A 112,447-nucleotide genomic window follows, 5' to 3' on the forward strand; every position below is an offset into this window, starting at 1 on the left:
CAGAATTTATAGCTTAATCTTGATGTCCAATTTCATGATATTGAAAATACTTGGCATACATCTGTAATAATTGTCTTTCAGTTTATTGAGATTATGAAAGGGGTCATGCATGCTTTTAAATGTAAAACTTGCTTAGTTCCGAAATCTTGAAAACTCGCTGAAGATTCATGCTTGATGTTGAACAGGGCAAATAGGGTATGCTATTGTTCCGATGATTGCGAGGGGGGTCATGCTAGGCCCCGACCAGCCTGTAATTCTGCACATGCTTGATATTGAACCTGCAGCTGAAGCCCTGAATGGGGTGAAAATGGAACTGATTGATGCTGCCTTTCCTCTTCTCAAAGGTATGCTTTATAAAGTCTGATGTTGAACACGAATTTATCGTAAACTGATATTCCCTTTGAGGATGATTCTTATTAAACTTTACCTTGTACATGTTTGTAGGTGTTGTTGCTACAACAGATGCTCAGGAAGCTTGTAAAGATGTCAATATTGCTATTATGGTCGGCGGGTTCCCGCGGAAGGAAGGTATGGAAAGAAAGGATGTGATGTCGAAAAATGTATCAATCTACAAGGCTCAAGCTTCAGCACTAGAAAAGCATGCTGCTTCAGACGTCAAGGTGAGAAGCCGTACGAAATGCGTGTATATACTTTTTTGTTCTCTCTTTGGCGAAGAATTTTAGTAATGCGTTACCAGTTTACCGTGTAGGTTCTGGTGGTTGCCAACCCAGCAAACACTAATGCACTCATCTTGAAAGAATATGCACCTAAAATCCCAGAGAAGAACATCACATGTCTTACAAGACTAGATCATAACAGAGCTTTGGGACAAATCTCCGAGAAGCTAAACGTTCACGTTGGTGACGTGAAGAATGTTATCATCTGGGGCAATCACTCTTCAACTCAGTATCCTGATGTTAATCATGCAAATGTCACAACTAGCAGTGAAGAGAAACCTGTCAGGGAACTTGTGGCTAATGATCAATGGTAACCCTCCTTTTTCTGACCCGAAAACATACTAAAAACATTATGAAACGAAAAAAAGGTATATAACATGGATAATTTTGGGAGCGTTAGAAGCTAGAAACACTTCCCCTCTTTCACACAAATTCTTCATCCATGTTGTGCTAATTTTTTAATAAGAAAGGGTCAACTCCATGAAATGGTGTATATTTGTTCAACCATGGAGGTACAAATTCTCCGATCTTCCAACTCATCGAACTTACTAATTTGTTGCTAATATGCTGTTATTTGTTGTTCTTTAGGTTAAATACCGAGTTCATCACCACTGTGCAGCAGCGCGGTGCAGCCATTATTAAGGCTCGGAAGTTATCAAGTGCATTATCTGCTGCAAGTTCCGCTTGTGATCACATACGTGATTGGGTTCTTGGGACTCCTAAGGTTTCTTGTTATCTTTATCAATATTATTTTCTTTCAAAGCTAGTGCCATTTTTGTTTCTTCATATAATCTATACAAATTTAATATTTCTTTGCTGTCATCTAGGGGACATGGGTTTCAATGGGAGTGTACTCTGATGGTTCTTATGGAATTCAGAAAGGCCTAATTTACTCCTTCCCTGTTACATGTGAGAAAGGACAATGGTCAATTGTGCAGGGTAAGTTATAATTTGTGTTCGTTGTTATCTTCCTTAGTGATTAAAAACCCGAGTGTTGAACTCAAATCATGCGTAGGCAGCAACAAATTACTGTCATTAAGGATAGTCAAATATCTTCATACAGTAACGGTTCTGGAAAATAAAGTTGGGACAGATTATCGAATGCACTGAACTGATAACTTTTAGTTGCTAAAAACTTCATAGGCAATCTCAAATTAGAGTTCATGGATGGATCTAACCGCGTATCAATTCCATCAGATGATTCAGCATTCTCCATTCTAAAGTGTTTGTGAAAGTTTGCGATACGTAACAACTAATCCTCTATGAGGCTGTTTCAGTGCACTCGCTGATTGAACGCTTGCTTATTTTTAATGCAGGACTCAAGATTGACGAGTTCTCGAGGGGGAAGTTGGATGCAACTGCAAAAGAGCTCATTGAGGAGAAATCGTTGGCCTACTCATGCCTTAATTGAAAATGAACTTCTCTTATCTCATGGAATAATGATAGGAGCCTAAATAAATTAATAACACAAATTTGTTTTCTACGTGGTTGTAGACAGTATGTGATTTGTTATCCAATTGTTAGTTTTTCTTTGGCTAAATTGTTCATCACAATGCATGCATATGCTCATATCAATTATTTACTGCAATATATTCATAAGACCTGTTTGAGAAAACATAGGATGTGATTGGGGGTTGATCACTTGGGGGATTTTTTTTGGTTTCTATACAATGATATTAGGTAGAAGGGAATTGAACACAGACATCGGGTTCATGGATAGATTCTCCTAATCAATTAATTACTTGTAAGTCCCTCGCAGAAACTGCAGATATAACACTGGGACTTTGTGTTGATAGAGAAATATGAAATTGGAAAATTCAACACTGGGATTGTGTGGCACAACAGCCAGTAGACAAAATGGAATAGATTGGATTAGTTGGATTCATTTTATACAGCCTCGCTGCGTACAATGTGTTGATGATTTACACAACAAAGTCGTTCCCCAGATGCGTGAGGATTTGTGAGTGCAACCTTATTGGTTAGGCAGGCCTTGGTGTTTACTTTTTTCTATTTTTTTGGCATTGCAATTTAACTCAATATTATATAGTTTGTTCTAAATGATGCACGATAGTGTTATTTAACTCATATTAAGTTTGGATGGCCGCTGGCCAACAAGTAAGAAAGCCCAAATATGGTTGTGACCAAGGGAGAGACTGAGAGAGAGAGAGAGAGAGAGAGAGAGAGGTCGAGAGGGCAGGACCAACTGACCAAACGCGATGCCTCTTGCGCAAGCTTCTCGAAGACGGTGTCGTAGTGAATTTTGATTTAAATTCAAAGAGAGGTTGTCCCATTTGCTCCCACAGAGACATTGTCTAAATTCAAACAAGCAGAGATAACAACAAATCATTTTCTCTTCAACAGTCAAATAAAATTCCTAAAGAAAATCCCAATTGAATTGGACAAAAGGATTGTGTTTGGAAAGAAGAAGAAAAATAGATGGGGAGTCTGGGGGTGGAAGCTAGGAGGGAGAAACGACAAAGGTGGGGAGTCTGGGGGAGTGTAAAGTTTAATGTATGTTATAAACGGGTCAGTCCAGGGCCCCATGATACTAAATTTTTGGACCCGCCCCACCCGTAAATACCTCTACCCTGTCCTGTCCCGTTTCTTCTTTACTAAATTAGGACCTTCCCCGAACCGGTTGTATCCGCTCCTCCCAGCGGGTCCTAGACCCGTTTACCCACCTTTAAGCGTTGCTTGGTGGCGCGACTCAGCTGCAATTTTTCTTCTTCTTTTCTCTCTCAGCATGGCTCTAGGCCGAGACGACTCGCAATTAGTTTTTTAAATCCCTAGTTTTTACTTCTATTTTCCTATTTTGTTGTACTCACACAATTCAACATAGCAATTCCAATAGCATAATAAAACCTAACATTACGTATGCAAAATTATCATAATAATATTGCGTATGCATGAAGAAGATATATATATTAAGCAACATATGCAATATAAGGCAATACATAAAACATAGATAAATTAGAGGTTCGTGCATAATGATGAATGTTTTTATGCATCAAGGCTTATAAAATACCAATTTCATGTTTTAGAAGAATCTGGATTGGATGGAAATGAAGAAAGCCTTTGAATGCTTAGTTGTAGAGAAGAACCTCATACCAAAACCTTCAGTTCCTTAGTGCAGCAGTGGAAGCATGCTGATAACGTGTTATAGGCTTATTTTACTGAGGGATTATAAAGAGGGAGAGGGCTAGTAGCAGACAGATAAAGATGAGAGAATTTGGTGATTCTGTTGTAATGATTTCTCATATAATCGTTCTTTATTTATAGTAGTAAGGAAGGGAGAATCCTTGTCTTTCAAGTAATACATTACAACTCGGAAACTATCTAAAAGATACTAATCCCATAAGAATTTATGTAATCACACTTAATTTAGGACTGCAACCATTTCTAAATTAAAATAAGCATTGTTTCTAAAATCTAAAAATAGCAGTTTTTATTTTATGGATTGTAATTTGAAAATGGGTGGTGCTATTCACATACCTCTTTTTACTTCCCACAAACTTTTATTAATTTTGTTCATTGATCATATTAAAATCAAAATTAGATGTGTGAATAGTATCATCCTTTGAAAACACAGAGACCTGATTCCATTTGTTCTCTCACCATCTACCTATCACAAAATAAAAATCCTTAAAAACTAGGGGAGAGAGAGATGTTGGGAGAGCTTTGAAATTCTTGAAGAGAGATAATATAAAATGGGTTAGGCACTTTTTTTATCCAAATGAGTGGCATCAAGTGTGCCCTATTTTTATTGAAGGGGTAATACCTCCTTTGGAAACACGGACTGCCCTAAAAGGTCATCATGGGCAAAACTGGAACACGAGTAACTCATAAACGTTGGGCAAGCAACTGAACCTCATCTTCTTGTTCTTCGTTTTTGTTTAACACAATATACTAATAGGCGGAGATAACTGAGGAAAATTTTAATTATTTTCGTATTATTATGCACTCAATAGTCAAGATATACATATATATTGACCACACGAGTCATCGTCCACCTTTTAAACATTATTAAAGTGCTCTTCCATGTGGAAAATAAAATCCAAACAAAGTCATACATCCAGTGAGCTGGGAAGTCTGCATATATAATAATAAAAGGTCGATGTTGCTGGCTAATTACTGATCAAAAGCATTGAATGTTATTCCGATTAAGAAGCCAAATGCCAAATTGTTGCTAATTTAGCCAATTTCGACCTACCATCCTCTTTTGTATGTTTCCCTTCACATAATGTTGAGCCTTACGAGTTTTCAGTCGTTCAAAATGTTTGCATGTGCAGGGCAAGACTTGGCATATATATAGAATTCATGTGTTTTGATACGCATTGTGATCAATTTATTTGTATTATAACTAGTTTTCTAGTACTATTATATGATTTTAGCTTCAAACTGTATCTGTTCTAGTGTTAATATTAATTGGAGCTTCAAATATTCAAATGCATGAAATTATCAAATCTAAACAATTTGTTCTTTGTTACTATTTATGCATGTATAAAGATACAAGTATTCTTTCCGACAATGATTCCCTATTAATTGTTTTTATTTAACTCTACAAGTGACTTGTCACGTGATAAGTAGTATCCTTATCATCTAAAGATCATCTTTAGAAAAATTTAGTTAACTTTAAGACCATTTAGTCATTCATGTATGTTAAATAAATCGATGATTATGATAATAAGTAATATCCTCATGATTACTGTCAACTAGTTTGATTCATATACATGATTAAATAGTCTCCAAATCTAATTTTCTAGAAATGATCTTTATATGATGATAAAGGAAATGAACCGTTCGAATAATGATACAACGAAACAACACCACATCGTTATATAATAAAAAATGGCTAAGCGTCGTTATACAATAAAAAATGACTAAGGAGAATAATATCTAATAACGTGGGTCAACAATGTGCGCAGCAGGCAGTGGCGAAGCCACGTGAGGGCGAGGAGTGGCGGCCGCCACCCCCCTCGCCGGAAAATAGGACTGGATCTCTGGGTCAGCCCCTCCCCTCGTCGGAAAACCCACTGGTTCAGCTGTCCCTGCTTTTGTGATGTCTGGGTTTGCTGCGCGCAGCAGCAGACTGAGTTTGAAATTTTTTTTTTAAACATCCAGACCAAAACGACGTCGTTTTGGTTCTGGTAAAAAAAAATGAAAGAATAATTGAAATAGCGCCTGCCGTTTTGTACTTTTCAAAATAAAAAATATATATCTTGGGGGACCGCATGTTCCATTTCGCTCTCAATCCCTCTAACCACTCAGACCTCAGTGCTGCCGTGTCCTTCTCCCTTTTGTTTTTTTCAACCTTTCTGCCAGAGAGCACAGAATGTCAGCAACCCCAAGTCCCATCAGCAACATAAAAAATATTTTTTAATTCCAATTGGATAGTCAATCTTCCAGCCACTCTCTTCCACTTCTCTAGCCGCTGAGCGCCTGAGCCGCCGGCTTCAGCCTTCAAAGGTAAATTTTTTTAATTCTTAAATTTACAATCCCTAACCCTAATTAATTATTTAATACAAATTTTGTTTGATAGGTATAGAATTATATGGTAATGCACTAATATGGTTATTGGTTATTGATTATTGATTATTAATCTGATTCTATGATTATTGATATGAAATTAAAATGTATTTTTTGGGTGAAAATTAAAATTAAAATTCTTGATTATTTCATATGATTAGTTGAATTGAATATTTATTTATTGAATAATTTGTATGCTTATTGGTATTGTTTAATTGAATTGTTGGTTGGATTAATTATTATGCATATTAGTATAATCTACTCTAGGATTAAGAGTGTAAGAATTTTTTTTCCTTTCCATTTTACAGTTACATAATGAAACGATACTATAAAAAACAATACTTAAATCATCCTTCAAAGATTAAGGGTGTAAGGATTTGGTTGTTGCTATTTTTTTGAACCTTGCAATCTTTTAACTTCGCCCCTCCCCCAGTCAATTCCTGGCTTCGCCACTGGCAGCAGGCAGAAGACTTCCTCATACTTTACACCATATTGGCTGTTTGCCATTTTATTATCGCAATCAGACCCTCTTACACGAGATATGCTTGTCTATTTATTATTTTTTTTGCCAAAAGATATGCTTGTTTAATTAATTCAGTTCAATCTACCAAAATTTACAATAAAAATTCAGTTTATAACAATTCAAGTAGTCTACCGAAATAAAACTCTATGAAGAATTTGTATGAACACACCTTTTGTGATAGGATTTCTTAATTGTCAATTTTTAATGATCATGTATCTAATCACTGTCTTAATGACATTTAGACAAGTAATGAAGATGGGAAAGAAAGAGATAAAAAGGTCGTACCCAGTGCACAAGGCTCCCGCTTTACGCAGGGTCTGGGAGAGATGTTCGAGAAAAAACAACGTGGGGAAATATAACATTATTCACTACATCTTTGAGAAAGTTGGCCTAACAGCCTATAAAAACCTTCACTACATTTCACTAAGATCATAACTCAAACCTTAGCTTTTAGCTCTGAACCAAATGGCCGATTCAACCCCTCTTCTATCCGAAACAAACTCGGCTGAGCCAGAACCCCCTGTGCTCCACAAACACCTCCCATCCCTCGACTCCACGATCGAGCGGTGCATCGGAGATTTTGGATGGGCCCAATTTCTCCAAGCCTTCCTTGTAGCATTCTCATGGTTCTTTGATGCCCAACAAACCTTCATCACTGTCTTCACCGACGCAGTGCCAACATGGCACTGCACCCTCCTGACTGAGCAACCCAACTCATGCAACTCAGCCTCCAATATTTGCCAACTTCCTCAAAACGCATGGGCCTGGGACAGGGCCAAACACACTTCCATCATCTCCGAATGGAACCTGGAGTGCTCCTCATCACTCATCACGGGACTGCCGGCCTCAGCCTTCTTCATAGGATGTTCAATTGGCGGGCTGGCCCTGGCCACACTTGCTGACACCTCACTAGGTCGCAAAAACATGCTCTTTCTCTCATGTCTCATGATGTCTTTATCCACCTTCTTCACTGCCTTCTCCACCAACATATGGATCTACTCCGTCCTTCGATTCATCACCGGGTTCGCCCGTGCCACCATCGGTACTTCCGCCCTTGTCTTATCAACAGAGCTCGTCGGAAGGCGGTGGCGCGGACAGGTTGGTGTTATGGGATTCTTCTGTTTCACTCTAGGGTTTCTCTCCCTCCCAGCTATAGCATACGCTCTCAGAGCTCACTCATGGAGAACACTCTATTTTTGGACCTCAATCCCCACATTATTGTACTCTATAATGGTTCATTTTTTGGTTTGTGAGTCACCAAGATGGCTCTTCGTGCGAGGTCGAAAAGAAGACGCAATTGAAACCCTAAAATGCATTGCACCCGTCAATAGCACTACTATCAAAGCCCCACTTACCTCGAGCTTTATTTCGAGCTTGTCCTTCGAGCAAGAAACGTGGAAGGTCGATCTCTACTCTGCAATCGATGCTTTGGTGAAGCGAAAATGGGCAATTCGGAGATTGTCCGCGGTTATGGCAATCGGATATGGTATCGGAATGGTATATTACGGCATGCCATTAGCTTTGGGAAGCTTGGAATTCAATCTCTACTTAAGCGTCACGCTCAACGCCTTGTCCGAATTGCCAGCTTCATTAATCACATTCTTCTTCATCGATAAAATGAACAGGAAAACCTCAGTCTTGGTTTTCACTAGTCTTAGTGGGGTTTGTAGCATCATGTCCGTGTTAAAAGGTATACATCCAATATGGACACGGTTACAATTAGGGTTCGAGCTCGTGTCCTTTTTCAGCGCATGCTTGGCTTTCGGTGTGTTGCTTATATTTACAATTGAGCTATTTCCGACTTGCGTGAGGAACTCGGCTCTGTCGATTGTGAGGCAGGCGGTGGTGTTAGGAGGCGTTTTTAGTCCCATGCTGGCGGCCTCCGGGAGAGCCAACGGTGGGTTTTTGTCGTATGGAGTGTTTGGGGTTGTGATTGGGGTCTGTGGGTGGTTTGTGGTTTGTTTGCCAGAGACAAGAGGGAGAGGGATTTGTGATACGATGGATGAAGAAGAGTTTAAAGTGACAAATATTGCTTGTAATGCGGTTGGTGATCATGTCTAGATTGATTGCCAACTTCTTAGTTCTTTGTCTTGTAAGGCTTGCCTCTTACAATATCTTAGCTTTGCGTTTTTTGATGAGATATAGGAGAGATTTTGGTTTGAATTGTCTTTCTTCTTTATTTATCTCGTATATACTTTCTTTATCTCTTTGCATACAAAAAATAACACAAAAAGCTAAAAAGTTAAAAATCAAACGATTATCATACAGACTCTAATGATCAAGGCTAAAAATCAAATGATTATCATACAAACTCTAATGATCAAATCAGCAATTTCGTATTAGTTTCTAATCATTACACATTCATGGTAACGAAAAAAATTGAATTTGTACAGTTATTGAAATATTTTTTTGAACAAACAATATTATTTACACTAAGGGGAGTGGGTGGGCTTAATCTCACAATAAGCTAGCAACAGTGTGATTCAAATTCTCATATGGCGAGAATCCAATTAACCTAAGATTTCTCGCTTACAAGTGAAGATGAATATTACTAGACGTAGTACTAAGTGGTCAGTTATTGAAATCTTAATTAAATAGCGAAATTGCATCATCTAATAAATCCTAGCTAGTTAAATTGTAATTACTTCATTCAAACATACAATTAAGGTCTTCTTCATAACAAAAAGGTTCCAATAAATATTTTCAAGCTATTGATAGGAAATATTTTAACTGTAAAATCAAGTATCTGTGCATTCCTCATATTAAACTTACATGCAAACATAAATGCATATGTCCATATGCTTCCACGTGCTGCGTATTCAGAATAAAACAGGCATTTATATAAAGGATCTGGTAGTGTTGTCTATCAGCTACTAAATTAAGTATTGGGTTTTAGTAAATGAATTCCCTTTGTCCTGCATTCAAGAGCGTCCAACAATATTGGAGTATAAATAACAGTGACACCATAGAACGATGTGGCCACTTTTGTTGGTTTCTTGGAAAGAATCCTTTCGCAAATTTTGTTTCTTAATTAACAAGTTGGGTTGACATATTGTTGATCCTAAAAACTACCAAGCCTACGTGGCGCGCAGGCCGAATAACTAATGAGCTAACTACGTTCTTCGATTGTGTGCGGGGCGTGCCAACTTGTCAACCGAGCTCGGCTGAGGAGTAGAATGTGTTGCGTGGCATTGGGCGAGCTGCTAACTTCTTAATCTTGCAACTGCGGCTGAGGAAGGAACGAGTCTCGGCCTTCAGGTTCTAGAGGTTAAAGACAAGGCTGCTAGTTCTCCGAAGTTCACAAATCGTACGCACCGGATTCGATCACAATGATTATATTCGGAAGAGTATAAGCGCGCCGAATGTACTCAAAAAAAATGTATGTCTTAATCGTAAATGTAGTTCGGTTGTCAGAATGCCGAACTCTAAATCCCACTTGCGAGTATCCAATCATAAAACAACTCGGCGTTCAATGTGCCAAGCCCGGTAACTTGTAACACCTCACTTCGCCGAGAAGGCTAATGAGATGACCTCTGCCAATAAGAACTTGAAAATCCTTCTTGGCTGAGACTTGGATAGATAACCAGTCGGCCTTGACGCAATGCTGTTTATCCAAACTGAAGGTGTTTGCCGATTGCTTTCACAGTGCTGTTTATCCAAACTGAAGATGTGTTGGCGAAAAAGAAAATAAAAATCTCAAGATGTTTGAGATTTCGCGTAGAGCGAGGGTTTGCGCAGAGCAGTTTGTATGTTGAATTAGAGGGGCTTTCTTGCTGTATATCGTCTTTTATTTATAGGAGCCAACCTTATCATGGTCGAAGCAGAACTATACCCGGAGTTTGATTCTTTATCCTAATCTAATTACGTTTCGGCCAATCCTACCCCCATTACAACTTTGAACCAAACTCTTTACCTAGCTGCATTCACTTCTCAAATCTCAGCATCTTCATTCCATCAAAACTCATTTTCATACTAGGACTTGACCCACTCACTTTTATCCAATCCAATCCTTCTTGCAATAGAACTCGACCGACCTGACTAGGCGACTTATAACCACTGGATGGCCCATAGTATGTTTGGAAAAGCTTTGGGCCGAACATAAACCTACGTTCGGCCCAATAATACTATTTTGGACCCAAACATTGCCCCCTCGCTTCTGAAGTCCTCGGCCTAGAACTCTTAAGTCGAATTTTGACCTTGAATGAGTGAAATCAAACCCTAAAGGTATCTTTAAAGGATTATGAAAAGTCTTAAATATTTCACCCATCAGGCGCATATATGAAGCACGATCGCACGACCTAATTTTGTCAGACACCCTACCACGTGGCATCTTCTTGGCACGTTCGTCCTTGACACTGAAACGTCATCTCAAACCCCAAAACCCTGCCACACGCTATCATTATAACCTCGAACTGCGAATTTTCTGGTCTGTTTCAGTTGTGCACATAATCAAACGTCTCCTCATCATTGAATCCGCCGTCATATGCCATCGCGCAGCCTCGATCTGCGAATTTCTTGGTCCCTTCATATGGATTTCTCGAATCTCCATGATGATTGTAAAAATGTCCGACTAGTCTTACCATTGCTTTTCAAAATCAAACGATTGGCCTTCTCCCAAAATCCCTATAAATACTCAAAATCCTTCATTTTTTCCTTTATGCCTTCATAACTCTCAAACATTTTACTCTCAGATAATCCTTCAAAGCTTCATTCTTAACCAGAAAAAAACTCTTTTGAATCCAGAAATTCCTACAAGTCCTCCACAATGGCTCTAAACGCCTTCATCTCCAAGTTTTCCAACAAATGTGCCAAGTGCCAGGACTTTATTTACCGGAACACCATAAAAAACCTGCGATTTGAAGGTGACTCGAGAGCTTCCCGTCAGATGCTGGGACCACTCTTCAAAGACAACGTCCCAACGTCCATTACCAACCTCTTCAAAGATCACTGCCTATAACCCCTGCTTCAAGGTTATGACTAGTTGAAGTGGGAATTGACTAAACCCCAAGGAGCATGGCCTTCAACTACTGTGGCCTAGGTTGCGTGGATTGAAATAATGGAGAAATTCTTCAGTAAGGAGTGGAAGATTCTCAACATTTATGATGCCGTCAAGCTCTCGACCATCGAGATCGCCATTGACAAAGAACTTCTCATGGCAACTCTAGGCTTTTGGTGCTCGGCCACTAATACTGTGGTCCTTCTGCTCAGCCCTATTGAACACTTTCTGGTGCTAGTCTCCGTCGAGTTTTTTTGGAGGTATTATCGCGGCCTTAGATGGTTGTCGTGATGTTAGAGCCTAAAGTGGTCTCTCCTTTGGTTTGGTTAGAACTATGCGTGTTTTACAACTACTGCACAAAACCATTGGTTCATCAGTTTCTTCTGTATTGGAGTCTGACATAGATTCGACTATGGCCAACCTCGATAACTTTATGGGTGGTTCGTTGGAAAATAGATCAATATTAAGTTACGGCCGAGAGTTCTGCTTTGGGACGTGTTGTATTAGAACAAACTTGGTCTTCCTTTTCCCTTTGCTCTTGGGCAAATAAGCATCTACCACGTTAACTATCGCCGAGGGGAAGGGATCAACATCGACAGTCATCTGTTTTTCAGGAAATTTTAGCTTGCCTTTATCAATCCAGTTTTAAATAACATCACAGAACACGACCCAATTGTTTATGGTATGCTTATTCGAGTTATGGTACTTGCAATACGTTTTTCCTTTCAACTCTTCGGCCTTAGGAATGTTATGTCCTGGCTGAAGTTTGATGATCTTTGCCAATAACAACTGGTCGAAAATTGCATCAGCCTTGGTGATATCAAAGTGTAAACTTTTGATGTTTTAACTGTCTTTTCAGAGGCCGAGTGGGTTTTGGCATCCTTGGAATTAATTTGAGCCAATGCCTTACAAACGTACGGTTTATTTATCATTATCTCGGCCGCGTCCACACTGATGTATTGGGAATCCTCGCATTTGGCCTATGCGTAGCTAACCGTGGGATTTTTGTAAATCGCTTCTTTGGATGAAGACTTCGAAATCTTTTCTTCTCAGAGCAAATAATCATATTGCTCGACGTGTTGGGCTAGTTCGTACATATTTCGGAAGTTTGCCCCTAAGAATTTATTTTTATATTCCACATTTAGGCCGTTTAGAGCGATTCTGACGAATTCATCTTCAGAGAGAGGTACTCGGCACCAATTTCTGGCTGACTTGAACCTCGTTAAGTATTCCATTGGTGACTCATCGAAGGCTTGAGCTATCCTAGCCAGTGATGAAACTGACGTCTCCATCATCGGCCTGTAGAATTGTTCATGGAACTTTTTGACCAGTTCCTCCCAACTTTGGATGGAATTAGGAGGTAGGTTGATGTACCAAGCAAATGCTGAACTTGTTAACGAGAAGTTGAATAGTCGCAGTTTGTGGAAGTCACTATTAACATCTCCGCATTGCTCAGTGAACCGAACCACATGTTCTAACGAAGACAGGGACGATTCACCGGCAAAAAGGCTGAAATCCAGGATTTTAAAACCTTTAGGATATTCAAACTTCTCGACGTAAGCTGGGTACAGATGGATGAACTTTGGGAACTTTGGCCCCTTTTTCAAGGCCGAATCAATCATTCTTTGGACCTCGGTCACATCGACGGAGGCTGTTTCTACTTTCTGGTTGGGTCTGTCTGATCTGCTGCTTGATCCTTCTCTTTTTTCCAAGTCAATCATTTTGAGCTGAGCAGATCTTGTCTCGGCCTGTAGCGTTGATACCGAATTACCTTTAGGTGGAAGTTGCTGGGAACGGTCGGAGGGTAAGTCGTCGTAAACTTTACTAACCAATAGTTCGAGCATTTTGTTGTGTACCTCGTCATTATTGCATATTTTATCAAGTATGGTTCTTACTTCTTGGTTGAAAACCTGAGATTGCTCTTCGAGTCTTCTACAAAAAAAAGACCTAGTCGATGGATCAAAACCTTCGCCATCATCATCATCGCAATTTTCTATTAAAACGCCTCTGCTTCTGTTAGGGGCTTTTGCATTGTGAGGTTGGCTGCCGAGGCTAATCGGTGGATCAGAACCTTCGCCATCATCCTCATCGTAATTTTCTATTAAAACGCATATGCTTCTGTTAGGAGCTTCTGCATTGTGAGGTTGGCCGCTGAGGCCAATTTCCTGTTCCTGGAGCATCACGCTTATGGTCTTAGGCGTCGCGATGAAAGGAAGATTCTGAGCCTGCGACGAGTTCTCTTGTCCTAGATTCTAGATCAGAAGGTTGGTTGTGGACTTTCTCATGATTGTTTTCTTTTTAATCGATCGTGTTTCGACGGGTATGAACTTTGTAGTTTTAGCACTAGGTCTCATTGGGCGTGCCAAAATGTTGACCCTAAAAACTACCAAGCCTATGTGGCGTGCAGGCCAAGTAACTAATGAGCTAACTACGTCATTCAGTTGTGTGCAGGGCGTGCCAACTTGTCGACCAAGCTCGGTCGGGGAGTAGAATGTGTTGCGTGGCGTTGGGCGTGCTGCTGACTTCTTAATTTTACTACTGTGGCCGAGGAAGGAACGCGTCTCGGCCCTAGCGTTTTATAGCCTGAAGACAAGACTGCTAGTTCTGCGAGGTTCACAAATCGTCGACGCCGAATTCGGTCACAATGATTATATTCATAAGAGTATAAGCACGCTGAATCAACACCAAACTATATGGGCACAAGTACTCAAAACAAATGTACCTCTTAATCGTAAATGTAGTTCAGCCATCAGAATGCCGAACTCTAAATCCCACTTGCAAGTATCCCATCATAAAACTACTCGGCGTTTAATGTGTCGAGCATGGTAACTTGTAACACCTCACTTCGCCGAGAAGGCTAATGAGATGACCTCTGCCAACAAGAACTAGAAAATCCTTCTTGGCCGAGACTTGGATAGATAACCAATCAGCCTCGACTCAATGTTGTTTATCCAAACTGAAGGTGCTCCACGGTCGGCTAATTATATGGCAATAATGTTGTTTATCCAAACTGAAGGTGTTCGTCGGTTGCCTTCATAGTGTTGTTTATCCAAACTGAAGATGTGTTGGCGAAAAAGAAAATAAAAATCTCAAGATGTTTAAGAGGTTTCGTGTAGAGCGAGGGCTTGTGCAGGACAATTTGTATGTTGAATTGGATGGGCTTTCTTGTTGTATATTGTCTTGTATTTATAGGAGCCAACCTTATCATGGTTGAACCATAACTATACCCGGAGTTTGATTCTTTATCCTAATCTAACCACGTTTTGGTCAATCCTACCTCCATTAGGATTTTGAACCAAACTCTTTACCCGGCCGCATTCATTTCTCAAATCTTAGCATCCTCATTCCATCAAAACTTCTTTTCATACTACGACTCGACCCACTCACTCTTATCCAGTCCAATCCTTCTTGCAATAGGACTCGATCGACTTGATTGGGCGATTTATGATCACTGGATGGCCCATAGTATGTTTGGAAAAGCTTTGGGCCGAACATAAACCTACGCTCGACCCAATAATACTATTTTGGGCCCAAACACATATATCCAGGGAAGCTATCCTTCGATTTTAGCATGTAAATTCTGATAATATTGCACCACATAAAAAAGAAAAAGATAATACTGCACCGCCAACTATGACTTTGTGAAACAACATGAAATGGGAGGATCAATCTCTAATATTTCTAGAAATACCATTCAGTACATGCCGAAGAAGTTTAGGTTTCTATCGTAAAATTAATTGGTAGTATAGGGAGTAATTTCATCCTATTACTTAGAAATATAAGCAAAGTTTATCATCTCATTAATGTGAGATTTGGTCTAAAAACGCTCTCTTATATGTGGTGAATTTTCAAACCCCACATGTGGACAACACAAATTGAGCTACACGTGCACTAATTAGGCTTTACACGCGGAACAAGATGCTCTGATACCATGTAGAGAACAGAATATGCAGGCAATAGGATAACAAAATCTATGCAAAAAGTAAGTTGTCAAGAAAGAGAAGTCTATATTTAGGAGAACATATAGTTCTGACACCATGAAGAAGTTGAAGTTCTACTATGAAATCAATTACCAATATGGCGAGTAACACAATTACTTATAAGAACATGCAAGGTTCTTCCTCCTATCAATGTAAGATTCATTCTCAACACATGAAATGATAGTGATAGATCAGAAATATTCTGGAATCAGGATGAAGAAGTTTTCATATACTTTATTATTCTAAACATAAAATATTCAAATATTAGATCAGAACTCTTGATTAATGGAAAGAATTGTAGTTTTTGCATAAGAGCTCAAATGTTTGTTTCACAAAACCTGCAGTACGTAGCTGCAATATGTGCAGTTATGCACTCATGCCACAACTGAATGCACGGCATCTGTCTGCAGTGTATCAACTGTAATGTTTTTTTTTTTTTTTTTTTTTGTTTCAATGTGAGATTAACTCTTGATAATTATTTGAATCAATTATTGATGTCAAAATTAAAGGAATATGAGAAAAATATAGTTGTAAGTAGAAGTGGTAAATCAATCGATTGTGTTATTAACGGTATCTATTAAGACTCATTTAGTTTGATTTTGCCTTACACCATCATCACTACTACTAATTTCACTTTATATTATGATGAATATCAAATTAAACGGATCTTAACGGATACCCTATGTATTAACAATCCAATGATTTTAGTTGTATACTTCGAATTGAGAAACAACTAACACTACATATACAAAACTACCGCATTATTTGTTCTGCATGAAAGACAAATGGTTTGTTTCAGATGAAATCGTTAATATATTTCGATCGATGATGAAAAGCAGGCTTTGTGCAGTGCAGCTGATGGTTTTACACATTCGTAGCTCTCCAACATGACAACGAGGATATACATCGATGATCAATAAAGTACAAAAGAATGTGGTAGTGCCTGACACGGATGACACAGCCGTAGGGATAGGATCCAAATATTGGATTTGAAGTTTGTGTTTATCAACCACAATTCTGTCACATTGTTTAGTTGGAAAACTAAACTAATATGGATCGATTAATTTTTATAATGGACATCTTAATTTTGACATTGTATCAAAGTAGACAATTCATTTACGTATCGAGTTATATTTAGTTTTACTTATTTAATTAGATAATATTATAGAGATTAAATTTATAAACTAAATTGTTTAAACTAAATGATGGGTTGTTGATTGATTGAATTATTACTTAAACGTTGATAAACGTGTTCATTTTCTATTAATAGCACATTAATTAGTTTACAAATGTAATTTAAAATTTTATTCCCTTACCTTTACCCTATCCAACTTAATTGACCTACGAATACAACTCAATCTTGCGAAATTGAGAGTATGAAAATCTCAAATTAATTAGTAAATTGATGGGTTTTCTTTAGTTAGTCTCAATGAAGATTGTAATTGGTATGGGAATCTTAAAAAATATTTTGACACGAATAATGACAAGAGAAAAGACAATGAACGAAGATGGTAGCAGCATGCATCAGCAGATGAGACATCCATCAATCTTTTACAAAATTGAAATGACTTTGATCGATTCCAAGATGTCAACATCGAAAGTGAATGAGGCGAAAGGGTATCTAGAATAACCATAAAAATAAAGATAAAATGATGACCAGATGCAACGAATCCATTACAGTTCCCATCAACTGTATATTTTTAGCCAAATGATCTTAAGATTGACATAATTTCTTTAATTTTTAACAATGAAAATAAAAAACTGGCTTGTAAGTTTGTCCAACTTAAATTATTTTGGTCTTTTTATAAAAAAATCTGTCAATACTCTCGTTAAGTAGAGAGGTTAGTTTGACAAAAATATCATTTAAAAAGTGACAATGTTGTCGTTCATATAATAATTTAACGAGAATAATGACAAATTTTTTAATAAATAATCAAAATGATTTACAATGGATAACTCAGAGACTATTTTTATTGATTTTTATTTTCAGAAAACAGAGTGAGCAGTATGCCAATCTTAGGTAGAGGTGGCATCAACCCATAGAGTTGTTAATGAGTACTCGTTAAAACCCGTTTAATTTGAAATCACTATAATATATGTGAGATTGTTAGTTATTATGATAGTCTAAGGTGAAATCAAACTAAATACATCATATTAAGGTTCATTAACAACTCAATGAATTAATTTGCCACCTCTAATCTCAAGAATCATTTTGAATAAAAAGCAACTATACATATGGTATTGTGTAAACAAATTAGAGGTTACAAAATGTTGAAATTTTTTGTGGTTGGTACTTGTATGAAAGTTGTCCACATACTAAATAGCTCTTCGTTTAACAATACTTCCCTTTCTTATGTTTGAAATAAGTTCAGAGCTCGAATGCTCCTTTCCGGTGGATGGAAAAAGCGTGACGTTAAACAGCAACAAAAAGAAAAAGGGGCTTTGTGCTGGTTTTATGTTGGGGATAGTGTGTTTGGGCCTTAAATATCTACAACCCAATAAATTAGGCTCAACTGATCCCAAAAAGAAAGAAAAACATAAAAAAAAAAAAAAAAACATCTATAGCGGAAAACGCAAGGGTCCATTTAATATCGTTTTAAATTTTTAGTTTTTCTGGAAATGAAAAATACAATGGAGAGAAGAGGGATGAACAAAAGCCGAGAAAGGATGCAAATGACGTTTTATCGCAATGGCAAAAAAAAACGATATCTATGCATCCTAGTGTGGATTCGACTCCAGCCGATCCTTTTCTCCCCTAGCAACTAACAATTTAACCCACTAACACTATTGTTTGTCATAAAAACCAAAAAAGAAGAAAGAAAAAAAAGAAGTAAACATTGAGCAATTTTTAATAGGTTTTTGTTTTTCCCGTTCTCTCCGTTACACCCTCCCTGCACCCCTTAATCCACCCTTCTTATTCCTCCATATACATTCCGTTCATCTTTATTTAAAAAAATAAAAAATAAAAAAACCCATTAATTGCTTAAGTTAAAATCTGCACCCTAATCTTGTTCGGCTTCGATTGTCCTGCAAATGTAGCTCATCTCACTGATGAAAATTAATGCAACAAATCCACACTGATATGTATAAACATGATAAAGGATATGTATTAAGTATGTACTGACAACCTTCCGATAAACAAAAAAACCAGATAATCAGCTCACTCAGGAACTATTCTATTGGCATTCAATCAAAGTGAACGACATCGACATGCTCTACCTACAAAGGCTTAAGTGCTTCAGCAAAAGTGCAATGATGCAAAGAGAGCAAATTATTACACAAAAAAATGGTGCAACTCTCCGCGACCGCAGCAGATGACAATTTAAGACAACTTAGCATTTTCTTTTGCTAATGACAACCAAACAAGCTCAGTACAAGAACTACGAGCACAAAATTCTGAGGAAAAGAAAATTGAACTGAAAAACTTGAAGCATAATCTGTGACTTCTTTTTCCGTATGAGCTTATGTGGCGGACGTTTTGAGAATCAACCATTAAACAATAAAAGTTCTGAGGTTACTTGTAGTGCTTGGAAACCTTATCGACTAGTTTATCCATGAACTGGCATTTCCTGTCAAATCCCCAGCCAGGGTTGCTCTGCACATCAGAAGAATGTGATGAGCAAATGCTTCTGTAGCATTTCTTGCAAGAACATTTTAATACAAACAAAATAAAAATGGATGAAAACAAAAAGCAAACCCGAAGTTGCAACATACTCATTCCATGAATGGTAAAAGGAATTGCAAAATAACTTTAGTCAACAAAAGTATGCATGATTGGCATTGCATTTCAATATTATGTCGTAGAGATGATTAATTATTACTCTACACCTCGACCAAAGGCCAGTAAACAAGCATAAAATGTACTGACATGCTGGTGAAATGCTATTGAAAAGGAGTGTTTTCTAGTAAATGCTATTGAAAACAATTGTTTCCCTGATTTTTTGCTGTTGTGTCTCTATGTTTTGGCCCTGGTTTTTCTGTTTGGCTTTCTTGAATGAACTATCTTGACCAAAAAAAGAAGAGAGAAATTTATGGAGAAAACAAATAGAAAGGAAGAGAGGAGAGAGAGAACTTGGCTTTCTTGAATGAATTTGATATTGACCAAAAAAAGGAGTAATGGAGAAAACAACGAGAAAGGAAGAGTGAGAGAAAGAACCGGTGCAGTGGTTCTGGAAAGTGGTGGGCTGGGATTTTTTTTTTTTTTGTTAAATAATTAATTAGTAAATTATTAAAGGATTAAGTTGTTAAATAACAAGATATTGAAGTGTTTGTTAAAATAGAGTGTTGTTAAAGATGATTAGCTAAATTGACTAGCTACATTAGTTTTTAACACTATTGTTGGAGATGCTCCTACAATGTATCTATATATGCAGTCAAATCCATGTCACCAAACTCTTCTTTAAAGACGTTCCTCACACAATGCAGTGAAATAATTCCTAGACAGAAGAAACAGTACCTCCAACACATGACACAAGATGGTTTGACGAAAGAACCAACATAAGCAACAAGCCAAAAAAAAAAATTGCTGTTTTTCGTGCATAGATAAGCTAGAGATAACATGTGCACAGGGACAAATACATACCTGGAGAGAGAGCACTGCACGATCAGTGAATCGCTTTACAGATTCAGGTACCTTTGCAGGCAAAGTTTTAGCAACTCTTTCTAACTCTTGTTGTTGTTTCTTTGCAGTTACCCTATCTGGTCCACTGTAGTGATCAACAATTTCCTTCAACAATGGAACTCTTTCCATCACCTCTTTCACCGCTTCCTGATGATATCAAAGAGGCCATAGAATAACAGACACAAATGAGCCAGACACTTATAAGAACTGTAGTTTTATTATTCATGAGTATGATAGAAGTTTGAAAATCACCATACCAATTGCCATGAATTAAACAAATATAACCAGTGGCAGAAAAATAAAGTTTTAACACTGAAAAATCCATCATAGTTACAGTCGTCTGGTTCAAATAGTAACAAAAGAATTAAATCATAAGCAAAGGTCGACAAAAGTTTAACCAAAGGCGCATACGAAATGTCCAAAACTATAACCAGAAAGCCAAGTACATATAGGAAGTGTCAACTTTTTATCTTTATCTTTAGGTAATAAAAATCTATGCCAAAGAGAAAAAATGTCAAGCTAGAGAACAAACAGATGAGGTGAATACAAGAATCAAAACCCCTACATTCTGCATCATGGTTAAAGTCTAATCTTTGTCACTCCCACTCTGTCAACTAGAACACCCTGATGTTAAACAACTTGACTAACTATTATAGTATTATGTGATAGATAAGGTGATGAATTCTAAGACAAGCATATGTGTTCAAGAATAAGTTCAACTCATCATATCACTACCCGGTAAAGTACAGAGAGAAAAAGAATAGAAACAAAATGAAAAACTAGATGGCACATGTTTACTAACAAAGAAAAGATGATAGCGCAATCAAGCAAAAGAAAAATCAGATAACTTTTAACAGGTTTCTTGTTTCAAGCAAACCATAATTCCAAAGATCAAATTTAACTACTATCGAACTACGATGGCTAGGCCACAAAAAGCAGGCCAAACAAAACCCAAGCTCCTAATACAGGCCTAAAGCGTGACTTTTAGACAAAGACGCAGGATTTGATTTCAGAATAACAAAATCAGCGGACAAGATGACAACAGAACATACCTCCCACTCCTCATGACTTTGAATACCCTCATATGCCATCAAGAAAGGCTTCATCTTCTCAAGTGCATCCCGAAGAGAAATAGGCGGCTTCTCATCAATATCTGGATTTTTACTAAAGTCCCCCATCAGAAACTCTGGCTCACATTCTATCTGCAATCCAGAAAAATACAATCAACTATCACAATCTGTCGGGAAAATTATATAGTTGAAGGTTATAAGTTATCCAAAATTATCAACGTAAATGCACTACAACCAAAATTATTAACACAATCTGTCAGAAAACAACAATGCTTCAGGTTACTCATTTTCTAAACTTCCTTAGCAAGCAAAAAATTAAATAACATGGAAGATCTCCTCACCATATAATTGGTATGCATGGCATCCACAAACGCTTCGTCCAATGGCGAAGGGAGCACTTCACTACTCACCTCCTCAAACCCTTCAACCAATTTGTTCATATTCTCAGGGCCAAGCTGCTTAGCCAGCTTCTCACCATCAGCATTGTCTCCAAGATAAAGCCCCGAACCTTTTCCTTCATCCAAGTCCTTGCCTTTGTCACTCCGTCTAAAATCTCCCCTTCCCCTGCCTCGGCCTCCTCGTCTTCCTCTCATCCCTCTGCCTCTTCCACCACCGCGGTCGCCGCCGCCACCACCCCCCTCAACATCATCCCTTTGCAGTATCCCAAGTGCTTTCGCCACCGCCTCTTCCCGGGTCAACTTCGGACCTCTCGGCGCGGGTCTATTATGGGCCGGATCCTGGTCTGGTCTGGCCTGAATGTGCCGGTTCTCTTTCTCAATTTGGGACTTTGGAGCTACAAAATGCCTGTTCACCTCCTTAACTAGGAGCTCCGGGCTTGGTTGACTCATTGGTTTCCCCCGCCCGCCACCGGGCAATGGCGGGTCCAACCCGTCTTCCCTTCTGAAGAAAAAGGGTGTAGCGGGTTTGCTGGGGCCGGCGTCAGAGGCCACCGAATCACGTGCCTGTGGGCCCGGTTGCACTTGACCCGGGCTCGGTTGGCTCATTGGTTTCCCCCGCCCGCCACCCGGCAATGGCGGGTCCGACCCATCTTCCCTTCTGAAGAAAATGGGTGCAGCGGGTTTGCTGGGGCCGGCGTCGGAGGCCACCGGATCACGTGCCTGTGGGCCCGGTTGCACTTGATCCGGCTGGACACGACAAGCTGCTGAATCGGGTTTGATGGAAGAGACGAAGGAAGAGAAGGACGACGGTGGTTGGGACGAAGCCAAGGGTTTGCCGCGCCCATGGCCGATTCCGGGCACGGACGCTGGAGGGTCAGATTTGGGCTCGTTAGAATCGGACTGACCCGGGACGCGATTTGGGGCAACGAAGTCGAACTGACGGGAGGGAGATGGGCCGCCGCGACCACGACCTCGGCCGCCGCCGCTGTTGGAGGAAGTGGAGAAGGGGATTAGGGTTACTTTGGAAATGGAGCAGTGGGATGGATTGGTGAGCTTCCTGCCTATTCCAATGGCGGTTCCTCCTCTCATTTCTGCGATTTATGGGTTTTAGGATCGGGAGATTTTGAGGTTTAAGAGTCTTTCGCCGTTAGACAGTGTGAACTGTGACTCGCTGTGGAGTGGACAATTTCACTCCCGAGCCCCCGCTTTTCTATATTTTTTTTCTCTATTATTTTCTTTTTTTGAAAATGAAAAAAAAAAAAAAAAAAAATTGGATTCAGGGTTGTTTTTTGTACATTACAAATTCTCCCATTCTGATTTTATGGATTTAAATGGAGAAGACATGTGAAATTTAGGGTCTGGTTTTAATGTCACGAGCATTTTAGCTATCAGAGTTGATTTCTACGACTACTAAACTTTTAGTTTTAATTTTATTTATTCATTTCTTGTATAATTCAATATAATGTAATATTAAAAATATTCTAAATTTTATGCAAAATATGGATGATTGTATGGCTTGAGATCTATTTCGGATTTTTGTATCAAAAGCTAGTAGATTAAGAGATTCAAACCCTTCAAGATACAAATAAAAATTCAGGTTATTCAAATTTTTGAATATTTATAAAATGAATTAGTGGAATAAACTAATGAAGGCCGTAAAATTAAAATTGAGTAATTCAAATATCTCAATCCACGGACTTTGGATGCAAATATCCAGAGTAGATTTCAATCCTAATTGTACAAGTAAGAGTCCGAATGTCATATCGAATTATCCACAGGAACTTTTTTTTTTTTTTGGTACAATACAAATATATAGCTTTTGTGAAGGGAAGCCCAAGGACCAAATACAATCCAACAAAAAAGAAGAAGCCCAAATACTAATTTGCGACAAACAAGCCTAGTGAAACTAAGTGATGAACCCAAGTACATGGGATAACATAGTCTTTGCAAACCTCTACTGATCCAATTTAACCTCAACAGTTTGTGCGTTGCTACTTGCTTAAGCTATTTGTTCAGGAAAATACTCTCATGTTTAAATCCGTGTAATTTAACAAGATTACAGTTAAATATAGCATAATCTCATTCCCCTTTTCCTCTTCTGTTTGTGATGTAATTGGTCCTTGCAAGCATGTTGTGCCTTGGGTTCTAAGTCTCATGTTTCTTACCTCATTTGCATAATCATCATTACATATCATGGGCATGATAGTGCACAATGCGTCTTGTAAAGTGACACGAACATATTTAACTTTGGTGATGAGCATATGACTTGTGTGCCTTGATCACGAGGCATGGGATAATTTATCTGAGTAAGCATGTACATCGAGTCTCACTAATCACTTGATTTTATTCACTTGTGATCTTAGACAAAAAGTAAAATATCATAAGTTCACTATAGACGTTGCCTTCCAAATTTCCAATCAAACCAGAACCTCGTGTAAACATATTACAAATATTCAACAAGTTTAACCTAACAATCTAAAAATTACCAAAGATCTTCATTATGAACTTTCTTCCATCCCCTAATTACCACAGAACCCCACATTGCTGAGCAAAGCTTAATTAAGAGTATATCGCAATTACTTTCCACTCCAAACGCTTGAACTTTCTTCCTTTCAAACTAGTACTGACTGATAGGATTTTTACCACCTACAAAAGTAGGAATAAAAACACTTAAAAATACTTGCAAGAGTACAAGGTTGTCGTAGTATAGCGGCTCAAGTAATGTCGTTTTCCATAGGGACTGAATGAATAATTTGTGTTTAAAACCAACTCTTAATTAATTATTTAAAACAAAGTTTGGAAAATGTTGATTTTAGAATTTAATATAATAAAACGAATTTAAATTAAAAACAATTAAATAAATCAACTAGAAACCAATTTGTTTATACCATATTTAGGGCCTCGTATTTAGATCTCGTACAAATACTCAGGGGACTTAAATGTAATTATGGGATAAAGGAAGGGGCAAATATGTAATAAGTGAGGAGTCCTTATTCTATAAAAGGACCCCTCACCCTCACAATTGAGGAGGCCAACTCTTAGGCTCATTCTCACCCTCAGAGGCCAACTCTTAGGCTCATTCTCACCCTCAGAGGCCAATTCCTAGGCCCTCTCACCCTCTTTCAACGCTCTCACTCTCAGAGCTCTCTCTCCCTCCAAACAATACAATCAGTGTGGACGTAGCCCAAACCTTGGGGTGAACCACGATAACTCTTGTGTCATTTACATTTCATGCAGATTCACGGTCGGATTTACGTTGTTCCAAGACCTCCGGTTTTGTGCATCAACACAATTAAAGAAAACCAATTTGTCAAAGCCCTAGGGTTCATCCGTCACCTTAACAATCTTACGTAATTCTTCCAATTACTTATGAATTATCCATGCATATTTCGAAGGTTAGATTTTCCTAATATATATTCTACTTGAAACCTCCAACAGAACGTATATTTAACATACAACCCGTCCAGACGTTCGGATCAAATATGAACATAAAATACTCATTACGTTTTGTGAAAACCTTTTGAAGAACCATGCAACCCTTAAGACATGGTGTTCATCCTAATTGGAATTACAATTATTAACCACAAGAACCCAGCGCCAATTTCAGGGAGCCTTCCGACCAAAATTGCATCAAATAACTTTTCTAAATATCCTAATGATCGCAAATCACTAAGAGCAAGTCCACTGGAGGACTTTTTGCCCAGCACCCAGCCGAAAAAATAGGCCAGGACCCAGTGAATTTGCTCCAGCCGACCCAATTGACTGGCACCCAGCCCATGCCAGTCTCTAGCCCAGCCCATTTTTGACTGACCAAGGGACTGGCCCGTTTGTTTTTTTGCACTGGCGCGTGGCATTCACGCTTGTGTGGGCGCGAGTAGGAGACAAGAAATCAGGCCGTGGGGCCCGCGTGCAGGCGCACTCAGACCACAACCCGGGCTCGGCGACGTGGCCCACTTGTAGCCGTTGGATTTCCAACGGCTAGTTATTCTAGACCGTTGAATTTTCAACTGTAACAAAAAATTGAATTTCACTTTTAAACTGGACCGTCCGATCACAGATCAATGGTCCACGTTTTTTCTCCCAAAAAATTAAGAATTCACTTTTAAAAAATACATAAACTTTTTAATAAATTTTAGATATTATTATTATTATTATTATTTTATTTTGTATAAATTCAGAAATTAAAAATAAAATTATTATTTTATAATAAAAATAATAATATTTTAATAAAATGGACTAGGCTATTTTTTGTTAGGGGTGGAGATGCTTTAGCCTATTACTGTTCAATGGAGTCTATTACTGTTCACTTAAGTAGATAAATGCGCTGGGTGCTGGCATAAAGTCCTTAGGGGTGGACTTGCTCTAAGACAATTAGATAGTTTAAAACGGTGATTAATAATTCAAAATATACAAGCATAATATCATAAGTAAATTGAAAAGAAACTACATATTCTTGCTAAGGCTCGTGATCTCGCCCTAGCAAAAGAAATTAGTTACGAACAATCATAAAACAAAATATTATTAAGAACATGGAAAGAAAACACCTTGAAAATAAACTTCAAAAGCTCTCTAAAGTGTGCGTGTGTTTCCTCCTTGTAACATCTCACATCACCCAAGGGAATGGATCTTATAAGCCTTATATATATATATATTCTCATCTCTACCTAGCACGAGGCCATTCACGAACTCGCTTAAATTCGGAGTTCCACATTGCCCAGGGGAGTGGATCATGTAAGCCTTATATGTATATTCTCATTTCTACCTAGCACGAGGCCTTTTGGAGTTCACTGGCTTCGGGTTCCATCGGAACTCTGAAGTTAAGCGACTTCGCACGAGAGCAATCCTAAGATGGGTGACCCACTCGAGAGTTCTCGTGTGAGGTCCCAGAAACAAAATCGTAAAGGCGTGGTCAGGACCTAAAGCGGACAATATTGTGCTACGACGTAGTCGATCCCGGGACGTGGTGGAGGTTCGGGCTGGGATGTGACAATTTGGTATCAAAGCCAATCCCTAGCCAGAAGTGTGCCGACGAAAACGTCGGGCCCCTAAAGGGGGTAGATTGTAACATCCCACATCGCCTAGGGGAGTGGATCATGTAAGTCTTATATGTATATGTAGACATCGAAATTTCGGGAAATTTTCGTGTTCACAGTATATTCTCATCTCTACCTAACACGAGGCCTTTTGGAAGCTCACTGACTTCGGGTTCCATCGGAACTCCAAAGTTAAGCGAGTTCGCGTGAGAGCAATCCCAAGATTGGTGACCACTGGGAAGTTCTCGTGTGAGTTCCCAGAAACAAAACCATGAGGGCGTGATCGGGGCCCAAAGCAGACAATATCGTGCTACGGCAGAATCGAGTCCGGATGTGGTGGGGGTCTGGGCCGGGATGTGACACTCCTCCCTAGAACCCTAATAGCTAAAAATCCTTATTTATGATACTCCCAATTAAAACCCTCATGGAAAAGGTTTTCTAAAAACTAAGAAATAAAATGACAAAAGGATAACTAGAAATTACATTCTTATTCTGACTAGGAAATCTACCCATCAAAGAGATAGCCACATTTCTGAACCTTCAGTGCTCCAAAATAGGCCCAAAACGACTCCAATTAAAGATTAGGACCTCATCTTCAAGTTTCAAGAAAAGCCCAAGTCCAAAATCCATCATCTTCTAGCCCAAAAGTCGCAAATAAGCTATGCAGCCCAATCTGCTAACACTGCGCGCTAGGCATAAACTAATTCGCCACGATCAGATGCTTCAGGATAAAATTATGAAATTTTATGAATATGAATTAATTATGCTAATCATTAATCATTGGTACAAGAAAAAAGAAGAACAATTTTCATGTTAAAGAAGTGACGTGTAGGAGAATTAACCATGAATGTGAGATAAACTGATTAGGGACGGCGTTGGCCATTAACTCGGAGTGGATATAACTTGTATGTGTGCGCCTTTGTGAGATGACATGTTTGTATTAGATCTAATCATGTATACCTAAGATTAAAAGATCAAAGCCACACTTGTTGTGAGATTGTGCTAGTCGAAGAATTGTTGGTTAATTTCTTTGATGCGGGAAATTAAGCGGATTTGAGTCTTTAGCCTTCAATGGTCGATTCAAAGAGTTTGTTGGTTGACATGTATGAGCCTTCCAAGGTCCTATGCCTCATATAATTACACGGCACTGACATTCAAAAGAGAACAACCTGAACATGTAACGACTTTTGACGTCCACCATTACTTTTTTTTGTTGCCTATATTCCATATTTTCTTATAGTAAATGCTACTTATTTGATCTTCTCAGTGGATTCAGGAAATATTATTAGGAGGATCAGCAAAAATAGTGCGCGTAGCTTGCAATTTTTTTTTATCAGAAATAACATGCATATCGCCATTTCATCGAGCCTTTGTAGGGCTAAAGTCATTTGGAAAGACATATTGCACACCTGTTAATGTATGCAAAGGGCAACCGCCCAAGGTATCCATGGACATTCACAGAGTCTTGGTAGGCCTGAAGTCAGTTGGAGGGCATGTATGAAGCCAACTTTAATCTTCGAAAGGGCATCACTCAAGGTATCCATGGACATTTACCGAAGTTTAGAAGGTCAGCACTCAAGGTATCCATGGACGTTTACCGAAGTTCGGGGGTGGCCAACTGACCCCCTACCCCTCAATGCATCTGTCACTGTCAGTAGTATGAATATTGTCTCCAAGATTGAGTGTACGTCTAAGTATGAACTATTCCAAATTGTGAAACTGAACCTTAACCTAGGCTTATATTTGAAGTTTCTTAACAGTTTATATATTTCTGTCGCTTTCTATAGAAGACAATGTATATGATTGTCAAGAAACTTCAAATATAAGCCTAACTAGGTTAAAGGTGACAACCCTAATTAACCAAATGATGTCATTACCAATTATAAATTAACAATGCATGTCCAGCAAGACTGTACGTACAGCGAGCCACTCCATTTGGCTGCAGATCTTTTCACAGTATCACAAGAGTAAGGCAGAAATGAGAACGAACGATTTCATATCGTCAATTATTTTATTTATAACTTCAAAGAGACAACAATTGCAGTAATCAGATTAGCAAACAAGTGAGTTGATATTGGTCCTTTCTTTCTATATATTGACGTCCAAGACAAGGATTAATTTGCAAAAGACAGTTAGATAGTTGAAAACAAAACATGTATGCAACCACAAGAAACATCAAAATCAGATTGAGTCGTTGTCATTTTTCATTTAAAATACTTGGAATAATGTAGAGACAATAATGAATAGGGTTAGAAAGAAAGTGACGATCCTATTCTTAGAAGATAATTAGTTGTTGGGTTGTTTTAAACTGAGAATTCTTGTGTTTAATTAGGCCTCAAGATGTCTTTTTTTTTTTAAACAAAATATTTTCCGTGGTTTCAATTTTTACTAAATTGTGGTCAATAAATTTTTTTTGTACAAAGATATTTGAAACCGGGGATTTAAAATCGCTACTTATGAGATCAAATATGAGGTCGCTCACTTATAAATATAGAAGAATACCATTAGTCTATATAGTTTGTCCTTTCTCTTATTGTCTTTGGCGACTTCGTCAAATGCAATTTATGTGTACACACATTTATAAAGAAGGAAATCAAGTTATAGATGTTTTAGCTTCATCTGGGGCAATTAGTTCTGCTTTTTACTGGTGTCTACGATTCCAAATTTTGTAACCTTTGTTCATGCTCATGACTTTTCGTTTTGTTTCTATTATCGTTTTTGTTGATTGTTTTGTCTTTGCAGGTATTGACATAGTCTCCCTGCTTGTATCTTTTTCGTGTACTTTCAATTATTATCAACAAGTTTGGTGGAGAAGGGGGTGTGGGATTTCTAGGTGTAATGGTCGTCACCCCTTCAGAGGAGAGTAGATGTCTCATACGCGACCATTGCCAAATCGCGACCATTGCCAAATTTCAACCATTGGCAAATAGCTAACCTCACCTAATCTTTCTTCATTTGAAAAAAAATATGTATACATATATCTATATATTCTTTGGTCCCTTTTTTAATGACTACCCTGGCTTGCTGGCCATAATGGACTCCATAGTTTGAATACATTCATTGAACCACATGCAAGTTTAAATCACCATGAAATAAGAAAAACATATAGAATGCTAAAGCTGCATGGTAAAGTTTTTATCGGAGAGATTCTACTCAAGATATTCCCATCGATTAGCGCGATTGTAAAATTTGTTAAACATAATTAATAGTGAGCTATCCCACTAATTAGTGGGTCACAAGACCCCTCTTAACATAATTTCCATGGCATTCCGAGAATAACGTGATTAATTTCTTAAGGCACCATTCATGCATGACTAATTTATTAAAGGGTTCTTTAGAGAAAGGTCCTTGAAATTCCTATTTTTCAAACAAAAACCCAATTAATATTAAACATTCAAATAAAACCCAAATTTCAAATAGACTACCATGTAGATAAATATATAACCAATTATTACAACATATTTACAAATTATGCCACAAAACCCTAATTATGTTAATAAATATTATTACTCACCCTAATTATGATTAGCAATTAACCCCATATGAAAATTTTACCTTTTTTGTTTCATAAATATTATTAACATATATATATATATATATTAATTTACCCATATTCATAAACAATTATAGGCATATTTTTTGTATAAAAAAAAAGGATCCTTTGTATAATCAGTTATTTTGCATCAAATAATATTGTTTGATAAATAAAAAAAAACAAGAATCAATTAACATTCTTTTATTTTGTAGGTAAATTATTTTACACAGATTATTACATACATTAGCCATTTTGATTTGTTATTATATATGCGTGTCAAAAATATTTTATCTATATTTATATGTAAAGTATAAGTAAATTAATTTTTTATAAGAATTAAATAATAGGTAAATTATATTGTAGGTACAATATGTTTTTTTTTAAAGAAAAATTGAAATTTATAAACAAAAAGTAGTACATATATTATATTTTCAATCAAATTACATTCCTTTATTTTGTAGATAATTTTTTTAAAGCATTGTTACATATACCGGGCACATTTTAGTACTAATATATATATATATATATATATATATATATATGTGCAAATATATATTAGTTTTAGTAGGAATTATATATTGTAGGTACATTACATTTGTACAAAAAAAAAGGTAAATTAAAATTCATAAAAAAAAGGTAGTAGATATATATATATTTTTTAATCAACTTACATACCTTTATTTTGTAGGTAAATAATTTTACATGCATTATTACATATATTGGGCACATTTGAGTAATATATATGTGCAATTATACTTTATTATATCAAATGTAGATAAATTAATATTGAATCAAATAACATTTTTTTTATTTTGTAGCTAAATTATTTTACATGTATTATTACATATACTGGGAATATTTTATTACTAACACATATGTCCAAATAATTTACCTATGTTTTTATGTAAATTACTCCATAGTTCTCTTTCAGTTTCCATTTGGTAAGAAAATGACAAGATTAAGTTAAAATTGTTATTTATTTATTTATTTAAAGGAAAGTATAACATTAATGTTTATTTATTTTTTGCCAGAAGCATTAACATACAATTTGTTATGATATATTAATATACAATGAATTTAAACATTAATACATTTTTTTTCATTAATCCCTCCCTTCAAATCTGCATAGAATTAAATGTATACATTAAAATTGTAATTAAGGGTATTTTAGGCATCTGAAAGATGCAAAATGTGTAAAGTCAAACAGAATTAATGAATTTGCTTATGTGGAGCCTAGTCATTGGGTTTTATTCAAGTAAAAAGACTATGTCGGGTTTTATGTAAAGAAACTTGAGTTTCAAGGGCTAAAATCATATTTGCAGTTTATTAAATCAACACTCGATTTGATTGTCCCTCTCAAAAGGAAATCATTATCATGCTAAAAGACAATATGACACACACATATATGTCATTTATGATACTTTAATCAAAGAAAATATTTACTTACGAAAAAAGGAAATTAAAATAATTCTGACTCTTTGAGTTTTGTGGGTTTATTAAATTAAAGTTATCAGAATCATTTCGATCATTAACCAATAAACTTTCAAAGAATAACCCTACTCCTTTAAAGTAAAACTGTAGCTGCCGACCCCTTGTGTTTGGTTTTGAGGTCTGTGGCAATCCTTCTTGGTCATTTCCCTCTTTCCCTCTTTGTTTTCAGTCATGGTCGTTCTATAAATATGCCGATGAGAGTCTTCATAGTTGTTGTCGTGGTCATGACTTTGACATTTGCTGTTTCTAATTCGAGGTGATGATTTTTGTGGTTTGTGTACTTGACAAAGGACTATGAGGAGAACACTCAATGTTTGTTGGAGGTGACTCATATATAGAAGAGTTTCTACTGGCGATTGCAAGAGCATCAGAGAATGGAGCAAAAATGAACTCGTGGTGCCTTCAGTTCTTCGACTTGCAAAGTTCAATCCTCGTGATTAAGATTTGGGGTTTAGGAAGAAGTCATACGTGGCACGAATTTTATCCTATTTTTTATGAGTTTTGTAATTGTGGTGGAAATAATAGTATTTTGGAATGCGTGGTCTCTTGAACTGTACTCCAATTTCTAATTGCTCCTAGTCATTATGCTTCTAGTCCTTTTAGTTAAATTGAACTTAGAATATGAAGCATGACTGGGATGCACTCTAAGACAAGGGAAAACACGCATAAGTAGCTTGAAAGGTAAGAGCCAGTATTTGGTTTTAGCCGAGATGATTATAGGGATTGATCAACGTAGGAAGCTTCGTTTTAGTGCAATATAATGGCCTCTTGTCACATTCTTGGGTTAATCAACAGTACCCTCTCTCATTATTATCATTAGCTATCAGATGTATTCCATAAGTGAAAGTAATATGATATATACCTCAAACAATTTATCAATTAATGTAGTTTCTTTTCCTATGAATATTCTGATGATCACTTGCACGTTTTTGGAAACACAACTTTTTGTGTATATATATATTTGTAGCGGAGGCTTTTTGTTTACTTTGGCAGAGCAATTAATTAAAGGGGAGAGCTTGCTTGTTAAAGCAAGCATGCACATACGTTTTTGCCTATAGCAATAGTGACTAGAAAGCTTTCACAGTTACTGAATGAGAAGAAAGAGATATAGAGAAAGAATAAAGACCAAATTTTGCAGAGATCTTTTATTAATTTTATCAAAAAGACTCTAGTTACTTGTTTAGCCTTAGTATATTTGCTTTTTATCTGTTTAATTAGGGTAACACTGGCATAACATGAACATAAGCTTGACAGGAGTTTTGTGATGAAGTGGTAATTAGCGACCATTGGTGTCACATCCCGGCCCGGGGCGGATCATTTCCCGGGCCCGCTCTACCACCGTAGCACGATATTGTCCGTTTTGGGCTTACCATTCCCTCACGGTTTTGTTTTTTGGAACTCACGAGCAACTTCTCAGTAGGTCACCCATCCTGGGAGTGCTTGTCACATCCCCGCCCGGGGCGGATCATTTCCCGGGCCCGCTCCACCACCGTAACACGATATTGTCCGCTTTGGGCTTACCATTCCTTCACGGTTTTGTTTTTTGGAACTCACAAGCAACTTCCCAGTAGGTCACCCATCCTGGGAGTGCTCTGGCCTCCTTCTCGCTTAACTTCGAAGTTCCTACGGAACCCGAAGTCATTGAGCTCCCAAAAGGCCTCATGTTAGGTAGGGATAGGAATATACATGTAAGGATCACTCCCCTGGGAGATGTGGGATGTCACAATCCACCCCCCTTAGGGGCCCGACGTCCTCGTCAGCACACCACGGCCAGGGTTAGGCTCTGATACCAAATTGTCACATCCCGGCCCAGGGCGGATCATTTCCTGGGCCCGCTCCACCACCGTAGCACAATATTGTCCGCTTTGGGCTTACCATTCCTTCACGGTTTTGTTTTTGGGAACTCACGAGCAACTTCCTAGTGGGTCACCCATCCTAGGAGTGCTCTGGCCTCCTTCTCGCTTAACTTCGAAGTTCCTACGGAACCCGAAGTCAGTGAGCTCCCAAAAGGCCTCATGCTAGGTAGGGATGAGAATATACATTTAAAGATCACTCCCCTGGGCGATGTGGGATGTCACAGTTGGCTTACGAGAAGGGCAAAATTTTGGTGTTAAAATAAGCATGTTATGGTCTAATATTGCAGAAAACAAAATTTAGCCTACTCTCAATGCTTAAATTCACTACATACTACCATGAAAAAAAAAAAAGCCCATTCCTATATAAATTTCTAGCTCTAGCATTAATGAAATAATCAAATTATTTAGACACACAAAACTGACGCATTTAACGAAATAATAAAAATATTCAGCAAATGTGGCTTTGTATGTCTAAATATAACATCACCTGTCTTTATGTTATGTGAGCCCGCTAGGGTTCATTTTGTAACCATACGAAAACTGGAATAAGTTCTTCAACAAATTTTTAGTTAAAAAAAATTCTGAAAACAAAATATGGTTATCAAATAGCTAGCCCCTAAATAAACTACTCTAATATACGGGAATTTAAACTTGGTTGCAATGGGGAGGGACGTGCTGGTCTAAATCACATCTACAACCAAAATTTGAGAAGCACTTATATAAGCTTGAATAATCGTTGGCAGCAGTTTATCTAATCACATAATTTTTTTTATTACAAGCGATATTACTACTCTAAGCTACATTGAAGGGAGACAGAAGGTTTGAATCTGGTACACAATGGATTGAAGATGAAGACTCTTACCACTAGGACAATGCACCACTTGCATATATTGTATATATAACAAATCATATATTTTGTCCACATATAATTGTAGATGGCTTGTGTTCTATTAACATTAGGGATATGTTCTTTCTTTATTGGTGTAATTATACATGTCAAAATACTAAATTAGTTATTTATCGGCATTTCCATTTTAGTCATATATCTAAAGAATAGTTTTTAATTTGGATAATTTTTTTTAGAGATAGCCTTTGATTGAGAGGCCTAAAATATGAATGGTTTCAGTCCTTAAAATGCATTATGGGGTACGTTGTCTTAAGAAAGTTGGGTGCATTTTTTTTCTTACAGTAGGATCATTATTGAAGAAAGAATGTGCATGCATGTAATCGTGTAGCAATCAATTATGAATATCGAACATATATTATACTTAAAGGTTGCCTTGGCCTCGGTCATGCATGTGTCGGTCAGACACAGTAGTACATAGGGGTCTCTCTCTTACACTAATTAAGTAATCAAATAATTGACCATCTATTTGTTAACTACATTGTAAAAGATGGATAATTGGTACAGAGGAAGAGGAAAATGATAGAGAGCAACCAGAGAGATTGTATTGATAGAATTCAAAGAATGTATTCAATTGAACTTAATGAAAATAATAGTTATACAATCCCTTATATAGCCATATATCCCTATTACAATAATACCCTTCTAACTATACTAACAAACTCCACTACTGAAATAGTGTCATGTGGCATTTCTGTTATTACTAAACATTTCTGTTATTACTATTGGATTGAAAACTGACATAATTTATATCTGATTATAAACAAGTATATGTCTATATATATGTACATATATTGTGTGTACATAATTCATTACTAATGACAAGCACAGAAACCGCCCCTTAGAGTGATGGCCTTTCACATGTATGAAATACAAAATCAGGAAGAGTGTAAGCTGGGCTGAGATGGGCCACCGCTGCTGCGGCAAACAGAAGGTGAAGAGAGGTCTATGGTCGCCTGAAGAAGATGAGAAGCTTAGCAAACACATTACCACCCATGGTCATGACAGCTGGAGTTCTGTCCCAAAACATGCAGGTATACATATATTGGATTAATTACATTTTTCAAGTTCATGAATTTGTGAGTGAGAAAGTTTCATTTTTAGCTCGGGGTCATGGCAGGCTTGCAGAGGTGTGGCAAGAGTTGCAGGTTGAGATGGATAAACTATTTGAGACCCGAACTCAAGAGGGGATCCTTTACTCCTGAAGAAGAACAGACTATCATTGATGTTCACAGAATTTTGGGCAATAAGTGAGGATTTAATTAACCATTTTTTTTAAATTTTTTGTCAAACAATACTTCGTTTCTTTAAAAATGTTAGATAAGAGTCACTTAGTGCTACGGTCTAGTAGTATTTCTCTTCAATTGTAAGTGAGAAGTCTTAGGTTAGATTTTTGCCAAAAGGCGAATTTGAACTACATTATTACTAGCCCACCCCCCCCCCACAGATAATATTGTTAGATAAGAGTCACTTAGTACTACGGTCTAGTAGTATTCCTCTTCAATTGTAAGTGAAAAGTCGTAGATTAGATTCTCGCCAAAAGACGAATTTGAACCACATTATTACTAGCTCACCCCCCCCAACAGATAATATTATTAAACAAAAAATGTAAGATAAGAGGCCGTCGATTATGATCAGTAGTTGAATTACATCAATTATTATGCTCAGTTGTTAATTAATTAGTAGTAGCACCACCACACCATTAATTTCAACTCATATAGTGTGAATTAAATGTGTTCTCTCTAACATTACTCTATTTCTTCATATGCCAAAAAGGCAAAAGAAAAGGTGGATTCATCGCAATTTGATGTTGTTTGGTTTGGTTGTCACAGATGGGCTCAGATTGCCAAGCATCTCCCCGGAAGAACAGACAATGAGGTGAAGAATTTCTGGAATTCATGCATTAAGAAAAAGCTCATGTCACAAGGTTTGGACCCAAAAACCCTTAACTTGCTTCCTAATTCTCATCATCAGAGATCAGCTTCTAACAAGGTTGCAAGCAGCAGCCAATCACCACTACTGCAATTACATAGTCAACAGCTGTTAGTGTTTGATAGAGTGAATTCTAATGGGGAAAAGAATGAACATAGAGAGAAGAAGGTGGTTGTTTCTTTTGTTCTGCAGCAACTCAGAAGAAGGACATTGTTTTCATTGAATGCCTCTGTCTCTTGCACATAACGTGCAAGAAGAGATATATTGCTTTACAAAACTGAGCTGGATCAAAAACATTTAAAACAGATCTCAGCCACACATTTAGCTAATAGCTAAGATCATCACACATGACACTCATGGCCTTTACATCTATATATCTTCTCACTTAGTATTTAACATAAGTGCATACACATATTAACATCACAGCTTATTTCTAATCAGCTATAGACTTATAATTCAACACTCCCCTTTAAGTCTAAAGCTGATTTCACTCCAAGTTTGCTTCTGAGAAAATTAAATCGATCTTTGGTGAGAGGCTTTGTGAAGATATCTGCCAATTGTTCTTCTGTGGGACAGTAGATCAGATTAATGATGCCTTCTTGTAGAGCATCTTTGATAAAATGAAACCTCCTGTCAATATGTTTAGTTTTCTGATGAAACACAGGATTCTTGGTGATTGCAATTGCAGCAGTGTTGTCACAATGCATTGGAGTTGCTTCAGTTTGTAACTCACCAAAATCTTCAAGAACAAACCGAAGCCAAATAGCTTGAGCAGTTGCCTCAGAGGCACTGATATACTCTGCTTCTGCAGTGGAGAGGGCTACACAATTTTGTTTCACCGAAGCCCATGAAAACACCCCACTGCCAAAAGAAAAAACATATCCAGAAGTACTCTTGCTATCATCAACAGATCCTCCCCAATCACTATCACAAAAACCAATCAACATTGCCTTCTTTCCCTTCACATACTCCAAGCCATAATCCAGGGTGCCTTTAATGTATCTTAGCACTCTTTTAGTAGTACCAAAATGCTTGTTTGTGGGGCTATGCATGAATCTAGCAAGAAGACTGGAAGCATACATTATATCTGGTCGAGTGGCTGTAAGATATAGCAGACTTCCCACAATTCTTCTATATTGTTCCTCATTTGCTGATCCACTATCATCATCTTTACACAGTTTGTCTGAAGGAACAAGAGGAGTAGATACAGATTTGCATTCACTTAGGCCAAATTTGTTCAACAGAAAGACAGCATATTTTCTTTGGTGAATGAAAATGCTAGACTGAGTTTGAATAATTCCCATGCCAAGAAAATGATGGAGAAGACCCAAATCAGTCATTTCATATTTGATCATCATATCTTCCTTAAATTCTTTCAATATATCATTGCTGTTCCCAGTATACACAATGTCATCCACGTAGATTGAAACAATCAGAATTTCATCTCCCCTTGTTTTGGTGTAAAGAGTAGCCTCACTTAGGCTTTTCATAAAACCACACTGTGTAAAATAGGTATCAATCTCCCCATACCAAGCTCTGGGAGCCTGTTTGAGACCATAGAGAGCTTTATGGAGTTTATACACTTTGTCTTCCTTTCCTGTGATTACAAATCCATCAGGTTGCTCTACAAACACCTCCTCTTCCAGAACACCATTAAGAAAAGCCGATTTTACATCAAGCTGATAGAGTTTCCAACTCTTTTGTGCAGCCAAGGCAATGAGAGTTCTGATTGTATCCAACCTAGCAACAGGGGCAAAAGTCTCATTATAGTCTATTCCTGGTTTCTGGGCATATCCCTTTGCAACAAGCCTAGCCTTGTTCTTTTGCACAGTTCCATCAAGGTTGAGTTTGGTTTTAAATACCCATTTAACTCCAATTATAGGCTTATTAGTTGGTCTGTCTACCAACTTCCAGGTTGCATTCTTCTCTATCATGGAAAGCTCATCCTTCATAGCTTTCATCCAAGACTCATCCTTTGCAGCATCTTCATACTTTTCTGGTTCTATGATGCACAAATTGCACTGAGCAAGAACATCTTCCAGATTTCTCCATTTCAATGGAGTATGATCAAAAGCTTGTGAATCTCTCACATTTTCACATAATCTGCTAGAGAACTCACTTGACTGTGCTTGTGGAGTAATCTGAGCATCATCAGTATCCCTTAGAGTTTCTCTCAAATAACCTGGTGATGGATTATTTGAGACTTGAGTCTCATCATCTGTGAACTCACTCCTTGATATCTCAATTGACTGCCATTCATAATTAGGCATAGTCACCTGTTTATTTGAGCTTCCCTGCCAGTCCCAACTTGAATCTTCATCAATCACAACATCTCTTGACAATATCAACCTTTTGGAGAGTGGATCAAAAATTCTGTACCCTTTCTCACACTTAGCATAACCAACAAAAACTCCCTTTATACTTTTAGCTTCTAGTTTGTGCCTTAGCTCAGATGGAGTGTGAACATAACAGATTGAACCAAAGACCTTCAAATGAGCAATACCAGGTTTCCTTCCACTGTAGGCTTCAAAGGGGGTTATGTTGGCAAGAGATTTGGTGGGACATCGATTTAAAATGTAAACTGCAGTATGTACAGCTTCTGCCCACATATAGTACGGCATTCCTTTATCATGTAGCATAGACTTAGCCATTTCAATCACTGTTCTATTTTTCCTCTCAACCACACCATTTTGTTGTGGTGTGTATGCAAGAGAGAGTTGCCTTTGAATACCTTCTGTGTCACAGAAATGATTGAACTCAGAAGACAAGAACTCCCCTCCTCTGTCACTCCTCAAGCATTTCACCTTTAAACCAGTTTGCAGCTCAGTCATTGCTTTAAATTTCTTGAAGCAAGAAAAAGCATCAGATTTATATCTAAGAAAGTATACCCAAATCATTCTTGTTGCATCATCCACAATCAACATAAAGTACTTGTTTCCTCCAGTGGATTCATTTCTCATTGGTCCACATAGATCAACATGAATCAATTCAAGTGGAGCACCTGCTCTTTGTGCTTGACCACTAGGAAAACTTTCTCTGTGTTGCTTACCATATTGACAGCCTTCACAGACTCTATCATACTCATCTAGATATGGTAGACCATGAACCATGTCTTTATCCTTCAATTGTTTGATTCCACCAAAGTTTAGGTGACCTAATCTTCTGTGCCAAGTCAAAGAACAATGAGCAAGACTAGTCTTCAACACAAGTTGTTTCTCAGGCCTTAGAGATAGAGGATAGCACCTGTTTTCTTTCATTTTCACACGGATAATTTGACTTTCCAGAGAAGGACCATCAAAAACAGTACACATATGTCCACCAAACACAAGATAATATCCGTGCTCATCCATTTGTCCTACACTTAATAGATTCTCTTTCAAACCAGGTAAGTACATGACTTCTCTGATGTATTTCTTCCCTCTGTTAGTTTCAATTTCCAGTGATCCCATTCCTGCCACATTAACTAACACTCCTGTTGGCATTTGAACTTTCCCTGCAACATTTGTCTTCATATCAACAAGAAGATCAACATTCCCTGTCATATGATTACTGCAGCCACTATCTATATACCATTCCCCATTAACTTTTGTTTCAGCAATAGCACTATTTGCATAAAATAAATTTCCAGTCATCTCCATTTGATTTGTACAGTTTGCTTTCTGAATAACTTTTCCAGCAGTACATTCTTTTGCCCAATGACCAAATTTATCACAGTTATAGCACTTGGATTTCCCTTTATGCCTACATTCACCATAATGAAATTTGGAGCACACTTTGCACTGAGGTTTTGTACCCTCTTGACCCATGGTTAGAGAATGAGAACTATTCTGTGCAGAATTAGAAAATGACTTTTGCTGAAACTTGGGTTTTGAGTCCCACTTTTTACCCTTTTGATTCCAATTTCTCTGTGGCTTAAAAGTACTAGACTGAGCATAACTTCGATTCTGCCCTTTTGAATTAACAGTAAGAGAAGAAAATGCTCTCTCAGTTGCATCAGAGGAATGCAAATCAAACCTCTGCTCTTGACTCTTCAATATAGCTAGTACTTCTTGCAGTTCAACAGTCTCTAAACATTTGGTATTTTCTATCACTAAACATATAGGACCATACATCTTAGTGAGACTAATTAACACCTTCTGAACTAATCTCTCATTTGATAGAGCTTCACCAAACGTCTTCATTTGATTAATCAGATCATTTAAACGAGTAAGATACCCAGTCAAAGATTCATCATCACGCATTCTAGCATATTCAAATTCACGTCTAAGATTCTGAAGTTTTACAGATCTAACCTGATCACCACCATGGTATTCTCCATACAAGAGATCCCATGCCATCTTAGCTGAATCAGCGTTAGCAATTCGAGGAAAGATCTGATCAGATACTGCATTTTGAATGATTCCTAGGGCCTTTGCATCCTTCATAGACATAGCAGTCATTTCTTCATCTACTGCATCGTCCGATGACCCTTCGGCTTCCTTCTTCTTCTTCGAGTCAGGGGTTGTAATCCCTTTCTCCACCAGGTTCCATAACCCAAGCGATTTGAAGATTGTTGCCATCTTAATCCTCCAGAACTCGTAGTTCTCACCGGAGAAAATTGGAGTTCTCACCTCCGAGCTTCCAGATCCAGACATCTTGGTCCGACTGTTGATTTTCTCCTCAAATAGAACTCCGGCAACCTTCACCGAGCTTCGACTTAGCTCAGTGACTTCACAGCTTCACGCCCAGACTCAGTTGATCGGAACCGGCTCTGAGGCCATGTTAGTGTTTGATAGAGTGAATTCTAATGGGGAAAAGAATGAACAGAGAGAGAAGAAGGTGGTTGTTTCTTTTGTTCTGCAGCAACTCAGAAGAAGGACATTGTTTTCATTGAATGCCTCTGTCTCTTGCACACAACGTGCAAGAAGAGATATATTGCTTTACAAAACTGAGCTGGATCAAAAACATTTAAAACAGATCTCAGCCACACATTTAGCTAATAGCTAAGATCATCACACATGGCACTCATGGCCTTTACATCTATATATCTTCTCACTTAGTATTTAACATAAGTGCATACACATATTAACATCACAGCTTATTTCTAATCAGCTATAGACTTATAATTCAACAACAGCAACCCATTCAAGTGCCTTTCACAGAAATAAATGCATCACCTATTAATGTGACATTACGTACTGATCAATATCATGATCTTGATCAAAACCCTAGTAATGCTTCTTGGACTAGGGTTGAGGATCCTACCTTCAATGACATCACCAGGTTACCTCATCAACCATCCACTGATCACAGCACACTGATCAATAATATTCCCTCTTCATGGTCGTCTTCCTCGGTGAACCTATCAGTGTTTGGTCTCTTGGAAAATTGTAACATCTTTCTGGTGCTGATCCCTTTGAAGCACCAAGAATACTATTGGGAGAGCAGTCAAAGGGAGAAGTAGTTCTACAGCAAGAAAAGGAGACGCTCTTGGATCAGATGGAAATTAAGCGTATTGAGGATACGGATCATGCTTCAATATTTGAAAGTTCTAATATTGATTTTAGCTTTGTCGAGTCTACACTTAAGTCGTGTGAAGAAATATCGCAGGATCTGAACTCTATGTGTAATTTTGCATGGAGATATTAGACTTGTTTTGCGTGCATACTTTATTGAACTTTTCTCGCCAAAATTTCCAGATTTTACACGTTTTGAGGTATCTTGTGGCAAGGGAACCAACTTTTTGGCGACTCTTTGACCATTTCCCAGCGAAAACTTAACAGCAAGACAGCGAGAGTAACTGCCCAAAGCATATATTTCATGAGGAATTGGACCTTCAGTAGTTGTCTAATATTATATCAGAACTACGGTTCTAAGAGAACCTGATTAGTTCAAATCCTCGACCATCATCATTGAGTTATTTCTCCAAGTCTCGTGGTTATCTGACTGGTTACTTAATTAAGTGCTATACTTTAAGTCTATAATCCATGTTTATATAGTAAACCATTTTCCAATGAGGGACACAGACAATATATTTATTCCAATAATCATTTTCTTTCAAATAACACCGTCACAATATAATCTGCTTATCCATTTCCCTTCCCAAAATTGACCTAGCACGATTCAACACCAACATGCAAAAGGGGGGAGCCAATACAAGGAAAATTATAAACGAAAATAAAAATGATTGTATGCCTTGGGAGTAATATAAAGTACTTCATTCTCTATTGTGAAGTACATTATATATAGCCTTATCATAATGATCTCATTTTCTGGCAATATAAATCCACCACTTCTGGTTATTTAGCCAATGGAACACTATATTTTATTTCTAGCTACCTTTGTGTATCAATGAATTGAAGTATGAAAATATGAGTGTTAGTATGCAGTACTTAGTCTTGCATGGAGAGGGCCACAGAGTTGTCTTGAGATGAACATAAAGAGAAGATCTCTTCAAATGTTCCATTCATGTAATCCTTGAACTTGTCGTACGACATGTACTCGTCGATGATTTCTGGCTTTGCTGTGTTTGTCTCTGCAGCTAAATTGATCTGCGGGAAGTCTTCAAGTTCTAAGGGTGGGTAAGGAAATTGATAGGTATTCAGTGAGCTCGCATTGGGCGGTATATATGTTTCCTGCATTATTTGGCAGACAATTACAATAAATTGGTATTAATCACATGAGTCTTAAACAAAGAAATCAAGATGCAAACTTAAACTCTGTTTTGGTTCATACACAGGCACACACACATTAACTAGACATGTATATGGAAAATAACATGACGAAGATTATTGTGAACAAATTATATACTGAATTTCATTGAAGCAATTACTGGAATTTTAATATATAAAATTATTTTTAAACAGTTTTTTTGTCTTTCAGAAAAGAGAAATAGGGAAGCGTTCAAATTGTTAGGGAGATGACTAAAACGAAAAGGCATTGGGGATAAAGAAAATGGAGAGGAGCACTAAGAGGAAAATTAGGAAGAAATATGTTTGAGTCAGTCAAAAGAAGTTATAGATGTTGATGAAGAAAGCCCATTTGAGTCAGTCTACTATAAAGATTTTTGAATGAAGCTTTAGCAAAAGGATATAACTCATTACTTGCAACTTTTGTTACTTTAAGATCAAAAGAAAACTCTAAGGCCTTGTTTTGTGGGCCACTTCCAACCAATCATAGGAGGTTTGTGCGTGTTTGAATGTGCCCATGATCATGATTCATTTACGTAGCTTGATCTTAAAATTATATGTATGGGGTGTGAACATGAAGCCTTGGAGAGTATATGTAAAGCAGATTAGCTATATACAAAAGTAGAATATTTCCCAAAATGTGCCTTCGCAAAAGGAAGCAATGATATCATGAAGATTTAAAAAGACTTCAAAAGAGCATATTATTTTGTTATATATGTAGGGGTCTCTCTTACTAGACGGTCGCAAAACTATTAATTTGAATTATTAATCATGCAGTCATGTCTGTTTAAATATAATGTTTAAATTAATAGTTTGATAACATATCATATAGATTGTTATGTACCATTATCTATTATGAGTGTGTAAATGTATTGTCCTAAAGAAAATGAATTTGTAAATAGTACTTTGTACAAACCTGAAGTAGATCTGAGGAGCAGTGGACACCAAAAGAGTATAGATCAGCTGAACTGTTTGCTTCATCAGAAGCAAATGGAGCTTGTAAATCATCAGCTATGCCAGTTTCAGTAGGTGTGCCTTGAGTGAGATCTGAAGAAGAGGTGTCAGATAGAAATTTGGGATAATCATGGTTGGAATCATTCTCATCTTGATCAGTTTCAATCCCTCTTGAAGCTCCCTCATTAATGCCACTAGTGTCTTCCCCTAACAATTGTTCATTGGAGACCCATATTGAATCATTTTCTGCATTGTTAATCCCAATTGGCGTGTATTCTTTGTTACTCTTGGGCATTTGTATTGTTTTCTTGAACACTCGGCACAATGCGTAAGAATCCTGTGTAATTCAAAATAACCAACAAGTTAAACATGGCTGGCTAAACTTACATATATGCATATATGTAAGTGAAGAAAGTTGGAGTTCCACAAATCAACCAATAAGTTAAACATGGTATGCTAAAATTACATATATACATGTAAGTGAAGAAAGTTGGGGTTCCACCATAAAATCAATTGACAATATGGGGAGTAGTCCAAGCTCTTATAAGCCCTTGTAAGGTATATTCTTTCACCGATGTGAAACTCTTTTATCTTCACATCCACACACTCCCCATCACGTGTGGTGAATTTTCAAGCCAAACACGTGGACAACATGCACGAACCTCACATGCACGCCTCCTCACGTGTGGCAAATTTTCAAGCTAAACACTTGGACAACACGAATTGGCTGACGTAGAGCATGTGCGGCCATTGGATTTCACACGTAGACTAACCTACTCTAATACCATAAAGAAAGTTGAGAATCCACCATGAAAGTAATTGACAATATGAATAGTAACTTAATTACTTATAAGCATAAGGTTCCTCCTTTCCTTGATATGTGATTCACTAGTAAGCATAACAAAGACTCTTCGGATCTCTTTCTCCGAAGCCTACAGATCAAGTGATTTGGACCCTTAAAATTTGATCCAACGGCTAAAAACAGAGAAGTTAGCAAAAAAATTTAAAAGATATAATAATTTTTTGCCGTTATTTCAAATTTCAAGGACCCGGATCACTTGATCCATGGGCTTTGGAGGAAGATATCCGAAGATGATCTCTTTCTATAAATGAAAAGCAAGCACAGAAAGAAAAGGGGAAAATAGAGCAGAAATATGTGTGATGCTAAAGTCTAGAAAAAGATACTAGCAAGTACACCTAAAGTGTAGACTGAAGAGTCTTTAATCATCATGTTGATAAGCTAATTCCTTTTAAAGGACAAGAAAGAAATTAAAGAAAAAGTACAAAGAGTGATATTGAATTTTGCTTTTATTCGAGTCCATAGACATTACATATGTACGAATGATGGCGTAAATTGTGACCAGTATATAGATATGATGATATTATACAGGAAGATGTTCAGATTCAATTAATGTTTCTAGCTAACTGTTTTGTACACTAGTTAAAGTGCATACTGGGATGCGCTCTTTAATATATCAGTCAAGCACTGGATTCATATACTTAATTGGAAACCCTAATTACAATAATTCTTGTATGGTAGTTACGATAATGGTGTATAATTAACTTTCTTTAGATATCAGAAACTCTAATTTTTTTTTTTAAAAGTCACCAAACCCTAATTATAAGGGTACAACTCTCTCTCTTGCGCGTCTTAAACACCAACAGTTGCACACTCTTTATGAAACAGTTTAAGTAAATTCTCTTCAGTGAATTCAAGCAGCTAGCCCTTATATTAAATCATTGTCATTAGATTTTCTAACTCCAAAAATGCTTATATTTACCAATTTTAAGCAAAAAGGAAAATGGAGGGAATTAGATGCATACTAAACCATACAACTAATGATCTACTACAAGTATATTGCGTACTTATATATACCTTTATAGATGATGACCCATTGCCACACACAGAATCGACCAGCCGGTACTCATGCATAACCCAGTTGGTTCTAATACCATGGGGGGCTCTACCTCTATAGTAAACCAATGTCTTCTTCATGCCGACAGCACGCCTCTGACTGTTCACCGCCCGGTCTTTCCCAGTCGCTTTCCAGTACCCAGCTCGAGTAGCCCTATTCGTTCTCGACCCGTTGGGGTACTTCCTATCCCTCGGGCTGTAGAAGTACCACTCCATGTCTTTGCTCGGAAGAAACGACTTATCTACAGTAAACAGAATATGTCAAACTTATGTACAGTAAGAGAAATTCTGTATTCCTATGGTAATGGATTAAAGAGTTAAGAGTGTGAATCTCACGTCGAGAAATCGAGAGATCTTGCATGAGCTTTTAAAGTATTGGATTATTCTGTATTTTTCTAAATGGTTGATAAAACCTCAACTTCTTTTATCATGTTCGCTTGAAATATTATTATTATACTAGAATTATATATTTACATGAGGCACAAAACAAAATCAAGTACATACCAGGTAAATCCCATGGCTCACATTTGTAGAGGTCGACCTCTGGGATAATTTCTAGCTCAATGGTGCGACCATTGATTTTTCGATCTAGATAGTAAGCAACAAGCTCTTCATCTGTTGGGTGGAATCTGAATCCAGGAGGAAGACTCATGGGTGCCATTGCAGTACTCTCTGAGAGTGTGAGAGAGATGAAGTTAAACAGAGAGAGAGAGAGAGAGAGAGAGAGAGAGAGAGAGAGAGAGAGAGAGAGAGAGAGAGAGAGAGAGAGCGAGCGAGCAAAACTCTGGACTTGAACTAAACTGGCTTGCGCGATAATGGACTATATAGGCCACTGTTGGCATCAAAGCTACAGACATTTGCCCTTCGATTTCCAAAGTATTACTTATATTAATGTTGCCATGATTGATCAGATCCAAGAGAGAGTGGTTTTTTTGGTAGTTAAAGACTGGGAAGTGGGGTTGAAAAGAGAGGGAATATTAGGATGGTGATATTTGGATCTTGGCTTTTGAAGAGATTCTATGTAAGGTTTTGTGTGAAAACCCAGAGAGAGGGATAAGAAGCTTCCCTTCTTTTGTCTGCTCACAAACTAACAAAATACAGTGGCACTCTCAAAAGGCTGTCTGGGTCCACTAAACCGTCCATACCCTAAACACGCAATACCATGCCCTAATCCTCTATTTTAATAATCATTCTGCAATCGCAAACCCTATTATATACAGTACTCTATCTACTTTTATACATACAATATTTGATGTATTGTACTACCGAATACTTTAATCAACAACGTTCTCATTTTTCACAGCTTTTTTTTGGGTATTCTGCAATCCATTCTCATATTCTTTTCTTTGTATACCCAGGTATAGATTAGGTTTGCATTATGAACATTTTCTATTTTGTTAGGAAGACCAAATTTTAGATCATATTTTGTAAATTATATGATGTGGCAATTGATGATTAAGCTCATTTATTAATAATTTATATAAAAAAAATCTAACTATCAACTGTTACATCATGTGACCTATAAAAAATAATTTTAAATTTTGGTTTCTCTAACACCACCCTTGAGATTGTAGTAGCTGTTATATAGTTGGATGACGTCTTCTGGAGACCATAAACGTAGGCCGTATGTAAGAGAAAAAGGGGAAGCTCCTCCTATTTTAAAACTGCTATTAATTATGACAAGCCTTTTATAGGTTTGTGCCATTCATGCTATGCAATCTTGTTTTAGAGATTTGTGGATAACGCAATGCAATTAATATATTTGAATTACATGCAGTGAAGTTGATTGAATGAGGTCATCATGAAATCAATTCTCATCAACCACGGTTTCTGAATCAAAGAAACCACACTGAAGTTTATAAATAGCTTACTAGTTAAATTGCATGTACAAATTTGATTATAAAAATGCATTGTGAATAACATGCTTATTACTTGAATAAAAAAAGAGTTCAATTTCACTCGTCAAGGATGAGGAGTGATTTCTGTTCAAAATACTTCTTGGTCGATTCACAAATTTTTTGCTTATAATCGGAACTATTAATATTAAAAATCATTATGTAAAAATTATCTCTGCAAAAAATCAATAAAATATAAAATTGTATAAAAGAAAATGATAGAAATCTATAAAAGTATTACAAACTCAGCCGGCAATTCTAATACACATACAGAGCTTTCTAATGTTTTTCATTCTCATCATGCGGATTTGGTTTGCATCTTTGAACCTGTAGTTACTCTTGGTTCTATCTCTCTTGCTTTTTGGGATTCATTGGATTTATCTTTAACTGTTGTTAACCACAAGGGTGACTTTTTGCGTAATATGTGGATTGTACATTCTCCTACTTGTTGCTCTCATTATGTGATTTCTTCTACTACACAACATATTACTATTCAGACTTCTTTTGGTGGTGTTCTTTCTCATTTCACTTTTGTCTATGCGGCCGACGTCGAAAATTATGGTGTGATTTTTTGGGTATTTGTTCTTATACTACTGTACCTTAGATGGCAATTGGCGACTTTAATGTTGTTCTTAGCGCTCATGAACAAGTGGTGGTTGTTTGCCAGCTCGAACTTCTTATGTGGATTTATACAATATTACTGGGTTTTATGAATTTACTCATGTCGACACTGTTGGTGATTTTATACCTGGGGCTAAAGGTCGGGATGTTCATGCACTACTACAAAAGTGGTTTATTGTGTCGGTGGTTGATGTCGGTTTTATATAATATAGTGGTGGATTAGACATTTCTAGCAGCCACTTTATATGGTGTCGGAATTACTGTCAATTATAACCAACAAAAATTGTATATGTCGCTTATAACCGACATAGACTGTTAATGTTGCTTATAACCAACATAGTTTTTAATCTTTTTAAATGGTAGTGTCGTATAAAAAAAGAATTGTGTCGCTTTCAACCGACATAAAGTTAATGTCGGTTAAAAAGAAAGTCGTGTCGTTTATACCCGACATTAATAATTATTTTTAAATATTTTAAAATTTCTTGTTGATTGTAGCCGGCAAGTTGGTGTTCTTTATATATCATTTCTCAATAATATCATAACCCTCTCTCATTTCTCTCAGCCTTCTCTGCCTTTAATATCAGAACCCTAGCTGCATCTCATTTCCCTATAATGGAGAACCCTAGCCGCACCTCATTACTCACTCTTCTCTGCAAAAATCCAAAATTAACGAGTCTGCCATGGAAATGTAGGCACATCTAAGCTCCAATCTTCCCACAAAGGTAAACATCGACCATACCATTGTTGAATATATGTCCATTTGATGATTTTTATACATAAATAAGACACAAACTAACACATGCTTGTTTGATTTGTGTACGAGTTTCTGGATCCGCCGAAGAAATAATAGGAAAAGGCAGAATAACACTCCAACAACTCAGATCCGAAACAAAAAGGGTAAAAAATGTAACACCCCGTCCCTAAAATTACGTTTTTATAATTTTTTTTTAATATATGATTTTATTACTTATTATTTATTATATTATTATATTTTATTATTAGTATTATTGTTATAAACTTTGGTCCACTCACCTTTTTGTTTTGCTTCCCTTTAAGGATTTAGATTCGAAGCACATGATCCCGGCGTCAGGGCATCTTTGCGTGGGTATCTTCAAGTCTTTACAGCGTAGGACCCACTCCTTTATTCATATATTTTATTGTAATTCTTCCATATATTCCTTGATTAGTTGTATGCTTGAAACATGTTCCACATTGACATATTTCTTTTTAATTATTTATTTTCTTCGTTTGCATGTTTAAAATGGCTTCGTCACCCTTGGGTGTCGGCCAGTATGTGCCTACCCTGATATTTGGGGATATCGGGGTTGGGGCGTGTCAAAAAATCTGTTGCTGATACATATACAGCGACTGCAAATACAACCCAAGAAAGATGCATAAGTCCAACAATCACGGTACTCGTCCCCAAACGTCTGATCTCAGCTAATCTACAAGAAAGGTAATAATCTTTTTTGGTTTCCCTTCACTGATGTGAGCTCGACATGCATTAAATCTATGAATGTGAACTCCTTATTTCTGGTTGTGAGCAGAACAATGGCTAATCTGGTTTCCGCAAGGGAAATGGCAAAGAGTGGCTTGGTTAAATCACAGTTCCAATCAAACAAAAGGTAAGAAAACTTGTTTGTACATGCTATAGGTTTGATCTTAAAAAATATGGTTATGTATCACGGCATGTCTCATATTTCTGCCTTGTTTGTGTAGGACACTTGGACCTAGGGTATATCCGAGAAAAGGAAATGTTGAAGTTGTAGATCCAAAGGCAAACAAATTATCAGCTGACACATCTTCGGATATGAAAGGTATACACTCACCTATGCTGAGATTTTGCTAGATAGGCAACGTATGTGAATGGATATGGAATGCATGTATCATTTGAAGATACATGTGGACCATTTGGAACTTGACCTGCTCTAAGAACAAAAGAAAAATCCACCTTCAAACTAAACAAATGACATGTTTTTGTTTCTTTTTTTTCCGAGTGCATTAGTGATAGATTCACTGAAAACATTCGTGTTTCCTCAATAACTCATGGAGCTGTTTACTTGTGGTAGGAATTTTTTTATTTTTTTATTATTAATAGTTTGTGGTGTAGCTTATGGGCGATAGTATAGTTGTTATTTTATTGATCAAATTGTTAGGTGGTGTCGGTTAGGGCCGACATCAAAAGTCTTTTATCCGACATTGCATGAGTTTCTGTCGGATTTTAACCTATTAGCCGACATAAATTATGTTTTCTTGTTGATTTTTGGACCTTTAGTTATAGGTAATTTTGTAGTAGTGATGATCACATGGTGAGACGCCTTGATCAATATCTATGTGCTGGCCTCACACTAGCTGTTCTTCTTTTCCAAAAGTAGCCTCTGATCATAATTGTCTTGTTTTTCGGCCTTGATTTTTTTACTTGGAGGCCTTCGTCCTTTCCTATTTCAATCCATGTGGACTTTGCATTCTGGTTTTATGGATGTGGTGGCTAGGTGTTAGTAGTCTACTATTACATATGGTTGTCCCATTTTTGTTATGTTACAAAAACTTAAGGCTTAAATGTTGTCTTCGAGATTGGAATTATAATATTTTTTTGTGATTTTCTTCGAAATGCTTGCTAGGGAGAATCTGAGAATTATTCAAAATATTATTGCTTCCTATAGGCTTACTCAAGATAAGTTTGATGAAGAATTTGTAGCTAAGACAACTATTCTTAATTCTCTACGTGCGAAAGAATCTTTCTAGCGAGACCGAGCCCGAGTCAAATGGCTTACTAAGGGTGATTGTAATACTGCATTTTTCATGCTTATGCTCATGGTAGGTCTTCATCTTCGAGAATTGCTACTCTTTGGGATTGTGATAATGTGCTCTCTTCTTCGACTAATATTGTTGATTATGTAGCAAATTTTTATCAATCTTTATATTATTACCCTTCAAGCCTTCTAGAACTGATGATGTTTATAGTGTAATTCCGCCTATGGTTAGTAAGGTAGAAACTCCAATCCTTTGTTCTTTATCTTCAGTTGGCGAAATTAATAGTGTAGTATTTTCTATGGACAGTGTACTAAGACCAGATGGTTTTATCAGTCTTGTTAGGATATTGTTGGTTTGGATGTTATTGCTTTTGTTCAAGACTTGTTTTAAGCGAGGTTGGTTATATCCCCATGGTAATTGTAACTTTGTGATGCTTATTCCGAAAGTTGAAGGGGTTGCCACTATTAGTCAATATCTTTCCATCACACTTGAGAAGTTTCCCTTAAAAAATAAAAAATCTATTTGTTATAGTTGATTTACTATACTACTTTAGTTTTAATTGAATTTTTACAGACATGATATTTAAATAGTAATTTATAATATCAACTTCTTTTATCATAAACACAAAAGTGTTTTTAGGAGGAATTTCTCCTCCTCATTCTTTAAAGCCAAGCATTTTCCTAATAGAAAAAGAACATTCTTATTCAGTGAATAGTTATTCAATTTTTACATAAGTAATTTACAATAATAGTCAAGATTACAAATGTACATTGAGAATAACATTGTTATTTTTTTCTCAAGAGTTTTTACCAAAAAGTTTATTGTCCAATATTACATAATAATGATGAGGTCACAAAATTACGTTCTTACTACTGCAACAATGTTGATTGTTATGTGCATTCTATTTATACTATTAACTTAGATTTAATGTGACAACGTGATTGTGTGACAGCATGTCCCGAAACATAATTTATTTTGTCCTCGTTAGTGTGGAATGATGATTTTACCCTAAGCGTTGCGTCATAATTGAATAATTGGCTAAGGAAGGAAAGGTAGGGAGTTAAAAGAAGTGGACCAATCATTTTAGGTCCTAATTATTTGGACTCAATTAGAATGTAAGGAATTTAGATGGGGATCATCTGGACCACACACTCCCACGTTGACCTCTCTCTCTCTCCCTCTCGATTTTCTTCCCTAGTCCGTACAACCCGTACGGTCACCCTCTCAAACTACCTCGTCACTCGTGGATCGAGTTAGATTAGATAATTTTTTTACTCCTTGCGAGCTCAGGAGTCTATCCATACCGTTGGTTGGATGTGAAGACCTCGAAAACCCTAGGAACTCGCGAGCTCCGGCGAAGTGCTCTGTAACTTTGACGTGATCGCGAAGGTTTTACCCAGTTTAGGGACCTAAAAGGTATTTTTCTAACTTCTCTAGTACTTGGGAACCATTTTGGAGTAGTTTTGATGTTAGAACACTTGGGTTCTTCGAGTTGCAGGTTTGGCCGATTTTTCACAAATTTTTCCGACGAGTTTCCTTTGATTTTAGGACCTGTGAAAGGTAAGATCATGTTCTCATCGTTGAGAGCTTCACTTTGGTGAAAATTTAATGGAATTTGGTGTTGAATTGGAAGAGATATTGAAGTTTTTCAGTTTTCGAGTTTCCGATGACACAGACGGCGACGGCGACGGAATTTGGTGACTCGCCGAAGAAGAAGATGAATATTCCTTCAAAGTTGACGGAATATTCTAACAGCGTCAGGTATATTTAACGGCATATTCTAATATTTAACGGAATATTCCCTAACGCCGTTAGGGAATCAGTCAGTGTGCTAGGCACGTGCCTGCGTATGGACCGCGCGTCTAGCTGTGCCTTGGCAGGCACGTGAGTGGTTGAATTTTTTTTCTAAAAATATGAGGATGTTCCTGAGGTTGAGTAGGTTATGGTGGTATATTCAAATACCCCCAATTGAGCAATGTTTGAGAAGTTATTACCTAGTTTTGATTATGTGCTTAAAAATAATGTTTAAATAGTTGTTTCGCATATAGGTGAGACCTATCCTAAGGACGAGCACAGTCAAGTAAGGCTCGGGGTTACGACCCTTCCACATATCAGTGAGTGGGCTTTTGGGTTTCAGTATATATATATATACACTTGGTATTTTTCCCAGAAAACTTAATTAAATGGTTTGATACTTTGAAATGCCATGTCAAATGCTCTCTATGTTGAATTGTGCATTATTATGGTTACATATATATTGTTGCTCAACGTTGTGGACGCTCAGGTAAGCTACAGGTGAGTATATTGATGGTAGTGATGGTAATGAGTAGATTACTGCTTAAATATATTTCAAGCTTATTATCCTGCACCCCAGTGTTAGTGCTCCGCCCGAGGACAGGGTCTAGCCTTCACGTGATCGTTCACCTCTCGTACCACACGCTCACCTTGGATCCAAGGCAAGTGTCAACTTGTCATACAGACCATTTTAGGTGGTTCCAACTCGTAGGTGACTTGCGATACTTCGCGCAGCCTTCACGTGACCGTAGCACTTGAGCGTACTTATTTACACCCAGCCTGTCGTACAGACAACTTTAGGTGGTTCCGACTTGTGTGCAGAGAACTAGTTGATGAGTTATAGATCCAGCCGTACATATCACGTTATGTGACTCCGGCTTGCATACTATTTCATATTCATTTACTTCACCTGGCTTACTTATTTCTTACTGAGATTTGACATGGTATTTTCGGTGGATTTTCTATTTTGAATATGATTTTGGGATATAATCGTATATGCTATTTTCTGGGAATTATACAGCTTTTACAGTGAGAGGTTACTATTTTTTATAGTGAAATGGTTTTTAAAAGCTTTGTTTTTGCCCACTCACATTTTCTATTTTGCACCCCTCCAGGTTTTAGGTAAGAGTGCTCGTTGATGGCTCACGAGAAATTCACGGCAACTCTGACAGATTATCATAAATGTAGGACCATCTTTGGTATTGTATAATTAGTAATTGTCCTGCTGGACTACACCTAGGATACCTACGCTCTAGTTATGTGTAGTCACACTTATTCTCGTCATTCACCTTATCTTATTTAGTGCTCTAGTTGGTTTGGTTTTTATTTATTCGCATTTCATATAGTAATATTGCTTCCACACTGTGCACATGGCTACGTCACCCTCACGTGACGGCCAGCATGCCTCGATCTAGGTCAGGGTGTGTCCATTGCATTATAAAATCATGGTTAAATCAATATTATGGTATACCATTGATCCGAATCAACCAAAATTATCAACCTAATAAATAGGTTTAAACACATTTTTATGACCTTTTGTTTAACGATTTATTCACCAATTTAATCCATCCAATTCAGCTAATTTAGTCTACAAGTTTGTCTTTAATCTCCAAGTTTGTCTTTCTTAGCCAATGTATATCAATTGATGTTAAAGAATGCACATGAAGTCGATCGGAAAAACTAGAGATCGAATAGTGTAAAATACGTGAAACAAAAAGGACTAAGAAAATGGAAGTTCATTAGGTTTAAATCACACTTAACTGAAGAGAAATCATATGTTAACTTGATCTAGATCACCGTGAATAAGAAATATCAAAGAGGACAAGATATAAAGTTGATAGATATACTTTAAATATAGTAGCTATATTCTCTTATAGGGACATCGTACGCTTTGCAGACAATTCTCGGTTGCCTTGAAGGACAAATAACAGAGTCTTCCCTAAAACTAAAGCTATGAACAATACATGTATTGGTACTTTTTGTATAACATACGATTGATGATGATGACGATGATCTACTTTTCCACGAAAGTGGATCGCAATGGATTGATTAATACAATATTTTAGCATGAAAATCAAATGGAAAAATAAATATGCATTCAAATGGTATATGATTACGGCACAAATAATTTTATCCAAAGTATAATACTTGTCTAAAAATGGACCCCAATTCAATTCTGTCCATACGTACTTCGTACATGGCACTGGACAAATAAAAGTAGTAATGATATGAGTCGCAGCATCAAATGATACTTTTCAGTTTTGAAATATTTGCATTTCAACATGAATATACAAGTAATAATTAACAAAGAATTTGCTAAAAGAACACAAATTAAATCTCTCATAAACCTTGTTGTTGGAAATGGTTTAGAGGGACGATCGAGATCATCATCACTATAGCCTTTTGTTCCAAAAATACTATATTGCATTATTAAATCAAAACGTCACATGATAGTAAATTTAGTTTCATAGAAATTGTTCTCTCTCATTCTCAAAATTAAGGATATAAGGGAGAAATAGGGGACAATGTTTTAATTTTATCAAAGAATGCCCTGGAAGCGTCTCCAAAGTTGTAAAGGAAATCCTTGTCAAGGTGGTTGCTCAAGCAATCCCTCTCTACACCATGAGTTGTTTTCTTTTACCTAAATATTTATGTGATGAACTTAATGGTCTTGTTGCACGGTTCTACATGCTTTCAACCTCGGCTTGCTTCCCAAAAAAGGTTGGAAGCTGTCAACTGAACCTGACTTCATTTTAGATGTTTTATTTGCAGATTGTAATTATGAGCAGCGACTGCTCCCTCTTTGTAATCTTTCCCTTATCAATATATCTCTCTGTCGCCTTTGATTAAAAATAAAAGGATATATCACATTAATCTCAAGGAAAAATAAGTTGTTATGGTGCAAACATGACCACATAATTGAAGAACAAGTTATAGTACAAACAAGACCACATGATCACACTACAAATTGGATGACATATTTAGTTTTTATAATTTTCTTTCATTTTCAGCTTTACTATGGATGAAATTTGATGGGGCCATCGGATAATTCTGATCTTTTTTATTTTTCATCACAAAGGGAAAAGAACACTTTTATCATTCAACAGTTGATGACTTGATGAGGGACCCATGATCATCTGAACAAATCTACCTGGCACACCGTCACAGTCTTCTTTTTCTTTATAATGATTTTCCTTTTATTTTTCCTGCCATCCAAACTGCTTTTTCTTTTTCCAATTTGTGTTCTATATTGAACCTTTAGTCCCTTTCCTCAAAATATCATTTTCATTTGGGTAAAGACATACTAACATCTTTAATGATTACGATACAAATCTTTGACTGGTCTCTCTCTGTATAAGACTCTCATACAGATTAACTGAGTCGCGCATGATTAGAATCTTCACAAAGCAAGATTTACGAAGATGGATACTAAATTAGTAGTCGAATTTGAATCCTTCTATCTACGCGGTAAAAGTTGAGGTTATGCAATAAAATTATTATGCAATATAAACAGTATATTAAGTACTTATAGCACATGTAAGGTCTCTCATCTTAACAATATGAGATTCGTTCTCAACATACCTCTTACGTGTGAAGAATTTTCAAGCCTAACACATGAACAACGCAAATAGGTGACGTGGAGCATGTGTGGCTATTGAATTTTATGTAATGAGACAACATGCTCTGATACCATGAACAAAGTTGGGGTTCTATTATAAAATCAATTGACAATATGGGAATAACTCAATTACTTATAAGCACATGCAAAGTCTCAACATATGCAACCAAATTTTCTACATAAGTATTTGTACTACATTTGTGAATCAGATCTTTTACATGTACATATTAGAACTAACAATAGTACTATTTGGTTATAGATTGCCCTGATGATTAGATCGAATCTTTCTCTAAGATTCATTGCGTCCCTGGTTCAAACCCTCCCATTTCCCCTACTATGTAAGCCATTGTGTGTTAGCTGGATGGTGGGTGCATGTGGAAAATATGTTAAGGTTACCAATCCATAACGCAACCTGTCATGAGGCATGTCCACATCCATACGGATATCCAATAATTCCATATCAATTACAATAGGAACGTGATTTTAATATTATGGTAGACATACATCGAGTATTAGTGGAGTGCGCGGGATCCCCTTTATAATATGATTATCCTATTTTCCGGGATGTGATTCAATAATCAAAACCATTCAGTTTTAAGATTTATTGTCAAGGATTATCCATTCAGTTTCAATTATCTGCAGATTTATTGAGCATCTAACGAACCGTGTTTTTCTGCTTAGATGACCAAACAGTTTTGAAAAAAAAAAAAATTATATATATATATATATAAAGGGATTCCAAGAGTTGAAATGCATTGTACTCGCCTTAGAATTGGTCTTAAACTCTCCCTCTATTTTGTATATATTCGACATGTTTTTAGCCATCAAAGTGATGAATGCTGTTCAAAGACCCTCAAGTGCAAAAGGATAAGGGAGTTTGATTGTAAGATACACCAGTTGATCAGAGACAGAAGTCGGCCTTAGTATCCAACGATGTCAAAATTAATAACAGAAATGTTTAGTAATAATAGAAATGCCACATGGCATTATTTCAGTAGTGGAGTTTGTTAGTATAGTTAGAGGGGTATTATTGTAATTAGATTATATGGCTATATAAGGGATTGTGTAGCTATCATTTCCTTAAGTTCATTTGTATACATTTTCTCTAATCAATCAATACAATCTCTCTTGTTTCTCTCTACCAATTCCTTCTCTTCTTCTGTAACAATTTCATCTTTTGCAATGTAGTTAACAAAAATTTTGGCTTTCGACGTAAGGCAAAATGTTAAACGCGATACATTTATTGACCCTATTCTTCACATAAATGTACAAAATATAGTCATATGAGAGATGTGATTATGTACTCATCAAACTAAGCTAGCTAGAATTAGGTCTGTGTTCAAAGCTTAAAGTGGCAGCTTTGGCTTCTTAGTACAACAGTAGTTCTATGGTTGAGAAGTGAACTTGTAGTCATGATGATTACAGAAAAACAGGCCTTTATATTTGTTTTTCTTTCTTTAAAGAGCTTTATGGCTTTTACAGCTCAACCACAACATCAAATGAGTTGTGCATAACCAATTGCATTTAGACAGAGATTAAGAGCGGGAGAGAGGGAGCTAGAGGATTTTAAGGTCTTTGCCGAAAGAATTACATTTTGCAATCTTTACCAACCCAATCCTTCCCAATATTCATGCCTAAGATTAAGAGAACATACAGCAACCTTGAACGAGGAGCTTTTGATCATTTGCATAAAGAGATTCCAAACTCTTCTAGTCCCCCAATCCAATGATAAATCGCACTTGCTTCCAATAAAATAGAAAACCTTGATTCAAACTCTAACTCTCAGTCAATGTTAAATTTCTAAACCACGTTCCTAACATGTATTTTAGTCATTCAATATTAAACTCTCAGAGAGAGAGAGAGAGAGGTGAGTTTTAAATGCGGTTCTAAAGCCATGCAACCTTTCACACGATGATGATCTTATGCAAGGGTAAGAGATAAAGCAAAGCAAAGGAAAGCAAAGGGGGGATGGTGGTGGGGAAGTTGTGGGCGCTTTTGGAAGACTGTAGAGAGAATAGAGAGAGAGAGAGGGCTGGCTTTGAACTATCACAAAAGATTCTCATACATCGGCTCTGTCAATCTCCGTTGATATCGATCATTTTAGTTTGTGCAGAAAAGACAAATGTTTAATTAGATTCCTTTCCACCTAATCCACCGAGTTCGGGATTCGGACCGTTAAAATTTGATTCAACGGCTACAATTATTATAACTTTTAAAGGAGCCCTTGTTTGTAGCCTTTGAATCAAATTTCAACGACCCGAATTCCGGACTTGGTAGATTAACTGGAAAGGAATCCCGGACTTGGTAGATTAAGTGGAAAGGGATCCTATCCCTTTCCTGAGATGTGGCTTTCATGTGGGTTTTCTGGCCCTCCTGGAGGACTATGATGCCTCTTGTCCTAATGAGGGCATGTGTGTCATTTGGTAACAACATGAAAACAGCTTTATCAACGCCTCCTTCATCAACTTCATCAACTCTTCGTTCGTATCATCAAGAGTATAGTTACACTGTTACACATATATGCAAATAATTAATTCTAACATATAACAAAAAATTTCACAAAATTAATTATTTTCAACATTTGTCACACTTACTAATAATTGATCCATCACTGCATTCTTCACATTCTCGAGCACATATTTCCAAGAACGCCAATTAGCAGTAGGACAATTATTCCGTATTGCTACACCAATCGCATGCGCAAACTCCACATATTGCCTCATATCATAGGGCCCAGAAGGCATGCTCTGCTTCTGGTTTTTATCCTCCATTCGAGCACGAACAAAATTGTGAAAAATAAGGAAAGCAGAAGCGCATATTTATAGGAAGGTTAGGGACTTTGTGTGACGAAGTCTTTGTCGCGCAAACATCTGCACTAAATACAGTATTGATTCCTCTGATTCACATGCATTGAATGCTCTGACTCAAAAAACTGATTGTACTTTGCGCTACGAAGTCTTTGTCACGCAAGTGTTCATGCACTGAATACTCTGACCCAAAAACTGAACGACCTTTGTGTGACGAAGCCTTTGTCGCCCAAGGTTTCTACGGGAAAAATTTCGTCACGCATTTTTTTCGAGCCAACAAGAATTACCCACCGCTTTCTTACTGACTTTACACGACGAGTATCTTTTTTTCGTCGTGCAAACTGTATTGCGCGATAAAGGTGTACGTCACGCAAAGTAGCATCACTCTTGCGCGATGAAGCTGTTTTTTCATTGCACAAAACTCACTTGTGCGACGAATTTTGCTTTGTCACGCAAATAGTTTTTCCAACTAGTGACAGAGATTAAGAGCGGGAGGGAGGGAGCTAGAGGGTTTTAAGGTCTTTGCCGAAAGAATTACTTTTTGCAATCTTTACCAACCCAACCCTTCCCAATATTCATGCCTAAGATTAAGAGAACATACAGCAACCTTGGACGAGGAGCTTTTGATCATTTGCATAAGGAGATTCCAAACTCTTCTAGTCCCCCAATCCAATGATAAATCGCACTTGCTTCCAATATAATAGAAAACCTTGATTCAAGCTCTAACTCTCGGTCAATGTTAAATTTCTAAACCACGTTCCTAACATGTATTTTAGTCATTCAATATTAAACTCTCAGAGAGAGAGAGAGAGAGAGGTGAGTTTTAAATGGGGTTCTAAAGCCATGCAACCTTTCACACGATGATGATCTTATGCAAGGGTAAGAGATAAAGCAAAGCAAAGCAAAGGGAGGATGGTGGTGGGGAAGTTGTGGGCGCTTGTGGAAGACTGTAGAGAGAATAGAGAGAGAGAGAGAGAGAGAGAGAGGGCTGGCTTTGAACAATCACAAAAGATTCTCAAATATCGGCTATCGATCATTTTAGTTTGTGCAGAAAAGACAAATGCTTAATTAGATTCTTCTTTTTCCTTCCAGCAATGAGATGTGGCTTTCATGTGGGATTTCTGGCCCTTCTGGAGGACTATGATGCCTCCTGTCCTAATGAGGGCACGTGTGTCATTTGGTAACAGCATGAAAACATCTTTAGTTTTGTGACCATGCTTATCTAACAACTTGAAAGTTGGATCAACTCAATCTCAAACACAGAGACAAGCTTGTAGTGATTGGTTTTGCTAAAGAGTGACAACCACGTACAAGGAGTAAGACATTGATAAAATCACATGAAAGATAGTGCTTGAGATCGAAATTTGATTCCATGAAGTATATTGGAGAACTTTTCTAATTGGCTCTCCCATAGAAATGTAGTTCCACATATAGTAAATGGTTGGATGGTGTTACAAGCACAACATTTAAGGGTAGGCATGGTATTGGTTCAGTTTTACTTCCACAACCACGGTCAAATCAATTGTATATAACATTTTGGTTGGATTTGGATTTGTACAAACAAAATCCCTAATAAAACCAAACAAAATCAATGTTCATCGGTTTGGTTAGTCATTTGGACCTAAATGTAATAACTTTTTCTTTTGCATTTTTTCGATTTTGTTAGCCTGGTTACAATTCGGTTTACGGCAATTTAAGGGTGACAATAAGCTCGTGTTTAGGCTACTTTTTTTTTCTAATAAAATAAGATTATTTATGTCGTGGTTGTGCGAGTTTGTACTATATAATTGTGCGAGTTTTGAGTCATGTTAAAAAGAAGACTCATTGAACTACATATTTATGGAGTTTCGAATCATATTAACGCTTGGTGACCAAAATTGCCACCTGTATCGGTTACAAAAGCTCAAAATTATAACTAAACACATCATTAGGGTTTGATTCGTCTTTTGGGTCAATTGAATTTCTCTTTTGTCAAACCAAATCAGCCACTTAGTACTACGGTCTAGTGGTATTTCTCTTCACTTAGTGAGAGGTCTTAGGTTCGATTCTCACCAAAGGGGAATTTGAACCACATTATTGCAAGCTCATCCCCCTCTCTCATAGTGTAGATAATATCGTTTGTCAAAAAAAAAATGAAAAGGGGTTGAAAACTTTGAGTTTTAATGATAAGGACAAAATAAAGAGTAAAGTGAATAGTATCAGGATTGATTTTTTAGTGTAAAAATGTAATTTTTCCTTGAAGTGAACAGTACCGAGAGTTTTCATTAAAATTTCCCTTAAAAAACCAAACCAAACCAGATTTGCCACTACCCTAACAACCCACCTCAAACTAATGGGCCGTACAGGGTAGAGGTGTGACACCTCCAGTCCAACTAGGAGAGAAACGTATTAAGTCTTTAGTCCATGTAAAAAAGACACGTGTTAAGTCCAATGAAAGCCCAATTCAACCTGAACAGAAGGAAGAAGGAACCAAAAACCAGAGAAGGCAGAAGAGACGGAGCGACGAGCTGGAAGTCGAGAATGTCGATACTGTGGGAGAAGAGCGGGACATGGAGGTGGATAGTGAACAAGACCCGTGACTCGAAGCCCTTCTTCTTGGCCTTCGCCACTGTCTGCGGCGTCGTTCCGGGCGTTATTGGCTACTTCGTTATGCAGACGACCAACTCCGGAAACCAACAACTCGAGGCCGAGCTCCGCCGCAACGCCCGACCTGAATCCATGGTGCGATTCTGTTCAACCCAGTTGGTTTTCTGACATTATATTTGATTTTAGGAAATGGGTTTTGCTTGTAATTACGCAAAGATTGTTAATTTATGGAGAATTAGACGAACCCCTTTTCGAATAGCGAAGAACTTAGGTGATCAAATTGATGATTAGATGATGTGGAAGTGACATTGATTTGTGTGGATTTTTTTGTCTGATGCAAATTCAAAGCTGCAATCTTGACTTGTTGGTGAAGTTGTAATATGTTCTATGAAAGTGACCTGAAAAGTTATGATTTGTTGAAGTCTGTGTGTAAGCTTCCAACTTTAGATAGAGGAAATACATCCAGCTAAATGATTTTCACTCACTAGTATAGAACACATGTGTATATGTATGTGCCATAATGTCGACTTATTTGCGTCGTTCGATGGTATGGAACCAACTCAACCGAGTAATCACGCTTCTTCGATATGTATATAACGAGTTTGTTTTGCTAAGAATGTACATCACTGAACTAAATTTTTAAAGCCTTGCCTTTCCTACTTTATTGTTTACATTTTCATGTTTAAATTCGTTGTAATCTTGAACGGATAATTGCTCATGTATAACTCCTCTAAGATGTCTTGGTTCCAACATTTACCTTTCCTGTGTGTTTATAATTCATCAGAAACAGTGAATAAATGAAATCAAATCTTGTTGAGGAACCATCACTTGTTCGTGTCTCAACCATTACATAGGCAGTTTAACTCATCCAGTACTGATCCCTGTCGGATCAGAAACAGTGATCAAGTCTCATGTAACGCATCATCAAATTGCTGATATTAAGTTTTATAACTTCTTGTCTTTGAAAGCTAATTCCCTTGTATAGTTCAAATGGATTTCAATTTCGGGTTGCTTCTTGAAGCAGTTTCGTACTCTGAATCAACACAAATGCTGATAGTTTTTTGCTTGAAATTGTGAATCAGAGGATGGGGCAAGTGAATAAAGAAAGATTGGCAGAATTCCTTGGGGAGTTGCAGCGGAAAGAGAACACAAATGACCGCTATGTTGCTGCACTGAAAGGAGAGACATTGACGAGGAATCCATATGTGAGAATTCAACCAATTCCAAAGCCAAGCAACACCGACGCTGAGAAGGAACAGAAGTAGATGGAGGTTCTGCTGCCAAGGGTATCTGTATGTTTCTTCGGAACAACTACATGGATGGGTTTTGGTGTTTTTGATATTATGGTTATGCAGAACTTTGCAAGCTGTGTCTTATTTTTTTTATGAATATTTAAGTGCAGTAAGAACTCACTGAGAAAAAAGGCATTCAAGAACGGAATACGATAGTTTCTCATGTACATGTTGTTCTAGAGCATTTTCCAATATCTGGAATGCCACACTATCTAATATGAAGGTAGGAAGAAGTTCCTACCGATATATCAATCCTACGTTGATTGACATATAAATTTTCTACTGTCAAATTTGACATATTAGAAAAGGTTTCAATTAACTTTTTTAATTATTTTATTGTGTTAGAAGAATTTGTGGGTTAGAAGATAAAAAACATGTGGGTTTGAAGAAGAGAAAATCTGAGATTACTACGTCAGCCATCAAATTGGACATTTATCTTTTGACATCTCAATTGGAGATGCTCTAAAGAGCCAAACAATGTCCACAGTAGATTGATAGAAACTCTCACGAAACCTTAATTCTTGAACTAAATATTAGAATTGCTAATTTAGGGTTTGGGACTACATAGCAATGAAGCAGAACTCATTCCCTTTTGCATTCCAATAACAATTTGTAAGCTTGTATTACCGTGGACAGATAGACTGCTGCAATGGTGGTATCTGGGTAAACTCCTGTACCTTCTATGTTGATGCAGCTGTTGAAAGCCCAAATTAATGGGCTAGCTAGGCAATCAGAGATTTTAATTTCATGGGAGGAACCCTTCAGATTGTTGGGGTTTGTCATTGGTGGCAGAACATACAGAACACTTCATTGCAGAGACTCTTATCACCATACCTACTTGCTACGGCACTGTAAAAGCACCAGATCAATCAAAAAACTCCATGCCCAGATAATTACTGTTGTGAGCAAAACCCATTTGTTGTTGCAAAGCTAGTTGGCAAGTATGTTGAGTGCAGTGAATCAAGCATGGAAGCTGCACGGAAGGTGTTTGATAAATTGCTTGAGAGAGACGTTTTTGTGCGGAACATGGTTATTCAGGGTTATGCAAATGTGGGTCCTTTGGTTGAAGCCCTCAATATGTATGATAGAATTCGGTTCAGTGGTGTACCTGCAAACCGGTACACGTACCCTTTTATGCTCAAGGCTTGCGGTGCAATGAGAGATGGAAAACGAGGTCGGATTGTTCATGGACATGTCGTGAAATGTGGACTCGACTCGGATTTGTTTGTTGGGAATGCTCTTATTGCCTTGTATTCCAAGTGTGAGGAGATTGAGACATCTAGAAGAGTGTTCGATGAATTACCTGGGAAAGATTCTGTTAGTTGGAATTCCATGATTCCGGGGTACACGGCAAGTGGGAATCCTCGTGAAGCTCTCATGGTTTTTCGTTCCATGCTGCAAGATCATGCCACATGCTTGCCTGACCATGCCACTCTTGTTTGCATTCCTCCTGCTTGTGTTGAAGGATCTGCTATTGAAGTTGAACTTTGGATTCATTCTTACATTATACAAGTATGAAAGCCGATGCTGTTTGAGGCAGCACTCTCATTACAATGTACACAAATTGTGGTCGCGTAACCACTGCCAGAGTTATTTTTTATCAAATCAGCGAGAAAACTGTGATCCTGTGGAGTGCGATTATCCGGTGTTATGGAATGCACGGGCATGTAGACAAGGCACTCCAAGTGTTTTTGCAGTTTGTGGAGTCTGGTTTACGCCCGGATGGTACTGTATTTTTGCGTTCACTGTCCACTTGTAGTCACTCAGGGATGATCACCAAAGGCTTGGAACTTTTCGAGAAATAGGAGATTATGGAGTAACGAAAGGCGAGAAACACTACGCCTGTGTAGTTGACCTTCTGGGAAGAGCCGGGTTACTTGACCAGGCGGTCGAGCTTATTAGAAGCATGCCTATGGAGGCAGAGAAGATGAATATGGTGCCTTGCTTGGAGCCTGTAGAATACATAATAACATAGAACTCGCTGAAGAAGCTGCGGAAAAGTTGTTTGCTTTGGACCCCAAAAACGCTGGGAGGTACATTCTTCTAGCCATCATGTATGAAGATGTGGGCAGATGGGCGGATGCTACTAGAGTGAGGAAGCTACTGAGAGACAACAACGTCAAGAAGCCAACTGGAAGTAGTTCGGTCAAGGTGGATTGTATGTATCACACATTTGGAGCGGACGATGAATCTCACCAGCATACAGACCAGATTTTCAACACAATGCAGAGATTGGATACGATAATGGAAGAAGAAACAGTGACGGTTTAATGTGATTGTCGTGCCTCAATAGAGTTATACGATTTGAATTCGACAGTCACTGTTAGAGCAATTGTTTCTGGATTATTGACCTAATGCATGTTGTTCTACAAAGTTTACACTTTTCTTTTTCGTATTAACTTGATTTTTTTGCAATTGAACGAATTAGAACTCCATCAAAGTTCTCGCTAATTGGCGAACGCTGACAGAAGAAGCACAACTCACAAGTTGTAGTGATTTTAAGCAACCAAACATCTTACAGATGATTAAAAGTAGAAGCAGCTTTACACATTGAGTTGGAAAGCAGGACTGTACAACCTGGCGCAAGTCGATACCTGGGTGTCGCTGACAGAAGGCAGACAATCTCTAAAAGCTATATGCACAATCTGATATACACACGAATCCCTTTGTGCGGTTATCCAGTGAAAACCCTGAGACGGCTGCGAATTGGCTGGCGGCAAATTGGACAGTCGGACAATCTCGGTGCACAGTCTCTGCACGCCTGCAATGAAATAATTGTTAATGGCAATTGGCATGCAAGACAGGAAAGAACAGAGAGAAAGGGTTCTGCTAATGCAGCTCACCATGTGTCCGCAACCAAAGGCAATGTCCTTTACATTAGTTAGGCAGACTGGACAGAGCTGCATTCAAATTGAAACGAAGAAAGTATATCAGTTATTTGAATTTGTAAGAAGCTCAAATACATTTCGCTTCGGTCATCTATATATAGCAATTGTAAAAATTACAAAAAAATAAAAAAAAACTATACCATCTCGCTTCGTTCATCCCCTGCAGGTGCTGAAAGACCACTTGGTTCGCGAGTTGGTGCACGATGGGTGTAAGGAACTGGTGGAGGGCGTGGAACGATTCTCTTCTTTTTCCCTGTCGTACGTCTTTTTTCCGGTACAATAAAACTTATATTAGTAAGCATACGCATGCTAGAGTCTAATCCAATCAAAATGATGTTTATGCTAACCATACCCAAGTATACCGAACTCAACAGCTGCCTTATACTGGATTGGGATTTCCATGAGGGCAGCCAGAGCAAATGCAGCTTCTTTCTCGGATGAAGTTGTGTGTTTAGACATAATTTCGGTGAAGTTAACGAACTATAAACGAAAATAAACTAGTTAGAGGATTAATGTCTGCTTAAAATCTCTCCATTGGCAATAAACTTAGTGCTATATAGCTTATCATACCTGAAAATTATCAAATTCGCGTGAAGGGAGCTTGTCATCGAACTTCCTCATGTCTTCCCAAGGACCATCCCCGACTCCAACAAGAACAATCGAGAGCGGATAGAAACTGCTCACATAAGTTTTCGAAGTAAATCTTTTAGGTTCAACTCAATATTCCTGCTGTAATAATGCACTCAGTGCCTGGTAAATCGACACATTTAGCGCCTTTCGAGATTTGCTTAGGTTTAGCTATGACAACTGCATTGCATAGACATACTTAAAACAAAAGAAATGATAGTTGCAGGTTCTACCTCGCATCTGCAATTGATCTGATCGTCTTCTCCTCCTGTGGACTCAATTCATTGTCGCTAGTATCGATACTTCTAGTGACCTTTACAATTAAGAAACTCGTACTTAGTCGAGAGAGAGAGAGAGAGAGAGAGAGAGAGAAAGAGAGAGCATCAGATATTAAACCTGGCCATCTGCAATGATAACTAAAACATGGAATTGCCCTCCACTTTTCTCCACAATATCCATTGCAGCTTCAACTACAGGTCCATAAGATGTTGGCCCTTCAAACACAATATATGTCTATAAATCTCTGACTCAAGTGATAATCCAAACTATAATACATGAAAAACACAAGATATAAGATTCACCAACCCGAAAGTCGCAAATTTGGAACTATTTTTTTGTAGCAGGCCAAGACTTCTTCGAAACCATGGCAGGGCGAATGATCATTGTGAAAGCTAAACACCTCTTGATCATGAGTGGTAGCTAAAAAGTGGGGAGGGAGGTAAAGTCAATCCAGCGATCAAAACACGAAACGAAACAAAAAAGGTCCAGAGCTTCAAACTTTGGAAGGATTAAGGCCCCTACCATCACCAAAGCCGAAACAAGGAATGAGGTTGTCTTCATCAAATGGAGATAAAGTTTTTCCAATTATGGAGATAGCTTTCTCGTATGGATTAGGTTCATCGCCAATGGCGTGCAGGCTCCGGTTTCTGAATGAAACTTTGCCTGCAGTAACAACAACAAGAAGTCATCAGCTTCAAAGATGTCCAAACACAAAATGCATGTAAGTCTATGTACACGAACAGTAGTGCAGTTTTTATTTTCGTCCGCTAACCTGTCCACTCGTTGCTCTTGGTGAAGTCAATTCCGACGATGAGATTAGATGACTCTAAACCTTCTTTTCTCAAGGCATCTGTAACCTGAAAAAAGGAAGCAATTGATTTTCTGCAATGATAAAGGAGATGTTCATATATTTTTTTTTTTTCTTTCAAATTTCTATTCAGAGTTTATGTGAGTTGTTCCAAAACATGTGAAGCGATGAGCCGAGTATCATCAGTTGTTACACATCATGCAACGAGACAGATAGACGCATCGTTGTATATTAACTGGAGCTTCAACAAATTTACTCGATGATGATTGAGATTAATTGGGAAATGATTATATACACTCATTTGCTTACTATTGTCTAATTTTGTCTATTGATTCTCGTTTACTTATTCAATCAAAAGATTTTAGATACACAAAACTGTGCAGAGAAAGAAAATGAGTATGCAGAAATCACTTTCCGAAAATACCCTCGCGTTTCACAACCTTACTTTAATCATCATACTTATAAGAATAAACAGTAGGGTTGTGGAACAAGAAAGTAAAAGCAAGTCCCACTCCCTTTGCTTGTAGTCTGTGTGCTGGCATTACCCATTGGATAATCTTCCACTATGCCCTTAAAAATACAGTAATGCTTTCAAAGAGACGTGTTGACACGTCACTAATGCAAAACCCTTTTTATATAAAGAAAGAAAGATGCGTGAAACATGCATGATTAATAATTGACAATCGTGATGGTTGCTTGGCCCATGATTAATAAAGAAACAGAAATTAACCACTCAAGTAAGGGTACTTTTTTGCTCAGCACGCTAAGTGGTGGCAATGCTCACTATCTTGTTTATCATCGTTTGATTAATTTCAATTTTAAGATTTGTGCATATTCCCTACTTAAATCTCAAAATTTAAACTCATCTAACAATTATAAATAAGGTGATGAGTATCACCATTACTTGAGTGCGGTGAGAAAAAAAAATCCCCTCAATAATGTATTTTTGTGATGGTTTCGAATTGGATATGACTAAAAAGCAGTTAAAAATACTATCCAAGTCAATACTAGGGAGGACTGAGACTAAAAGAGTGGATATCTATTTACAATTTTACGTGGTACTGATACATTGTGGTGTTATTAATTTACGTGTTCAATTAAATTGACGGGATGAAAGTTACGACCAATAATAAGTCATTTGCAGTAGGTCCTACTATTTGATAAGGAAACCATAAAAATAAATAAAATAAAAATATTATTATTATTTTAGTAGAGCCCATGTTGTTACGTATGTTTAAAATAAGTGCCAATATTATATCAACACAAAAAAGGCAACACTTTAAGCTCATCCAATAACATATTCCAAGTCATGTTGAGATAAGAAACTTTCAATAATGCTATCATGTCTTTGAGATCATCGATTGGTTTGGATCTTAGTCATTTGAATTGCTCTAGATGGGTCCAAGTCCAACCACCCTATAATGGTGTAGGCAATGGAGCTAATCAACTAGTTTTCAGTGTTTAGTGGTAATCCTACTCTCAATTTTAGTCTAAATCCTACTCTTAATATGTAGCGAATTATCATGAAAATTGTTCTGGAGCCATCATTTGAAGTAAAGGCGGAACCAGTATTTTAGTCTAGAACGGATTCAAAAGTCTTAATCTGAAACACTTGATCTTACAAAAATCACTCTACCTTGTGATCAGCAATCGACCACCATCGCTTGGGTCTAGTATGGTGTCGTCCTCATCATCCCCTTCCTTAAGCCTAAACCCAAGCCTCTCTAACTTTCTTCCTCTCTCCTACCACTAATCTCCAGACCTCAGTCCTCCTCAAAGTTCACAACATATGAGCCACCAACCTCAAATCGAGCCTAACAAACAAAATTAAAGTAAAAACACTGGAATGGGACTCCGAGCCTACGAAAATCATAACCATAACAATAAACTTTTCCGCATGAAAAAAAGTCAGGATGGGTGTGGAACCAACCATCCTGATCCTTCATGGCTCCGCCTCTAACTTGAAATCAACTAATAAAAAAATGGTATATACTGAACTTGATTAGTTGGTTAAAGCAGTGTACATGTTTTGGTGCATTCTTATATCAAATTTGAATTTAATATAAAAGTAATATAGGATCAGATAATGATTCTCTTAACCTCGAGTCGTATATTTCAAAGTTTTGAGAAACAAACTGAGGAGAGAAATTATTGGTTAATTTTGACTAGAGATTTTTTTTTTTGTTTTTAAAGAGAGGAACAATAGGTGGCAAGTTACGGATACCCACTCATTTTAGACTTGGGGAGTTGAGGTGGAATTTTATCTATTTACGGTCAAGCAGACTTACTAGCTTGGAGCATCGAACTCAAGATCTCCCATGTGTTTTTTGTTTATTAAGAAGTCGAGTCCGCGCTCTTATTGCTGACCACTGTTTATTCAATTATTTGAAAATTTTCCGTTGAAAAGTGAATAGTAACCTTAGAATTTTGGACAACGCCAAAGGATAGTCATAGGAGAAGACCCCAAAAAAAAAAAATCCAATCCAAAACAAAACCAAACCAAACCTATGATAACTAAAAAGAGATAAACAAACCTCCGATTAAAACAGAGATTCCCAAAGAGTTAAGATATTCCCTAATTTTTATGTGAAATTAACGAAAATTTTTCATATGTTTTCTGCTTAATTTCAGACAAAATTGCAAAAATAATTAATTTGTTAGAGAGAGAAGAGAGAGAAACCTGTTGAAGGGATGTGAAGTTATCAGGGATATAAGCGTACTTCTGCTTCTGGGTAGAGAGCTGCTTCTCCGTACCACTCTGTGCTTTGCTAGGTCTCGTATCATTTATGTTCGGTTTTCCGAACATCCCGGGATCATACGACGGCGTTCTACCAGTGACACTGTGGTTTCTGCCGGCGTTGCCACCGGAGATACTTCTAGAAACGGCAGGGCTGTTCTGCTTGCTCTTGAAAAGTGACAAGAGGTTCCCCATGGCAACATCTACTCCTCCCTTGTTGTTCAACGCAAGGCCGGTAAATATGAGAGAAAACAGAGGACAAAAGAGAGAATTAAATAGGGTGGTGAGAGTGAAAAACTATGGACTCCGTCTGCTTTGGATTCAGAAGAAGAAAAGGAAGAAATGTCAGGGAAGTGAGGTTTGGAATATATGCTTTATTTTGTTGCTGCCTACGAACAAAGCAGAAGACTTTTAGAGGAGGAATAAAAGAGTTCTCTTGTAAAAGAACGTTAGGTGACCGTCACACTGCACCGTGGTGAAATTAAAATACATCATTTTCATGTATAAATTAATTTTGTAATGCAATACTGTATAATGAACAGTAGATATAGAAGAATATAAAAGAAAGTATGTATTAAAGAAATGAAGTTTTTAACAAGGAAAAAAAGAAGGTAGATAAAAAGATACACTATTCTCCATACCAAAAAATAAGTTGGATTTTTTTAAAATTTGTACTTAATTAAGTTATGCATATGTAGAATTTTTTTTGAATATATATGTAACTCACTATAGGCTCGAAAAACAAATAAAAGATGTGTACGACGAGATGTCCAGCAACAAGAAGAAGGAAAATGATTGAATGAGAAACTCTCGAGACTCTTGAAAAATCTTTTTCATTTTTCGGTTATGTATGGAAAGATAGAAATAAAATGACTACAATTATATATATAGATTTTTTTTTTAATTCAAATTTGCACTTCACACATGTTTTTTTGTTTTTTCAGGAGTGTTCAGTGGGCTAAATAATTTAGCAACTATTACACTATTTGGCTTTTTACATATAAGGTGTCAAGCCTTTTGACACGACGATGTGATATTATTTCACTGTATAAATGTCATAGTTTGAAGATTTTTTGTATAAAATTTCTTTCGATTTGGAGATCATTAATCATTTGTATGAAATATAAAAATAAAAATAAAAACCAAATTGTCAGTTAATAATGAGAATATTGTTACCATAGTTGTTTATTTGTTTGATACATATGAATGATTAAATGATCTCAATTTTAAATGAAATTTCTATAAATAATATTTATATGATGATAAAGAGCAACAATTTGAATTATGATATTTGGAAAATAAAATGGAGTTACATTGTAATAGAACAAGAAATAACTCTTTACTTACAAGAAGCGGAATAATTTACAATAATTTATAAATGATAGAACATATGAAACGAAGGAAAATTGAACCGTTACTAATACGCATGTTGTTTGCTTGGATGCTCCAACATCCATTTTGCCTTTTCATATTCTTATCCAAATACTTTTGGGAAATTCCAATTAGTGTCTCTTACAATATTCTCCTTCGTTGGTCATTTAAAAAAGCAATTGGATCCTCTCCCGAGCTCGGTGTAGGAATCCTCCTGAGTAGCTCATCTGGACCGTTCAAATTTGATCCAACGGCTCTAAACAATGAGCTCCTCTAAAAGTTATAATAATTACAGCCGTTTGATCAAATTTGAACGGCCCGAATGAGCTGCTCATGAGGATCCCCATTCTGAGCTCAGGAAATGATCCAGATCCTATAAAAAAATGAAGTTAAAGGAATGCGTCATACAAGATTTCATCCATTGTTCTAGTGAAATCGCAGTCTCGTTGTACAACGTTTCTAAAAGGACAATCTCAAACCTTCTTAATTATTTTATTTAAAATATGAACTTTTTGTTTTTCTTTGTTACTAGGAATGAGGAAGTCGAAGTCGAGATTCTTATGACTTGTTTGATAATCATTTTGTTTTTTGTATATAGTTTTGTTCTTTAGATATATGAAACGTATATGAGAGAGAAAGAAAAATGAATAATATAAGGCTCGTTTGGAAATGCTTTTAAAATATATGAAAGTGTTTTTAATGAAAATATTTTTGAAATCAATCTTTAGTTAAAATGCATATGAATATTGAAGAAAAACACACTTAAAAGTGATTCTTGCAAGAAGCACATAACTGATGCTTCTTGTAGGATGCACTTCAAGTACTTTTGAAATAAAAAAAATATTTTCTCTAAAAACGTTTTCAATAATTTTTAATTCACTTCCAAACGAGCTCATATATATAATTTTTTTATTATAGAAAAAGTGCGATTAATTTAAAGAGAAACCTCATTAACACCTAAGGTCTCGAGAGCCATACAAAAGAGCATTTTTAGCCTTGGGAGGAACACAACCAACCTATAGATATAGATTATTACAATTATGCTCAAGGAAAGTAACGACATATGTTGTAAAGTTTGCTTTCCTAAAGATGTGGTTCTACTCTACCGAACGGAGCGAGGAAGCAAGCTATTTTATGTCCTCAAAAATGGTTTTAATTCTCAACGAAGTTGTACACTTTCCATAAAAGCTATCAACAACAATTTTCGAGTCTCCTTCCACTATAAATTTCATGATACGATGTGGGTTGGCTAAACTCAAAGCATCCCGAAATGCCAGTGCTTCCACCATAGTGATAGTGTTAGGCGCCTAGATGACGAGAGCCAGCAAGAGAAAGGTGCCCCTGATGATTCCTAGTGATAAAATTATGTAACTGAATTGCCCTCCACTGAACTATTAAAGTTGAATTTATAAAAACCTTATGCATGAGGTATCCATCTGACGTGTTAACAACATTTTTCGTTTGATATGTTTCTGTTTCAAGATCCTTACCAGCTATAGCAGCCGTCATTATATAACAAGTCGGATCAGGTTTAATTTTTCTAAACACAAAGTTGTTCCTGGCATTTGACATTTGCCAACACAAAATAAGAATTTTACTAAGATCATAAATATCATATTTATCTCTAGACGTTTAAAAATTAAGAAAGAGCGCCTAGATCTGCTGAGGCGCCTGCCTAGATCGCCTAGGCACCCTCCTAACCCACCCAAACTTGCCTAGGTCACGACTCACTTATACAGAAAATAGATAACATTTATTTTACATTTTATTTTTTACAATAAATTGTAGGAGACTTGTTACATACTTAAATGAATACACATTATATCCTTGTTCCTCATGTTTTCAATATGTTCTAATACTTCATAATATATATGTCATTCTATTTTGTAATTTATGATGAATTTATATATATATTTTCAGTATAAGCAAATACTTATTTACACGAAATATAATAGATTTACTTAAATATGTCTAGTCCACCTAGACCCTGTCTAGCTATCTAAGCGCTAAGTCATAACCCACCGTCCGACTAGCGCCAAACGTCTTTTAAAACCTTGCCATTATTACATAAAGGGCAAAGAGTCTAACCATTAAAGTTGTGTTGACTTAATCTCTTGTTAGTAGAAAATCCATTTCATCTAGAGTTTCAAAGTCTTAAATTCTTTTGTTTAAAATAGGACCATTTGAAATTGGTACAAGGCGGATTACCCTACAATAAAAACTTTGAAACCAACTATATTGACTAGTCAGATGAACTAGTCAACTGAGTACATGTTGTTAGATAGCCACAAGCATATAAACTAAGTAAACTGATATTGCTAAAGCAAGACAAGTGATCTCCAGTTATTGTTTTAGCCTTGGTTCTTGAGTTAAGTTTACTTAGTTAACAAAGTGTCAATACTAGCACACTCTACAAAGTTTATCTCTAACAATGATTATTTGGATATAAAGGTAATTTTGCAAAGTATTGAACACGACGAAGTTTTTGGCCGGAAAAACCCACATTTGGGTTAAAAAACCGGGGATTCTCCATTGAGTGCAATCTACTAGTGTAAACAAGGTTCATACAAAAACCACACAAACTCAATTCTTATATTCCTATCTATGGAGCAGCTTTACCTTTGTGCAACCTTACTTTACACAAGATGAACTCCTTCGGTTTTCATGAAGTGGCAGCTCCTTCTGAACTCTTCACCTTGTGGCACCGATATCAACACAGTCAATGAAATGATATGATGTTATGATGTGCTCATGAAATGAGGATTCAATGACTAGTCAGGTTCTCCAGTCAAATAGTTGAAGAATAACCTAACATGAATCCAAATGCTTAGTCTAAGAAAGATATGCAACTTTGAAGATTAGACCTAGAACTTAATGCAAAACCATGAACACAATGCAACCCTAATATGCAATGATTGGGTATTTGTGCATGAGATGGTTTTGTGGCTAGAGTTTTGGTTTTGAAACTTAAGAAGTAGCTCTAGGCTAAAGCACTATTTTTCTTGAACTATCAATAACCTAGCCAAGAGACAAATGAAACCTTGAAAACCCTTTTAATGGAAAAAAATGGATGTTTCAGACAAAAAGGTACAAGGAGACATGTGTCACAAGCCAAAGAAATATTTTCAGATTAAGGGTGAGAAATCCATGCACAGGAAAATGTGTAAGATAGTGGGCTATCTTAATTTGCATGCCTAGATAGCTGGATATCAGAAGGAGTTATGACGAGACAATTCCACTAAACAAAAGAAACCGAAAAAAATAAGCTTGACATGCATATGCAAATGAATGAATCAAACCTTTTTTGTAGTGAAGATGACTGGAGCCTTGACAATTTAATTCCAGCAGAAATCCCATATCAGCATTGTCCCCTAACTCTAAATTATGAGTATGTATGGTAACATTTACATTTTTTTACAACGAAAGCCAAACAATAAACCTAATACTTAACACCAGCTGATATCTTCGTCATGACAGTCCACCTTTATAGGGGTTGAAAAGATTCACATAGGCATTTCAGCCTTTCCCTTGTCATCATCGTGCGATTCACCAGTGCTAGGTAGGGAAGGGCAAAATACCCGCGGTTATGGGTAATCGCGGTTAACCGCCTATTTAAACTTCACGGGTACGGTTATGGTTAACTGTTTAGATAAATAAACAGTTATAGGTATAACCATTTACCCGTGAAATTTAAATGGGTGGTTATGGGTATTAACCGTGGTTATAAACGGGTAACCGTTTACCCATTTATTTTATATATGTAAAATTAACACAAACCATGTTCTCGGTTCAATAATTCTTAGCACCCAATAAATTAGCAAGGAATTCATCGGTCATTCTCTCAATAACACCGTTGTAGGAATGATGATTCTCATCCGCAAGGAATTCGTCAAATTAATTTAAATTCCTTGCGGGTAACCGTGAAATTGACTGAAATGTCTTTGAAACAATATTTGTAACCCAATAATATTTAGCAAATATTATATTACCTTCATTGGTAACAGTTAAAAATATCGTCCGTAAACTATTATTTCAATTATTGGAATGGTATAAGGACTTAAAAAATTAAAATACGGAAATGTATGATGAATGTACCTATAACGGTGTTTAATTGTAAAAAAAACAGAAAATTATGATATTTTTTTTTTAATTTTCAAGTTGTTAAAAAACATGATGGGTGAAAAAGGGGTAATGATAAAAAAAAAAAGATAAACGGGTTAAAAATGGTAAATGAGTATTAAACGGTTACGATTAGATGAGTATACGGATATGAGAATGGTTAAACGTATATAAACGTTTATGGGTATGAGTATAACCGTTTAGGCAATTACCCAATGGGTAAACGGTTATACGGGTATGAGCATAAATGGTTATGGATAAATAACTACGGTTACCCGCCCGTTACAACCGTTGCCCACCCCTAGTGCTAGGACCCGAACCATGTGGTGCTTGGTTAAAAAGAAATAGAAAATGGAGAAGGTCACGTGCCTTGTGCACGTGCCAGGCTGAGCCAATACGGGAGATAGAGCGAAATCTCAAACGTCACACTGATCTCATAAATCACAGTCCACCGAGGCAAAAACGCAAACACAGAAAAAAAGTGGGAAACCCCAAGACTCCCAAACCCTCTCTTCGCGCCTTAACCTCTCTCTTTCTCCCCTTCTCTCTCTCAATCAAATCCAAACCATTCCCCAAACAATTGAGCCGTTTGAGAGCAAAGGGAGGAGGAGGGGGGCGGCAATACTGATCCACCATGATGCAGCAGCATCAACCTCCGCCAGTCCCACTGCAATCGCAGACCGCCGGAACCCCAGCCGGAGTGCAGGTCCGCTGCGCCGGCTGCGGCAAGATCCTGACTTTGGACGCAGGGGTCACCGAATTCGCCTGCGACGCCTGCCAATTGCCCCAAATGTTGCCGCCCGAGCTGATGACCCGAGCCCAGGCATATGCCCAGGCCCGCGCTCCGCCTCCGCCCCATGTTGCGCCTCACGGCGTTGATCCTTCGAAGATCCAGCTTCCCTGCGCTAATTGCAAGGCCATCCTCAACGTGCCTCATGGCCTCGCGAGGTTCCGGTGCCCTCAGTGCCAAGTTGACCTGGCTGTCGATGTCTCGAAGCTCCAGCAGTTCTTCCCGCCCCGTCTGCCCCTGCCTCCTCCACCCGAGGAGGTCAATGAGGTAACTGTTTGGTTGCTGAGAATTTTCGGGAATGTAGAAGTATGAATTACAAATGCACTATGAGCTAGAAGTATTTTGCTTTGTTAACATAATCCTTTTATAGATATGGTTTCTTGGTAGTTAGAACAAGTAAAAGGCTTAGGACTTGGGTGAATACTGTGGATTATTTTTTGCGAGATACTCCGAGTCTCCGAATAATGTATGTTAGAAAGTTTCACTTTTGTGTAGTTCCATTACTTCCTACGATGAATATTTCAGTTTCTAGCTAGTATGGACTCGTGTGGAATTGCTTTTAAAAACGCTGAAAGGGCGTTTGGTAAAAATGTTATTGGAACCAATCCTTAGTAAAAGTGCAAGTGAATCCTGGAAGAACACTTATGTGCTTTCTGGTGCTTCTTGCAAGAAGCACGTCAAGTTATTTTCGAACCCTTTTAACATTTTCTTTAAAAGCGCTTTCAGTCGTTTAAAAGTTTCAAATGAGCCCTATATATTGGAGGTTTCAACTAGGGGATTTGTATTTCGGGATGTTGTTCTTGTTTGTAATACTTTGATTCCTGTTTTGGTATGACTGACTGTTTGACCACTATCAATTTTTAACTGTCCACTAATGTGTTCAAAGCCTCTGCCTTTCCATCATGTTTGGTTTTCCATTGGAGTTTAAAGTAATTTAACCGCATGAAAGGGAAACTTTTTGGGTGGGGTGGGGGGTGAAACTTCCACCAGGTCACTTAAATTAAAGAAGATTTATTTCAGTTCAGAGACACTGTGCAGCATTCAAACTGGCAAAGCCTAGGGACTCAAACATAAAATCCGTTTGTGTTTCCAGTAAAGTATAACTTATTTTCAGAACTGACCAAAGCTTAATTGTGATCACCAAAAGCTGCATATCTTTTGGACCGATTATGTTTTATATAGGATCACAACTGTAGCATTGTGGTGCTGCACTCCTTGGAGTCCATTCATGAAATTATATGTCAGTGAGGAGCATCTATCTTAAGTCTGCAAAGCAAATTCATGTTTCTGGTCTTGGCTTTGTTTATTGTACGAAGTTAAAAAATGAGCACTCTTATAGAATGTTATCTTTTGAAATGATATTATCAGATACATGTAGGCTTATTCCTGGCTGCATCAAACATGTCAGGTTGCCATCGAAGTAGAGCGAGAAGAGGATGAAGGTGGCAAGGCAGGCGAAACATTTACAGACTATGTGAGCATTTTTGTTTGCCATTAACAAGTACGATGTGATTTATGTTCATAACTGCTGAGGCCTCATGGTTACAAGTTCTATCTTGGAGTTTTCTTTCTATTTGACAATGTCAGTGTCTTGACTTTTATTTAAACCACTTGAACCGGCATCTCAGATACATTTTATGTTACTTTTATGTAGCGCCCTCCAAAACTATCCATTGGCCCTCCTCATCCAGATCCTGTTGTGGAAACATCGTCCTTGGCTGCTGTGCAGCCACCTGAGCCCACTTATGATCTGAAAATCAAGGATGATTTGGAAAATTTAAAGGCTTTGTCATGCTTACAGATTGAGACATTGGTCTATGCTTGTCAGGTTGCTGTCCTGTTCTCGTGACGCTTTATTTCTTGTAAATTGTCTGCTCCATTGTAAAGTTGTGTTTGCTTCCTTGACAGAGACACCTGCAGCATCTTCCAAGTGGTGAGAGGGCAGGATTCTTCGTTGGGGATGGAGCTGGTGTGGGGAAAGGTCGAACAATAGCAGGGTTAATATGGGAGAATTGGCACCGTGGGATGAGGAAAGCAGTGTAAGTTTTTGGTTGCAGTTTGTTGGCAGATTTTAAGAGTCATTTGCATAAAAGGATAAAACAGTGCCCCCCAGGATCGAAAAGGATGATATGGAAAAAATAATCTCTGCGGCCTTATTTTAAGCTCCCATCAATTGGAGTTGTTGCTTAGTTTTAATTATAACTGTTACTGTCAGCCAATTACTGATTGATAGTTACATTTGAGGATCACCTATAGCAATGTCTTCTTATTACATATTACACTTGGGAAGTTAAAACACTAGCAGTATAAGTAAATGCACAATGTCCGAAAAAAAGATATCATATTAGTTACTGTGTGTTCAGTGACAAAAAAAAAAAAGAAAAAAAAGAAGAAGTACCACATTAAAACGTGGCCTGTTTGTACTACGTTTTGCTCCTTGGGACTGGTAAAAAATTTCAAACACATGGGTTTCTTTATCAAACAATCTCACTTGTGGGAGTTTCAGTATTTTTCTTTACATTAATATTGGTAAAAAGCACTTCGTAACTGGCTTTTGTTTTGTTGGTTGGAATTGCAATACTGAATATTTTCGAGGCCGGAACTATGCTTTTCAACTCTTTGTTTAATGCTTTCTCCTCTCTGCGTTGATTCTAAAACAGGTGGGTTTCTGTTGGTTCAGACTTGAAGTATGATGCGAGAAGAGACTTAGATGATGTAGGTGCAACTTGCATTGAAGGTAAATGTGCTTGGTCTAGTTTTCTTGTGTGTGTGTGTGTGTGTGTGCGCGCACACTTTTTTAAACGTGCTTGGTCTAATTCTATTTGTGTATTTAGAAGTACAATTTCGTATACCGGGACGAATTGTGAAAATCATTCATGTAAAATTGCATATATAAACTTCTTCCTCATCTGTGTAGTACATGAAGTTATTGCACGGTGTGTTGCTGTGTTAATGGTTTTGTTTTGCGGTGTCATAATTTGATTCAAGCTTAATGACATTTGAAAATTATGTGAGGATGATTTAATTGTTGAAAGAAGCTTAGAACTGCTAGGGAAAAATGGTACAGATGCATTTGGCCCAAAGTTGTGGGTCATTCATGTAAAATTGCATATATAAACTTCTTCCTCATCTGTGTAGTACATGAAGTTATTGCACGGTGTGTTGCTGTGTTAATGGTTTTGTTTTGCGGTGTCATAATTTGATTCAAGCTTAATGACATTTGAAAATTATGTGAGGATGATTTAATTGTGGAAAGAAGCTTAGAACTGCTAGGGAAAAATGGTACAGATGCATTTGGCCCAAAGTTGTGGGTCACTGGTAAGTAAGTGGTGATAGTAATTCTAAAGAATGCTACTCAAACTATGCTTTAAGTCCTGGATTTCCCTTATTCTAGAAAATGATACTTGATGCTTTTATTCAAAATGTGAAGGATCGTTACCTTTTCTAAAACTCTTTGATTTGGCATGCATTTGGATATCACATTGTTTGGTTAAAGGGTTGTGGCATGAGATGACAACACGTGCCAAAAATAGAACAGGAAGACAGTTCAAAACAGATTAAATTTTCAGATAGGGTAGGGCATCGGGACTCTGCTTAGGTTTTAGCTGCAGGTTGCTGATTTTTTGAATTTAAAAAAAAAATCTCCAATTGGGATTGAGCCTTTCTTCCATCATGGGGGACTCTATGATTCTGAACAATATCACAATAGATATAATCTTGTTTGCAGTACACGCCTTGAACAAGCTGCCTTATTCCAAACTTGATTCGAAGTCTGTTGGCGTCAAGGAGGGCGTTGTTTTTCTGACATACAGCAGCCTCATTGCATCCTCTGAGAAAGGTCGTTCACGTATGGGGCAGCTTGTGCAGTGGTGTGGACCAGGATTTAATGGTCTTGTTGTATTTGATGAGGTAGTATATTTTTGTTTTAAATGGTTTGCTGAAGATTTTTAACATATGGTTTAATTGATGGAATGAAATATTCCATGGTGTCAATATGTTCTGCTTTTCATGCTAAAGGTCAATGGCTTCATTGTAGTGCCACAAGGCCAAAAATCTGGTGCCTGAATCTGGAAGTCAGCCAACACGTACTGGTGAAGCAGTTCTTGAAATTCAGGTTTGTCCTATCAGATTTTTGAAAGCACATATATTGCCTTCTGTTCTTTATTTCTGTTACTTTTCAAAGTTTAGATCAATGATTTCATTTTGGGTAATTTAATAGGCATATTTAAGATACTTGAGTTTGCAGAATCTGCATCTTGTATTTTACTTTGTAAAATCTGATACAACTCTTCTGACACATTATGTGCCTGACTGCAATAGCTATGGTTCCTCTATACAATAATAAATATACCTTTGCAGTAAAAGGGCCAGAATAGCATTAAGTTAGTGCCTGACTGCAATAACTATGGTTCCTCTATACAATAATAAATATACCTTTGCAGTAAAAGGGCCAGAATAGCATTAAGTTAGTGTATTAAGTTATTAACCCATAATGTTTTTCTTTCTATTGTCACAGGCTAAGCTTCCTGAAGCTCGTGTTATTTATTGTTCAGCAACTGGTGCATCCGAACCACGAAATTTGGGTTACATGGTACGCCTTGGTCTTTGGGGCCCTGGAACATCTTTTTCTGATTTCCGTGAATTTCTAGGTGGGTTTTTCACGGAATACCCATACATTTGTTTGTCTTATTTATAAACTTTTACTCACTTCTTATAGAAGGGGGATCATTTTTTCTAACAGCACAGCGTGTGTAGGTGCTCTTGAGAAAGGAGGCGTTGGAGCACTCGAACTTGTTGCCATGGATATGAAAGCAAGGTAACAACCCTGAGAATAATTACATGTAAAATATACTTTAGGAGCAAAAGCGATGTAATAAGGATCTAAATTGGGGACTCAATTCTGTGACTTACATTGCAGCTCTTAAATCATATATAGATCATGTAGTGTTCATCTCAGCTGGAATGTATATGGTCAGGATTGGGGAACACACCTTTTTGACACACTTTATTAGGGCCCACTCCGTAACTTTTTTCAATGATTCGAACCATCTGTATGTCAATTCACCATTCATAGATCATCCTTGCAAAAAATTAGACGAGTCCAATATCATTAAGACACTCATTTGTAGTGAAGAAAATGTATGAATGTGGTTCTGCAAAGAAACACTATTAAAATGACTGCCATTTAATCCAATGGTCATATGGTTTGAATTTGAGTGATTTTTGGTATACATGATCTTTGAGGAAAGACATGAAAGATAGACAGTTAGATTGTTGAAATTCATTATGGATGGGCCCTACAAAATGCCAGTCCTCAACGCCCTTATCATAATGCCATCATTGTTATGATGTAAAAATGCGTGTTTTGATATTTCAGGGGGATGTATGTATGCCGTACTCTTAGCTACAAAGGGGCAGAGTTTGAAGTTGTTGAAGCACCTCTAGAAGCTGAAATGATGGTATACAATACATGTCTTATTTGTGGCTCTGATGTTGAGGGGGAAAGTTTTCTCTCTGATTACTTGAAATTTAAATTATATGCACAGTTTTTTATTCTTTTATGTTACTTTGTTGTCTTCTTAGGACATGTACGGAAAAGCAGCTGAATTTTGGACAGAACTGCGACAGGATATACTAACTGCATCTGAATTTCTTGCTAATGAAAAGCCTGTTTCTAGTCAAGTGTGGCGATTATATTGGGCCAGCCATCAGGTATTAGTCTATGCTCCTGGATGTTTGTTGTTTTAAAATTACAGTTTTCTAAACTTTTCACAATATGCTTTCAGATTTTTTTTAATAACTTTTTTATTATGCTTTTGTGCATATCTTGCAGCGTTTCTTTAGACACATGTGCATGTCAGCTAAGGTGCCGGCTGCTGTAAGACTAGCTAAGCAAGCATTGATGGATGGCAAGTGTGTGGTTATTGGCCTTCAGAGTACTGGAGAGGCGCGAACTGAGGAAGCTGTGACCAAATATGTAAGCGAATTGCTTATTTTTGTTGTACTTGGCTTTTGATTTGTGCATTATTTAGTTTTGTGTTCCTTGCTTAAGCAGGGTCTTGAACTTGATGATTTTATTTCCGGACCTCGAGAACTTTTACTGAAATTTGTTGAGGAAAATTATCCCTTGCCTGAAAAGCCTGAACCTCTCGAAGGTATATATGCGATTTACTATTGTTTGCAATAATTTATTTTAATGTAACTACCAATTTACTTTCTAGAGTTATACTAGGAGAAGATAGTGTGAAGGAGCTGCAGCGGAAGAGGCATTCAGCAACTCCTGGTGTTTCAATGAAAGGGAGAGTGAGGAAAGTTGCAAAATGGAAACCTGCAAGTGATGATGAAAGTGATGAAGAATCTGAAAGTGAGTTCCTAGAAATTGGCTTATCTCTAATGCTTGAATTTGGGCCCTTAATATTAGTTGTCTTTGGTATCTTGCTGTTCTTCAGAATAAGTTTGCAAGCATGTTTTGTTTGGATTCTCATTGTCACCTTGAAGGAAATACTTCTGTGGTTCTTATTGATGCATCACTTTTAGCCTGTTTGCAGAGTGCACCTACTGAAGCATTCAGCTTAACTGTTCATATATTTTTATTTAGAATCTTTTCCTTTTAGGGCACATCAATTATAGCGGATTGTATTTTATGTAGTTGAAAAATGATGCAACTACTCAAGTACCTTTCCTTATTCCCAAGCTTTCTTTGATTAATGCAGCTGAGTCTGCTCAGGAATCTACTGAATCTGACGATGAGTTTCAAATTTGTGAAATTTGCCAATCTGAGGAGGTAATTCCATTTGGCATGTTAAGATGGTTGTTCTTGCAATATGTTACTTATCCATGAGATGCTGCAGGAAAGAAAGAAACTGCTTCATTGTTCCTGTTGTGGGCAACTGGTCCATGCTGCATGTCTTATCCCACCTGTGACAGATGAAGTATCAGTAGACTGGTCATGCCATTCATGCAAGGAAAAAACAGATGAATTTTTGAAAAGAAGACAAGAGTATATAGCTGTACTTACGAAAAGGTTAGTTTAATTTGATTCTTTTTTCCCACAAGAGTTTCATATATAATAACTTAATTTTTCATGACATGTTGATGTCTTATTTATAACTTTATAACCACATCAATGAGATTTTCATACCTTTTAGGTATGAAGAAGCTTTGGCTCGTAAGTTAAACATATTGGAGATAGTTCGTTCTTTGGATCTTCCGAACAATCCTTTGGATGATATCATTGATCAGGTAGTGGCGATGTTCTTTCTCTCTCTGTCTCATGTAATTTTGAAAATACTAAATCACATATTCATTGTTAAATTGCATCCACCTTCGTAGAGCCTCCATGCTTGTTCTTTTTTTCCCTAAAATCTAACTGGAAAAGCCTTGCCTATAATTTGTTAGATACTGTAGGCTGTTATGCCATGTTGTAGTCTAATTCTATCTTCATTTTGTAGAAGTGTTAGATTCTGAAATCCTTAAGAGTTAGGTCCAAAGTCCAAACTGAACAAGTCTTTTCCATAAGTTTGACCATACTTATGGAAGGGAAGGTTTTGGTCATAAATTTATATATAGTAATACAGCCATCTCTGATTGTATATCTATGGTGTATGTCTGTGGCATAATGTTGCCTAGACATTGACATCATAAAGGATATCAAAGAAATGAGCTATCTTTTCCAGGACAGATTTCTTGCCACTGCAAAGAGAGAAGGGGATGATTCTGTCAACTGAGACATGAGAAGTGTCTTATTCTTCAGTCTTCATAACAGTGACATAAGTTATGTAGGCATAATGGAGAGGGTACTCAGAATTAAATCCAGTTCTCAACTTGTGATAGGTTTATTTTTTCTGACCTCCGAATCTTTTTTAAAGCTCAAAAATTGGATCCTGCGCCAGCTTTGCTTTTTAAGAAATCCTCAATGGTTGACCACGTTAGGAAATAGAGGTGAAACAATATCCATGAGCTCATTCAAAGTCCTACTGGATTAAGCATACTCTTCATAAGCATCATAATGAAAAAATAATAAATGTATCCGTTTTAATCTCAAGGGCTTGTATGTTTCCTTTACTAATGGTGCTTATAGGTCATTAAACTTGCTCCATAATAGAGAACCCCTGACTGGATTTACCCTTTTGGTTTTGTTCACACCGATTTGTACCATTCTTGCTGGTCCTGCTATTCAAACTGGGTTGCTTGTGTCACACTGATTCAAAGGAAATGCTAATTTCCATTCTGCATATTTAATTGTTTATAACAATACTATGTAGGTATCTTACACTTGATATGAAAACATTCCGGCCAGCATGAGCAGGCATGACAATGTATATGCATGTAACTCTTAATTCAAAGACTTAAAATAGGTGGTTAAAGGGTCCTACCATAAAAAAAAAGATGGTAGGCAAAAGAGGCCATTGATCGAAAGGTAGCTTGTTTATTTCCATTTTCAGTCTATACTTGACAATCAGTCTTGTTCTGTTTACAAAGCTCTAACATGATCCCATCTAAGAGTCACTTTGCCAAGACTGTCTGCTTCATTCCAGATTCTAAACTAATGTTCATATTCTACAGCACTATACAGAATATCTCAACTTTATCTGTTTATTGAGCAGAATTTTTTTCTTATTTTTCTCTTGGGGTGGGTGTCAGCTTGGAGGCCCTGATAAAGTAGCAGAAATGACTGGAAGGCGAGGTATGCTTGTGAGGGCATCTGGTGGAAAAGGTGTTACCTATCAGGCACGGAACACGTGAGTTATGGTATTTTTTTCACTCTTACTTATATGAAGTCATTTTTAAATTGGCTAAACTGTATTTTGGTTTAGGAAGGAAATTTCCATGGAGATGGTAAACATGCATGAGAAGCAGCTTTTCATGGACGGCAAGAAGTTGGTTGCCATCATTTCTGAAGCTGGATCTGCTGGCGTGTCTTTGCAGGCAGATAGAAGAGCTACAAATCAGGTATGCCTATATTTTCTATAACTTATCTTCTCAACAGTAGCTGGCTTACAGCGGAGTGAAACTGGATAGTATCTTTTCATCACCTCTCCCTCATCAAATTACAAGCATTCTAAAATTTAACAACAGAGACGAAGGGTACATCTTACTCTGGAACTTCCTTGGAGTGCTGATCGAGCAATTCAACAGTTTGGAAGAACTCATCGGTCAAATCAAGCCTCCGCTCCTGAATACAGGTAGATAGACACTATATGTAAAAATTGTTTCTTTTATTTGGCTCACCAGTGTTATGCTGGTTGCTAAATTAGTGTTGACTAGTTTTCTCTTGACCTTTAATTTGGAAATGACTTCTAGAAAAGTTGTGACCTATCTACCTTTTACTGTTAGAAGCAAGGGCTTGTCCACTGTGCCAGTACACTTTGATGTATCAGAGTGACTAGTTGAAGGAATCAGATCCTGATATCCTTTATTAGTTTTTTAGTGAAACCAAGTATCCTTAATTACTGAATCCTCTTATCTGACATACGATAGGTTTTGGTTGAATCTTTGGTCAATCCAACTCAAGGGCCGGCTTTACAACCAAATGAGTTTTGTCTCTTAATCAATAAAATTGAGATTACATAAGAAAATTTTCTATTTATTCGTTTGTCGTTTTCTGATCAGTGTGATTACTAATTAGTATTACTAATTAGTTATTAAATGCACGCTATTACAGATATGAGAATCATGCATGGTTAGTTGTTTTTTCCAGTTGATGAGCTGGTTCATCCTTTATTTCTTTTGCAGGCTTATTTTTACTAACCTTGGTGGAGAGCGTCGATTTGCATCCATCGTAGCAAAGAGATTAGAATCTCTTGGAGCACTAACACAGGGTGACCGCAGGTTACTTGAATTTCATCTATGTAGATTTGGTAGTTGTTATTATTGTGGTATAAGAACGTGTATTGGAATTTTATTCTCCATCCTGTGAGTGATTTGGTTGTCTCATTATTTGGTTTGATGTAATGCAGGGCAGGGCTATCATTGAGTGCCTATAACTACGATAGTGCTTATGGAAAGAAGGCCTTGATGTTGATGTATAGAGGAATCATGGAGCAGGTTTGTATGAACGTCTTCTGAAAAATAATCTCTCTCCATAATGTATGAATACAAGTAAAAATTAAATTGTGATGGAAAATAACTTGAAGTCAATTTTCAGGATTCTCTGCCTGTTGTGCCGCTAGGATGTTCATCAGAAAAACCGGAAACAATCCAAGATTTTATTGAGAAGGCTAAAGCTGCTCTTGTTCTTGTAGGAATAGTTAGGGATGGTAATGGTTTTGAACTATTGTGTCGTACTATGCTGGATAGAATATTTAATGGCTCCATTTTATTCCCCACGTGTTCTAAATTATATAGTGTTAGTACAGTTAATTGATTTAAAAATTTTATTTTCCGTAATAGAATGTCACAGAGAATTTGCTTTTAACTATATTTTATTTTCTTGGTGGTGACCTACTCTTCTTATATATGATGTAGCTCATGGGAAAGATCATGGCAGGCTTGCTGGCCGTATAATTGAATCAGATATGCATGATGTTGGACGTTTCCTCAATCGGATTTTAGGAGTACCGCCTGATATACAGAATAGGTCTGTGATTGACATGTCAATTAAAATATAGTTTACTTATAGTAGTTAAAGTTGGGTTTCATATGCTGATATCATTATAATACACAGGCTGTTTGAGTGTTTCGTTAGCATTTTGGATCATATTGTCCATAATGCACGCATTGAAGGGAATCTGGACTCTGGGATTGTTGATATGAAAGCTAATGTTATAGAGCTACAAGGAACTCCAAAGGTCAAGCATTGCTTAATTGTTGCTTGTTTGATTTACATGTTATATTTATATTGACTTCCAATTTGTTGCAGACTGTTTACGTAGATCAAATGTCTGGAGCTTCGACAGTGCTTTTTACATTTACCCTGGATCGTGGGGTCACGTGGGAGGTACTTTTGTTTTCAAGTGACTAGTTGAGTGGTGGCTTATTACTATGTCTATGCCAATTCACATACTAAACTATGTTTATCTTTCTTAGTCTGCGAGTGCCATGCTTGAAGAGAAACAAAAGGATGGACTTGGTTCTGCCAATGATGGATTCTATGAATCTAGGAGGGAATGGTTGGGAAGACGTCATGTCATGTTAGCCTTTGAGAGGTACTGCATCTGAAGTTTGTTATGCATATTCATGTATTGTTCTGCTGATTTTTTCTCAAGTGAAGTTGTTTATGTTCTATTAGAATGAAGATCCTCTCCGGATCCTCTTTGTGAGGATCCTGGGGATCCTCAAATCGTATTCGTTCATCGTACATCGTGAGGTCAGAAGTTATTTTAAATATTTTTATTTAAAATTAAACATAAACAGTACTTGACGAAAATTGGCCGCACAATGTACGATAAACAGACACGATTTGAGGATTCCCAGGATCCTCACAAAGAGGATCCGGAGAGGATCCTCGTTCATTTTATTATTAATTTATTATAATATTATTTTTCTTCTGAGTTTTTCTTCAGCATTATTATAATGTACTTTCCCTTCATGGTTCTTGTGCTTCAATTAGTGTATCTTTCTACTTCATTTTCTGGTTTCATTGTTTTACCCTAAATATTTTTCAGTTCTACTTCCGGATTGAACAAGATAGTCCGCCCTGCGGTGGGAGAGTCAGTAAGGTACCAAATTTATGCTTTATGTGCTTCATTCATCTTTGTTCTAAAATAAATATATTTCACTTTCACCTACTGCTTTTCCCCTATCCAGAGAAATGCCTCTGTCAGAGCTAAAAAGCAAATACAGAAAAACATCAACATTAGAGAAGGCTCGTCGTGGCTGGGAAGATGAATATGAAGTTTCGTCCAAACAGGTCGATATTGATAAACTTTAAAAATGGCTGCATTATTTTTGGTGCAAATAGTTTACTGTTATTAAATGACTTTGTTGCTATTATGTATATTGTGATGCTGAAAATCTGTATTTCCTATGTATTCAAATCGACTATTATTCAATCAAAATGGAAAAAAAGGCACTCATTTATCAAATCATCGTGTATAATATGTTTACCTTGATGGCCATTTTGACCTTTGATTAACCATGCACCGCATGTCTGGCTCATTCTTTCTTGGAAGACTTGGATATTGTTTCCGTGTCAAACAGCAACTCATATCTGCTCGTATATTTAGCAGTTCATAGTCCAAACCGACTAGTTGAAAATTCCTTAGGTGTTTATACATCTCATTTGCTGATTGTAATAATCTTGTGACTTCACCATTACTTGCAGTGCATGCATGGACGCAATTGTAAGCTTGGCAACTTCTGTACTGTTGGCAGAAGACTGCAGGAAGTAAATGTATTAGGTGGCCTAATTCTTCCTGTCTGGGGCACTATTGAGAAGGCTCTTTCTAAGCAGGTAACTTGTTTTCATCTGCTAGTTAATGTGACCTGGTGATCTCAGCGACATAAATTTAACAAATCACGGACTGCCTTTTCTTCATTGTGGACAACTATGAAATGCTCTCTTACCAAGTGTCAGTGTTTGTTCCTGAATAATTTATATTCAGTAAAAGTGCAAATATGCATTTCTAACTACTGATAACTCGTGTGACAATATCTCCAGCAACGGCAAAGCCACAAGCGGCTACGTGTTGTGCGTATAGAAACCACTACTGATAACAGCAGAATCGTCGGTCTCTCTGTACCAAATGCAGCAGTGGAATCCGTACTTCAAGGTCTCTCCATTTCTCCTGTTAATTTTCTATTTTCCTCTGCTTAGCGTCCTTGACCGGTAAAAAATTTCAAAGCCACTCCAATTCAAACTCTTTTAACGATGAGCATTTACTTAAGATAACTTCTTGAGGTGCCTAGCTAACTTAGCCTAGTTCTTATGCAAGCGAAACTCGTAAATGGCTAAAGATATGAAGTTCATGAACTTGTTCGATCTCTTTAGAAGTTTACTTGACTGAGGATGCTCTGATAATGTTTCAGATTTTGCATGGGTTCAAGAAATTGACGACTGAGATGACGCGGTAGTCTGGTTGTAAATTTTGCCGAGTTGCTATGCTCATCTACGCCGTGATAATCTTGGAAGCATATGAATAGTTCCAGAACGAAGGCAGAAGCCAAATACCCAAGAAATAGAAAAAGCGAAGATGATTTTTCTGCACATCGTAATGACCCCGTGCAGTCATTGATTTTGATTTTATTTGTTTCTCGACCTCCGTTGCCGGTCAGTTTTTTTTTGCCCTATTTATTTTGTATATCACCGACGACGTTTTACGGCAATGGAGGTTAGATTTAGTAGGCTCTCTTGGTCATTAGTTTTGCCGCAATCAATTTGTACCACTATCATACAGTTAATTCAAATGGTAGAGGAAATAGAAAATTCCCCTTTTTGTTCAACGTCATACATTTTGTGAATGAAATTTGTACCCAAAAAAAAAAATCCTTCATGTTCAAAGACATTAAGATACTTATTAGATGAAAAAGAACAAAACAAAATCATTAAAATTCAAATGGACAAAATCGAAAATCCGATAAAAGCAGCAAAAATATCAAAGCGCCGTGACGTCTGAGAACACGTTATTCAACCGAGAGCTCATATGTCGGTGAATCAATTTTATGCAAGCCTTTTCCGAAAGAACAGCACAAAGTGCCTCACTGAAATTATTTATCACAGTATGTATAAATATTTATGAACTCTCAGATCAGCACACGAAGGGAGCAGCGACGTGATGGTCATGGCAATAGAGGCCGGGTCGCTGAGTGAAACCCTGTCTCTTCAGAGCCTGCCTCGCCTTGAGAACAAGCTCTTGGTTCGAAACGGAACCGTCTTGCTCTGAGAGTATCTTCTGAATCGCATTACTAAGAGCGCCATAGCTTTCAGCTGCATTTCCGGGAGGAGTGGCATCCGCGGACGTTTGGTCTGTCTGGCAACCGCTGATGAGAATCCCGCCATCAGGAATGGCACGATGATTTGCTCCGGCATAAACCTCTTGCTTGCTGCCTACTTCTGTCTCTAAAGCAGGCTTTGCGTACTCATCGTTTTCTTGAAGCTTCAGTTCAAGAAACCCTTGAGCCAAGCTTCCAATCTTCCCCAATAACCCGCTGCCTCCGCCCTCCTGGTTTTGGAGTTTGCTCATGATCACCTTCATGAACTTCTTCACCTTGGGGCTGGCATCCTCTCCGAATACATCGAAAAGTGTTGGCCTCAGCTTCCCAACGTCAATGTCATCCTTGCCTGTTTTCTGCTTGAGTATCTCTATGAGTGTTGAGAGTGGTAGAGACCGGCCTTTGACACGGACCCTGACCCCGTCTTCAGTTTCGATCTCTCTGTCTTCTGTCTTCTCTTCTTCTTCCTTATGTCGACCGTGGCGCAATGCAGATGGGATGTGAATCCCACGAGATTCCAGTGCATCTTCAGCCCTGTCCTTCAGAAAATTCTTGAATCCACCACCACCGGAGCTGGACTCGCGCCCTCGCCCCTTGGTGCTCTCTCCTATCTGCTCCTTCGCTTCATCAATGAGGCCCCCGCTGTGGCACGAATCTGAGACAATTGTCAGTCGGCAACCTGCTGGCAGCTGATCTACAAACTCCCTGAAGTCATCATCTGTTACAAGTACCATCCAAAACAATTGTTATACCGGCCCCTTACCAAGCAAAGCAATCAGATTCATGTTCATATACGACCAAATTCAGATTAAAACCCTTTTTTGGTAACAAAAAGTTTAGGGGGAGATTGGCTACTCTCGCCACTAGTACCAAGGCATACCCACAATCTCAAGTCAAAGAGATTTACGCGTGACACTTAACTGGTAGTTGTCACGAGTAAAGATTTACGTAGGAATTTATAGATTGTGCACCAACGAGAACTGCTGGCAGCGTGAATTGAACTTAGATTGGGGGTTAACCTCAAGCATGCCCATACCAACTGAACCAACCTTCGTTAGCATTATGCTTATATTTTTTATAAGCATTCTGAGTTTGTATTAGTAGGAACAGTAGATAGAAATGACTTAATCTTATACTTTAACACAATGTAAAAGCAGAAAAGCAGACTTTACCCAAAAAGAGAGAGAGCAGAAAAGCAGATCAAGAACCCAAACACATTATATCAAGAATTACAACCAAACGTATTTAACTCATTTAAAAATTTTGGATCATCATGCAGATCTTAATTTTTCTGAAATATGATCAAATTCTATCCATAATCCACCAGTTTTGTTCACCATAGACGATAAAAAAAAACAGAAAATTGGCTGAAGTGATCAATTTACAAATCTCGATTGCTGAAATGATCAGTTTTTAGTATTTGATGGATAAGACGTCAATATTTGATAGACATGTCATCAATGTTTGATCGATATGTTCGTTAACATTTGACCGATTTGTTCATCCACGTTTGATCGTTATGTCGTCCATCTTGATTTTGATAAGTTCAGCCATTGGAATTATTAAAAAAAACAGATACAAATCAAAACAATAATCGGTTCAAGTAAAACTCAAAAATCAAAACTGAGACGGAAAAGAATTTAGAAAAGAAATGAGCGAGTCAAACCAGTGATGAGGTTCATGTCAGTGGGGACGATGCACTCGTCATATCCCGTATCATCATCATCCCCCGTCTCGGCGGGAAGCCGGGTCCCGTGGCCACTGTAGTGAACAAACAGGACGTCACGGGGATTGGCGGATCGGATGAGGTTGGTGATGGCCCGGCGGATGTTTTTTCCGGTGGGCTGAGTGTAGGAGTCGTCGGTGTCGATCAGAACTTGGATGTCGTCCTCGGAGAAGCCGTAGCGGTCGACGAGGCATCTGTGCATTCGCCTGACGTCGTTTATGCAGCCTTTGAGCTCCGCCTTCGTTCCTTGGTAGTTGCATCCTATCAGCACTGCCTTCTTCACCATTTCTGAAGATTTCCGATCACTCTGTTTTTTGTTTTGTTTTTGGTGAGAGAAGGAGAATTGTATCGTGATGCTCTGTTTTTATTACCTTAAAATTAGAGTTTTTTTTTTTTAATTTTATTTATTCCGGAATTACAATAATATTTTAATATACAAATCCCTTGTATGATTAATATACAAGTTGAATTAGTTTTTAAAATTGGTTTTGGTTTGGGTTGGTGCCGGCAAAGAACAAGATAAGGACTTGGATGCACGTCCTGGCTTTTAATTGCATACCAAATTGCTGCATGATATATTTTGCCATATTAGCAAGATATTGTGCCAATGACTATCTATCTTTTAATATTGGCACAAGTTAAATTTAGAGTTATCTTGAAAATATTTGTAGTATTTTCTCAACTTCCCCACAAAACATTATCAAATTTATAGTATCATTTGTTGAGGGGTATCAATTTTACATTGAAAAAAGAGACGTTATATGTGCTTATAAGTAATTGGGTTGTTCTCCATATTGTTAATTGGTTTTATGGTAAAACCTTAACTTCCTTCATAGGATTAGAGCAGGTTGTCCTACGTGTAAAGTCCAATAGCCACACGTGCTCCACTTCACCCGATTTGTATTGTCTACTTGCTAGGTTTGAAAATTCGCCACACGTGAGAGAGTGTGTTGAGAACTTGAGAATATCAATCTCACATCGAAAAAAGAAGGGACTTTGCATGTGCGTATAAGTAATTAGACTACTTCCTCGTACAACAACATAACCATGCTATGTTATGTTATTTTCTTACTTCAAGTATCTTTATGCTAAGTGGTTTAAAACATTATCATACACTTGATGTCGTGTGTTCGTGCACTCGCTCCATCATCAATATCTGAGGGGAAAACCATAAATTTTTCATAAATTGGGTAATATTTTGTTATGGGGACGATAAAAGTTAAGCCAAATGCTATTTGGACTCCATATCAATAATCTTGAAAAATGATAAGATGTAATGTCGCACAGAGAGAATTTATGTTACAAAAACAAAGGATGTCCCGCCCATCATGATTGGGTAACAAACAAACAAACAAACGCACAACACAAAGACCAGAAAAAAATAGGGGAAAAAAACATAATCATGTCCTCGACATCATTTTTTAGCATTGACAAAATTGCAGTTCACTCGGATTTCACCTTCATTAGGTCTTGTGAGAACTTGCACATTTCCAAGCTTCACCATTGACACCGAAAACTGGCTTTCGAAAAGTGACGGCTGAGACGCCAATGCAGTAACAAAAGGACCGGTTCTCTTGTCCGACTTGAGCAGCTGATCAGTTGACAACAATCCCAACTTCTTGTTGAGATTCGAGTAGTACATTGGATCGAATGTCTTTGGAGTTATGGCGTCGAGATAAACCAAGTCCAAGTCATTTTTGCATTTCTTCTTCAAGAAGTTATTCAAGTACATAGAGTTAAGTGAAGGGTCAGGCTTTCTGGTTCCATTGAAATTTGAGAGCCTGTGCTTGAAGGCGTGGCAAGAACTTCTGCCCATGGTGTGTGCCCCTGAGAGTGTGACCAAATCAAGCATGTTCAAGCCGCGCGCTTGGAAAAAATTGATCAATTGAGTGATGTTCTCCTGTCCCTGAGGAACAATGTCAGCTTCCTTGAGGATTGAAATTTTACCATCTTTGCGTCCGAAGGGGACTTCCCAAAATGGACCACCAGCTATGATTGTGGCATCTCTGGTTGCGGCAGTGAGAATGTCAGCACATGAGACGGTTTTAGGACACTGCCTCTCAAGCTCCGCTTTGATGTCGTCAATTACTTCAAAACCTCTGAGTGTCCTGCTGGCAAAAGCCCTCCTCTCGCTCGCTTGATGGTTAAGGAGAATTGATGCATCGCATCCCTGCAGTGCAATGTTCATTACGATCATATAATACATGTCATTTACTGTATTCTCTAAGCCCTTCTTCTATACATTAACTGTTAGAATTTCATCTAGATCTTGTACTTTTATATATGGTAAGTGACATTTTACATTGTATGAAAATTTAACGGTTAATAAGACCGGTTAAGGGTTCAATTCCTTCTAATGCAAGTAACAAAAAAGAAAAGTAAGGTCAATGCAAACGAATGCTTACTCTCACAACACAGTCATGGAAGTGTAAGCGAATGATGCTAGCAGCCAAAGTGAAATCCTTTTGAATCCAATCTCCGACTTTTTGTTGAATGATTCCCTCAGCTTGCAGACATGTTTTAACATAGTGATTGAATGACAGAAGATCCTCAGCGCGAACAGCTTTGGCCCGAGACTTTTTTACATTGAGAGCTGCTGCTGTTATAGGTAACTTAGTCAATGACACAACATCGATCATGAACAGCTCCAACAGAACAAAAACAACAGACAGTGTAGAACTGCACAACTTCATGTTTATGAAAACTTGTTTTTGGTATTATTGTGCGTGCTTAACTTTAACCTAAATCAGTCTTGACTTTATATACAGCTCTAAAAACTGAGTTGACATGTTCGTGGGGTTTTGTAAATACGTGAGAAGCACTATTGCGTCTTAACGCACACAAAATAGTAACATGCAAACATGTAGCTTTTGGAAGTCTCATTTTTAAATTTTTTTTGTACAGATTGATACTGTTTATAATTCGGGTCATCAGCTGAGAGTGAGACCAACCCACCCCACTAGGGGAAGGTCCTAGCGGAGAAAAACCCACCCCAGGGATACCGAGAGCTGCATCACAAATTACACCTGGATCCCAAATTAATTAATATATATTAGCCCTTTAAGATTCCTAAGTCTTTAACATTTGTATTTATTTAATTATTATTTTTTTGGTTAACTTGTATATATTTATTTGAACTATGACAAACCATCCAATATTTAAAGTTTCTCAACCTCTAAAACGAGAGATTTTTCAATGTGACCGGAACATATGGTGGTACACCACGTGTCACTATATAAATGGTGGAATATGTGTGTTAAAAAATTAATAACTTAAAAAATGTAATTTTTTCACTACTTATATAAAAATACATGGTGTACCACTTATGTTCCGGTCATAATGAAAAATTTCTCCTCTAAAACAATTGGAGGGTTGAGTAATCAAGCGTGTTGAAGTAATCGAGCATTTTGATATTAGTCCAAAACGCATAAATCCCTTTTATCCTGTTAAACATTCTAGCAAGTTGCATATTGTCATTTAGAACTTTTCCTTATTTCTAAAAAGAAAGAGAAAGTAATGAAGCTTAATTCTTCCATCTTTTTGTTTTTTGTTTGTTTTTTTGTTTTTGACAAAGGGGATATTTTAGGATTAGGGTTTCAATTATGGGACACTTCTGGAAAGTAGCTAATTCTTAATCGTATTAAATGGGCCTCGAAGGCAGCCTATTTTTTCTTCTTCTAATTTTAGAATTAACTACTCAAACATCTCTAGAGGGGTTTGAACATTGCTCGAAGCGTGTCGAGAGTGCTCATAGGCGGGGTTTAGGCATTGCTCGAGGCATGTCGAGAGTGCTCATCAACCTTAAGACTGTGTTTCAAAATCTTGAACAGTGGCCAAAAATCTTTAATAATGTGTTAACAAAAATGTTAGTTTCCTTTTTCCAAGCTTCAGCAGCAGGGCCTAAATAAGTTCCTCTGTGCATGCTTACTTCTTTGAGTGAAACATAGAGAGCCCATTCACAAATTTTCACTACATGTAACTAAGAATTGCCAAAATCTCCAGCTAGCTAGCTAGTGCCAAGAGAATATACATTGCCAAATTTATATATATGTTGAAATGCTGATACATTATACCAAGAGTTACCATATATTATATATTTTTGGCTTAGACAATTAGAATTTTTTTTTTCCAAATTGGATTAAATGTCCCTAGTAGTGATGGTCCCGTACAAAAAAATTAGATTTAAATTCTTGCGGTGGAGTCCGTATTGAAAGTCAAGAGTGGGTATTCCATATGCAGCATCAGTATGTGCAGTGTAGCATCAGTCATATGCAACATCAGTATGCGCAGTGCAGCATCAGTCACCCCATATCATCTAATAAAAGTCAAGAGTGGGTATCAGGAGCTGTTGGTTAGGTTGATGATTAGGGTGTAGTTGTCACCTTACTTCTAGTTAAATCTTGTATCTTCTTTCCCATACTTCTAGGGTGGTTAGAAGCTTTTTGCCTTACCTTCTTTTTGCTCCCTGTTTTATGGAGCTGTCGTGTATGAGTGATTCAAGGGTGATCAGTGTGTTGATCACAACTTGCCCTATATATCTTGTATTCTTGTGTTGTTGTTTCTCTATGAAAGATATATACAAACAAACACTTTAAACTCAACAGTTTGTTATGTTTCAAACCCAAAATTAATATTTATGCTAATAATCCGTTAACCCATTCAACCTTCATAACCAAAAGAGATGTGAGAATGTTAACGGAGAGTTTAAATCCTCCAACTGTAGCATCGGAACTTTCAAACAATGTCTGCTTGTTTAATGTTGAACAATTTGTTTTCTTGATGGAAATCACCTGATTTATAGAATTGGAACTTTGAATCTTTGATGCTTGCTGAGCCATTTGAATTGCGTAGTGGGTTGTGTTTGAAGAACTCTTCAATTTTTAAAAAATTTGTGTTGCAGGTAGAAAGTTGTTAGAGCTTCATCCGGGAGGAATCACACTGTATTTGCAACTTAGGATGGACATTCTTTCGCCTTTGGTTGGAATAAGGCTTGATTTGGTACTAAGGTGATTTAAAAAAAAAAGTGGGTATCAAAAAAAGCTGGCAGCTTTTTTGTGTTTGGTAAACATTCAGCTTCAATTTTTTTACCGTTTTGAGTGAAAAAAAAGCCAAAAACACAAAGCTGTAAAACCCAGCTTTGAAAAACCAGCTTTTTTTCACATATGTTTTACATAAAAGTTTACCAAACACTATAATACTACTTTTTTTTTTTTTCAAAAGCACGTTTACAAAAAAGTTTATCAAACACTCTGCTGCTTTATTTCACAGCTGCTTATTCTCACAGTACAGTAGAAACATCTTTTTTTCAAAGCACATCAATACTAAACCAACCCTAAGTATGGACAGATGGGTTCAGCAAAAAATGGTAGGTTCTACTTTGTCAAGTTAGTTTGATGAAATTTTAGGAGCTTGCTATGAGAATCGTATAACAAGTTATTGTCTGGATTACCTAAATGAATCATGCTTAACTGTATAAACTGATCAAAATTCTTAAGTTTTCGTGTTGTTCTACTATCTAGGGCCCATTTCAAATTTTTATATTTCGTAGTGGGTCGTGTTACATACTGCTAACAGCTATCTGGAAAAAAAAGGGGGGGTTGAGGTTGGGGTGGGGTGAGAATGTTAATTAACGGAGAATTGGACCTAAATGTTAATTTTGAGCTTATTATAACGGACTTGATCACAATAATTTAAATCTTAATTTTTAAGGAAAACTAATGAAAAAGATTTGAAGACTTTGAGTTTTAATGATAAGGACAAAATAAAGGGTAAAGTGAATAGTACCAGGTTTGACTTTTTAGTGTAAAAATGTGGTTTTTCGTTAAAGTAAACAGTACCGTGGGCTTTTCGTTAAAACTCCCTAATTTTTATCATCTAATTATCCTATTACCACGAGAACTCTAAATCCAATTTAGTCTTTTTTTTGTCGGATTGCTTAATTGAGGTTGACATCAGACTCACTCCGATGGAATTAAAATCACATTGTTGCAAAGGTCACACCATTAATATTAAATCTGCACTCAAACCTGAAATCAACAGGCTTTTACAAAGTATTATTAATTAACATAACGAGCAACACAAATTCACACCATACAAATTAATCATTTAAATAAAAGTTAAAACCACCAAAGAAATAAGCAAAATCAGTTCAATTATGTTTGAGTAATGCTAGGAAGACTAAATTTGTAGACTAGGTTTTATAAACTAAATGACATTGAAGTTGATGATTAGATTATTACTTAAACGTTGATAAATGTGCTCATTTATTATTGGTGACACATTATTTAGTTTACAATTTTAATTTATAAATTTAGTTTCCCTAGCATTACGCATTATGTTTTCTAATTAAGCTTTGCAGCACACAAAACGTCCAAGTCCTTTGGAACCATGTCCTTCATCATCCCCAGAGATCTCAACCTTCTTATGTTTGTGTTTTTTCTTCAGTTCCTCCTCCTTAGGCACTGTAATTACCAGCACCCCGTCACGCATTGAAGCCTTAATCTCATCGACCTTGGCTTTGTCAGGCAACCTAAAATTCCTCGAGAAGCTTCCACATGTCCTTTCCTTACAGTGCCACGTCTCATGCTTGGGGTCTTCCGTTTCAGGCTCCAGTTTTCTCTCTGCAGTAACACGAAGCGCTTTGTTTTCTTGCGGCTCAAGCTTGACGTCCTCTTTTGCAAGGCCTGGAAGATCTATTTCAAAGATGTGAGCATTTGATGTCTCCTTCCAGTCCATGTATGTGGTGTTGTTGGATATTTCTGAGTCGAAAACTCTGAAAGGTGCCAAAAAGTTGGGCTGATCTAAGAGAGATTGTAATAAAATGGACATTTTCAGATTTAAGTTTTTGTTGTTTTTGTGGTTTGGGTTTAGGGTTTGGGATGATAAAGCTATTAACTTGAGTTCTTGTTTTAATTACGGATGGTGTTTTTTTTTTTTTCAGATTTCGCAAGTGATGGTTTTGGTGGGTTGTTTGATATGAGTATTTATTCTGGGAGGGAAGAGGAGACGGTGATTTTCTTGGAGTGTCTGGAGTTGGATAGTCTTTGGCTTCTAGGGAATTGATGTTCTTGATGTCGATGGACTTTGTTGGGCACATTCCATTTATATTTTTCGAGATAATGTAAAGGGGATAGAAGTCAATATTACAGAGCTCTCTAGGAGAACCTGGAAATTGATTCCTAGAAGTACTGTTCAAGCTCAAAAGCGTAGTTTGAATATGCTTCTCTGTTGGAAAATTTAATAATATTATTATTATATTAAATTTATTAATTGAATAGAAATTAGAAGTGGAGCCTTTTGGTAGAAAGATGTGTCAACTCAAATGAAGAGTTGCAACTTTTGACTCTTTATGAATAGTCACATGCTTTCCAGAGAGGTATCTCACATTCTATAAATAGGGAAGCTCCCTATAATCATTGAATGACTTTTCATTGTTTACATATACATACATATAGTGTATTAAATATTAGAGAGTCTATTAGAATCCATATGGGAGAGTTTTCAACACAATCACGGTTCATGGAGCCTTGTGATTTGGAGTGCTACTATTGCAAGGACATGGTCGTTGTATCTTGGGAGACATGCGCCGATCAACCATGAGTACCGTAGTGGGGTGTAAACTTGTCTTAAGGACAAAGTGTCCAACACTTGCCTCGACCGTATTTTCTAGGTTTTTCTAATCCATTATATCATGTTCATTTAACATTGATTACTCATGTGTATGCATTACTTTGATATGTAATTGCATGAATTATTTCTTGATTTTTCATGTGACTTAATATAGCAATTAGACCATATTTTTCCAACATTCTCTATAAAGCATTTATTTGTTGTTAGAAAGCACATGAATTTTTTTTATCAATAATTCATAAAATATCTGACAACCACATAGACACTATTAACTTCGTATGCTAAAACATTATCCCAAGCACTTTCGATTATCTAAATCTAAAAATACTTCCAGATACAACATGAAAATCAAAATTTGTATACTCAAGTGTATGAATAAATCATTTTTGTCACTTCAACAAATAAGCTAGTCTTTAATTACAATGCCAACGAGAAATGGTCCCATCAAGTGTGTATATAATTTACCTTCGATATTGTCTCCAAACTCAAACATACGTCCAACACGTGGGGTGAGATAGCCGCAATGAACTCATCAACGTGTGGAATTTGTTTTCTAAAAAGCATAGGTTCTATTAGTATTTAGCCACCAACTTCTAACTCGTAGATTATTTTGGTATTTTCGGATGCATGACATTTATAGTTTGTATTGAACCACACAACCTGAACACTGTTATAATCCTTCATGATTTTACAACCAGATCGAAGATGATCATCCTCTCAAGTATTGTGTATGTGGACGTTTCGACGTTCCTCTTATATCCTAAGGACTTTCTTTGAGGCCTCCACATCATACCTAATTAAGATCAGCCCATGCACAGCCTTAAAATGAGCTCAGTTAGAAACATTATTTAGGGTTATTTAGGGGCATGTGTGGGCTTTTCCTGCAGAGTTCCCAACCTAATAATATTATTCAATTAAAAAATGAACAGGACCAATTTATCCTATTTTGTTTTTTGGACGAACCAATTTATTCTATTTGATTCCTAAATCACGTCCAACAACAAAAAATTTCCTAAATCATGACTTCAGACCAAAACGAAATGGAAAATCCTAAACCATGATCAGAAACGCATATGATACATGAATAAACAAAATGGTACTTAGAAAACTTCCTGATCATGCTCACATATGCAAGTTAATCTTTTTGTATTGGCCAATTGTTTATTTATGTGGCAATACACCAATTTTACTACAATGATCAAATTGGTGTATCAGCACATGATTAAAAAAATGACATTTTGAATTAGTACTTAATCATCATCTCTATCCAATAATGCAGATGTATAATTGTAACAAAAAATAAATAAAAAATGTACCAAATATAAATGTGTTTTACGTACACAGTACATATATATTGATAGAATTGTACCTCAGTTTCATATATATTTTTTTTCTTTGATCATCAAGTGTGCCAATAAAAACAAGGTAAACTAATTATATCCTTTTTGTTCCCATGGGTTCATGTCCACTAGTGCCCTTGCATGCACGCACAAGTCTTCAGTGCAAAACTAAATATTCCCCCACCATTTGGTCCATACAATAATGCAAATTATATATAAAAAAAATCTCCTGCAGGGTTTTGGCTGTGAAATGGAATGTTTTCTTTTCCAATAATTCAAACACAAGTCATCATCTCTGCCATGAATATGACCCTTTTCTGTGCAAGCGAATGTGTCAGAAAGTGCTTCACATTCTCCCTTTTCTGCAAATGCATATATGCTTATAACGTGATATCGTTTAAGCTTCATCGTGCTGACGGTGAATACTATAACAAAGCAAACCCTAGGCTGTCACACACCCTTATCGAGAAGAAATTTTTCAGTAGGGAAATGTCAGAGAAACCAACTATTAAGATTAAATTTTATAATACATAGTGTGGTTATTAATGATTGAATTATTACTTAATGTTGATTAATATGCTTATTTTTATTAGTGACACATTATATGGGCTTCATAATTGCATTTTCAAAATTTCCTAAATCTCTAATGTTTTAGCAAAATTTCAAATAATTTTGTTTTTGCTTCAAATCATTCGTGTGCTTCAATAATATGCTTAAGTTAAATAAAACTCACAAGGCAAATAGCTTTTGTTTCAAAGTTAACTGGAGCACTGTGCTCTCTCGCCTACATCTAAATTCAAATCTTCCTCTCCATATTTCAAAGTAATTCCGTAGCCAAGTTTGACATAACGAAATGATTAATTTAATGAAATGAAACCCATATATAAAGCATATAGTCGAAGAGCAAGAGTGTAGAGAAGCATTATTTGAGAATACAAACTAAAATGGAGGTAGATCAGCAAGTTCTTCACATGAATGGAGGAGTTGGGAAAACAAGCTATAAAACCAACTCTCTACTTCAAAGAGCTGCGATTTCAATGGTGAAGCCTATAGTTAAGGCAAGCATAGAGCAGCTTTGTAGCAAACTCTTCTCTGACTATTTGAAAATAGCAGACTTGGGATGCTCTTCCGGACCCAACACCCTTCTGGTGGTATCAGATATCATACACAACATCCATGCCACTTCTGAAAACTAAACCGTCCATCTCCTTCACTTCAAGCCTTCTTGCATGATCTTCCCGGAAACGATTTCAATACTCTGTTCAGGTCATTGCCAGGGTTCTATAAGAAACTTGAGGAAGAACAGTTAGGGCCATGTTTCATTACTGCAATGCCTGGTTCTTTCTATGGCAGGCTCTATCCAAACAATTCTCTCCACTTTGTTCACTCTAGTTATGCCCTTCTGTGGATCTCTGAGGCTTTGGAGGTTTGATAACCAAGGAAGGAGAGGGACTAAACAAGAAGAACATATACATAGCGAAAACAAGCCCACCTGCTGTGTATAAGCAGTACTTGGAGCAATTCAAAAAGGACTTCAGAGTGTTTTTGAGATCACAAGCAGAAGAGCTGGTTCCCGGGGGAAGTATGATCTTCACAACATTGGGGAGCACAAAGAGCCATGATCCACTTAGCATATGGGAAGTTGTCGGACTCAAACTCAATAATATGGTTTTAGAGGGTTTGATTGAGGAGGAAAAATTGGACACATTCAATATGCCATTGTATTTTCCTACAACAAAGGAGGCTGAAGATGTCATCGAGGCGGAAGGATTTTTTACTTTGCAAAGCCTTGAAGTTTTCAAAAATGATTGGGACTCCTATATAAAGCATGCTGACAGTGGCCTCGATAAAAAGGCAAGGGCTGCCGTACTTGCCACTGAGATAAGGGCTGTGGAGAGCCTATTCTGGCAACGCAATTCGGAGAAGTGGCTATGGACAATTTGTTTCGCAGGTTTGAAGTCCTTGATCACATGGAAATGGAGAATTGACAGTTCATTGACCTGATTATCTCGTTGACAAAGAAGCGTTGAATAAGGTGAATATGCAAGAAATGAGAACAAGATTTAGGTTACATTGTTCTTTTTATTTTGTACTTGAATTCATTATAAGAAATCAATTTGCTTACTGTTAACTATTGCAGAAGATCAGCAACCCTTCAGTAAAACGAGAAAGATGAACTGAAGAAAAAGAGACATATATAAGAAGATTACCATTTCATCCGTGAGGTGGTTATTGCTTCTTTTATTCTAGTTTGGTTTGTTGGCTCAACGTTTCAAATTGCAGATGCATTTACAAACAAAATAATAATAAAAATAAGTAAATAAATAAATATAAAGCATATAGTCTTTTACGTCAAAATAATGTGGCTACCAAATTAAATCCGGTCCTTATCATCTCAACAAAATGTGGTTACCATATGCTCGTGGGGAAAGGAAAACTAATGAAACTAGATTCATCAATTCGATTTCGATGAATTAACACAATATTGAATGGAAAACGAACAATCCAAATTGGATGGTTCAAAAGGGAAGGCTCTAGGAAATAACTAAAAAAAGAAGAAGAATACAAAGATGAAGTAGAAGTAGAACACACGGCTCGGGTTGTATAATGGAAGTTGTCTGTTGCATGATTTTGCTTTGTTTTTGTCTGAAGAAGATAACTAATTAGTGCTTAAATGTCGGTTTTGTATCACATGGGGTGTCTCACTGCTGGTGTGATATTATTCCTGAAACATATTGAGGTTTTGGTAGGCACATATATGCAGTTAAAACTTAAAATAGACAGTTTAACGTATTGTTGTAAGATGCAAAGGAGAGTCGAGAAAGGTTTGAGGTTGTTGGCATTCCTTAACTTAAAAAGTATTTACTATTGAATGATTAGAATCTTATTTGTTATAACAAGCAATTTTTCTCGTTGGCATATATCAAAATGCAATTTCGTGTAAAAAAGGATAAGTTATTATCCAAAATAATAATAATTTTATCTGTCAAACTATGATTTATTTGTCAAAATAAAAATAATTCAATAAATTATCAAATCAATCATAATCAATTATGCAGGAAATTCTTGTGGTGGGAGAGGTGTGTTTCGTAGATAAACATTAGACAAGGGTTTGGTCCACACCAACAAAATTTCCAAATACAAATTAGAATGTTAAACGAGAGGAATAGGAAAAGTTAGATGCTTGCTATCTGTTCTTTAAGGATAGGGTTCGTAACTTAATTATAACACCCCATGTTGGTAGTTATTCTTTTTCCACGTGACATGTTTTTGCGTACCCAATTAGACTTGACCACTAGCCTAATGGGGTTAAAGAGTTTAATGTGATTTGGTGATTAGTACTTAATAGTAGATTTGTGTAGAAAATACACAGATCCATGCATTTGTCAAAACTCGAGATGCTACTATCTTAATATTTTAAATTAATCATATATTGTGTTTAACTTTATCACATAACAATGCATTATTAGCTTGCATATCATATCCCAAGGCAAGACATTCCCATTAGGCCAAGAACAAGTTCATTCTAATTCTAACGTCAAAATTGCTTCTACAGGATCCTGACTTTTGGGACTATACACTCACTTGGAAGCAAGGTTTCTTATGCTCCTGCAGGCCATGTGAGTCTGTGTGACTTTGTGAAAGTGTGAAAGGATAAAAAGGCTCAAGCCACAAAGTAAATTAAGGGTCCACAAACCATCAATGAGGATCAACAAGTCTTATGGTAGTTTGAGTACAAATCTCAATTGCTCATGACTTCACAAAACACATGTACTAGAGATGACACATGTCATCCTCTCAATGTACACAAGGTGCACAGATCCCCAATAGGACAGTTTATATGCACTTTGATGACACCATATCTTAGAGGCCATGATTTATATTGGCTTCAATAACTGCTTGAGCTGGCATCACATCCAGCAAATATTAGGGGAGAAATGTGTCAAATAACTCAATTTAATGAGTCATCTAACTCTTTTTTTTTTTTTAATGTGAAAAGTTTAAGCATTATGAGTTGAGTGAATGGTCGAATGTATGTTTATTGGGTTGAATAAATTAATGGTCGAACATAAGTGTAAATTGGTTTGAAATGATCAAATAGTTTAACATTAGCTAGGTTCAACAATAAAAAAAAGTTGATCACTGATCAAACGAAGTCATTTAATGTAATTCCCTAATTAAATGACTAATATGGTTGAAATATGCAGGTTCAATATGTTTACATAACGTTTATGTGTAAAACGCTATGGTTATTCCTTTCTTCCTATATATACAATATTTTGCTACTTCATCCCTTATTGCAGATGTTCAAAAGCCCATATTCCAGGCTGTAAGAAACAAAAACAAGCAGGAAAAAGGAACCAAAAGAGATCAAAGAAAGAAAAGGGATCAATATGCCAGTTTGTCTTGGAAAAGTATGTGTGAGAATCCGATTGATTACATAAATATATCAGTTAATAACGTGTGTAAGTTCAGAAAGGTCTTGTATGGACTTCTAATATCTTTCATTTGATTAGTGCAACTACTAAATCCTAACCACTGTTCAACCTCAATAACTTTATAGCTTGTGCTTACTCAAAAGGGCAATTATGATTATTAAAAGAATCAAGTTTCTCTACTTTACTTTGAACAGTGTTTGGCTTCTTACACGTAAAGTGACCTACATTACCTTGAACACTATTTGATTTCTTACATGTAAGGAGGATATACTTATATGTAAGGGATTATTCATTCTTACATGTACATTACAGTTGTAAGAAAAAAATTTGCACGTGTATTAATTGTAATTTATCTACAATAAATAATGACTCATTACACATAAGTAATCGAGTATTTCACATTCGCTTCACCTCACCAAAAAAAATTTGAGAGAGAGAATGAGAGATTCCCTCCAGCTAAAAAGAGGGTATCAATAATTGGTCTTTTACTTGCATTGTTACCTTCCTTATCCACCACTCAAGCTTTAAGCTCTGGCATATCAGAAGAATATATCCAAACATCTTCTGTAAAGTTGGAAGAGGAGGGAAGTCCCAAGTGAAAAAAACATGGTGGCTTCAGCACATAATCCCATAATCCTCCCACCCAACAAATCCCCATTTTAATTTCAATTTGATTCTCTCCCTATGCAAGAACAACAAAAACAAATTATATTATTAACAATAATTAACAGCAAATAATCCCAAATTGCCAAGTAAGTAGGCAGGCCCCAACCTCCCCATGTTACACAACCTCCCCTTTACCTGTCCCCACTTCCTCTCCATTTATAAAATCCCCAATCCCTCCGTTTCCCCTTCCTTCACTCCCACACCACCTCCTCCATTGATCTCTTCCCTTCTGCACATTCTTGAGCTATTTTTCCTAAAAACCCTAGTTTTTGGCCTTCTTCTCTATTAATTGCTAAACCTACCCAGCAGCCAACACACATAGAGATTTGCATACCCAAACACAAAATATATACATATAACATAAGAAATATGTGCAGCTCAAAGGCCAAGGTGACCTTAGGGATTGAAGTCGCACCCATTGTGGCTGGAATCAATGGCAGGCCAGTCCTTCAGCCTAATTGCAACCGGGTTCCTAGCCTAGACCGGCGTGGTTCGATTAAGAAAATATCGACACCATCACCACCTCCACTACCATTGCCAACTTCTTCTGCAAGTATTACTAGTCCTAGAACTACCAACAAGGCAGCTTCATCTTTGTTAACACCTCCCATTTCTCCCAAGTCAAAGTCCCCAAGGCCACCAGCAATCAAGAGAGGAAATGACCCTAATGGCCTTAATTCGAGTTCCGAAAAAGTTGTCACACCAGGAGGAACCACAAGAGCTAAGATTTTGGAGAGGAAGAAGTCCAAGAGTTTCAAGCGCGCTAGCGTTGGTGTTGATGTTGATGCTGCTGATCATAATCATGGAGGTTTTGGTAATGGTGGATTCTCTGCTTCTAATATCGAGGCGTCGTTGAGTTATTCCTCTTCCTTGATCACCGAGGCACCTGGCAGCATTGCTGCTGGCAGGAGGGAACAGATGGCGCTTCAGCATGCACAACGGAAGATGAAGATTGCCCATTACGGCAGGTCAAAGTCTGCCAACATTGAAAGGGTTGTTCCTGTTGATGCTTCTGGTAATGTAGAAGCCAAGGCAGCTGAAGAAGAGAAAAGGTGCAGCTTTATCACGGCTAATTCAGGTAATTTATAATCCTTAAATTATTATTGGACTCAATCTGTGAAATGAAAATGATAAATAATGTTCCTAATTAACTGATTATTAATTGTTTTATTTTAATTTTATCTTTATCCTCAGATCCCATCTATGTTGCTTACCATGATGAAGAATGGGGAGTTCCTGTCCATGATGACAAGTAAGTCCAATTGAGCCTCTTTTGGACAAAAAAAAAAAAATTGAACCGCTGTACATAATGTTCCTCTGATAATAAATAACTGATCAAGAAAAAATAGGATGAATATCATACTGATAAGTAGTCATTATTTTCCTTTTTACTCATTTGGATTCAATTTATTCATGTTGCAGGATGTTGTTCGAACTGCTTGTGTTAACTGGAGCTCAAGTTGGCTCAGATTGGACTTCCATTTTGAAAAAACGTCAAGATTTCAGGTGAGTCCTTGTTGTCATGCAATTTGTTACCAACAAAAATTAACGGGCGTATACAACGTTGTTCTCACAATAATTGACCATGTAACAAGTTATGATGAATGCAGGACTGATGATGTAGTCATTTGTCTTTTTTTTTACTATCATGCTTCTTCTCATTAGGTAGATGGGATCAAACAGTATGTTTCTGAAAAACTGCCTTTTTATTATATATGTTCCACCTCTGCAGGGATGCATTTTCAGGATTTGATGCAGAAACTGTGGCAAATTTAAGTGACAAACAGATGATGTCAATTGCTTCAGAATATGGCATTGAAATCAGCAGGATCCGAGGGGTTGTAGACAACTCTAACAGAATTCTTGAGGTAAAAATACTAAGCATCAAAATCTGCAATTTCTTGCTTTTTGTCCTCTTAACAAATCTTTTCCATCTAATCTGTCCCCTTCTTTTAAGGACCATATTTTTTTCCTGATCAATGATCACGCCTTCTTTTTAAGGACATGTTAAAGAACATTTTCATTCGTTTAAGAAAACCCCTGAAAATAATGTAATGTTATAAAGAGAATATTGACTTGACCATCATTTACATCTTAATCTTTAATTCTTTTTGAGTTAAAGCATAATCTATGATTCTTTTCTTCCATTGTTTGGTGAAAAGCTTGACTGGTGCGGTATTCCAGCTGTTGTGCATGATGTTTGCAATATATAACTACAATAAAGAATTATTATTGACGTTTTAAATAATTATATGTAATCATCTTTCAGTGTAGGGTATTGGTTTGGAACGTTAGTAACAACTTTTTCTGCAAATATTATATAATATATATCTCCTTTTCTTTTAGGAGTAATTAGGTTTTCATCCTTATTTTTACTACTCTATTGATTAAAACCTTATTACTTTTCAATTTTTGATCAAGGTCCTTTGTATTAATAATATCATTAATTATTTCAATAATAAAATATTTTTTATTTCTAAATATATTCATTTAATATTAAAAATGTTACAATTAGTATATTTATATTTATGGCTAAATTTTTTATCATATATTTTTATTTTTAGTTTGTACCCATTTTTAATTTGCAACCCTTTTTTAATTTGTACCAATTTTCCTGTCAGTTTTAATTTGTACCCATATATTAATTTCTTTTTGTGCCCATATTTTTTAAAGTTTTATTTGTATTGTACCCATATTTTTTTATTTATTTGTACCCATTTTTATTTTTGCTAAATGTACCCATTTTGAAGAATGTACCCATGTTTTGATACAATAATTTTTTGGTTATTTTTTATGAATGTACCCATGTTTACACACACACACAATAGTATATTTATATTTTAATATTTTTAATCCCACAAATTATGGTTTTTTATTTAAAATCTCATTACTATAAACAACTATAAATTTTAATTTTTAATTTAAAAAATATAGTAACGTACATAGAAATAAATTATCAATTAATTTCAGGGACTTGGATCAAAAATTGAAAACCAACAGGGTTTCAGTCAAAGACTGTTCATAACTAGGGACCGCATCCAAAGTCTCCCTTTCTTTTAACACTTGGAAAAGCTAATATGGCTTAGTTTAGTAGTAGTAGTACTTGAGTGTTGTATTTATACTAATGAACTCAATTTTTTTTATAATTACTTGCAGATTAAGAAGGAATTTGGATCATTTGACAAGTACATCTGGGGATTTGTCAATGAAAAGCCCATCTCACCACAATATAAATTAGGCTACAAAATCCCAGTGAAGACATCCAAATCAGAGTCGATCAGCAGAGACATGGTTAGGAGGGGATTTAGGTTTGTGGGTCCAACAGTTGTTCATTCATTCATGCAAGCCTCAGGCCTCACGAACGACCATCTGATCACTTGCCACAGCCACCTCCGATGCACCTTATTGGCTGCCTGCCGTCCCACATTGGAAGATATTCTGTAGAATTATTGACATCAAAGAGAGAAAAAGAAGAAGAAAATCATGGACAAAATTATAAACCCTAATGCGTTCGATGATTAATATGTTAGAGAAGTGTGTGCATATAGTTTGCTAACTATATCGAAGAAAAAAAAATAGTAGTTACTTGTGATGGTTGTGAATTGTGTCTACAATGTAGATTAGAGGAAAGGTTTGTGATTAAATATGTGAGATTTTAGTTAGGGTGTCGAAAATGCATCAACAGTCAAGATTCACGATTAGTATCGAGAATCCATCATTAATGGTTTAGATTCGCATGCTTAGACAACTGATTTTAGTATTCATAATTTCTTTTAATTAATGGGTTTGAAGTAGGCAGGAAGTGATTGATAATTGGAGATAAAAGAAAGGTTTGGGATGGAGGGTGGTGGTGTAGTGGGAGCTGAAGGAGGAGACATCATGTGCATATGCATTTGGGAGGCAAGGCATGTGTTGGATGTGTCAGTTTTTTGCTTTTTATTTCCATGTGACCCATCAAACTTTGAATGATTTGAATTCCTTTAACAGGCTGTGTGGGATACTACCATCATGTGTATCTCTCAATTGCTCTGGTAATTGAGTTATTAGTGTATTTTTCTAACTCCTTTTTTTTGCTTTTTTTTGCTTTGGGGGAATATTATACCCCATTGTATTCTTGGATTTGATGTGTGAGGTTTTGAGTGTTTTTTTTTTTGAATCGACTGGGATGTACTTCTGTTCTGATTGCTGACTAGTGACTAATAATATATAAACCTTTTTAAAATAGTTTTTTTTTTTTTTTCAAATAGAAAAAGATTAGGCGAGATCATCACTTTATCAACGGTCTTGCGAGACACCTACCTTTCTTTGAAAGGGAGGACGATTATATCCAGAAACTCTCTGCCTTCCTGCCCACCAAAGGGGAGAGGACTTTTTAAAAATGTTTATTTACTAAATAAGTTAGGTATCTTCTTCTTTGTGTTAATTTTCAAAAAGGTTTGCTTGACATTTTGAAGGGCACTCTGGACATGGGATGGCTTGAATAAGAATGGGTGTTCAAGTGCAATAATTGAGAGGATAGGAAGTGGTATTTATGTTTGGACAAAGTAGAGGGCTTCACATGATTACTGTTGACAATGGAATTATACAATGGACCTTAATATTTTGTATTCTTACTTTTATTATTTGAAGTTAGACTAGTAAGAGTGAGAAAAATGGTTTGAATGCAAATTGAAATGAGTTAGAGAAGAATACTCTATTCACCAGGGCAATTTAGAACTTGTAAATTTTGTATTTAAGCGAAAAATAATGTTATTTATAGTATGTGCTAAATGTTCAAGTGAATCAACGTAGACCTTCTCTATTTCTAATGAAACTTGTAAAATATGGAAAAAAAAAAAGTGAAGGAAGGAGGACAAGCAATTTGTAAGCAAAAACCACCATGCGTAATGCGTACTGAAGTTTTGGTTAAAGGAAAAAATATAAAAGAAAGTAACTAAATTCTTATTTCTTTAAAAGAGTATCTCCAACGAACCTGTTAAAATAAAATACTTCCAGAGTCATTATTTATTGGTTGCAAAGAAAAGGAGCATGCTATTCTCAAAGTTTAACCTATGCGGGGTGCAAAACCCCTAGGTTATGTTTGGTAGGCTGGTTGGAATAGGTTGTGACCAATTCAAATGGACTTGAGTCCAATTCTTTGTTTGTGTGTCAAAATATGAGATGAACGTGATTAAACATAATGAGTTATGAATTCATAATAAAATGAGTTATATAATCTATCCTTATACATGGATTATAAGTCATATCTTACAAATATCTGCCAACCTGATTTTATCTAAGGCCTAATCATATCCAGCCCACCAAACAGGCCTCTAAGTCTTGCTATTGTTCTTATGGCAGAGGTAGAAACTCTTTCCACTTAAATAATAAAGGGAATATTTTTGCTCACCACCCTCAAGTGATGGTGATGCTCACCACCTTATTTATCACTGTTGGATAAGTTTAAATTTCGAGATCCATGTAGTGAATAGACACAAATTTTAAAATTTAAATCCATCCAATAATAATAAATAGGGTAGTGAGCATTACCATAATTTGAAGGAGTTGCGCAAAAAAGCACTCAATAGAAAGAGCCACATGCCAATTTACCATGCGCTTAGGGCCACGTTTTAGAATTTGGCACGAGTGTGCTTATGCAAGAATGCAAGTGCAAGTGAAACCAAGGTTTGATATGCCTAGCTAGTTTTGAGGAGTGTTATAAATTTTTTT

At 36.9% G+C, this 112,447-nt stretch overlaps 12 protein-coding genes and 2 pseudogenes across 14 annotated transcripts in view; 8 read left to right on the forward strand and 6 right to left on the reverse strand.

Moving 5' to 3' along the window:
* The window catches only part of LOC126584716 (malate dehydrogenase-like), a 6,298-nt gene extending 4,006 nt beyond the window's left edge, over positions 1-2,292 (forward strand). For all 3 annotated transcript variants that reach the window (XM_050249043.1, XM_050249042.1, XM_050249041.1), the window contains exons 2-7: positions 186-344; positions 445-620; positions 710-987; positions 1,266-1,401; positions 1,505-1,616; positions 1,994-2,292. In XM_050249043.1, the coding sequence (XP_050105000.1) occupies positions 212-344; positions 445-620; positions 710-987; positions 1,266-1,401; positions 1,505-1,616; positions 1,994-2,088 (930 nt within the window). In that variant the 5' untranslated portion in view covers positions 186-211 and the 3' untranslated portion in view covers positions 2,089-2,292. The remainder of the gene's footprint in view (positions 1-185; positions 345-444; positions 621-709; positions 988-1,265; positions 1,402-1,504; positions 1,617-1,993) is intronic.
* A 4,817-nt stretch (positions 2,293-7,109) lies between these two features.
* On the forward strand, positions 7,110-8,889 carry LOC126584715 (organic cation/carnitine transporter 3-like). Its single transcript, XM_050249040.1, has one exon. The coding sequence runs from the start codon at positions 7,192-7,194 to the stop codon at positions 8,785-8,787; it is 1,596 nt and encodes a 531-aa protein (XP_050104997.1). The 5' UTR covers positions 7,110-7,191; the 3' UTR covers positions 8,788-8,889.
* A 9,973-nt stretch (positions 8,890-18,862) lies between these two features.
* On the reverse strand, positions 18,863-22,989 carry LOC126586868 (uncharacterized). The gene is made up of 4 exons (XM_050251836.1): positions 21,735-22,989; positions 21,376-21,525; positions 20,285-20,470; positions 18,863-19,297 (listed from the first exon to the last, which is right to left on the reverse strand). Exons 1-4 carry the CDS (start codon positions 22,878-22,880, stop codon positions 19,217-19,219), a joined length of 1,563 nt encoding a protein of 520 aa, XP_050107793.1. The 5' UTR covers positions 22,881-22,989; the 3' UTR covers positions 18,863-19,216.
* A 12,500-nt stretch (positions 22,990-35,489) lies between these two features.
* Positions 35,490-35,864, forward strand: LOC126584768 (transcription factor MYB61-like). The gene is made up of 2 exons (XM_050249109.1): positions 35,490-35,644; positions 35,731-35,864. Exons 1-2 carry the CDS (start codon positions 35,515-35,517, stop codon positions 35,862-35,864), a joined length of 264 nt encoding a protein of 87 aa, XP_050105066.1. The 5' UTR covers positions 35,490-35,514.
* A 6,671-nt stretch (positions 35,865-42,535) lies between these two features.
* LOC126584767 (NAC domain-containing protein 54-like) lies at positions 42,536-46,944 on the reverse strand. Its single transcript, XM_050249108.1, has 4 exons — positions 46,584-46,944; positions 46,041-46,321; positions 44,127-44,501; positions 42,536-43,156 (listed from the first exon to the last, which is right to left on the reverse strand). Exons 1-4 carry the CDS (start codon positions 46,738-46,740, stop codon positions 42,914-42,916), a joined length of 1,056 nt encoding a protein of 351 aa, XP_050105065.1. The 5' UTR covers positions 46,741-46,944; the 3' UTR covers positions 42,536-42,913.
* A 15,067-nt stretch (positions 46,945-62,011) lies between these two features.
* On the forward strand, positions 62,012-63,722 carry LOC126586279 (uncharacterized). The gene is made up of 2 exons (XM_050251085.1): positions 62,012-62,290; positions 63,238-63,722. The coding sequence occupies exons 1-2, from the start codon at positions 62,090-62,092 to the stop codon at positions 63,418-63,420; spliced, it is 384 nt and encodes a 127-aa protein (XP_050107042.1). The 5' UTR covers positions 62,012-62,089; the 3' UTR covers positions 63,421-63,722.
* A 136-nt stretch (positions 63,723-63,858) lies between these two features.
* Positions 63,859-65,846, forward strand: LOC126586277 (pentatricopeptide repeat-containing protein At1g08070, chloroplastic-like; annotated as a pseudogene).
* Positions 65,847-65,909: 63 nt separating this feature from the next.
* Positions 65,910-71,212, reverse strand: LOC126586278 (E3 ubiquitin-protein ligase RGLG4-like). Its single transcript, XM_050251084.1, has 11 exons — positions 70,730-71,212; positions 68,014-68,098; positions 67,764-67,904; positions 67,548-67,661; positions 67,359-67,456; positions 67,196-67,275; positions 66,906-67,011; positions 66,688-66,815; positions 66,476-66,599; positions 66,291-66,347; positions 65,910-66,208 (listed from the first exon to the last, which is right to left on the reverse strand). Exons 1-11 carry the CDS (start codon positions 70,979-70,981, stop codon positions 66,122-66,124), a joined length of 1,272 nt encoding a protein of 423 aa, XP_050107041.1. The 5' UTR covers positions 70,982-71,212; the 3' UTR covers positions 65,910-66,121.
* A 5,520-nt stretch (positions 71,213-76,732) lies between these two features.
* Positions 76,733-90,449, forward strand: LOC126586243 (protein FORGETTER 1-like). The gene is made up of 32 exons (XM_050251026.1): positions 76,733-77,333; positions 78,475-78,540; positions 78,721-78,894; positions 78,975-79,105; positions 79,727-79,803; positions 80,794-80,975; positions 81,103-81,180; positions 81,583-81,715; positions 81,822-81,882; positions 82,444-82,525; positions 82,650-82,778; positions 82,900-83,043; positions 83,122-83,221; positions 83,299-83,430; positions 83,780-83,850; positions 83,918-84,090; positions 84,215-84,308; positions 85,710-85,807; positions 85,883-86,018; positions 86,145-86,251; positions 86,802-86,897; positions 87,026-87,113; positions 87,214-87,325; positions 87,534-87,645; positions 87,733-87,856; positions 87,928-88,005; positions 88,095-88,213; positions 88,673-88,726; positions 88,815-88,917; positions 89,332-89,460; positions 89,668-89,779; positions 90,036-90,449. Exons 1-32 carry the CDS (start codon positions 76,911-76,913, stop codon positions 90,065-90,067), a joined length of 3,750 nt encoding a protein of 1,249 aa, XP_050106983.1. The 5' UTR covers positions 76,733-76,910; the 3' UTR covers positions 90,068-90,449.
* A 114-nt stretch (positions 90,450-90,563) lies between these two features.
* On the reverse strand, positions 90,564-93,023 carry LOC126586245 (metacaspase-4-like). The gene is made up of 2 exons (XM_050251027.1): positions 92,605-93,023; positions 90,564-91,656 (listed from the first exon to the last, which is right to left on the reverse strand). The coding sequence occupies exons 1-2, from the start codon at positions 92,948-92,950 to the stop codon at positions 90,755-90,757; spliced, it is 1,248 nt and encodes a 415-aa protein (XP_050106984.1). The 5' UTR covers positions 92,951-93,023; the 3' UTR covers positions 90,564-90,754.
* Positions 93,024-93,877: 854 nt separating this feature from the next.
* Positions 93,878-95,391, reverse strand: LOC126587018 (peroxidase 7-like). Its single transcript, XM_050251989.1, has 2 exons — positions 95,070-95,391; positions 93,878-94,834 (listed from the first exon to the last, which is right to left on the reverse strand). Exons 1-2 carry the CDS (start codon positions 95,355-95,357, stop codon positions 94,079-94,081), a joined length of 1,044 nt encoding a protein of 347 aa, XP_050107946.1. The 5' UTR covers positions 95,358-95,391; the 3' UTR covers positions 93,878-94,078.
* Positions 95,392-99,009: 3,618 nt separating this feature from the next.
* LOC126584873 (17.8 kDa class I heat shock protein-like) lies at positions 99,010-99,734 on the reverse strand. The gene has a single exon (XM_050249246.1). The coding sequence runs from the start codon at positions 99,490-99,492 to the stop codon at positions 99,010-99,012; it is 483 nt and encodes a 160-aa protein (XP_050105203.1). The 5' UTR covers positions 99,493-99,734.
* Positions 99,735-102,577: 2,843 nt separating this feature from the next.
* LOC126585148 (probable methyltransferase TCM_000168) lies at positions 102,578-103,854 on the forward strand (annotated as a pseudogene).
* Positions 103,855-106,899: 3,045 nt separating this feature from the next.
* Positions 106,900-110,960, forward strand: LOC126587115 (uncharacterized). Its single transcript, XM_050252087.1, has 5 exons — positions 106,900-107,816; positions 107,933-107,990; positions 108,161-108,244; positions 108,471-108,606; positions 109,895-110,960. The coding sequence occupies exons 1-5, from the start codon at positions 107,108-107,110 to the stop codon at positions 110,180-110,182; spliced, it is 1,275 nt and encodes a 424-aa protein (XP_050108044.1). The 5' UTR covers positions 106,900-107,107; the 3' UTR covers positions 110,183-110,960.
* Positions 110,961-112,447: the final 1,487 nt, after the last annotated feature.

The sequence above is a fragment of the Malus sylvestris genome, chromosome 10, assembly GCF_916048215.2.
Source record: "Malus sylvestris chromosome 10, drMalSylv7.2, whole genome shotgun sequence".
Taxonomy (NCBI): Eukaryota; Viridiplantae; Streptophyta; class Magnoliopsida; order Rosales; family Rosaceae; genus Malus; species Malus sylvestris.

Bases quoted from the DNA above. Each gene is read 5' to 3' on its own strand.
- LOC126587115 (XM_050252087.1), top strand. From the start codon at position 107,108: ATGTGCAGCTCAAAGGCCAAGGTGACCTTAGGGATTGAAGTCGCACCC. The intron at 107,991-108,160 runs GTAAGTCCAATT...TTCATGTTGCAG, and splicing joins GTTCCTGTCCATGATGACAA to GATGTTGTTCGAACTGCTTG. The intron at 108,607-109,894 runs GTAAAAATACTA...AATTACTTGCAG, and splicing joins ACTCTAACAGAATTCTTGAG to ATTAAGAAGGAATTTGGATC.
- LOC126586868 (XM_050251836.1), bottom strand. From the start codon at position 22,880: ATGAGAGGAGGAACCGCCATTGGAATAGGCAGGAAGCTCACCAATCCA. The intron at 21,526-21,734 runs GTGAGGAGATCT...TCTGGATTGCAG, and splicing joins CCATGCATACCAATTATATG to ATAGAATGTGAGCCAGAGTT. The intron at 19,298-20,284 runs GTATGTATTTGT...TCTGATGTGCAG, and splicing joins GTGCAGTGCTCTCTCTCCAG to AGCAACCCTGGCTGGGGATT.
- LOC126586245 (XM_050251027.1), bottom strand. From the start codon at position 92,950: ATGGTGAAGAAGGCAGTGCTGATAGGATGCAACTACCAAGGAACGAAG. The intron at 91,657-92,604 runs GTTTGACTCGCT...TACTTGTAACAG, and splicing joins TGACATGAACCTCATCACTG to ATGATGACTTCAGGGAGTTT.
- LOC126584767 (XM_050249108.1), bottom strand. From the start codon at position 46,740: ATGGCACCCATGAGTCTTCCTCCTGGATTCAGATTCCACCCAACAGAT. The intron at 46,322-46,583 runs GTATGTACTTGA...TGTTTACTGTAG, and splicing joins TGAGCCATGGGATTTACCTG to ATAAGTCGTTTCTTCCGAGC. The intron at 43,157-44,126 runs GTTTGTACAAAG...CAAATAATGCAG, and splicing joins GCTCCTCAGATCTACTTCAG to GAAACATATATACCGCCCAA.
- LOC126584873 (XM_050249246.1), bottom strand. From the start codon at position 99,492: ATGTCCATTTTATTACAATCTCTCTTAGATCAGCCCAACTTTTTGGCA.
- LOC126586243 (XM_050251026.1), top strand. From the start codon at position 76,911: ATGATGCAGCAGCATCAACCTCCGCCAGTCCCACTGCAATCGCAGACC. The intron at 87,857-87,927 runs GTCAAGCATTGC...AATTTGTTGCAG, and splicing joins AGCTACAAGGAACTCCAAAG to ACTGTTTACGTAGATCAAAT. The intron at 88,727-88,814 runs GTACCAAATTTA...TCCCCTATCCAG, and splicing joins GCGGTGGGAGAGTCAGTAAG to AGAAATGCCTCTGTCAGAGC.
- LOC126584768 (XM_050249109.1), top strand. From the start codon at position 35,515: ATGGGCCACCGCTGCTGCGGCAAACAGAAGGTGAAGAGAGGTCTATGG. The intron at 35,645-35,730 runs GTATACATATAT...GGGTCATGGCAG, and splicing joins TTCTGTCCCAAAACATGCAG to GCTTGCAGAGGTGTGGCAAG.
- LOC126584715 (XM_050249040.1), top strand. From the start codon at position 7,192: ATGGCCGATTCAACCCCTCTTCTATCCGAAACAAACTCGGCTGAGCCA.
- LOC126586278 (XM_050251084.1), bottom strand. From the start codon at position 70,981: ATGGGGAACCTCTTGTCACTTTTCAAGAGCAAGCAGAACAGCCCTGCC. The intron at 66,816-66,905 runs GTATGATAAGCT...TTTCGTTTATAG, and splicing joins GCGAATTTGATAATTTTCAG to TTCGTTAACTTCACCGAAAT. The intron at 66,209-66,290 runs GTGAGCTGCATT...ATTTCATTGCAG, and splicing joins CCTTTGGTTGCGGACACATG to GCGTGCAGAGACTGTGCACC.
- LOC126586279 (XM_050251085.1), top strand. From the start codon at position 62,090: ATGTCGATACTGTGGGAGAAGAGCGGGACATGGAGGTGGATAGTGAAC. The intron at 62,291-63,237 runs GTGCGATTCTGT...ATTGTGAATCAG, and splicing joins ACGCCCGACCTGAATCCATG to AGGATGGGGCAAGTGAATAA.
- LOC126587018 (XM_050251989.1), bottom strand. From the start codon at position 95,357: ATGAAGTTGTGCAGTTCTACACTGTCTGTTGTTTTTGTTCTGTTGGAG. The intron at 94,835-95,069 runs GTAAGCATTCGT...ATTGCACTGCAG, and splicing joins TCCATGACTGTGTTGTGAGA to GGATGCGATGCATCAATTCT.